The 142,154-nt window shown below is 40.4% G+C and overlaps 7 protein-coding genes and 3 long non-coding RNA genes across 17 annotated transcripts; 4 read left to right on the plus strand and 6 right to left on the minus strand.

The window, feature by feature from the left end:
* Positions 1–716: 716 nt before the first annotated feature.
* areg (amphiregulin) lies at positions 717–7,059 on the minus strand. The gene is made up of 6 exons (XM_018673293.2): positions 6,872–7,059; positions 5,879–6,055; positions 5,426–5,654; positions 5,142–5,312; positions 3,231–3,347; positions 717–1,062 (listed from the first exon to the last, which is right to left on the minus strand). The coding sequence occupies exons 1-5, from the start codon at positions 6,906–6,908 to the stop codon at positions 3,251–3,253; spliced, it is 711 nt and encodes a 236-aa protein (XP_018528809.1). The 5' UTR covers positions 6,909–7,059; the 3' UTR covers positions 717–1,062; positions 3,231–3,250.
* A 4,738-nt stretch (positions 7,060–11,797) lies between these two features.
* Positions 11,798–17,577, minus strand: LOC108881416 (proepiregulin). Its single transcript, XM_018673427.2, has 5 exons — positions 17,377–17,577; positions 14,783–14,866; positions 13,959–14,085; positions 13,704–13,850; positions 11,798–12,848 (listed from the first exon to the last, which is right to left on the minus strand). Exons 1-5 carry the CDS (start codon positions 17,414–17,416, stop codon positions 12,782–12,784), a joined length of 465 nt encoding a protein of 154 aa, XP_018528943.1. The 5' UTR covers positions 17,417–17,577; the 3' UTR covers positions 11,798–12,781.
* An 895-nt stretch (positions 17,578–18,472) lies between these two features.
* On the minus strand, positions 18,473–20,767 carry epgn (epithelial mitogen homolog (mouse)). Its single transcript, XM_018673402.2, has 5 exons — positions 20,604–20,767; positions 20,165–20,293; positions 19,505–19,625; positions 19,179–19,337; positions 18,473–18,892 (listed from the first exon to the last, which is right to left on the minus strand). The coding sequence occupies exons 1-5, from the start codon at positions 20,635–20,637 to the stop codon at positions 18,838–18,840; spliced, it is 498 nt and encodes a 165-aa protein (XP_018528918.1). The 5' UTR covers positions 20,638–20,767; the 3' UTR covers positions 18,473–18,837.
* Positions 20,768–21,858: 1,091 nt separating this feature from the next.
* mthfd2l (methylenetetrahydrofolate dehydrogenase (NADP+ dependent) 2 like) lies at positions 21,859–33,974 on the minus strand. Of its 3 annotated transcripts, none has more exons than XM_018673158.2 (9): positions 33,794–33,974; positions 33,198–33,278; positions 32,761–32,945; positions 32,404–32,526; positions 31,516–31,668; positions 29,548–29,655; positions 26,117–26,209; positions 23,245–23,370; positions 21,859–22,812 (listed from the first exon to the last, which is right to left on the minus strand). In XM_018673158.2, exons 1-9 carry the CDS (start codon positions 33,934–33,936, stop codon positions 22,697–22,699), a joined length of 1,128 nt encoding a protein of 375 aa, XP_018528674.1. In that variant the 5' UTR covers positions 33,937–33,974; the 3' UTR covers positions 21,859–22,696. The 3 variants fall into 3 exon arrangements, with proteins under 3 accessions (XP_018528674.1, XP_018528685.1, XP_050931281.1); XM_051075324.1 differs by lacking the exon at positions 33,794–33,974 and adding an exon at positions 33,539–33,765 and having other exon boundaries at positions 22,200–22,812; XM_018673169.2 differs by lacking the exon at positions 33,198–33,278 and having other exon boundaries at positions 21,861–22,812; positions 33,794–33,973.
* A 5,164-nt stretch (positions 33,975–39,138) lies between these two features.
* On the plus strand, positions 39,139–86,164 carry slc20a2 (solute carrier family 20 member 2). 5 transcript variants are annotated; one of them, XM_018672956.2, is made up of 11 exons: positions 39,139–39,480; positions 66,118–66,725; positions 68,995–69,135; positions 69,758–69,843; positions 70,920–71,016; positions 71,270–71,389; positions 72,578–72,811; positions 73,254–73,890; positions 74,080–74,265; positions 78,231–78,315; positions 80,801–86,164. In XM_018672956.2, the coding sequence occupies exons 2-11, from the start codon at positions 66,437–66,439 to the stop codon at positions 80,963–80,965; spliced, it is 2,040 nt and encodes a 679-aa protein (XP_018528472.1). In that variant the 5' UTR covers positions 39,139–39,480; positions 66,118–66,436; the 3' UTR covers positions 80,966–86,164. The 5 variants fall into 5 exon arrangements, with proteins under 5 accessions (XP_018528472.1, XP_018528435.1, XP_018528452.1 ...); XM_018672919.2 differs by lacking the exon at positions 78,231–78,315 and adding an exon at positions 77,467–77,551 and having other exon boundaries at positions 39,142–39,480; XM_018672936.2 differs by lacking the exons at positions 39,139–39,480; positions 78,231–78,315 and adding exons at positions 54,819–55,063; positions 77,467–77,551.
* On the minus strand, positions 57,393–65,225 carry LOC127143218 (uncharacterized). Its single transcript, XR_007814479.1, has 3 exons — positions 65,047–65,225; positions 60,249–60,344; positions 57,393–57,832 (listed from the first exon to the last, which is right to left on the minus strand). It is a non-coding gene; the product is annotated as an uncharacterized LOC127143218 (long non-coding RNA).
* Positions 86,165–87,058: 894 nt separating the features above from the next.
* Positions 87,059–90,779, plus strand: LOC108881480 (uncharacterized). The gene is made up of 2 exons (XR_007814481.1): positions 87,059–87,703; positions 89,359–90,779. It is a non-coding gene; the product is annotated as an uncharacterized LOC108881480 (long non-coding RNA).
* Positions 90,450–102,566, minus strand: LOC108881248 (E3 ubiquitin-protein ligase KCMF1). Its single transcript, XM_018673119.2, has 7 exons — positions 102,394–102,566; positions 99,892–100,059; positions 97,620–97,759; positions 95,405–95,506; positions 93,449–93,629; positions 92,255–92,573; positions 90,450–92,048 (listed from the first exon to the last, which is right to left on the minus strand). The coding sequence occupies exons 1-7, from the start codon at positions 102,407–102,409 to the stop codon at positions 91,721–91,723; spliced, it is 1,254 nt and encodes a 417-aa protein (XP_018528635.1). The 5' UTR covers positions 102,410–102,566; the 3' UTR covers positions 90,450–91,720.
* A 3,668-nt stretch (positions 102,567–106,234) lies between these two features.
* lipg (lipase, endothelial) lies at positions 106,235–112,353 on the plus strand. Of its 2 annotated transcripts, none has more exons than XM_018673010.2 (10): positions 106,235–106,540; positions 107,732–107,922; positions 108,222–108,401; positions 109,357–109,468; positions 109,566–109,784; positions 109,924–110,166; positions 110,381–110,501; positions 111,009–111,236; positions 111,350–111,454; positions 111,564–112,353. In XM_018673010.2, the coding sequence occupies exons 1-10, from the start codon at positions 106,450–106,452 to the stop codon at positions 111,577–111,579; spliced, it is 1,506 nt and encodes a 501-aa protein (XP_018528526.1). In that variant the 5' UTR covers positions 106,235–106,449; the 3' UTR covers positions 111,580–112,353. The 2 variants fall into 2 exon arrangements, with proteins under 2 accessions (XP_018528526.1, XP_018528535.1); XM_018673019.2 differs by having other exon boundaries at positions 106,236–106,540; positions 111,567–112,353.
* A 16,801-nt stretch (positions 112,354–129,154) lies between these two features.
* Positions 129,155–138,832, plus strand: LOC127143174 (uncharacterized). Its single transcript, XR_007814417.1, has 3 exons — positions 129,155–129,310; positions 135,978–136,076; positions 138,665–138,832. It is a non-coding gene; the product is annotated as an uncharacterized LOC127143174 (long non-coding RNA).
* The last annotated feature ends 3,322 nt before the right edge of the window (positions 138,833–142,154 follow it).

The following is a 142,154-nucleotide window of genomic DNA, read 5'->3' on the forward strand; positions in this document are numbered from 1 at the left end:
GCAAAAACTTATTTTGTGTATTGTGTATTTTGTGTATGTCCTGATTTCAGTGCTGCACTATTCTATCAAACCTGAGCCTGTGAAACTGTTGCCTTCTTTGTGCAAAGTCTATTCAAGGCTCCTTTGTCCCAAACCATCTAATTATGTACAAGTCTTTGTTTGCATTTGTGTTTGACAACTTACCTGGACATTCCCAAAATAGCTCAGACCAGACACGCCCCTGCTTCTTTTCCCAGTCTACCTATGCAGCAGTGCGTCGTCTACCCATTCAACAACCTTGGATGTCACTCTCCTGCTGAAAACACTGCAGTGCCATAGCAACACAATGGTTAGTGTGTTTGTGAGCAGGGTTTAATGCCACCATACAACATATATCTGTGTGTTTTCCCTCAAAATAATTTGGTCTATCTTCCACCACTCAAGAATGGAAGTGGCACAAATTCATCCGATAGTACAGCTTGTCACACGGACACCTTATAAGACTTTCCAGCCCCTCATGTTTGTACATTGTCCTCATGATTCTCTGAATTCCTCTGTGATGTCAGCAGACTTTCTGAGAGCCTGTCTCAAGGTTATTCTTGTCGGCTGAATCTGTGTTTGGCTAAAAGGCCTGAGGTGTTTGTATGAGCAGGCTGCTGAGGTATGGGATGCATCCAGAAATGGGAATGTAAACACAAAAGTCAGGCGGTGATGCATGAATAAATAACACTGTCACATTAACACTGAGACATTTTATTGGGGATCAAATTCCATCCCTTTTCCAGACTGAGATGAAGAGCGTTTTTCTGACCTATAACAACAGCAGTGCAATAAATAAAACCGAACCTACAGATCATTAAAGGACTGAATGCTCAGCATTCTCACATAAAAGATATCATAACAATAGTCCAACATACAAACACTCATACAGTCGTTAGCAATAAATAATCACACTAAATAAATTACATTCTAACAAGTCCTGGACAGTGTTTTTTACACAGTATCTAAGAAGCAGTCTATCAATTCTTCTTTGTCAGGTCCTCAGAGTCCTCTTGTCTGCTTCGTCTTGTATTGTGCCGCTGGCTGAGGAAAGATGGAGAGATACCAAAGGTAAACAAATATGTAAACATGGAGATGACAAGCATTTTAAAAGTGAAGGAATAGCATAAAAGGAACAGCATAAAATCACTGTACAGATATCATGTTTAGGCATTACAAGTACAGCTTTTTGCAAGGATTGTCTGCACAGAGTACAATTATTACTGCAAATAAAGTTATTAAAGTGTAGATTTTTAAGTGAATGTAACAATTAAATGTAAAGTTTGTAGCATGTATTTGAAATCACACTTTTAGAGTTCATTTTTGTTTTGGAAGTTATTCCTATTGATAGTAATAACATCATACATGTTAAGTTAATATCTGGGAACACAGCAACATCTCTAAAAAGAAAACAAAAATGGATGGTCAGATAATCACAAACGTTTTAAATAAAGCTAAATGTATTTGGAAGAAAACAGTAAAATTATTACTCTGATTGTTCACGGTAAACATTTATTACAGACTGACGTCCCTGTTCAGCTTTGACATACTCTACATGCAATGGTTTGATTATTAGCAACATTTTGGGCGTGCTCCATTTTAGATTTGACGCCAAATAAAGTAATTTAAATAATCTCTCTAAAATGTTAGCATGATTACAATCTGTCTAATTGTCTAGTAACACCTATATCATATCCCATATCTCAGCAATTGCTGTAGTAAATACATTTTTATCATGAAAGCTATGAAAATAAGTCATAAAAAAAATCTTTCAAATAAATGAACAAAACAATTTAAAGCCTGCAAACTAATAAGCATAATGTGACTATGACTTCTACTGCTACCTTTTAAGTCCCGACTGTTGTCTGTGTATGAGACAGGCATGCTTTTCTCAGGGTGGACGGTGAGTGATGGGCTATGAGGAGAATGCTGCACGGCCGCATTGTTTGTCTCGAGGCTAAAATTTGTATGTGTCTAAACACGTGAAGTCTGCATGTGTGTGTGTGCGTGTCTTGTTCAGTGAGATCTGACCACATGTAAATGGAGTAGTTAAGCTCTTACAACAGGGTCATCACGTGTACAGTCAGTGTGTCAGTACTGTTATTGTTTGGACACACAGGTGAATGTGTACGACCGACCTTGTGGTTTTTCTTTACGCTGGTATGCAGCGCAGAGATTGGACAGGCCGAGACACCCCTGGCTAATCCTGACTAATTCTTCTAGTGGGGATTCCTCTTTGCATGATGCAACTTGCTGTATTCAATAACAACAACAACAACAAACGTACAGGCTCTTCTGTCACTCTGTAGGCCCACTCTTTCCTGTTTGGCTTAATTCACACGAGCAGAGGCCAGACACCACCCTCCGAGGACTTGAGCAAGATTTTTAGAAGAAATACATTACCAAAATATACACCACCAGAAATCCATTTTGAGTTCAAGGAACTGAGTGCTAGCTAAGCCCTGCCCTCTTTAGTTATTGTTGCTACGCCTGCTGAGCATTCCATTCTAGAACTCCACTTACAGTTTAGCAAGGGACAGTTTAATGTCCGAAATCTGCAGTAGTTGTTACAACAAATGTTACAAGATTTAAACAAAGGTAGACAAAAGAGTGGGCCACAAGGTGAAGGATGAAATTCCTGTCATAACTGATACTTAACTGATACGTTAAGTGGTGTAAATGTCCTGCAAATCAGTTATGACTGCTAACATCATGTAGACACAAATGATATGACGTAAACCTGCTAATGTTAGCCTGCACTCTAACATAGTGGTGTCCAGGACAGGCTCCCACACTTATTAGACACAATGGGTGTGCTAGTTATGAGCAGAGTTATGTAACCTGTAACTGCACAAAATAATGTAGTATGAAATGTCCCTGACCCTGAAAGTATCACTTGTCTACCACTGTAGGTAAGCTAGTTAGCCAGACATGCTAACATTTGAAGCTAATGTCAGAGCAGATGAACACATGGTTTAATCGTTACATCTTTGCTGGTTTTTTTTTGTTTATAATTGTGTGTTTTGTTTTGAAGATTGAAGAACTGAAGTCTACAGGTTTGGTAGTATTGGGTTTATGAATGACGTGGTGCTGGAATTTAATTCGACGCAGTATACACTCAGAATAATTGTTGTGAGGAAGTACAGTGCGTGTGTGTTTGTGTGCAAGTTTTCCACTCAAGTCGGTCAAAAGGTCAGTTACATGACACCTACCTCATCATAACTCAACGCCCTCACACCACGACGTCACCAACAGGTTTATTCTGTAACTTCTCCTGCTCCGTCCCAGTTCCCAGGTAGGATGCCAGGTAGTTTTTATGTGACCTGTAACTACAAAAGATATTCCACATGAGAATAAAAGCTGAGTATAGCTCTCGTGATTATCAGATGCTTGCAATAAAGTTATTTTGAAAGGTAGGACTGCAGAATCAGTGACATAGATTACATTGACTTACTCACATTGATCCTGTCTAGACAAATGAAATTCAAGGCGTGTTTTTGTTGTGTTTTGGCAGTAATTGCTGGGATCACGGCCCATAAAGCGCATAGATTATTGAAAATAACCCATTTAAATATTGTTACTGATTTTCTGGTTGTTCTGATCAGAACATAACTGGAGGTAGTTTCACTCTCATAGTAGTAAGTTCTACTTTCTCTTCACCACTGGCCACTTCAGTGTTTCTAGCTCACACCAGCTGTAAAGCTTTAATTGCACTGCTACTGGTTGTATTTGCACTCTCTTGGACTGTTGACTTTGTCCCACAGTCAAACAATAGCTGTGTGTGTATTTGGTTACATATTGATAAGGAACTTGAGATTACACAGCAAGTGAGTTGTCACACTATTACAGTAAGTAGGGTAGTTTAAAATAAAGTGTGACTAATATATGCATTCATTGATGTGGCACAATTTATGGGGATTTCTCTACTAGTTGTAAGTAAGTAATAAAAGTAGTAATGACACATGAAGGTTATAGAGGATATTGAGTCCATCTTATGAAGGTGGTGAGCAATACCTGTACAGTGTGGGTGTGTTTGGGTGTGTTATGTGCCTTTTGATGTGTCAGAGTGTCTGGATGCCAAGAAGTGTTTCTGGGCAGGATATGCGGATTGTAATGTGTGTTGGGATTAGCCGGGGTGTGGATGGTAGCCCTCATTCACCTAAAGCTTCATTAATCTGCCCTATAACAGTTTTAAAGGATAAAGAATAAGAGGACTTTAGTTACAAACCATTGGCATCAGGTCTTGTCTTATTATAGTTCCAGCCATTGTGACGTGATACCAAAGCAGAGGAGAGAAGCCAGACTGTATACCAATGTATATATGTGTTATGAGTTTTGATTCTGAACTTTATCCATTGAAAACAGAGTTGTCTTTTACAGCAGCACAAGTTAAAAGTTTAAACATTTTTACATTCACTACCCAGACTGCTCATGTTCATGATGCTTCATACAAAAGGGATGAGACAGCCAAAACAGTTTATGCTGCTTATTTGCAGATTTGTCAGAGTCACTCTCTTTTTGTAAGGACACAGTCTCTAAATTGTATGGACATTTTTCTTCCCAATTAAGTTATATCATTTTGGAAAACAGGATAAATCTTGAAAGTCTTTCCTGTTCTATCTTTCTCCATGATTTGGATTACTAAATTTGGAAGATTTTCATCCTTATGTAAAATAATACATACATGTGCAAGGATGGGAAATGTTGCTTTGAGAACTGAGACATAGATAAATTATTAAATGGGTGCAGAGATTCCAAAAATAGGAAAAAAGCAGTAGTTGGAAAATAAAATCAGCTAGTAAATGAAATTTTTGGTATGGGCAAAGTCCTCATGTGTAAAACAGAGATTATCACTGCCAGCTCTGTTAGCTTGAGCAGGGTTTAGACTGTCTTGAGATACACATGAAGTCATTACCAGCATCTTTTCACCTGTAATTGAGGTTTTTATCAGCTTTAACTCAGGATCCTTCACTGGTCTTCCCACCCACTAACACTACTGCTCCCTCTGAGAGCACTGCAGCTGGGGATCGAGGCCAGGTCACTGCAGGGTGTCTTTCTTCTGTGTTAATTTAGCCAAAGCCAAAGTCGAAATGTGTGCCTCTGTGTGATGCATGCATACTCACTGAGCACAGGTCATGAGCAGAATGGCAGTGCAGCTGATGACTGACAGGACCACAGCGATGATCACCAAGACCGTCTGCACCAACTCAGTATTGCTGCTGGGATTGGGCTGGGTTTTAATCGTCCCCAGAGTTTGGATCCCACAGCGCTCCCCGTCATAACCCTTCATACATCTACAGGGTGAGAGATGACAAAACAAATTCATCAGCAAAGTATTTTAGTTTCAGCATGTAGTCAAGTAATATTCCCCCACATAATATTTCCCACAAACTGATGATTCACTCACATGCACACTGGCTCATGCAGGCCCTCTATGTGCTTGCAGTAACCATGAATACAGTAGCCCAGGTGGGTGGTGGTGCAGGGATCCTCTGCGGTGGTTAGAGTTGACGTGTAGCCGCTGGTGAAGACTGTGTGCTCGGGGTTGAAAGGAGTCGTGCTTTTGCTCTTGTGCCTGCTCCTCCTCTTGCCCTTGCCTTTCCTTTTCCTCCTCTCATCTTTACTGGGATGTAGCCCTGTAGTAGGGAGAAATTGCAAGTGAAACTGTAACAAAGGTTTATGGTATCATTTTACGTTAAATGATATCATGAAGGAGTAGAGGAGTTTGTATATCGCACGTTCAAATGGTTTACATGGCAAATTTTTAAGACACCCTTTACTTCTCCACTGTATTCAGAAAAATTTAAAAAATACCTCCACCCAGATGACCTAGCACTTGAATAAAAAAAAAATGTCTTACCATGAAGGCTGAAATTTTCGTTGTCCCCTCCTGAAACTTCTTCATCTGTTTCCAGCTCGTCATCGTCGCTCAGCGAACCCTGGAGGCCCTCTCCGGAGGCCGGATCCCCGGTCACTACAACGAGTTCACTGGAGTGGGTGGCCTCAGATCCCTGAGCACCTAGAGCACTGCAGACGACTGTAAAAGCAACAGGAGAAAAAGAATGAAATAAACGAAGAAATATGAAAATGATAAACAGCAAGGAGCAATTAGGGTCAAAGTTTACATCACGTGGTGCAGTATAATGTGGTGACCTCAGTGTTACGTATATATCAGTATTTGGGAAGATAAAAAATGTTCTTTCAAATTTAAAGACCAAACTCAGACTAGAATCAGTTATCTGAGAAGTTTACTTTTCTGCATAAAAAGTAACCAGGGAAAGAAAATACATTTTAAAACTAATGAAATGACAGTCAGTTCTTTTATTCTTCTTCATCATCACCATGAACCTGAGGTTGCTTAGTCACTTTCTATTGGCATTGTATTCAAAAATCTTGGCCCGCTTACATCTGAGTCATCCATTCATCTTAAAATATTGAAGGCAATCTGAGCTTGCCAATTAGATACATGCTATATTAACGCTAAAACCAGTACAACCAGTCCACATCTAGAGCAACACTGTACCTGAACGCATCATTCACACAAGACAAGAACAATGATGAATAACACTCAAAGACTAATGAAGTATTTGAAATATGTTGACCTTTGGATTTGGCCTGGTACTGATTCAGATACAGCCTGAGAACCTGAGGCACTGCACTTCTGAAACAAATTCTTTTCTTTAAAATCTGAATATCTCTATCCTGCCTGACAAGTTCTCACTCGCAGAGACCCCCGCCCCCTCCTGTCTTCATACCATTTTACATTTTTGTTCTTCCCGTTTCATTGATTTACAGGCTCTGCACACACACACACACAAACGCACACAAAATAAAAGTACAAGTCCAGACTTACCGAAGCACAGGAGACAGGTGAGGACGAGAGTGTTCATATCCCAGGAAGAGAGTGTTTTGTGTATGACGGTCCTGTGCAAAATCAGTGCCTGTATGTGTGTGTAGGAGTGTGAGTGTGTCTGTTTGTCCCCTGCTGATAGAGATTGTGCTTTGCTCTCTACCTCTGCTGGGTGCAGCTTTTATAGACCAACGCCTGCCTCTCAACTCTGAGGAGAAAGAAGGGTGTGTGTGTGAGAGGGAGCAACAGACAGCGTGTGTGTGTGTGCGTGCGTGTGCCTCTCAGAATAAGCAAGAGAGGTTCGTGTAATAAAGGTGTGTGTGTGTGTGTGTGTGTGTGTGTGTGTGTGTGTGTGTCTACTGCCTCGGGCAACACATTTTGCACTTCATGTTCTCCCACATGACAAGGCTTCTGTTGGAGAATAATTAGTCTGAGCGAGAGATTGAGACACAAAACAGTTTGATGTATTCTGACTTGTTTCTCGTCACCATTAAAACACACAGAAACATTTGTTCCTGCTTCTCTAATTGTTATTGCTTCCTGGCTTCTCCCTCTATGGTCACAAATAAGGCCATAATTACAGCTTCAATCCATTAGTCACAAACACACACACACACACACACACATATACATTCATAGTACTTTTACCAGGTGAAAATCTTGTATCTCAAAAGTCTCTACTGTCCAGAAACTTTTCATAAAAATTTGTCCACTGTTTATTTCAGTGACGCACATTTTATAATAACTATATCCAGGAATCATTGCACTTTACTCAAGGTACAAAGATGATTGGTAGAAAGGCATTATATGACAATGATGGTAATAAACATAAAATAAGTTTCTATGATTGTATTATTGATAATTGGTATCATGTATAGATAAGGGCAACGGGCAAGATGAAGGTCTAAAAATGGTAATGTGACATCATGAACAAATCGACCAGATAAGTCAAGTCTTACAAAAGAAATTATCTTTTACTTGTGTGTGTAATGGTGAACGTTTTATATCTATTTTTATTCAGTCACTGGTTCAAATGCACCAAATCTGTTATGTGACTGTAAGTTTTGTGTTGTTCAATGGTGTCTGTGTCTGAATTATTGTGTGTGTTGATTAAATGATGGCAAGTGTTACTGTTTTAGTACACTGTAACCAAGAGGAGTCCTTACAACTTGGGTGGGGATGCTGCAGGGAAGGGTGTGTTGGTTATGTTGTTGTGTCTGCAGACAGAGGTTGTCCCATCATTCGTGCTCTGGCGGAATCCAATAGAAGCCCGCTAGGAATGCTGGGAACTTCTCCATCTCATTCCTCGGCCTCAACAACGACCAGAAGCTCCTGACACATTCTGTTTATAATGGCCGTGGAATTAAATTGTTTGGATTATGTGTAATGGCATTGAGGATATGTGATATGAATGTGTGGAAAGTCTGACACAAGCCCGGAGAGAAGCACCTCATAACAGCCGCCCACTGTAAACATACTGCTGTGTAGCTAATGAAGGGTGAAAACTTTCTGACACACAAATACAGCCGTATCTATTTGGATAAAACTTTGAATCATGCATTTTTACACAAGCTGATTAAACCACCTCCACAATCTCTCTGGGAGGAGGAAAAGGGATTATTGCCCACATGAAACACAACCTAAGATGTACAAACTTGCAAACATGGAATGACTGAAAACAAGAATCTACAGACATACCAGAGGCTGTGCTTAGATGCAGTGATGCTACGTGTTATGCATGTGAAGCTTTCTTGTTTTTGTTTTTTTTTTTTTTTTTTTTTTTTTTTTTTGAGCGAAATGCTAACATCAACGCTTACGTTTTAGCAGGTTCATCATCTTAGTTTTGTAAGCATGCTAACATTTGTTGATTAGTATTTAAACACAAAGAACAGCTGAGGTTAATGGGAATGAAAAAGTATTAGACATGTTGAAATTTTGACATGAAAATGCTGCTAAAGGAAAATTCAGTGAATCACCAAAGTTATTACAATTTTTCCTTGAGTGTCAATTCCGAATTTCACGGAAAACTATCCAACCATTATCGAGACAATTCTCTTCAAATCACAAATATCAAGCTCATTATGAAAAGATTAAGATTAAGATTCCTCTTCTGTGACCTCTGTGAAACTGTGACCTGCAGGAAGCACCAGAGGAAAAGCTGGGGATTCACCAAAGTCAGAAGGATTCATCCTCTGGGCAACATGCATCTCATGGTAAACCATAGTTATTGTGATATTTTAGTTTGGATCAAAGTGGTGGGCCAGACAACAGACTGACAATGCCATCCCTACAGCCATGCTTCTAACATTGCAAACAAAAATAGGCTAACGCTGAGGATGAACCAGCCTTGAGCAGCAAAACAAATGCGTACGTGGTACACGTGGACATTTTGTTTTCTTAAGGGACATGCACGGATGCAGCTTAGTCGGGCTTCCACCAGCCACATTACTCACTGAATGAGCAACCTACTATTACTTATGCAATAATTAGGTAATAACAGTTACCTATAATGAGCACACTGTTTATCCACAAGTTTTATATTTAGAACAAAATGGACACCACTGTGTGGGTGTGTTTGTGGGCTCTTTGTGTGTGTAAGTGCATGCTTATGTGTTTTTACATATGCCTTAAACAGAGCTGTGTCTGCAGGTGAGTTAATGTTTATGTGTGATCACTGCTGGTCATTAGCATAGAGAACGTATAACGATGCTTCAGTTAGGTGTTAGAGATGGATCATTGACTCTGGTTGGAGTTCTAATGAGGGTGCAGAGACTAAAATGGTGTTATTGATTAACCTGACACCGGACACTGCTCCAGATGATAACTGCCACACAAAAAAACATACATTATTTCTTTTCATTATATAAGCTTAGAATAACTATGCAACTTAATTTCTTTTAATTAGTCATGTTTTACCTGAGAATCATTAAATGGCAACACTTCACTTTGGGTACCTCTATTTTGCATTTAAAAGCAGCTCATTAAGATTTGATAAATGGTTTATCCCACACTGTAGCTTAGTTGAAAGCAGATAAAAGTGTTTATTCATGTATTATCAACAGCTATAACTCCTCCTGTTGGCGCTCATAAGTGGAGTCTGGTGTATAAACAGATAGTAATGACAATATAGTAAAACACAGTTGTAACTAGAATGACACATACCTACGCCAAGGCCAAACAATCCTACACGTCTGTCCAGCCGTTGTAGCAGAAGAATGAAAGGAAAAAGGAAATAGTTTGACAACCTAAATGATTTTTGTTTTTTTGTCATTTTTGCCCCTTTAATCAGGTCTGCACCAAAATTTAATGGGGTCTTCTTTGGCCCATGCCCCCTCCCTTCACTATGTTTGGTGCAAATCGGTTTTGTAATTTTTGCGTAATTTTGCTGACTCATAAACAAACAAGCAAGCAGACATGGGTGCAAACATAACCTCCTTGACAGAGGTAATAATATAAAATATTTCTTATAAGTTATAATTGTTGACAAATACTGTACCTCAACAAAATGTTTATACACCTTTTATTAAAAGTTTGTTTACTGTGTAATAATGCTAAATAGCAGCACTCAAAGTAAAGTGTTATCCAAAGTACAGAGGAACTCTGGGAAAAGTCCAATGCCAACTGGGTTGTAAAAGAAAAAAAAACAAAAATAAAGAGTCATTAAGCAGCATAGTTTTCATTTTAAAATCCCAGTGTCATTAGTGTTTAATCAGTGGGATCAAGGTATCTGCCACGCTTTTTGTTTTGCATGTAGTATTTGTACACCACTCTCGTGCGAAACAAGACAAACAGAAAGTACCACCATGAATCACTGATCCTCATAATGTAATTGTAGTTAAGGGTCAGTAAAGGTGACTAAGTACCCACTGAAGAGTCCTAATTTTCGCAAAACTTACCGTTGTTTAAGTTTTCAAAGTTGCTTAAAGACTGTCATTTCATACTCCAATTTGAATTTAAAATGGTTTGCTTACAGCTCCTCGAAACCTGATACTAACAAAACATCTGGAGCCAAACAACAAGAGTTAATGATGTTTTGCCAAATGCACCAACCTCCCAGGGAATGTGACTTTGCAAAGTGAAGTATAATAGGTGCTACACTACCACCATGTGTCTGTCCTTTATTTTTATTAAGTGTTGGGCCTACATGCTTGGAACTTTTTATAGTTGTCTTCCTTGTAGACATTTTGATGTGTTGTAGCAGAAAAAGCACAGGTCTAACTAACATTACTAACAATGCTGATGATGGCTCAGTTGCATTAAGTGACAGTGAGCCAGCATGCACAACACCAGGTCCCTGTAACAGTGAATCAAATGCAGCTGTTGCTAATTTCATTAATGACGTCAGCTGTGAAACAGACATATAGAGGACTGTAGAATATGTTAGGCTACACCATGAGTCTCTAGTAACCTACATTCATAAACATTCACATTCACTTTTATTGACTCTATAAAGTAGACCAACATTTTGAAAGTATAGCAAAAGACCCATGAATATGTGTTTGGTACCAGTGCAGTTTCAAAATAATATTCATACTTGTGTCCTAAATATGAAGTCAAGAAAGGATTTAGAGTTGAAAGTCAGCATTTAAATGAAAATAGTCCAAGCTGCAAATTTGAAATGTATTATTAATTTATGTTTTATTAAACATGTTTTCCTGGTACATGTACTGCATGTACAGCTAATACTGCTATTGTAAAAATGTAATGTAAAAAAGTTACAGTCAGTGTGCAGCGTTTGGTGATCATCTGTGAGGGTTTTCATTATTCAGGTGCTGGTAAAGAAAAATATTTTCTTACTATTGAACACACGGGAGAAAAATGTGAAAGCTGGTTTAAGACTTGAGGAGAATGTGAAAGCTGTTACCCAGCAGACAGCAGTAACAGACAAGTATGACTGAAGGCATCGACACATTAAAAGAAATTCATACAGAAGTTTAAAAAAGAAGTTGTATTCATTTTGTAGCAGTAACAGAGCCTCCAAAACAGACAATATTCCAGTGTATACATCAATACTTTATAATAAATTATCAAAATGGGAATACTTTCCATATAAACAAAGATTCAAATAATAAAACTCATTACTGTTACACTCAGTGGCCAGTTTAATGGCATTCATAATAACTCAAAAGGGCAAAACAAAAGCAACAATAAATAAAAGCTAGACCAGGCAGAAATATAAATTAGAGTTAAATTACAGTGTAAATTTGTACTCAAGCAAGTAAGTCAGAAGAGAGAAAGCAGCTAGATGGTGACGACTAGCGATCAATTTTATTTTCAGTCAGTTTCATGCTTGCGTCTCTGAGGCAAATATAAAAGATGTTACACCATCTGCAACCTGGCTGAACGTCTAAATGAGCTCTTTGGAATCTTGAAATCAGGTCTTACGTTAACTGCCAACAAAGGGAGTCTAATGTGAAGAAACTAAAGCATGATAACAGGATTGTGATATAAAATATTATCAATATTTTGTCTAAAATTTCTGAAAGCATGGGATCAGAAATGTTGCACTGGTCCACACTCTAAATTGTTCATTTTCAGTTCATTATCCATGACCCACCATCACCTTCATGGCTGGAAACTTTCTTTGTGAGTCTCACTATTCATCTTTTTGTACATGTGGGTGCTGAAACATTAGAACCAGTGCATCTGGAAACAACAATCGCACCGCACACAAAGCTGCTTCTTTTTGAATGTTTTAATCTCTTTGTGCCGATCAGCCTGCTTGATAAAGCGAGCCAAAGCCATGTGACATACAGTACTGCGAGTGGGCACAATCCAGTAAACCAGCCACTGAGTGTAGTCAAAGGTAGCATATCAGGTAACATCGCCATTTGTTGAAATATTCAGTTAGAAAACTGGAGAAAATCCTGGTCTTTCCTTGTCCGTGGATGAAGTGGGTGTGTGTGCGACACTCTAGATAGTCTGGACTCCTTTGTAACCCTGCCGCTTCTGGTGACGTGGGAATTTGTTTTTCTTATACCTGTAGAAATAACACAGCATGTCATTTATTCTAGTTCAAAAGGCATTGTTTTCTACCATCCTTTAAAAAGCCTTTGAAAGCCCTTTAATAAAATCAAAACTGTAGGTTGACAGAGTTTCGGTGTCCAAAGAAATGGCCTTGAGATCATAATCATCCTTTGTGTTTTTGACATGTCTCTGCATGAAACAGGATGTCGGGGCCAGACTTGACGTCATGAGGGGCTTGATTTGAAACACAAGGCAGTCCCACAGGTTTCACATGATGAAAGGTCTGAGTCTGAGTCACCTTAAAAATCTGTGATCACACTTGACTCAGCTGAATTTGCATGCCACCAAGAACAAACTACATCAGCAAAAAGGAAAAAGAGTTTTGGTGCAAATGAATGTAGAAAACTTTTACTACTTCTATATAATATTTATAATACATTTTGTTTTGTAATATTTATTATAAGAGATAGACTAGTCTAGTTAGATCAACCTGTTTCTGACAGTAAATTAACTTATTTCAGTAACTTCTTAGATGTGAAGAAATGCTCTCCTTTAAGCTCAGTTTTTGGTCTCTACCAGCTAATGATGGAAATATTAGACACTTTAGCCACTAAATGCTCCACTATGTTCACAAGATTGTTGCTAACTGTTGATTGCTGAGCAGGTAGCATACAGGAGGAGAAGGTGGCAACAAAGCTAATGATGTTGTGTCAAAAATTGAGTTCTTGTTAAAAGTTTCCTAGCTACATCCCTCAAATACAGGCACTGATAACAGCAAGCCACATCGTTATCAGTGCTAACAGTAGAAGTGGTTATTTCTCTTCACATATCAATCACACACACATTCAGCCATGGACTGAAGCCTTACCATTTGTAGCAGAAGTACAGAGCTCCGGTCAGACCTATAATCAGCAGACTCACACAGAAAACAGTGGCAATTATCTGCTCCTCTTGCATCGGCTGGATGACGAGCTCCAGGTTGGCGCACCTGGGGCCATTGTAGCCCCTCTCACACCTGCAACACAGAGGAGAGTCATAAGTAATCACACACAATGATTAAAAGTAACAGACGCAAATTCTCCATCTCACACACACACACACGAACACACACACAGGATCATACTTGCAGTGGTGCTCATTGATGTCCACCAGCAGTATGCACTGGCCATGGTTCAGGCAGAAGTTGTCAAACGTACTGTTGCAGCGCTGTATCGACCGCTTCACCACATGAGGGCGCTCCTCTCCCTGCCCTGAAACACCAACAACAGGACAGCTGCTAAGAAACCTTCTGATTGGCAGCTTTGCATTATTTCCATTGAACTTTGCAGTAAGAAAAATGGTCTCATTAGGATCTGAGGCTGACAAGATTTTCTGACATGTTAAATTTATTTATAGAGTTGCAACAATTAATCAGTTAAACAGGTAAATGAAACAAAATCAATTGTTATTTTGACAGTTGGAGAAGGTGGTACCAGCAAATGTTTGAACTTGAAAAGTGACAACAACCAGTTATCAAAATTGTTGCCTAATTTTCTGTTGATTTGATTGATTGAAGAATTGATTGTTTCAGGTCTATAGCACTTGATGCTAATTGACATTTTTCATTTCAAATTCAGTGTGTTAGTTAATAAAACAGTGACCGCAGACTTATGAACTGCACTATAATTTAAAGGTTCAGGCTTCATGCTGAGTTTAAAAAAAGCTCCTTCAACGCCTCATTTATTTTCAAGTACTGCAGGATTTATCACTGTTACAACACACACCTCTTTGTCATGCTACACTAACAACAAAATACATGATACTGAGTGCATATGGCATCATCCGCAGTTATCAAGAGCATATGTTTTGCAATATTTGGAATTATGTGTTTGCACATATTATACTTTACAAATACGGTGATATGTTATTGTAGAAAACTGCTAGTAAAATTTCGTCACAGTTGAATACCTGCGGTTAGAGAGACGCTGTCTGCAGTTTGCAGTCTGGATGGGACACTCTTGGTAAGTGCATACGGCCAGAGTAGCATGACACCTGTTGAACAGAGAATATTTGTCTCATTATTCACATTTTGTATGAACGATGAGTTTCACCAGCCCTGTGTAGGTTCCAAACATAGTTTTTATCACTGCACTTCAGCAGTCCCATAAAGTGCTGGTTCCCAGCCCTTTTTGGCTTGTGTCCCCTTAAAATGAAGCCAAGTCTACGTGTGACCCCACTTGTCACAGGTTCGATATACAAACAGGTGACGAATTAAGGAAAAAAGTGAAAAATTAGTGGAGAATCATGATGGTAATGCCCCTATTCATAGGGCACAGGGGGGGTTCATATGCTGTGGCCTTCACAATCACCAGATCTCAGAACTCAATTGAACACACATGGCAGGTGTTGGATTGATGTGTTAGTACTCTAAAAGCCAGAAAAATAACCATAGTTTTGTGTAGAAAAAAAAACTGCGTGGAAAAATCCATTTTTGGTGAGAAACATTAGATTTCCTGCCAGTTTTTTATTTTTATTTTATTGGTTCTTTTTTGTGTAAACTATTCCAACTAGGACATGATGTGGTGTGGCTCGTGTTGCCTGGCCCACATGCCTGTACCAGCCTGCACAACTTTATAATACGCTGAATTTGCAGACGCCCACATTCCTGTAGGCAGGACAGAAAAACACATGAATCTAGATGCAAGATGTATCTAGTTATGAATCTGGTTATACTCGCTGTAAAACCCTGGCCTCTGGGTTTCTGTTCCTGTCTGTTGTTATGGCTGCAGAGATATTTTTCCTCTCTGTTTTCAGTGAGAGTATGCACGGCGGTTGTTGGGTGTTCCCGACGTGGCTGGTTGGTGTAAAGTGCACAGTACACTTTGAGCTGAAAGTGGTGACAAAGCAACTTTCTGTATTGCTAATTAATCACTACTCAATTAACCCTTTTACATCATTAGCCACTGACTCATTCGAAATAGATACTATCATCACATAAACTGAGATTAGAATTAAATCAGTATCAGTTAATACATACATGCAAATTAAAAAAAAAAACATTCAAGTCTGTGTATTTAAAGGGTAAAGGTGAGTAGAACCATGACTTACTGTTGACCCACATGATCGAGAGCAGGAAAAAGAGGAAACGTTATCAGTGGTAAACTGTTATCATGATGGATTACCTATTAATCACAAAAACTCAGTCAAAATAAACAGTGAGAGGAATAACAGTTATAAGGAGATAAAAGTTTTTTGTGATTGGGATTAATTGTAAAAAGCAGAAGAAGACAAAAAAATAACATTTTTATCAAGACTTGCAGTGTTTGAGGTACTTGCACTTGAATATTTCCATTATCTGTGACTTCACTAGAGTGAAAGCAAAGATTAGAGGGAGGAAAATACAACACAATAAAAACTGATGTTGCAGAACTTTGTTATTTCACATGATCCCACGGCTTCATCTCATGACCCTTTGGAGGGGGTCCGACCCTTAATTTGGGAACCACTTGACTTAAGTCATTAAACACTAGCTCCACGTCTGCTAGCTACGAGATTATGAACAATCTAATCATGTCAGATATAATGATTCTGTATCTGTCACATGAGCCACTTTTCATACTTTCAGTGTGTTGATAACACTTCCATTAGTACTTAAGTAGGACTTTTCCTACTGAGTACTTCTTCTACTGGGCACTCAACAGTTTACAATAGCTTGAATATATTGTTCCCCTCTTAAAATTGTTATGTGAGTCTTTGACGATACGAACAAGTTAATGACAGATTTAATCAGACCGCATGCGCTTTCAAATGATAAATCCTCCATTCATGCTTTAATTGCCAACATCCCTCAGCATCCCTCAGGCTCTGGGCTCAGCATGGGCGTCAGCTCATTAACACAGGTATGTGCAAAGGTCCTTCATCTGACTCCAAAAATCTCCACTTAGGTTGATCTCTGATATTACTTGTTACTGAGGAAACAAACTTCAGAGATAACAAGGGGTGGACGAGGACAGAATCAGAAACTTTACTGGGTAAAATCCTATGTAAAATACTTTAGTCAAAGTATCAAAGTACCAGCAGCAAAATGTAATTGAGAATCAAGAGTTAGGTGGCATTATAGCTGATCCAGTTGCTGCTGGAGATTTATCTCCTAAATACACGGTAGGTCGTTGATGATTAGATGTATGGGTTAAGGAATTATAACATTTCATAGATATTTTCAGACATTAGCTGAAACGACCCTGTGAGTGTTACATAGCATTTTAAGGTTCATTCCACTTCAATATGGAGCTAATTTCATCCACTTTATATATGGTTGTTTAGTTTGCAGCAATTCAGTGTTTTTCATAAGATGATCTTAAAATCTTTACCAGAAAAGTAACGAGTAACTAAATAGATACTCGAGTAAAGTACCAGTGTCTCAAAACCTCAAGGCTTTAATGTTCTTTTAATCGACACGTCAGATCACAACAGTGTCAAACCACATAGACAACAGTGACTTCATCCTGTTAAATATATATTTAAAACACACACACACACACACACACACACACACAACTTACCGACAAGCGAGAGAAGCGCTGAAGTTTTGCTGTTCCCCATTTCAGAGCCGACAGGTCGCTGACAGGATCGAAGCTCGGTGGGCGAGCAGGTACAGTGTGAGCCAGTCTGGATTACAGACGCTTCCGACTTGGTAAAATCACTATTAGGTAAAGGGGCAGGCGATGCGTCTCCTGACTGATACAGACTGGAAACCAATGGGCTTCCTGCGGTCAGGGTGTGGTGACTGACTCCTCTAATTTTGACAATTTCCCACTTTGGAAGGTCTAAACACAGACCCTGCAGGCAAACTCAGGGAAGAGCTGCTTCCAGCCTGTACTCATATTTCGTTTTATGACAGATAAACAGTGAAAGAATAGTTTCTATCCACTACAAGTCATTCATTCAAAATCATAAAAGTGCATAAGCAAAAATATACTTAAAGTATCAAAAGTAAAAGTAGTCCTAATACAGCAAAATGGCAGAATGTCAGAAATACACTATTAAATATTAAGATAAAAGTTCAATATTACTGATTTAAAACATGTAAGCAACAGTTTTTGCTAACTTGTAACTATGCTTTATAATTTAAGTTATTGTGTTTTGTTTAAAAAAAAAAGTATTAAAAAATAACAGAAAAATACCTGCACAGTAAAATGTACAATATTCCCATCTGAAGTGGAGAGGTATTTTGTATAAAGTAACTTGGGAAATCCTGATCTAACTTAGTCTACCTGTACCATTGTTTTATTACCAAGATTTTCTATAATGTCTAAGAATGTTAAAGTATTTAAATAACTATTTTTTTAGTTTAAAAATCTTTCCTTACTGAGTATACATCGCTCTACAGGCTTAATATTTAGACTGGTGTTTGATTTTTGAGTATTTATACTTAATTTATAACAAAAACCCCCCTGTGCTAGTTGTTTCTTTGCTTGTTCACTCAATTGTCCTTCTGTTAGAGGATGAAAAGTAGATTATTGTTTCATTCCCCTTCTGTGACCTTCTCTCTTACAATAGAAAAACTCCTCCTCCTTCAGTAATAAGTTACCAATAAGATGTATTTGTGTGTGTGTTTATTCAGGTTTTACCCACAGAAATTCAAGCAACGTGTAAGTATTCATTTTCATAACTTTATTTATTATTTAAACATTTAAATAAACATCACTCTCAATAAGTTAATTTGTATATTACAATAAATAGGGAAATGATCTCACCCTCAGTCTTTAAAGGACAATGAAATGATTAATATCTGACCCTGTTCAATATAAAAGGCCCAACCAGGTCTGACACAGTTTAGTCCTTCACATCTGCTTGTTTAAATGATGATGTCAGACTGAGTCATGGCCTTCTTTAAACACATCAAATGAAAAGTCCAATAAAGTACAACCAAAAAAAAGTCTAGAGTCTCATAATTGCTTTGTGTGTCAGCACTGACAATGATGATGATAACGATGAAAGAGAGGAACAGTGAGCTGCAGGAGTCACACTGAGGTCTCAGACGGTGCAGATTTTATGAGTGGTGCTGATTTTACACACCTGGGGGAAAAAAGGCAAACATCTGTTTTAGGACTGAAAGATGTTTTTGAGTGAAATGCATGTGAACTTATAACAACTGTAAATGTAAACAACGTAATAATGTAATTTGAGTCTAAGCTGTCACAATTGTGAAGCACAAGTCTGGAAACGCTAGAAATCCGTCATGTAAAAACAAATCCGGACAGAGTTGATGAGTAATTCACAGAAAACTTTTACTAACTGACTCAGTAAGTGCAAGAAAGACATCAAAGAGAGAGAGAGAGTACAGTGTACAGTAGATACTCACCTCCTATAGACAATGCAGTAAATTATGATGGCCAGAATAAGGACAACCATGACTACACCAAAAATGATGCCAATCAGTTGCTCTACCTCAGGCAGAGAGCGAGTGGGTTTGCTTGGGTCATAGAACAGGCAGCGAGGCCCACTGTATGAGGACTTGCAGCTGCAAAGAGAGAAATATGTGGGTGGATTCCAGAGGTGAACACGAACCAACATGTGCTTTTGGATATGAAGCAAAGTTTTTACTGATCAAGGCTTAAACATATTCAGGATACACAGAGGACATAAATGTAAGTGTGCATGTGTGTGTAATAAGACTTTATTTCTTACATGCAGGATGGTTTGTCACTGTCCTGTGGGTACATGCACTCGCCACCGTTTTCACAGTAGTTCTCATGTTCGCTTCCACATGATCTGTGTACGTGCTGAACCCGAGGTTCCTCCATACTGCCTGCAGAGAGAGAGAGAGAGTAGCGTCACATTTTAATATAAAATTATGGGGGCCCATTTGTGCCAGCAATTAATCCACTAATAAATGAAGTGCTAATCAATTAATGAATAAATTAGCACGAGTGCAAAATTAATTGATAAATGATAAAACTGTGAAAAAGAATTTTAAAATGAAAAAAATTTATGAAAAATAAAATGAATAAATTTCTTGACAAATGTAATAAAAATGAAAATGTATGTTTTTAAAAGTGAATGTGAACATATTTTCAAATTTGTCTTTTGCTTTTGATTTTCCCTTGTGGTAGGAGGTGGAATCTATAACGGTTGAATAAATCAACTGATAATTCACAGTCACAGTCTGCCCCCCATAGCAACATGATGATGTCAGTCCTTTTATCTTGTTTATTTACAGAGGATGGAAATCTTTTTTATCTTGTATGCACAAAAAACCCAAAACAAAGTAGGTAGAATTCAGTTACGTCAGTGATTAAACATCTTTCCACAGCTCAGTGTGACGCTGTATGGCTTGAAAACACTTACTGTTGTCGGGCTGTGTGGTCAGAGCAGAAACTGACAGAGGAGCTGCTGTAGTCAGGAGGTTGTTGGTGAGAACAGCAGATTGTCCTACTGTGGCCAGGAGAAGCAGAACTGCCACTGCTGGGAAGAGGGCTGAAGAACAAAGAGGGAAATGACAGAAAATATTAATTTTAAATTATTGTGGAAATTGTTTATTTTGCTCTCTAGTGCTGCAAAACTTATTGCTTTCTAGTCAAGATTCTTCTACGGAAAACCTGTCAGCAGCTTAATATAACTTCAGTTTTCTCTACTTTTATGGAAAAAATAACAAAACATCAGTTGCTTTGCTATAAATAAGCACAAGAGTTAGTTATACAGACACACTATATAAAAGCTAGTTTCTCCCCTCATTTTATTCATTTAAAATCTGCCACCTTAATCTGCACCTAAATTATACACTTACCGTTGTGCAGGTATGTCTGTCTTTGTGTAAACATCTTGTCCTCTGGTGTTGCAGTGTCTGATGTTACCAGCTCCTATGTTACCAACTCCTTCTGACTGAGCAGTGTGATCAACAACAGGTTTTTGCTGAGCTTATATACTCTACTCCCAACCACTGACAAGATTCAACAGCCAATCAATGAACCAGAGATTTTGTAAAAAATGAGAAGCATTTCCTTCCAAAAAGCCATTGGCATCATTTCCTTCATTTGCAGTGATTCTTTGCATGCAGAGACAAAGTCTAAAAGGCTGATGATGGTGGTAGGGTCACGTGATTACCAAGAGGCTCTTTAAATGTGGTTTCTTCTTTGGAAGTCTCTGAGCCCACGCATGCCCTCGGCAGACTGATAGTTTCACTCAAATGCCTCCTTTGCAGTTTTGGGAGGTTGCTTCATTCATAGTTACAGGTGTTGTGAAAGCCTCAATTTCCTCAGAGGCGTTATTTCATAAAGAATTCTTTGACTATTTTTTTTTTATTGTTGACAGGTGATGAGAGGATGTATAGAGAAGAAATATGGGAACGCAGATGACAGATAAACATTAGATGCAGCGTTCTTTATTCGCTGTCAGCCAAAGATTGGGTATCTAAGGAAGAGAAAGATTCACCAACAGGTGTCTCCCTGGCCAACAGTGATCAGGTTTTCCTCACTAGTTACACAATAATCTGAAAAGAATGCACCAGTCACTTCTTCACAGTGGTCAAGGTGCCTGAGGATCTGGGAGGTGGGATCCGGTCGTGGTGGGGGACCCCCCTCATACATATCGTACTGCTCTAATGTTGTTCCTCAGTCTCAGGTGAATAGTGAATAATTTCCAACTCATAAACAGAATTCACACTAAGCTGTAATTGCGACTGTGGAAGTCAGACCTTTCTCTGATACTGTATATTCGACCTGGCACTTACCAATACAGAGATGCCTGAAAATCAAGCAAATGTGGATGGCTAATGTGAGTTGACGTCCACTGTTAAATGTAATGAAATCTACATTTTGTGGATATTTTGTCACTCTGTCACTGCACAGTATTTTTAATCCTCGCAAAGCCAGGTCTTTGATCACACAACTTCTTGAGTTGTCAGATAATGTGAACGCTTGCAAGTTGTTCCTTCCCTTCCCTTCTTCTTCCCATGGCAAAAAGCGGTGCTTTGAGTTAAATGCTAATGATGACAGTTCTGACATGCTAATTCATCCATCCATTAGCTATACCACTTGTCCTCTGAGGGTCTCCAGGGAGCTGGAGCCAATCCAAACTGACACTGGACGAGTGGCAGGGTACACCCTGGACAGGTCGTCAGTCTACAACATGCTAATGTTGTGTGCTTATTTGACCGTGTTAGCTAACATTTGCTAATCACCACAAAAGAGAGAGTACAACTGAGGCTGATGGGAATGTCTGGACTTTTGAATGTATTCGGTGACAAACCAAATTATTGTGATTAGGATTCATCCTCTGGGGCCCACGACTATGTACGTTTGGAAGACACACATTTGATTTTGTCTATCACAGACTGGTGAAGTGACATATTAGCTTCAGCTTGACAATACAATGAACAAAGAATAGAGAGACAGACTAAAGAAAACATGTGAACCTACTGTTTAAACATGTGAAACAAATAAAGTGAGATTGTAATATTGGCATGTCATTGTTTTTTATTTAATATTCCTCTTCCAGTGAATCTGGAATGTTCAAAAATGAACCCAAACGATTTCAGTAGAAAAAATATGAATCTAAATTCTCAAAAAGTGAACTCTGAAATAAATAACTTAAATAAATAAATGACCAAATTCACAATATAAACAAAATACATATCAAGTAAATTTCCCAGCAGGTATGGAGTCTTGAGTTCATGGAGTTTTAAATAAAAGTGTGTTAGATGTTTGTCAAAGTCTGTTGTGGTGTGTGTGTGTGTGTGTGTGTGTGTGTGTGTGTGTGTGTGTGTGTGCGTGTGTGTATACCTAAGTAAACTGATGTATCTTTGTATGTGTACATGTATGCATATACTGTTTGTACCATATAGCATTCATTAAAATGAATGGTTTTCTGCTGTGACTGTGTTTAATGCATCAGTGCGTTTCTGGCAGCAGTCACAGTGTTCTTCATCAGCATGGCAACTGTCATTGGACCCACGCCTCCGGGTACTGGAGTGATGACACCTGCCTTCTCCTTCACTCCTAAAACAAGTCAAACAGTTGACTTAGAGTTAAGTAAGTATACCTCTGTTTAACCTTTTATGTCTGTGGAACGACGTTACATATGATAAATGGAGTCTGGATCTTAGGAATCCTATAGTTATCTGTCAGCATTCAGAAACCTAAGTGTATGTCAGTCAAAGTAATATATTTTCACTGAGTGGATATTTTCAGGGGGAAAAAAGGTAAAACAAATGATAAGCAGTTTGGAAATGTAATATATTACATACACCAATTACAATTAATACACCAGTTTCGTAAAATGAAATGCAAAATTTTAACATCTGTGCTGTTGAACAATTAGTTCTTGCTGTTCCCCCTATTTTATTAAACAAGGCTCATGCACATTACTGCTGTTTTAGAAATGATATAAAAGGTTCAGCTTTTATTCTGATGAACTTTTTGATTATTTACCTTCAAAGTCCACATCACCAATGAGCCGGAGTTTCCCTGTGTTCGGGTCCAGGATACGATTTATGCCCACGTCGATGACTGCCGCGCCCTCTTTAATCATATCTGCTGTGATCAGCTTGGGAACACCTATGCACAGAGACAAGAGAGGGTTTTACATTGTTCCAGGAACATGTGAACATTATTCCAAGAGAATTACATGGCCCAGCTGAAAAAATTATTAAAAGTGGATCTTAACACAAGGCCTGTCTTCAAGACAATGTCTCAAGATCAGGCAATAAAGCAGGACACACCCTAAGTACCCTTAGCGTGTATGTTGACATTGTGCTTTAGTGTTGTATTCCCAAAGTTACATGTTTCATAAAAGTGCCAAACACTGCCAGATGAGTGATCCATGAGATTTTGGAGGCATCTGCAGGTCTGGGGCCCTGAGGCAGTTGGCTGCTTCGTCCGGTGGGTAACCCAGCCTTGGTGCATGTGCTCAAGGATGTTTAATGGATGTTTGATTTTTTAGCAGGATAGATGTTTACTCTGGCAGACAGAGTCAGCACAGTGATTCAAAACAGCAAGAATCAGCACGCCCCCAAACAGTCCATCAACTTCATTAGATCTGGGGAGAACACACAACATCCGCCTAGCTCCTTGGTAGTGCTTCTTGACAACCGCAGTGGACTGGCAGTTCCAAATCAGCCTAAGAAGGCAGCTCCAGTTCCCAGAAAACATTGCACTAACACACTCAAAAAACACAAAACACTCCACTCCGCCTAGGCATGGTGTTAATATCGGAAGCAAATGGTCCCACTGAATTCTGCAGTGCCCTGAGAAAACCAGACTGAAGACACCAAAGAGTGCAAAAGGGCTAAAAACTGTACTGCTGTAAGACACAGTTGAGTGTTGTGGCTTTGCTGTCCATTCATCACAGCAAAGACCCATACTCCTTGGACTAAAAGGACTACAGTAGAGCCTTGTGGAGGCTGTGGAACACTTAAATCTGTGCCATTTGTTGGAGGACTGTTTCTTGCTGCTGCTCAAGCTGAACATGCTGATATGACTCAGACAACCTGACATTAAGGTTTAAAACCGCAAAAACAGTTTCAGAACTGTTAATAGTTGTGGTTAAAAACCATCTGCAGCCTCCAAGACATTCCCATTCCAACCACCATACCAAAGTAAATGACCCATATCCAGAACAAAATAAAAGTGCTGCAGGCTTCATTAAGTTATCATATCAAAGTCTCTGAGCAGCAAGCAGTTTTTTCCTTTCTGCAGTGATGCTTGTCATCTCCTTTTAATCACTGGTTCTCATGGAACACTGTGACAATTACCTCTGCACCTTGAACTTAAAAGGCAGTGGAGCAGAATACGATGATACCACAGCTGACTGTCTATGAGGAAGGAAATAATTACTCATATATCAATAATTAATTAATCATTGTATGTTTATTTTAACAACCACTCCACTCTGAAGTTGGCTGCTGGAAAATTGTCAATTTGAACTCCTCAAACTGCAATTATAGCTGCTGAACAATGGGACTGAGTCTGAGCCAAATAACAATTAAGTACCAGATTTAACAGTAGAAAATACCACTGTTCATATGTAGCACAGACACTGGAGGAGTGACACGCTAACCCCAAACTACACCCTGAGTCTAACTGCCTACTAACTGGAATTACTGCAGGTTCCACAACAATTTAATCCTCAATGTACACTTGATTTTCAATGTGTGCTAATTCCCAAGTGACATAAAAACAGCTCAGTGGCTGGGGTTCACTTAATTATATAGTACAGTGTAAATGCAATTTCTTACTCCTGAAACTGAAACCTAACAATTGGATGAAAAGAAACTGAAGTGCTCTTCCAGGAGAGCTGCTTTTAGTCATCAGGAAAAAGCCCATTTATTAGGAATGACATACAACAATGGCACCCCTTAAGGTATTATGTTACTAAAGATTCTGCTGCCTGGTATTGATTGATGGTCCTACATTCCGGCTGCCACAAATCACTATTGTTCAACAAGAAAGCTGCAATTCCATAACCACAGATGGGGCAGAGTTACAGGTAAATATATTGAAACTTCAGTGTTGATTATTTGCAGTTCCAACAAGATCACTTCAAGTAAGGGCTGGTTAGCACTTTCACAATCTTCCCTCCTTCTTGCATTACCAGGCCACATAATCCCCTGTATGGTAGTTCCAACATAATGCAAAGGCATCTGACAGTGGTTTAAGGAGTGTACACTTGAGACTGAAGCTGCTTCAGTAACACCATAAAAAGTAGAATCACTTCCCTTAAAGCTGATTTTGTTCATTTGTAATGAAAATGTGTAGTTTAATGAAATGATGGATTAAAATGTTTTAAAAGGAAAACAAGGAGTGGTTACACACATTTTAAACTCTCCACTTGAGCTAATCCAGTTATTTGAAAGTGAAAACAAAGATGAACAATACAATCTCTCAGACTGTGTGTAGTAAATGTCCATTACATTTTGCCGAGTGGCCACATGGTCCATCTTTGACCTCCTGTGTTCACTATAATTGTGCTTACAGTACAATGGACTGTAAACTGTAAACCAAACTGCAACCCCATGTGAAAAGGAGAGAAACGAGTGCAAAATCAAAAGGAAAACCTGATTCAAAAATCATTTACATTTACTTAACTGGCTACATTTAAATTGGCTTGTAATTGTCACATTTTAAGAGAAATAGCTTAAATATACAATGAACACCCATCTAGATAAAACACATTACTGATTTACCTTGTAATACGGTGCAATATACTGAGAATGGACATCATTAGAAGAAAGTATTGCCAAATACAGTAATTCATGGGGTGAGTAATCTTTTATGATTAACAGGCAACTGACGTTGTAATTACCTGCAGCTGCAATAATGATGTCTGCCAGGCTGGTTAGCTCCTTCAGCTGTTCCCTCGGTGTACATCTGTGGGCGATGGTCACTGTGGCATCACCTGAGATGAAAAAACATTATTTCTAACTCTTCTTTTATGTGCCACTGTTCTGAGATATATGGGTGAAACACTGTAGGTGAATTAAATTCCATATCTGGTGCTTAAAGCAGTGAAACTCACAAACTCAACTGAAATATTGTTATTCAGGATAATAATTAATGAAGCAACAGTCCCTTTGAAAACAACTGTCAGTGACAGTTATCCTGACTAACAGTGACATGTCTTTCAGGGTTTTCTGAGGTATGACTCATGTAAAACCAAAACTGGTCCTGCTGACTTCAGAAAATCGTTTTTGCGCTTGAAATATAACAGTGATCTCTGTGGGAAAAGAGGCACTATATCACACAAAAAGGCAGTTTATTTAATGAGGACTGTCAATCAAGAGTATCATCATTTCTAAACTTAACATGCTCCAGTTTATAAAATTGCTGATATATTTTTTTTTAAATTTTTAGCTGCTATTTTGTTTAGTTCATTTGCTATTAACTGTCATTTACTACCATCAAAACATGTTTTAAAATACCAGAAGAAAAAAACAGTCTTTTATTTCAACTAAAATACAAAAATTCAATCAAGATTAAATAACATTCAAACATACTTTGTGTATTTTTATGATTTATGCATCTTGGTGCTTTACTTCAATTAGTTTAGTAATAAGTATGTTACTTGTGCTATCAGTTTTCATAAAGGTTCATCAGGAGGGAATAGTGACTAATCGCTCAATCCCACTTTAAATTTTGCAGCAAACAGTCAGAGTATTCATTTCCATTTACCTCTGTAGTATTGCGTGGGCTGGACATGTTTTCAAGGATGATATTTCAAACTCTAAACATGTGAAACCTACATTTTTTACATGACTCAACAACACTAGAAGTATGTGAGAAAAAATGAATGTGATTTGAGTGACTGACTGTTTAAGTATATCAATGCTGGTAGGGTGTCTTTTGGTCTGCCATGCTATGTTGACTTTGCAACTCCATATCAAAAGACTTGATGCATTCTTTAGTGCAAGTGGCAAATGGTGGTGGGGTAGGGACATTTGATTTACTCAGCAATTGCACAAGGAGGATATGCAACATGACGACAGTTGCCCTCTTTATCTAGGATGTGTTAGGACATTCTGTATAGTTACAACTGAACTGTGACCAGGAATACAGGTGTGTTGTGAGAAAAAGGATCACACAAGGAGGGCTTCTAAGAAGATAAGAATGAGAGGGAAGGAAAGGACAAGTCACAGCACATCAAACCTGTAGATCACATACCTAGTGGGATGTGTTTTGTGTGTGTGTGTGTGTGTGTGTGTGTGTGTGTGTGAGAGAGAGAGAGAGAGAGAGAGAGAGAGAGAGAGAGAAAAAACAAAAAAAGAAGAGAACTGACCTCAAAATGAAAATTAACTCACTGAACCTTCATTAAATTGAATACAAAAATCTTTTTTCAATATTTTTAAGTTTGGCAGAGTCAAAATTTTGTTTTGTGTGTCAACCACAATTATACGAAGTGCTTGTTTTTAGCTCCACCAGCTTTGTATCCTTGGCATTGTTTATACAGTGGAGTGTAACAGGCCAAGTTTCAAGAATGCAAAAATTCAGCTTCACTGATACTGAAGTTCAACATCTTCATGATGTATGTGTATCTGGAGTCATATTTTGATGTGCTTTCACTTGTTAGGTTTTCAGTTCTGAGTAATAACATGACTGGTGGTACACTAAGTAAACTTGGAGTATTGACAACTGGCTTTGCAAATGCATCACAAAATATTCTGAAGGTATGCGTTAGCTTCAGAGGAGCCCTGGATACTCAGCGTGTACAAGTTTATAAGCTTAAAGAGTAAAAGTAAAAGTAAATTAAAGGTTTGAAAACACTCACTGGAACAGTTTTTAGCATGTTTTATTTTAATGTCAGATGACTTCCTTTGAATCCTTAAAAAATAAATTATCCTGTCAGCCCACCTGTCTATGATATCTTATACATACCATGACTCCGCTTTGGTTCTAGCCATGACTCATTCATACCAGGGTCTCATCCCTGCTTTCACATTCCATGTTTTCTGTCCCTCCCTATGATCAAGAATTTTACTAAGGGCAAATGCCACATCAAGATCATGGAAATACATGCCTTATAAAAAAATATAAGACATGTCCTCAACAGCAGATTTTTTTGGTTGTTGATTTAAGCTACCCTGGTTGATTTGTGTGACTCTGCAGTTCGTCTCATATACTCTAAAGGGAAACTCACATTCACAGTATATCATGTGTATCAAACTACCCACACCAACTGTTACGCTGGTAAACCCACATCGGGAGCATAATCCCACTGTGACACCAGTCAGCACATCAGGATACTCCACTGCTCTTTTCCCTGTTTACAGATCAAGCAGCAATTTTATCACATTTACAGGATAGGAACATCATGTCATCCACACCCTGACTTTTTCTTTCTGTGTATGACACATCTGGTGTGTGTTACGGGCGTGTATTACATTTGATTCAGGTGTAAAGATTGAGAAGGCCGAGAGCAATTAGAGAGTTAGGTTCAAACTTTGCCTAGTTTTGCTGTAAATTTTTAGTAAGTTTTGCAAGTTTAGTAAATTTATTAAGAGTTTAAGATATCACAAAATTGGTGGCAGGTTGCAACACACAAACTAGTTCTTAGTTTTGTTTTTATTAAATATTTACACCCAATAAGCCAATAACTGCCAAGTGTAACTGGTGTGTAGCTAACTAGCTAACTGGACCACTAAGAACTAATGTTAGCCTGCTAATATATGACCTGTTTAGCATGAGAGTATGAGAGACTGGTTGATTTGTTTATGTCTCTGCCTCATGCGTATCTATCACTTTTGAGGTATGCACAGAATATGGGGACAGATATTACATAGAATTGTGACTTGAGATAACTTTTGTTTACATGCAGCTTCTGATGTAAATGTAGCACTGCTATACTTTGACAGGTCAAACATATCTTGTTGCTTCATCTAAGCAGTAAATTTCACGCAATACCTTTCCCAACCCCCCCTCCTTCTTCCTACACCCTTATAAGGAAAGTTGATCCGTTCTCCAGTGGTGTACAATGCCAAAAGTCTCGCCCTGTGCTTTTCCTTCACACTCCCTGGGTTTTTTCCTTTATGAACTCCTCCAGCAGGACGTGCATCAGCATTTATTGTTTGATTAAAAAGGTGAGGAGTCTTTATTGATCACATCCTGACAAAGCATCAAAGATCCTTCAGGGAAAGCCAAGATGGTGCAACATCATTTGCATACAAAGGGCAGCTCTCCAATCATATTACAATGGCTCATTTATGTACTTACAAATACGCACACACACACACACACACTTACCCCCAGGGCGTTCATGGTTGCGATCAGTGTGCAGCAACATTGCAATAGGCATTCCAACATTTTTGGAGCGTCCAGCAACCAGCACATTCTTTCCCACTGTCTCAATACCTGCACAAATGCAATGTCAGGGTCAACTATTTTTAATAAATTGTCCTGCTCAGCTCAGATAAAGACAACTTGAAACTAGAATGTGCAATGAGCAAAATCATTTAATGAACATAAAATTCAGAGACAAAAATGTGACACAAAGCCTAGGGCAGTATTTAACCATTGACTGATCATACAGGCATGTGGGATGGAGGTTGTTCTGCTGGCTCCACAACAGCCTGGCTCCATAATTTGATGACAAAAGTCATTAAAGTTATTAATAGTGGGAGGATAGGTATATTGTATTGGACAGATATCTCAGTTTGCTGACAAAATTGCTGATTTGTGTTACAGATATGCATGTTGACCAGGCATGCTGTCAACTGTAAGCTGTAATAAAGTAAGCTACCACAAAAGTGTGCTTTTACCGATCTGACCGGCCAAGGCAGCGCTCTGCTAGATGTGTCTGGCAAGAGTAGTTTTTTGCCCAGTTTTTTTGGCCTTCAAATGAATGAAGGGGCTGCACTGTTTCATACAAGGATAAAGTCAGTCTGAACACATCCTTAAATGCTCTTCAAGATGAGAAAGCTGGCATTCTTTCAAAACTTTTTTCCAGCAATCTTAGGTAGTTAAAAATAATAATTAATCAAGGCCTTTATTATATACTTTCTGATTCTCTATCTAAGCCTTTTTTTCAGTTTTGATATGATATCTCACCTTAGGCACCTGACCAACTTCTGAGCCTTTAAAACATCCTGAACATACAGATGGACAGCAGACAAATCATTTTGCTGAGTAGTGTGCTGAGCCAGAGAAGAGAAGAATCTTCATCCTCATCACATTCTACAAAGCATTGTAGAAAATATCCTAAGCTGCTTCAACACTGTCTGGTATGGGAATTCTCTGATAGCTGATGGTGAAAACAGCCATCAGGGTCACACACTTCTTCACAGAGGGTGCTTATCATTAACACCATCGTTATCGACACTGCATTCAAAAAAGCCTCCAGTATCATCAAAAACCCTCCCTGCCCTTGCATGGTTTTAAGAGCCCTGCTTTCTGGCAGTGGGTACCAGCAGTCAGATTTCTCAGTAACAGTGGTTACCTGAACTGAACTAACCAGACCAGCCGAGCCGTGGACCAAGACTTTACCTCTGCCTGTACATGAACAGCACCCTCTTCTGGCTTTGATCAGTAAGGCAGCCAAAAGGTTACCTCCCATGACAGTTTTCTAATATCATAGTTTAATGGCATTTTGTGAGAAAACTTCATTTACCTACTCAAATGGTACAGCTCATTCAGCCCTAGTTCTTAAATGACTATTTGAGAACTGAATATTTACATCCTTTACCTGGTCAACAGGATGACTGACTGGTCCAGCATATTAGCACACTAGACAGATTTTAGGTTGGAAAATCATTGTTACGCACCATCTAGTGGGCCCTGCATGGTAAGACAGGAACACAATATCTGTGCCTGCTCCTCCCTTTGTCTCCAGAGACAAACAACTTTAAAGTTTTAAATAAAGTTCTTAATATCAAACATTTGTTGAGGTTTGATGACTTTATATTATGCCTAACAGAACATAGTTAAATCTGAGGTACAAGACAGATAGCACTTTTACAACTGTAGCTGAGCTCACATTTTGAAAAATTATTTAAATTTGCTTATATGAAATAATATTAAGACTTATAAAGAATATCAATAATGCCATAAAGTAACAGCAAAGTCAAAAGTAACAGATTGCAATAAACAGGTCCCTGATAAATATTGATCATCAGCTTCATTCAGTTCAGTTTATTTAGTTCAGTTTATTTGGTCTTTAATGAGTTTAAAAAATTGGTCAGTGGTAACAGAGCTGCAGTGGTAATAGCGGTTTACCTGCTCTTTTGATGATCTCCCAGACAGCTGCAGGTGTAGCAGGCACCATGGACCTCTGGTCTAAACACAGCTTCCCGATATTCACAATATGGAAACCATCCACATCCTTCTCTGGAGCGATGGCATTACACACTGCTCGCTCGTTGATGTGCTCTAAAGAAGGGAAGGAGTTGGACAGAAACTCAGTGATAATGCATACAATGAAGTGTACAACATATAGATTAATTGTTGATTACTCAACTATACACTTCCACTACATACTGTTCTAAACATACAATATGGTTACGTTTTCCAATATCTCCATCAATTAGCCTAGTACAGTCTCTCTATAAATATTCTTTCCTTGCTCTGATTCCTACAGTTACCCCAGCCTAGCCATTTCTCCTGAAAATATACAATGCTAAACAAACACAAATGATATGTAGAGAAAATCTTGATAGGCTGATGTAGCCCGGGTTACAAACAGAGCAACAAATAGCAGTAAATACCAATGAATGAATAAAAAGAAAGTAAATGATTTATGATAATCCTTTTATTTGAACTTTCCACTTCTTAACTTAATGAAGATATAGTCAACAAAACTAGCTTAATTATGTGTGTTAATATTTGTTAGTAGACAGTTCAGGTCTAGTAGCTTGTAATATTCTGTTATACAGTGACATGTGCTACAACAGGCTCATGTTCCTCAGGTAAATTTAGATGTGACCTTTGTGTATAGTCAATAAGGGTGAAGTCAGGTCATTCAAAGGCAGTACACTTGAGACCTGCTATTAAAGAGGCCAAACTTCTACTATACAGCATCACCACAAATTGAATGGCACAGACTAGCTAACACTGGATAACTTTAATGTCAGTGAGAAAAACTCTGCAGCTGTGTCCCGTGTTTACCGGGAAGTGGCAGCTGCACCAACAGGCCGCTGACCCTCCAGTCGCGGTTCATCTTGTCAATCAGCTCCAGCAATTCTTCCTGGGAGACCGAGCTAGGCCGCACTACTGTGTCACTGGAAATACCTGCAGAGCACATATACATCACACACATGCTCCATGTTCAAAATGTCGCCATGTGCATGTTAGTTTGCAGTTGTGTGAAAGTACCACGTTAAATTAGATTTGCTTATGAAAAACCTGTTCATCCATGTGCATCTATGTCAATGCATGTGTAAAAAAGTGATATGCATTATGTTGATCTGTGCTGCGTTTGTTGATCTGTCACATTCAGGAATGTGTGCAGTGCTCATATCTGACCGAGGATGCTGGCTGCCCGGGTCTTGTTCCTAACATATGTACGGCTGGCTGGGTCGTCCCCCACTAAGACCACTCCTAGGTGGGGTCTCATGTTGCCCTGAGCTACAAGCTCTTCCACATCACGCTGGATTTCTCTGTGGAGCTGACGAGCCAACTCTGTCCCCGAAATCACCACAGCAGCATGCCTAGGGAGGTCGATCAGCAGCTCATAACACATCACAGGTTGAACAACAGACAAAATACAAAAAATATCTAGCACATAATTACAAACAGCAACAAACACCTAATAAAATCTGTCACAATTCTCAAAGTATAATAATTTGACATACCATACTTAATTAAGTGTAAATATATTTTGTGACAATACATAGATTATAATGTGCATGGACAAAGACGCACACTTGCATCTGGTATCTTGAAAAATAAATAAACTGCACCTGGGGGTGAAATGGGACCCAAGAACAATTTTTGCCCCAGAGCCTTCTGGGAGGTTAGTCCGGCCATGGTAACAGAAACGACTGGAACGAAAGCAAATTTTTAACGAATAATTGTTACTCTGCTCTTGTCTTCCGAGTGGAATAATGATTTACGATTTTGTTTTTTGAAATGGTGTTGGTAAACGAGACACCTATGTCTTAAAAAACCAACGATAAACGGTAATTATTAGCCCCGGTAATTTATAGCTCAAGTGTAGCTAACCGTCCTCTAGCAGCAGCAGCCAATATTAAACGAATGAAGCATTAAGCTACAACCGGCGAAACTGCGCCGTTCTACGTACTTGCGACCGGTCTGTTGACAGCATTTTCGGTTTATTCAGACAAGTAATTGACCTCCCAGCGAGAGGTATGTCCGTTAAACCTGCCCTCTCCACCGTGAACGGTGAAACCTACTGTCAATCACCGTTTTCTGACACGTGACGGTACACACGCCCTCACCGGTGAGGCTGAAGCGTCGCTCATCCATCCCTCCGCAAAGTAATACCGTACATTAACAGGGGAAAAACAGCGGTTTTTTTAAACGCGGTGTCGTTTACCTCGTCGCCGACTGATGTAGATGTCTCCTTTGACTCTCGCATTTTCTGTGCATCCGCAGTTTGGCCCGGCAGCAGTGATGGTGTAACGTTAACGGGCTACAAATCCTGAAGGAGGAGCGTAGCGGTGAAACAGAGGCCGCCATGTTTGTGTGCGTGTGTCGTAGAGCGTGTGCACGTCGTGCATGTGTGTGTGCAGTGAGAAAGGAGGGGAGGGGGGAGCAGCATGTACACAAAACATCTGATGAATGATAAGCTATACTGTACACACTGCACACACTGAACATACTGTATCTTATCAACTTGTTTGTAGTGGATTCTTTATTATTAATTATTTCATTATGTACATTAAATGAAAGCCCCAGATTAAATGAACATAATTTGGGTCTGGTCAAGGTTACTCTGGCCATGCCAGTAAGAACACAGCTTTTACAGTAACCATAGACCACATTTAATCTCTTAACTCCAGTCAAGTCAACTACAACATGAAAAGTAAAGTTAGAACTGCTTGGTTAATGCTATGTCCATCTTTTTAGGTGATGTGGCCTGTTGAATCCATGTGACTGTATCATTTTGTGTGGGACTGAAGGGGAGATGATGCAGTGGAAGAGGATTTTCTGTATCGAGTATCCAAACGAGGAATGATATCTCTGAAAGGACACAGGTTAGATTGTCACAGTGTCACTACACAAAAGTTAAAAGGAATATTTTGACATTTTTGCTGAGAGATTACCTGTTCGCATGGTAAATAGGACACTACTGCCAGCAGCTGATTAGCATAGTTTAATATGGAATACAGTAACATTTAGACCATTAATTATTTATTATTTGGTTTCTTGTTGGATATCCACATATTTCAGAGCAAATCAAAGTTTAGCCTTATTGAGTGGGGAAAAAGCAGTGTCACAGCTGTTTCCTGTTTTGCCACAAGATGGCAGCAAATATTTGTTGCATTAACTGAATTGTGTGAGGTCCATTTAAAATGCTTGAAATTTTAGAAAGAGGAAAATGAGCATCAGGTGTCCATTCAGAACATAATTTACAAGTTGTATGTATGTAAAATATCTGACCAACGTTGATCTTTTAGTCCACATTGGCTTTGTAAGAATAAGGTAGGTTTACAGTGGCATGGTCATCTAGAGCTGATGATATACACCTACAGTCCCTAAAGGCCCAGAAGGGAGCTACACAGTGGCCTGTTACCCATATCCAGTAGTTCCCTGGAGAGACAAAGACAAAGAACCAGGATTATGGACAAAAACCTTACTGGTTTAACCAGACCAATCAAGAAAATAGGAGCAGGGTAAACAATATGAGGACATGGGAAGCAAGCCAGTTGCATGTAGCTAAGAGAGAGGTGCTCACTGGATGCACAAAGCACATGACTGTAACACATGGAACTAGAATTCTTATCCTCACTAATTTTAATATTAATTATTACTACAATTGTTTCCCTGTTGGCTCTCTAAATGTAAACATAAAAACCAGTGGGTGTAGGAGAAAAAGCAATCATGCTAAACAAAAAAGAAATAGACTCCTGCCCACTGTCAACACTTATGGTAAATACATAAAATCACTACCTTTCAGTCAAGTGACCTTTAAACCAGATTTACTTTACAGGTGAGTTTACTTTGTTTTTTGTTTATTTCTCTGGGACAGTGCCAGAATGCTAGTTTTGATCCATAATCACTTGCAGCCTAAAATCAAGATACAAGTTTAAAACAATAACCATAATGTCAAGCATTTAATTTACATTAAAAATAGAACACAGACAGCCCTGATCAGAACACAAACACAGAGGCAAAGTAAAACAGAGTAAGTTACGGTTCAACAAAGCAATAACAAACAGTTACAGAGCAGCTTTACAGCACCTTAAATTACAGAATAGTTTTGCAAAAAAAACAGACATACAGTAAATATCACTTCACATGATGTCTGAAAATCCAACATGATAATATGAGACAGCTATCTTTACAGTCAGAATATATACAGCAGGTAACACCATGGTAACTGTTCAAGTAAGAACTTAACAATCTATCTCACAGTAGCGCTGGTTATGTAAGTGGATTCCAGCATGTCTGTGTTAAAAAGTTATGGGCATTTGTAAAGAAAGGCATTAAATTAACAGATTGAAGGAAAGAAAATGTTAATGCATCATAAACAACTTAAAAACCAAAATAAATATCCAATAAATATTCATTTATGAAGCTCAGAACAAAAACATCTGTAAAGACATGCACAAAATTCATATAATTCTGATGACATTGTTTGATTTTAGCTGTTCATATCACTACAATGTGTTGATTTTCAGAAGCTGTAAAGATTATAGTGCATATGACACATTCAGAGTAAAGGTTTGTTTGAGTGGTGGGAGTGTATTCAGAAAATCTGGTAAACACCACACCCAACCAGACTTGCCAAGACACGAGACCAACAGAGAATGTGTGCATTATCCTGTGTGACAAAAGCTCAGCTGCAGTTTACTTAATTAATGGCTTTTACATACGTGGTCTGTTTGCCAACCCATAGGTTAGTTGTGTAACTACAAAAACGTTCCTTTTTCTTGTTTTTCTTTAGAAACATAATGATGGTGCTGGTGCATTTCAGTTGATGAAAAACACACACACAGTGTACATTTGATTGTCACCGAGAAGATAGTAAGATGCATGCTGCAAAACAACTGTATTTTTTAAAGCATTTTTCAGACATGTTTATTACAACACCACTGACTGTGGGGAACTCAACATGGTATGAACAGACTCCAGGAAAGCAAGAACAAAGAGGATCAATTTCCTGGAACTGTGATGAAGCTGTGGTATTTGTTGTGTGACTGTTAGAGAGCAGACAGTACATCTGAGGCACAAGATGCTGACCCTTTAATGTTTGGTTGACAAGTAAAAAAAAAAAGAAGTACTCAACTTGAGTAAAGGAAATAAATTGCATTGATATGACTCTCTACATAAAACTTTTATGTCTTTTGTTCAGGTAGTTTTTGAGTTTGACATTCCTCAGTCTTAAAATTAAAAATGTCATTCTCAAACTTTTTGTTTCTCAAACATGGATGGATGACAGTATTCACATTGATCCTACTAAGCACAAGTTAACGGTAGATCTCAGATTGTTGTTGTCTTGGAATCTGTTGTATCACCATCCTTGGAGCATCTTAAAAATGGGTGAGACCTGCAAATCATCCATTTAGATGAGCCGATACAATCTCCATTTGTGTTACACAGTTTAATCCAATCCAAAATATGTTACAAACTCTGTCTTTTCTCATCTTTTCTGGAATCTTCTTTACCCAGAATTTGATCCAACCTGTCACTGATCTAACCAAGCTACAGAAATCTTTATTCATTCATTTTTGTCTGTCTTTGAACCAGTTCAGAACTTACCTATCTGAACCCTTTCCTGTCACAGAACCAAGGTAGGCAATTTTTGGTGCGGCACGTAGAGATTTGAATCTTGTTTGAGCCCAAGCTGATGCTGTGGCCTTCTTGTTGCTTTGGGTAAAACATCTCATTCTTATACAATTGCAAATTTAGCCCTCCCTTTGTACATACAGTAGCCCTTGGGTAGATAAGGCCTGAAGCTGATGCTTAACTACATTGTTTGGGGCTTGATTAATAAATTCCACAAAGTTTGGCAACCGTCCCTTCTCTTGTATGAAAATGTCTACAATAAATCTAGCGTGGTTATCAGTTACCATGTTAACTGATACCAGTTACGCTAGTAATTGATAACCACAGCTTTGTACAATCATTGCAGAGGTCCTTTGTTTGTGTGTTGGCCAGTCCTTCAGGGGATGGGGTGGGTAGGATGCCAGATGGGGCTTTGAAATCATATGTAAATGTTGAAAACCCCATAATAACAGTATATAAATTGCTATTTTTATACTGTCCAGGATGAGTAATAAAAAAAGTTCTATGACTATTGTGAATCTGCTCTCAGACCCTTGATTTCACAGGATTATTATAAAAGCAAAAGGCCCATTGGATTTGTTGTGAAGGAGTATGTAAATGTATGTGAGTGGAGAGAGCTGGCCACCAGGCTAAATACAGTTTGGGTCTGTCTGGTAATATGTTACGGCTGTGGTCTTGTGTAGGTTGAGAAAATTTATACAAATGTTAAGTCCGGTGTGGAATAATAAGGTAGGCCCAGCTAGGCGTGGGAGAAACTCTGTATAGAGAGTCAGTAAGAGTCAGTTGTTCCACCCCACCATTGGCTGAATGGAGTAGAAGTCATGTCTCAACAAGATCCAGTATTTATACAACTGGCAAGGGAAATTATTTCTCACATCACACACACCAGTGCACTTATATTATCATTAAATTCTACATGGCGTGTTTCAAACTAACTTTGAAGCCACTCTAGGGAAAAACCAAAGTGAAACTGGAAATGTCACAAGAGATTCTTTCTGTGTGTATGTGTGTGTGTGTGTTTTTTTTTTTTTTTAATTATTCAACATTTTATGAGCGTAACAAATCTCTGCATTTGCTCTCTTCAGTTGGCTCTCTTCTGTAAATTTAAATGATAGAGTTGAGGTTGGTTTAATTACCCTCCAAACGACCCCTCCTCCCTCTCTCCCACCCACTGCTGTTGTTGACTGGCTCGGCCGGTTACGTAACACATTTATGCCTTGCGCACGTGGCCACAGCCATAATAGAAGGCAATATTTAGACGGATTAAACATTACCATCGACCCAGTGATCACAACGCACACACGCAACCCACGTTTCACCTTTGAGGCTCACCAGAGACGGCGAGGTCAAGAGAAATTCTGCTTAAATTACGGATTTTTTTTCCACCTAAAAATAAATAAATAAAAAATGACATGACTCGTAAAGACGAGATTCCTCTGCTCGGCACGGGTCTTTTCCGTCTCAACCATAAAAAAAAATCCGCAATGAAAGCAGGGTGTGGGGAGGGGAACAGGACTGCGTGTTTGCTTATAACTAGATCTGATTGTACACTCCGTTACTGTGCTTTGTGTTTTCATCTTCGCTCGTAAAAAACACATCGTCTAGTCTCTTATTCCCAGAGGCCTCGCGGAAAATAACGATTCACATTTCTCTTAGAGCAGACAGCTGCGCACGTGAGCAATGATTTAAAGAAAATAATATTAAGCAAGTATAAATATTCATGCTATAACCAACTGTCAACATTGTCTGCAAGATGCATTCGAACATATTCTGAATTAAGAAATCATGTTAAGAACATAATGTACATGCACTTATGTATTTTAATTTTGTTTATTTAGATATATTCCAAAACACATTAATGTATATTTCTTTCCTCTCCCCCCTATATGGTGTCACTATGCCCTCAACAGATTGACCACTGCTCCTCTCTCTCTCTCCCTCTCTCTCTCCTTCCCTGTCTCACGCTATTGCCCCCCTCCTCCACCTCCTCCTTCATCCCAAAGCTGTCATCCTGAGCAGTGTTTGAGACGACGGCTCAATCCCTAAACGCCCGGATGAGAGCAGCAGGCGACATTCAGGGCAACATGGTCGTATAAGTCGAGCCGAGTGGAGGGCAACCACTCCGAAGGGGGACGACGGCCACTGCTGGAATCTGTGACATTTTCGACGCAACCCACGGAGAACGGTTCTGGGAAAATACAGGCAGAGATAGAGGCGTGGAGGCGAGGAGGAACAGCACATTTCCCCCCTTTGCGGTGTCCTATTTCGTTGGTAAGTACATTTTGTCTGGCAAAAAAACAAAAAACCCGCTGCCCCTGTGTGTTTTACCCGTCGACGGGGGTTTGTATCTTGTTTAGCCACTTTCCTTGCGCGTTTCTTTGTGGCGAGCGTCTTCGCTGGGCTTCGTTTAAGGATGAACGGGCCTGGTAAGTGTGAATACGGCGTGAAGTAGAAATGTCCGTGTATTTCAATCAGCTGTGGCAGTTCATAACCGCGTAGTGTTTGACAGACATCACCGTGAATGTTGCATTTCACCTCGAACGGCTACATTTTTGTGTTAGCCTGCTCGTTATGTTGTTGCCACTGGTCGCACGCAACTAAATGAGTGAATGGAGCTGCTACACGTGTGTGACTCCACATCCGATATGAGTATCACAATAGCGCCGATTCAGAACCAGTGTCTGGCGGCTCGTTCACCGGTTTGAACCAGTGTGGGAAACTGGAAAAAGGCAAAGCAAAAAGGGCGAGGGCTTGGCCCAGAGCGCCGCTCTTAACGAGCGTCTACTAATCATTTGACTGTTAATCACGCGAGTTCATTTCACTCTGTTGAGCTTTTCGTGCGCAGAGCAGACACTGTTTGACGACAAGGCGGGTCGACAACTGGGCATGCGCGTTGTACGCAACCACTGCCGCCCCGTTGCTCAATAACAATAAGAAGTAAGGGTACACTCACTGTCTCAGGCATCTGAGAAGTGCCTCAGGTCACCTCCCTGGTCTCCAACAAGAGCTGAGGGGTACAAACTTGTATTGTCACCACACTGGTGTGTCTACTCTGATAACAATCTGTGATTTTATTCTCTCTGTGACATAGGGAAATAAACCTGTTCACCAACAGATATGTATCTGCCAGACAATTATTGTGACATTCACTGTGTTCCTGTTACTAAGGCCCCAGCAGCTTTTTTCAGGGCGAGTCTCTTCCTTTTGTCACCATGACAGATAAATATTTTTTGTCAAGAAAAATCACAAACAGTGGAACATATGCACAGTGAACATACAGGTGGGTGGAAAGAGAAACAGGAACATCCTGCAAAATAATTCTGCAGCGGTGGAAGAAGTACCTAAGAAAAAAAGTAGAAATAAAGTGCATAATGAAGTTCTTCATTAAAAGTTATAGTCCAGTCCTGAAAGAGTTACTGAAGTCAAAATATGTAAGTCTGAAAACAACAACATGCAAGATTAGCCTTACACATATTTATTGTATGGATTTTTTTTTATATCATCGTGTGTTCCTGTTATTTTTTTCCACTCCCTGTTGTTTCAACTAGAAAATCCAATCTTTATATTATATTACCTCTATTTTATATACCCCACAGTAAAGATATCTTATCCTATAGCCTACATAGGCGGTGGAAGAACATAGCATTCAAGTGGCCAGAATGGGGTTTGTGAGTTAATGATTGATCTCCATACTGTGATAAGAAAGAGCGAGAAAGAAGAAGAATGCTGGGGTCTGTCACAAACACATGTTTTCCTTTAGTTGTTCTACCATAAAAGCTTTGCTGAAAAAAAGTAACATCATTGCTTTTACACAGCAGTGGCTCATTGACTGACACAGATAAATGCAACTGTTGTATCTTGTCTAGCCATGACGGCTGTAAGACTGATATGAAAGCATATTGTGATAAGATAGGTGGATTAATGACTTCCCTTTTTTTTACACACCTTTATTCTTCATGTGAACACGAGGGCACAGTCTGGGGCTTCTGTTTTTCCTTTAGTGATAAGGATAATGTCTCCACCCTCTCTCATCCCTCCTTTGTTTAAGTAATAATGAAATGGTGCTGGAAGTTATTTGCAGCCCCTCACACCCTTCACCCGTTCATACCTTAGATACACTATTTGTAGCAACTCTTGAAGAGTAGCCAGCCAGCTTAGAAATGGCCTCTAAGCTCACTCCGCTGGTTTTAACACGGTCATGCAGGGATTTATAAAAATTTTAAGTTCTTGCACCCACACAGTTTAATCCCATTTTGCATTTGAAGCTGTCGGACTTGCTAGGGGAACCTACTTTCCAAGAAACATTGTAGGACAAAGTTCTGCCTTGAACCCCAGTGAGTCTCTTGGGAGTGAAGCTGTCTCATCAGACAGAAAAGCTTACTGTTGTTGCCCTCCTTTTGACTGAGCCTTGATTAAATTTTTCTGTCACTATCTCTTGGAATTAAGGTGAGTTCACAGGAACACTGAGGACAGATACAATTTATAATTTGACTGTACTTTGACCTGCCCTTTGTCAGTATAATCCTTTTGGAAAAAAAGGGGGGAAAAAAACAATCGAGGCAGAGTGATTCACACTAAATTGGCAGTTCTGTGGCGACTGGGTTCAGCCACAGCTTAGACCACACTGTCAATAGAGTCTCTATTTTATGCTAACCCTTAAATCCGAATGGTTCATAACAGACACAGAGCAGTGCATATTTAAACAGCAGTCAAGTCAGACAGCTTAAGCTTGTGTTTTGGAAGTTCTGTGTTGAAGCTTGTTGTCGGTGGAGGAGGGGTAAGTGCGAGGTGTTTGTATGGGTGGAAGAGGTATGTGTACATTGTGTAATGTTTTCATGTTCAACAAGATGCTGAGAGAGCTGTGTCAGACCAGTTTTCGGCGAGGTGTGCTTTCTCACTACACGTGCCGGGTGCAGTTTCTAAGAACTCTCTGTCATCCATGATTCCACCTTTTTAGTGTGTATGTAGTTAGTCCAGGTCAATGTTAAATTGACCTTAGGCCTCTCACTCTGTGACAAGAAGGTCCTCCATGAGCAGGCATGTCACACCACATGACTTCACAGTGTCCTTCTATGCAGGCTGTACTTTTTTCTCAGACTCTGCTGTGTTTTCTGTTTGACACACAGTGGGGCAGGATTAACATACATGTGATACATGGTTGCAGTATTCCAAAGCCAGATTTGAAAAATCTGGGGTAACATTGCTGACACAATTGGATTAATTGATTTGATTTAAAACAACAACAATTTGAATTTTAAATTCTGCTTCTCAGTGCTTTATAGTCAGGTTCAGCTCAGGTTCATCTTTTTTTAGTGCACCACACCTTTATTGTTTTGGTTTACTTTCACTGTTCTTATACTCTTATAGCCTTGCTGTCAGCCTTAGCAGGCAGGCACAGTTAGAGACTAGCTGGTGAACATAGTGCTGTGCATTAAGTGTTTTACATTAAATGCACTAAGCAACTAAAGAGCCTGATATTTCCCTCAGGAGTTGGTAGAGACCAAGTACAGAGCTTCAAGAGTGTGAGTATTGGACTTCCATTTATCATGTGGCCAGAGACATGACTCCAGATGAATAGTGTGACTGCTAGGTGTGGAAATAAGCAATGGTGTGCTAACAAGTGTGCCATATTAACTCAAAGAATGATGAGGTGTCAGTGGTTTGTTCACAACTTGTTTCTGCTGTCCCTAAATGGCCAAGAAATTAGTTATTAAATAATTGAATCAAGCAAAACTGGCTAATACAGCTGTTTTCCTGTGTGTAATTTCATCATCAAACTGAATATTTTTAGATATATCTCCATTAATACTGGATTTTTGAGGCAGATATTAACATTAATATGCATGAGTCTTAAAATGATGACAATAAATTATTTCCAAGCATCTACTAAATGGACCATTTTACAGTTGAAAAACAAACTTGTCAGAGCTCTTTGGTGGACAAACTACGTGATGTAGTCACGGTTTCACTACTAATTTAGGCATTGTAGCACCCAGAGCTCTCAATGACATATTCAGATTGCTTGTTTTGTCAAATTGAGCATTCCAAAATTCAGGAAAAGATATTCAGTATATAAAGAACAGCAGCAACTTATCTGATCTGAGATGCTTGTGTTTGGAATGTTTGCATGATAAGTTACTTAAATATTGGCTGAATTTTTACCCTGCTCTGAGGTTTTGTCTTAAAGTAAGAGGTCAGAAATGGAACTTTTCATCATAGTAGGCAATCAAAGCTACACAATAGAAATATCTGGCCATTGAGTTGGCACAAACACGGCATTTAAACTCAAACCACTCTGCTCTTCACACCCCTCCCTCTCCCTGCTCCATTATGCTCCACCCAGCCCTCCAGCTATCTCCTTGTCATATACGCCATATTCAGCAGATACAGGAATCTGGAGCTTGCTAGCCTATGAATCGGCTATAGGGACACCTTCCTGCAGCTAATACTAGCTCGAAGCTTCAGTGTGAGAGGGGTAGCAAACCAGAAGCATGTTCATATTTTGACTGACAGTTGTGAGCTCCTACCCCTGACTTTGGCCCTCTCTGATTGGTCAGAAGGGCTTGGCTCCCTCAAAAACTTCAGAAGGGAATATCTCTACACAGCTGTCAGGGTATTCAATGAGTCTGGGTTACAAAAGGCTTTGACAGCATCTCTACCTTTTGAAGTTATTTGAACTAAAAACATGTTAGACAAAAGTTACATACTGTAGTTTTAAGGACAGAGAGCATTCAGAATTTCAAATAATTTGGAAGTGAATTCTGAAAGAATAAAGTCCCTTGGTCTTGTGGATTGCCATTAGAGGACGACGTATGGAAAAGGCACTGGCGTCTGTTCTGGTTTCCATGATGGTAGGGCCCTGTGCAGGCTGGCCCTTTTGCCAGTGGGTGTGTCTGTATCTCTGTGGGCGGAAGGGCAGTTGGCACCGGGGCTGGCAGTGTCACAGTCGGAGAACAGTCTGTCTCTCTGATCGGCCCACCTCGCCCTCGGAGCACAATCGCACTGTTATGTCTGAGCCCTCCTTCGCCATGGCAACATCACATGATAGCACTGAAAGAGTGGGAATCTTCATGCTGTGTGTGTGTGTGTGTGTATGTGTGTGCTCGCTGCATGTACACTTGTACAGGCATTGCTTAATCCATGTTATTGCTGAAAACCCGGTGAAGCATGTCATTGATCAAGTGGAGCTGATACCACGTCTTTTCATTTTTTATTAACAAAGGTCAAAGCGAGCACTGTGGACAGAAAATAGCAGGAAAAGGTCGGCGTGTTGTTGTTGTTAAAGGAAACTGAGAAGAGTGCACATTAAGCAAGCTGCTATCTATCAGTGATGGAGAGAGAGGCTGAAAACAATTGGAATTAAAGCTGCGAGCAGCGTTGAACGGGCCCTCGCACCCGGCGCCCGTCGGGGGAGCGGCGACCGCGGGACCCCGGCAACCGCGGGGTCAACGCAGGTCGCAGGGCACACGCTGGCGTAACAGTTCACACTTCCGAGATGTAAAAATTTTAAATAAAAGCTTTTACGCTAATTATTTTCTGTGATAATATTTTTCAGAGCTCATCATCTGTGACAGCTCTTGGCTCTCTTGACTGTAACCTCCCTGTGGCAGCTTCTCACAGACTCAATCAACTCCTCTTCCCCTCCCCCCTCAAACACAAACACAAACACACACACACACACACACACACACACACACACACACACAGATACCCCCTCCCAAAAGGAGATAAAACTCAGTTTTAACTTGAGTTTAAAAGCTTTGAGCTTTGAGCAAAAGCATTTTTTTAAGTTCTGTTATTGGGTGCATATATAAATCATTTATGCTTAAACAAGGCTTATAATGAAGTTATTTGAACAGTGAATATCTCATCTGCCTAAAGTCAGGGCGAAGCCACTAACCAGCTGTAGGGATGGGTATCATTAGGATTTTATCTTTATCCATACAGACCCCTATCAGTCCAGCTCAGACTGTTACTGGTTTAAGAGAGTGAAGTTTATAGCAATTTGCAAAATTTGGAGATTAGTGACAAACTAACCAGTTAGACTATATACAGACAAGCTTTCATTTTAGCTGTTAGTAACAGTTTGCCATGAGCTTAACCAGCGTGCTGTGCTTCCTGTTAAACATGTTATGAGACTGTGGACAAGGCTGAAAATATTACTTTACTAACTACTTGCCGAACAGGCGCTTTGACAAAGAAAAGGTAAAGGCCAGCAGCTTTTACTTTTCAATGCACTTGTCGTCAACTTGAGTGGCTTATATTCAGCTGGTTCACCTCGACGCCCGTGGACCTAGTGCACTTTTCCTGTCGCCGTACACTGAGTAACACGAAAAAATCAGCTGACCCCGTGTGAAATTTCCTAACTGATCAAAACCAAACTGTAAAGACAGCATCAATCCACGCTCAGCTTTGGTCAAGGGGAGACATATGGGAGAAGATGAGTAGAGAGATGGAAAGAAACAGAAAGGGTGATGGAGAAAGATTACATGAATTCAAAATAACCTACAATTCCTTAAAATTAATTTGAAGCCAGTTTAATTTTTTGAGCCAGCTTTGACATCTGCAGATATGAGTTTCTGAAGAGGGGCCTGCTGAGGTTAGATGTGCTGAATAATATCCATTTTCATATCAGAAAAAACACTGCATTAAACATTGTCTTAGCTCACTGAGCTGAGGTCAACAGGTAATATAACCAACCTGTGAGGTGGCTCACCCCCGTAAGATAAACACATAAATGATCCCTGATAGAACCGATAATTAAAGGCACATCAGTGACAGGGAATGCTATTAAAACTAAACTATAAACTGGTGACATTAACTGCAAAAGAAGATTTTTATTGATACATTTCAGGTAGAATTTAGTTTTCAATAAGGAAAATGCTGTAAGAAACCTGAATTTGTTGCAACAAATTTAAAATAAAAGCTTTTATGCTAATTATTTTCTGTGATAATATTTTTCAGAACTCATCATCTGTGACAGCTCATGGCTCTCCTGACTGTAACCTCCCTGTGGCAGCTTCTCACAGACTCAATCAACTCCTCTTCCCCTCCCCCCTCAAACACACACACACAGACACACACACACAGAGACCCCCTTCCAAAAACCCATCAAAGAGTAATACAATGGCTCCATCTGTAGGATAAAGTAGAGAGTCGCAACAGGAAGTTACCCCAAAATCTGAGGTTTCAAACAGGAAGTTGGGTTTCCGAACTTTGACGGGCCAGAACCGGCACACGCTTCGACCCAAACTCACAATTTTCGGAGCCAGTCTTCCAAAAATTGTCAAGGAGGGGCTGACAACATTTGAAGTGAATCTGGTCACCCGTCTAGAAACTGGACATCACACTATAAAATATGTCATTTCCTGCTATAAATAGGTGGCGCTACAACAATTGTATGAATATTGACATATGGATGTGTGCAGATAGGTACCATTAACAATCCTGTAAAGTTTGATGCAGTTTGGACAAAGTATGGCCGAAATATAGCAAAAATAAAGCAACTTCCTGTTTCGTGGCGAGTAATCGAACTTTGAGGGGCCATAACTTCCACGCCCTTCAACAAAAACTCAAAATCTGCCGCAATTTAACATCGTCTATGTCTTAAGAACATACTATTAAGTTTTGAAGTCAATGGGATAATGCGTCTAGGACTAGTTCGCGTTCAAGCGACCCCTGGAAATGGCCAAAAACACACAATTTTTTCACCTTCCGGTCAAAATAAAAATACTTTCTGTTGGGTTTAGAATATGGCTCCAAGAGACTTTTTGGTGCGTCATGGGATGTTACATATGTGTGCAGATTTTCAGATTTTTAGGCGCAACGGGCTTGAGGGGCTGTTCCGTTTAAAAATGTAGGTGGCGCTACCGAGGGCATTTTACCACGCCCATGCTCAAGACCCCTAAATTATTAAATTTTTCGCCGTGCCTGACGCGTCTGCAAATTTTGGTAAGTTTTCACGCATGTTAAGGCCCTCAAAAAGCCGATCTAAGAGGCGGAAAAAGAAGAAAAAAAATAATAATAATAATAATAATAATAATAATAATAATAAACAGACCGAAAACAAGAGGGTCCTTGCAACTCGTTGCATGGCCCCGTTGGGCCCACGCAACTCGTTGCTCGGGCCCTAATAAACTCCAGAATAGACATTTTTTAAGAGATCACAGTTCCGTGAGTCTCTTGATGATTTAATTTCAGTATTGCTTCAGGGTCAGGGCACCATTAAAGCTTGGGAAAATAATCAAACCCATTTCAGCTCTTAATTAGACTACTTTACAACCATTGGTTCATTTTTTTGCCTCAGCATTTAACCAGATCTAAGTTGTCTGGACACAAAAAAAAATACTTGAGGCTGCATTTATACACTTAAATATTTGTGGTGTAAACACATGTATATGTATGCAGCTGGTTTCAGGGAACTCCTGCCTAGTGGCAGGCTTACAGCCGATAAAAATGCTGCCATCCCATAATGCTTGTCTGTCCTCCTGTTACCGATGTCACGTAGGCCTGCATTCTTCTCTGACCCGAAAGTGAGCCTTAATAGCTCATGATACTCAGATTTTTTAACCAACATGTCTTCACAGAATGATTGTGGTGTTTTTTACGGTCTCTTCTGTCTTCTTGACAAATATCAGCATTTACAGTTAGCACTGACTCAGTTGTTTAATCATGCTGGCGGCTATAGGCTTCCTGTTAGTTTTCCTGTCTCGGTTGCTTTGAAGCAAGAGACCCTCACTTAAATTGGAGATGGTGACGCATACAAGAAAAACCTCTGTTCTTTAAATTATGACCTCCTTAAAGACAAAACCTCTGGATTCTAGATTCCCATGAAAAAAGGAAACCATTTAGATGTAAACAATTAGTCGTTTATTACCCTAGTTAGTGTGTGACTGCGTGTGCACGTTGCATCGCTTTCTCTGACCTGTTGTGTGTTTTTGGCCCCGTTTGCACTCTCTACTCGGGCAACGAGAGCCGTTTTGTAGTGTTTCTGGTGGCCTTCTGTAAGCGGCAGGGTCTGTATCAAAGCGCTGTCACACAGAGCGTCTCTTGTTTGGGTGCTGGCCTGGTGTTAACTATGCTAATGACAGGCTTACTGCTGAACTGTGAGGCATTGTGGTTTTATTTATGGAGGGTAGAATGGACATTATTTTTCCTGTTTTCCTCGTTCAAGTACGTTTGTCCAGGAGCACCTAGGGACTGCTCGAGTTTAATGAGTCATAATTTTGCCACTAAGGCCTGGGGTCAGTTTGAGGTTGTGGAAAATGTTTGATGGCAAAGAGGAAATACTGAAAGAACCATGGAAAAAGTTATTCTTGGCATTTGGGATGATATCATGTCATGATGATATCTTTAGGCATTTTTGTGCCTGGTGGATATAAATCTATGGCCCTGATAACTCCAAATCTCCTCCTAATTTCCAAAGGCCTACTCTCACACACTGTGGGTGGACTGTGCAATATTGACAAAATTTTGAGAGGGATGTTTGGTGAAAATAAGACATAATTTATTGTTTATTATGATTGTTTTGTCTATCAAATTCAGCATGATGCAAAAAGCCTCTGTGAAGGATGTGATCTGGAAAGTGTGCACTTTCGTTGAGATTGTTTGAGACACAATTTTGTGATCTCAGTGTAAACACAAACTTCTTATGTGTAAATATTTTCTCATTTAATTATACAGACATGACATGTTTTTCATTTCCTCTCATGGGAAAATGGGCTCAGGGATTTTCTTTTGTACATGTGAAAGTTCCTCTGAGTTTCTAGAAATCTTGATGTTTGAACAGGTGTGAGCTCACGTGTCCATTTTAACGCGGCTCTTACAGTTCTACACCAGAGTAGTAGTGAAGGGTGTGACAAGCCTCAAAGATGAATGATAGACCTGTCTGTGCTGGTTTGTGCTGTTGTGTTGATAATGTTACCGCCTATTTGCTTTTGATTGTACGGATGGGGCAGGGCTCCATGTAAGGATGAGCAGCTGGCTGACTGGTCACTGCACACACTCATGTGACACTGCTATTTCTAGCCAAATCATTCCTCCTCCCTACTGCCTTTAGCAACAAGAGCGAGTGGTGGATATGTGACACCTCAGAAAGCAGCGAGCCTGGAAGGTGGGGGCAGTTTGTCAGACAGAATCTGGTGGTATCTGTTCAGAGGCCACTTTGCAGGGTGGGGATAAGCCAGGTAGAACAATGGCATGCTGGGTAACTGAATGGAAATGATTATCTTCAAGATAAGAGTGAAATGAAGATATGTGCTGTGAGGAATTTGACTTTCAGATTGTTGCCACAAATCTGTCATTTGTCAAATAATATTTTCACATTTTTTTGTGGACGTACTCAAAATAAACTCATGCAGTGTTGGCTGACATGCATCCATCATGGCTGCTGACAGGATGTCAAGAGATCAGATGATATTGATGCAATACAGTTTTCCCTGAGTTCTGGCTTGGCTGCTTACATAACAAACCATTTAAAAATCCAATTTTCTCAGTAGTTTGCTGTCATTTTTCTCATTTCAGATGGCGCTTTAATGGGTTAGCATAGTCACTGTGACATGTCATTTGATGGTCCAGTTGGCTTCCCAAATAAAAGTGATCAGGAATAAAAGCCCTCTCAGCTCAGCTGTGTGCCCGTACTGTAATTGGAGAATATTGGCATGTTTGCAATTTCTACATCAGGGATGGATAACCCAAGTTTTTCTTGGTGTGCTGATCAGCAACATTACCTAATTTGGCTTAAAGGGTAGCGGTAACCTGTCAACACAGTCTCACCCTGTCATGGTGCAGGGTTTCTGGGGTGATATGTCACCATTGTGGCATCTCTGTATCAACATTTAAAAAAAAAAAACAAACAAAACAAAACAAAACTCTAGAGTAATATGTGATAGAAGTAGATACAGAGTAAACAAAGATTTCCCATGTAGAGTAGAAAAAATTGTGAAGCAGTGGCAGTAAATGGCATTGAACATTCATATATATATATATATATATATATATATATTGTTTACATTTATAATGTTAACACTATTTTTTGTTCACCATGGTTGCCTTACTCAGTGATTTGTCCAACAGTGTGAAAACTAAAAAAGCAATATGCTGCAGGACTTAAAGATGAATTATTTCCTTCATTTAACCTGCTTGACATATAATTGTATAGTGTTGAGGAGATACTATTGTGAACAGATATGATTACACTGAATCATTCCCTTAAGCTCTAACAAGCAGGGACTGCTTTACACAGTATTAGAAGAATTAATCAGAGTGTTCAAACTGAGTTGGAGGATTGTATAATTGGTAAATTGTATAATTGGTCCTCTTTAGCTCTATGACAGTTACATAGAGCCATTTTGGAACAGAGAGTGGAAAATGCACTGCCACCAAAAATACTCCTGTACTACCAGACCCCCCGGGGAAAACACTGAAAGTGGAGTGTCTGCAGAATAAACAGGTCCTATCCTTGAGCAAAGATGCTTTTCTAGGGTAATGTCAGGCCAGTAAACTATGAGAGAGTAGGATTAAATATCATGAAAATCTCCAGGGTTCCCTGTACTGAACAGGTGATGACATCTTTGTAATGTTTCACACATTCCAGCCACGCTATGGCTTTACAGTAAGTGACCTCCCAGTACCCCAGTTATGCTGAGAAGGCTTACCCAGCCTCACGATGAACTGTAATCTACAAACCTGTCAGCATACTCTTTACACATAAACACTTCTGTTTGTAACTTGCAAAATGTATAATAACCATTAATCGCTCTTATGGGAGTGCAGTTTTCAAACCATGAGCTTCAGTGTCTCAATAAGCTGTTGAGTGAAAGTTTTAAGGGGGTTAAAAAAGTTTAATGCCAAAGAGTGTATTCTTGCTGTTCTTAAAAGACCAGCAGAGTGATGCTGGGCATTTGTAGTGACAGACAGCTGATGGACAGATATGTCTGAGGCTCCCAGTCATATGTCATTGTTTCAGGCTCAGCACCTTAAAAGCTCTGACTTGAGATCCTCCAGGGTTCTGGGCTGTGAGGCAGTGTGTTCGGTCAGCCTGTGAAGTTAACATCAATGTTAGCTTGAGCAGCTTAAGTGCAGAGCTGTCAACAGTGGGTGACTTGCCAGCAGTTTGTCATCACTAGTGTAAGTGGCCAAATATGCAACTTTTATCAACCAATATAAAGACAATTTTGATTTTATTTGAATATTATTGATTGTCAAGTATGCCACTAATGTACTATTTCTATAAACACACTCAATAGGTCGTTGTAGAGAAAGCTAGGCAACATGACTTTTGTCTAACTGACCAAGCCGTGGGAGGTCCTCGGTAACAAACAGCTGCATCATTTTATCCAATAATATAGAAACACGGCAAGTTTGTGGTAATGCAGGAGGTGCAGTAACAAACTAAGAGACAGCAGAAATTTCCTGCTGTGTGCAAATGCAGTACATGATGTGTTCAGACTTTAAATGATGGAAATACTTTACTGCATGCACGTAAAATTCTAGTGGAGTAAAAACGGGGGGATTTGAGCTTCATTGTGCCTCCTCCTGGCGGGGCAAGATGATGTTCTGATTTGAGGCGATGGGTGGAAAAGTCTCAAGGAAATGATTTATCCCAGCAAGATTAGAGGTGACCCAGGCAAACCCACCCTCCTCCACATCTACCCTCCATCACCGGAACACCAGCAGACCACTTGTCACAGTGAGTTTCCTTCAGGGTTGAGCATGCTGCGACAGCACTCAGACACAAAGAAAGTAGCACATGTCACACACACAGCCTCGAACGATGCTGTCCCCGAAATATCTCTCTCTGGGCTCTGTACAGCAGCTGCATTAAAAGATTTAGTCTAATAATCTGAAATGATGGTGTTTTATAGGCAAGCATTTCAGTTGAGGCTCAGAGCTAAAGTAGTAATATAGACATGTTGCCTGTGAAGAATTAATTTCAAAGTTCTTCTGTTTATTAACTTTGCTGACATTACAAGCACTGGATCTGTTGCTGGATTTAGTTTCACGGTGCAGTTATTGTGTGTATGTGTGTGTCTACATTTAAACTGATTTGCAAACTCGGCCCCACAAATGCAAAAATGAGCGCCATTCCTTAAAGTTGAAAAGTGCAGTCTGCTAGTGTGCAACACAACCTGCAAACATGTGATAGATAACACTGGTCACACAGAGTGTACTCTGTAATTTGAAGATTAACTCATTCATGCCTCAGTAGATGTAGTAGCACTTGTAACAGCACAGAGCTACGTCTCCTGCCATGCAGAATTTAGCCTAGTATTCAAGACTGATTTTTGTTGGTGCACAAAGTTGCTCACAGGTTGTTGTTGTTGTCTGGAAACTGCCTGTGGACTGTTGAGTGTCTATCTTCATCAGTGTTTTGGGAGTTTTTGTAGTTCAGACATCTGATGTGGCTGTTGCACAATACAGTATCCTCAGTGGCCTAAAAAGTTAACATGATGTTTTCTGGTAAATTCTCTTAATTGACCAGAGGGAATTTGAACTTGGAAGACAGTCACTAGTTTGTCATGCTTGTGTTGATGTATTTGGTGGTTTATCTACATTGGTTTTGGTTATGCAACATACAGTTCATCTCCCATAGTGAAGGTGTGTGCTCCTGAATTCCCCAACAGTTTACCCCCTAAAGTATTATTTTTGGATCTGACCAGCTTCAGTTCCCTCCTTTTTTCATGATATTATAAGTTACTAAAACACTACCTTTACTCAGTGACGATAAACTTTGTGTTGATATATGATATGTGGCCACAAACTCGGTGCCAACTTTTTTTATTGGACAGTTTTTGATATTTGCTGATATAGATACAATTCAGTATTCACCTTCAATACCAAGCCCTAATTTTAAGGTTGTTTTTTTCTATCAATTGCTTGAACTTAAAAATAAATGATTCCACTGCGAGACCCCTTGATGCGATTAAGGCCTACTGCTGAAGCTGTCATGTGAAATTCCCCTCTCTAAGTGCCATTCTTGCTATTCATTCTGTGGCCTATCATCCACAGCTAATGCTAGCAGCACGTTTTTTTAGCATTACTCTTAGTTTTTCACCTAGAATAACAGTGCTTGGGTAATCCACTGACTCACTGACTTGCAGGCCTAATCCGTCCAGCCTCGTGTCTTTTTCTTCCACTGTGTGTAGGCTGTGTACGCTGAGGTTAAACGTTGGTTAATTCAGTGTGTGTCTTATGTGTGCATGCGTTCACATGTGTCTATACAGAGGCCTGGCATTCCTGTAAAGAGATGGCAAAGCACAGGACCCCACGTTCCCCCACGGCCACCACGTCTACCGCTACGTGCGCACAGCAGCAGGTCTAATCAAAGCACTCCATAATACTGTTAGCTGGGTCATGTGCTGGAAGCCAGGATTAAGAGCAGGAGGGCACAGGCCACTAGATCCAGCTTAGGAGGGAGCGTTCTCTCTCCCTCTCTCCCTCCCTCTGTTGCTCTGTCTGCCTCTCTTTCTCTCTCATCATTTAACCTCACATTTGGGGACACAGACCTCCAAGGTCACAAATGTTCATTACACTGTGGGTAAACACAGAGTGAATAGAGGCAAACTCACTTTCATACTACACTATAGTCGTTAAATACCCACAGTCGGCGTATCCGCTACTAATGAATTAGTTCCTAGTTACTCTGTTCACGTGTCTAACTGTGTCCTTCCTTAACCTTTTACCACATGCTGTTCCACTGGCAGGATGCTAGTGCTATGTAGATCTTTCCCAAACAGCTAGCACGTCTTTTCAGTCATTGTGGTCATTTTCAAAGAGAGAGGCCTGTCATCAAAATGAGCCATGTACAATACTGAGCAGAGTACCTGCAGATGTAATGTTTTTTGGGTCACTTTGTTTAGATCTGTTTTTATTTTGACAGCAATGGGCCTCTTTCTGTTAATCAGTGTCAAAAAAGCAGCATAAATCTACTTTTATTCAGTAGTAAGGCTTTATTGTCCATTTACAAGGGGATGAATGATTTTTATAACAACAGCACGGCATAACTGAAACCGTAAAATATGGTGTCTCCAGGGTGTAGTTGTGTAAAGGGCTGTTTAAATGTTAATAATGTTAACTGACAGTTCACAGTTACACACTGAAACAAAACAGTGTTTCTACCATTTTTTTAAAAGGCTAGTCCAGTTTCTCAAATGGATCATGTGGCACTCAGGTGCATGAAATCACATGACAGTCACATGTCAGCATTTGCAAAAGGACAGCATTTTTAGATTTCCACTTTGATTAAGATATCAGTGGTCGGTCAGTAGTTAAGTGTGGATGGAAGACAAAAACGGAGACCACAACGTGTATTTATCCCCATTAGTGTGGCACCAGCCTAAAACATCATTAATCATGTTGGTACTTCTCCTTTCTCACTGAGTCTCTCAGCCTTTTTGCGCTGCATTTTCAGCGCTCGCTAATACCGGCACCCACTTTGCCCCAGTAACACAATTTAATACCACAGAGCATGCCAACAGTAGATTACCAGTCTCAGCAGTCGAGAAAGAGGTAGTTAGGTTGGAGGTCCTGGCAGCACTTTGTGAGCGCAGAGCCAGATCAACATTTCTGTTTCCACACCTAAGAGAAGGAGAGATTGGGAGGGGGTAGACAGGGGAGTAAAGAAGAGGAAGGACAGGGGTGAAAGAGATTCGTTTGGCTATTGGGTACCTATGCCGATTCGTGGAAGAGAACTGGATCTGTCCAGCCGAAGCTGAGTGTGGGAGGGGGTGAGAGGAGAAGAGAGGAAAACAGAGAAAGGGTCAAGGTTAAGATGACTCCTACTCTCAGGAACATGGAGACAGATGGCCGAAAGAGAAGAAAGCCGGAGTGCAACCTTAAAAAGCCACAAGTCTTGGTAGGTACCAGGCCTAATTGTGTCAGTAGTCATATGATGTGAAGCCTGGCCAACAAAGCCGGCCCCCTTACTGTTGGTAATAAAGTAGTTGGCTCTATATTTGTCTTTGAGGCACATTTTGATTGGTCAATTAGGATCCCTATTGTGAGCATGGTTTATTCTCAGAGGTGACTAATAGTTTCTGCCAGTCTAAAAGCATTATTTTGAGCACTGCATCCTTTGTGTTGCTGCTATTTTGGCCTTAGTGGTTTTTTCACATTGTCTATCTGAGTATGTGTGTGTGTGTGTGTGTATGTGATCAGCTGGCCATTTCTAGAGAATAATTCCAAATCCCATATTTATTAACCTACGAGAAAAACAGACTACTTTTAAATGTTCTTTCAGTTATATCTGTGTATGCTTGTATGTTTATTTCGCTCACTGTATCACTCTGAACAAGCGTTTCTTTTTTGGACCCTTTAGAAAGCGCCACAAACAGTGTACGGACAGTACAGTGCGTCTGCGTCAGTAACTTAAAACAGTTGTACACTCAGATAGGGAGGAGTTGCCTCAGTCACTTTGCCATTTCAGGGTGAGGGAGTCAAACCCTTGCACAGTCTCCGCTGAAACCAGAGAGAGCTGACCTTAAAAGAGTATTTAAACATAAGGCTTACTCAACACTGAAAGCCAGAGGGGCGCTCGATTGTTTGCTGTTGTAACATGGTCAGCTTTAGTGTCACTAAAGGCTCGGGTACTTTAGTGACACTCAGGCTATGGAGTGCGAGACTGACATTTCTCTGATTTTGTCATCCTTTGAAACTGGGTTTGAGGCGATAGCTCGCTGTATGAATCCACAGACTGAGCAAAGGCGACCAAGTGGCAAAGTCAGTCATAGCATAGACAGTGAAGACTAATATGACAGAGGTCTCATTAGAAACGAGCATAAAGATACTGTATATGTTCAGTGGGCAGTAAATTATGAAGTTAAAAGGCCATTTGTTACTTAAAAGGGAAGTGCTCTGATTTCTGTATACAAGTCTCAGGGAGTACTACCACATAGGTGGCGTTAAGAAACGTTGGATGTAGCTTGCCCTGCCAATAACCGTCTGATCCCACCCCCAACCCACTACAACCCAACTCCTGTTATGTAACTAATGTAGCAAATTACTCTTTTATTATTAAAGCTGTATATTTTGTAAATAATTCACATTACACCTATTTCATTGTCTTCTAACTGTGTGTGTCACATGATTATTCAATCAATGATCCTATCATGATCAAGTGATCAAACACTCACAAAAACATAACAAAAAAAAAACAGAGGTCTGAACTGCACCATTTGCACCCCTTATACTTGTAGTATTTTGTGTTTCTAAACATAATGTATGTAAGTACAACTTTGACACTCAAAATTACATTTGAAACTAATCTAAACTAATCCCGGCACATTTCCATCAATGTTGCTAAATGTTGCTAATGTTGATTGGTGTGCACTGTCCTGTATATTTAAATAAACAATAAATAGCTCTGGATAAACTATGAAGGGAAAATGAATATTTATCAAGCATGTAGTAATGAGGCAGTTTTGTTTTTCAGTGCTGCCTCGGGACTTCAGTGATCGCGAGGACACAGTAGGATGATGATGATAATCACTCAACTCTACCAGGGTGAATCAGCCAAAAAAAGTGTACTGAAAACTACTGATTTAGCTGCAGGCCCACATGAATTCTTGACAGACTGCCTGTGTACTTGTAATGGCCGTCAGAAGCAATCTGACGGATTACCCAAGTTACTTGCTTCTTGACAACCTGACTTAGTGCTGCAATGCAGACCCACAGCAGTGGAGAGAAAATAGAATGAGTGAAAGGATTTATGGAAATGTGTGTGTGTGTGTGTGTGTGTGAGGAGCCTTTGAAGATGGTGTTGAGAGCGACATGCTCTTTGCAGTCATACGCGCTGTTGTTGTCATTCTTAAGCGACCCCCCTCCAGCCTATGGAGTCTGACTGATCTTAACACTGTACGGAGTGTGTGTGTGTGTGTGTTTGGGTTCTAGGAGACAGCGCCTCCCTGCTGTGAAGCACAGAGTCAGAGGCAGCAGGTGCAGCTGACGCAGATAGGCTTTTTAGCAGGCAGGGCCAGTTGGGGTACAGAAAGGGAGAGAATGAGTGAGAGACGATAGAGGGAAAAGCCACAGGAACTCAAACAAACACAAGATCAGACCTCTGAACGGTACCGGACAAATGAATTTATTGCCCCTATTCTAGTCCTTACACAGTATGTGAGAACAAAGGGAACAGGACGTGAACTGCACCAGACATTGCCTTTTAGCATCAATGGTGTACGTGAGTAATGAGTTTTTTTAAGTATATAGTTTAAACTGTGCAAAGATTGTGTGGAAGTGAGGCAAGAAAGTGCCAGGCAAACTTTATGTGAGGCGGATAGTTTGTGGTCGAGCCAGATTTCTGGTAAATGTTTCCAAAGTTTGAAAAACATGTAAGATGCCACAACCATTTAAAATTTTTAGAACAAAAACCTTCCAGAAAGCTCCAACTCATTTGCTTTTCTTGCCTTAACCTTCGTTAACTAGTTCTCCTGCGGTGGTCTACGTGTATGACAGCACCTTTTTCCCCTTCCACGCTTCTTGTAGCATTATCGGTGACTGTTGGGGAGCTGCTGAAGAGACGTGGACTCTGGAGTCTGTTTTGTATTTTGCCAGCGATGAGCCTGCAGTGGCTCTGGTCCGCACTCTTCATCGTGTCATCAAGAGCCTCTGTCTCTGCCTCCTGAAACTGAGTCACATAGAGGCATATTGTTCAGCATGTCTTTGAAAGAGACAATGGCAGAGAGAGCGAAAGGCAGAGAAAGTGATGGGTGGCTCATGGCCAGTTAACAGTGTCGAGATAGCATGTCTTTTCTGTGATGTTCCCCCATGTTACCAAGAAAATGGTATGCAGTATCAAGTATCACAGATGATTGTGTAACCTCAGCTTGTCACACGTGTTTTAGTATTTAGGTGTCAAAATGTGCATAATATATTGATCTGTCTACAACTTGCATTCTGTTGTGACCGGAGTAACAGAGTGAAGGCTAGTGCTCTGGATGCCCTTGATCAGCCTGCATGCTTTTCTCTGGCTGTAAAACACATCTACACGCAGGTTCACCTCCTTTCCTTCTCCCCCCCCTCCTTTGGTTATCCTCCTCCTCAGTCATTGGCTGCCTTCCTTCCATCTGTCCATCCCCTTCGCAGACAGCCAGCCAGTCAAAGGTAGACCTCGGCCTCTTCGACATTTGTCATTGGTTGGCGTGTGCTGTGAATGCGGATACTTGCCTTTAAGAGGCAGTCTAGACTCAGCCGGCTGCGCTCTCTCTCCTCCTCTCTTTCTCTGTCTCTCTCTCTCTCTGTTGCTCTCTCTCTCGTTCGCTCCTTCTCCCTCCTGCAACACCACCACAACCTGCGGATTTCTCACTAAGCCTCTCCTGCTCCTTCCCTCGTTCCTTTCACTCCTCCTCTCCTTCTGTCATCAGCTGTTCTCTTCCACTCACTCTTCATAATTTCATTTCCTGTCAATCACATGCTCACCCCCATTTTATTCTCTGTCAACGCCCCCCCCCTTTTCAACCTACCATTTCTCTCTGTCTGTGTTTATCCCCAATACTGTCATTTTTCCTTTGACATTCATTCATCTCCACCACTTTCCCACCTTCTACTGAAGTGAGGAGACATGAAGGTGAGTGGAGTTGATTTGCAAGCTTTAAGGCTCCTCTACCTACCTGCCTGTTTGTCTAAATCTTTTTTTTCTAATCACGTCTCTCTCTCTTTTAACTTAAGTAAGTAAGCCATCTGGTAGATGTGAGCGTCCTGTGTCCTTGGAGGCAGGGACTGCAGTTGCGTATGCTTCAGGTGTAACAATTAGCCAGCACTGGTAGGATGCTGCTGTGAGTCATTCTCTGACGCTGCATGTATGTTCTAGTTCGGCTCCTTTCAGCGTGTCCCTGGAGAGGAAGGGTTAGCTGATCAGAGGAGGGGGTGGTGGGTTTGAATCAGCGTGTGGATAGTGCAGCCGCGTGTCAATGCAGACTGTAGCTCGTGACACAGTGTTTTGCACCAGCTGTGGTGCAGTGGCATCTCAGGCAGATTAATGAGCATTGTACAGCAAAACAGTTAGAGAAGTGATCACAGTGAGTTGTTTGGACACATTTCTCTTTACAGTCACGGCACACAGCACATACCTCCAGATGTGGACGCTGTAACAGGTTAAATGCTCTGCTCAGCTTGTGATGCAGCTGGATAGTTTAAATTTTCCTTTTTCAAACCTTAAATTTGTCCTCTAGATGTCAGTATTAAACATTCCAGCATAGACAACAGCAGACCTAATTTAGTCCCGTGTTTTGTTTTATTTTTTTGTGTCTGCCCTCATTATGTGTACCATTTGCCACCTGGCACCCACAGGAAGAAAATGTGTCTGCCAGTAATAATCCTCAAGTGCATGTTGCCTCTCAGACTGTTTCAGGGTAGCTTTTTTAGACAGGGACAGCAGTTTATTTTTAGTTGACTATGATAAGGCAAATGGCCTGCACTTAAATAGTGCTTTTCTACTTAAGCAGACAAAATGCTCCACAATTTGGCTCTCACACACACGCTGATGCCACGTAAAGGTGCTGGCTCGCCAATTGGGAACAATTTGAGGGTCAGTGTCTTGCTCAAGGACACTTACATGTGGACTGTTAGAGCCAGGGATTGAATGGCCAATGATTAGTGGACAACCCACTCTACTCGACCGTTGCCTCCACTGAGCCACAGCCGCCCCCAGCAAGTGAAGTATGTATTTTCTAAATGCCAAAGCAAACACTTCTGTTTTTCTATCAAGGAAAACTTTAACCAGATGCATTTCTCTATCAGTAACCTATCTCCCATGTCCTGGAGTACCAAAATATTTATTGGTCTATCTCCATAGAGGATGGATTTTCCAAAGCATCTTAGCTACATTATTTCTGATTGTAGTAAATTAGATTTTCACTGCAAGACAGTATCCCAATAAAACTTCTGAAATCAATCAGGCGGTGTAATCCAAATTAACAGTATGTTCAGTATGTCCCAAGCTCATGACTCATAGCAAAGACATAGCTAGATATACTTCTTAATTAAAGTCCCTCTGGATATCTCCTGGTGTAAACTACATCAAAAGCGTGATCAACAGCAATCACCTCAGAAAGCTCCCGCCTCCCGCCTGGTTGTCCCAGGTTCAGCACCTTGGACAGCGGCTGTGTCACACTTTGTGCAGAACGTTATAAACGATGCACCTGAGGTGAAAAGGGAAGCAGGTTGTAATCTGTCTGATCTATCAACAGTCTATAGAGTGTGATTAACTTTTATCATAGCTTAACATTATGTCAGTGTGGTTAGCTTATTAATTCGCAATAGCCTTGTTGTGACCTAGAAACCTCCAGACAGATAAAGCCACATTAAAATGAGCCCCTGTCCCTTGGAAAAGGAACAAGAAGTAGGTCCATCGTCTGGGCCCTCAAACAACTTGAAAAGAACCTATTAGCAGTATTTTAATTCTACCCTGGTCTTTAAAACCAACATTATTTTGTTCTGTGCTAGAAATGATAATAAACCGTGAAATTGCTTATGTTGGCTTGTGAAGGTAGCTGGCATGCAGTATGTGCAGGTCTGAATGACACCTATATATCAACTTCCTTATTATGCCCTGTTTCAGTCCCTGTTAGTGCTAGCATTGCTTCTCAAACATCTCTAATCATCAAAATAACCATTTCTGTCAGTTTTCAAATTAAATTCAGCATTCTGCTGTTTCATCTCCTGTTTATATTTCCGCGTACCAGTGACCAGCAAAACAGCAACATAATCATGCAGTGCATTCTTACCCAGGTAGCGCAGAGCAACTATTATCACTGCTGATGAATCTGCATTATGGTACTGCTGCCTGTGTTTGTTTTCTTATTGGCAGCCTTTACTCTATTCTGTGTTTCTAATGCTTAGTATTTGTTACCAAATGATATTTTTGGGTGTAATATTCCATAAAGGCAAATTACAAGGTAAATTATAACTGGTGGATAGTTAACTCCTAACGTGTTAAACATCTTTGCTTCTTGTGGAGTACTTTTGTTAATTAGAGTCTTCTTGATGTGGAAAAATAAAGAAGGAAAAATGAAAGGGTCGTCTTCAGACACGTTGCGTAACATTATTTTAGACTATTAATTAATGTTCTAGTTCTGTGGACTACGCTCTTTACAGTTTCAAGGTCCCAATAAATCAGCAGTGTAGCAGTGTAACAGTCACAAGTCACTCAGTTTGACCATGTAGCCTGAGATGGCGAGGGTTCGTCTAACATACTGAAGGTCATATTACTGTTAGCAAGAAAGCCATTTCATATGAGCTCTTTTTAGTCTCCATTATACACATGAGTCTGTAACTGAATCTCTGGCCAGTAATGCATTCTGAATGCTGGCTGTATGTACAAATCAGTGTGTAAAAAAGGGCATGGCAGGTTTGTTGACTTATTAGTCAAGGACATAAGGTCATATACCTCTTCATCTGCAAGAATGTAGAAATATTCCCAGGCTGTTTTTGTGGTGATCAAACTGAGCAATAGACATTCTGCTGCATTTTCAATCCAGATGTTGACAGCATTGGAGCAGCAGATGTAAGAGGCATTTCTCACCAAGGTTACTAAGTACCAGCCTCTCCACTGACAATGTCTCACAGCTTGTATATTAATGCAGCCTGCTTGTGTTTATCTTTGGCAGTCTGGGTAATGTCCATAGGTTGTTGGTCTGCAGATGACAAGGATGTCCAAGAAAAAGCTAAAGCACTTGCTCTGTCTCTGGAGGCACCACATTTGGAGGAGGTGCTGCTACTTACACCCTGAGGTGGAGCTGTGTATCATGACATAGCAGGAGTCGACACGGGAGTTGTTTTTTATGTTTAATTTGTTTTATGTGAATATTAACAGTATGTGTCTGTGCTGTATACAGAAGATCTGTTAAATACAATGGGCTTCAAGAGCCGCTACATCCTGTAACCCTGACAGCTGTATTGAAGCTGTAGGACATTGTTCCTTTAACATTCCCCTCAGAGTAGTTCACTCTTTTTATTGGACTGAGGAACTGTTTGAGTCTGTAGCACTGCAGTCAGTAAGAGGCCTTCACGGGTTACCAGTAGACTTCTCTGCCATACAAGTTTTAGCCCTGGAGAAAATAGTTTTTATGTGCCCAACTGGGAGTGGCAGTATGTGAACCTGTGTTTGTATGTTACAGTAGGATGAGGTCTTCAAAATTAACCATGTGTCAGCTGCAGCTGTCACGTGAGTTTCCCTCTTTAGAAAATTGTGGACCTGATTAAAAAGGCCTGGTACTTGTGTGCACGCCCACACTCAAGTCACTCATGCTCATCTTTCCTCTCCTCCCTCCCACACAGCTGAGGGGATGTACTGTCTGCTTTCTCCAGTGACGTGTTTGACCATTGCACAGACCAGCTTCCTCTGTGGAGTCACCGGTTCTTGTTGGTGGAGGGCCATGTTTGACTGTGTGGTCCTCTTGTGGTGGTGGTGTTCCACAGATTAAACATTTACACAGCATCTTGTTAGTCCTTCAAACTCAGCTACTGGCAGTACACTGACTGTAAAAACTATTATTTATCCAGCACTTCTCAGAAGTGTTTAAGAGGCTGTCAAACACATAATGTTAAATGAAATTCTCCACCTATTCAATGAGGATTGAAGTAGTAAAACAGCAATTTAGGGTAACTCAAGTGTCTTAAAAGCCATTAAAGCCTTACATTTTGGTGCAGACTTAATAAAATAGAACTTCAACGTTTCTGGTGCACCAGTATACTTGTAAGGAGCAACTATACGTGACATGAAGCACCTTAGAAAGCTTCAGATAGGGACAGAACATCCTATCATGGATTGTGTTCTTGTATTAAGTCTGAACTCAGTTAACCTTTTTCTGGCAGTTAACTCGAAGGACACAAGTTTCATTTCAGTTTATCGACTTTTCATCAAAAGAGTCTCGACCTCTGTGTCTGAATCTGTAAGTTCGAGGGCCCTGATCCTGTGCTCTGATCTTTCCCCGGGGGGAAGCAGGTGAAAAGAGAATTTCCCCCTCAGGGATCAGCAAAGTATCAAATACTTTTTACTCTTTTTGAGATTTGGCAACCTCGGAGTTCTTTCATCCTCTGTATAAAAAAGAACTAGCCTGCAATCTTTCGAACTAACATGAGGAAATCAAACATGTCAAACTTCTAGATTTTTAACTATTAACAATGTCATAATTTTCAGTGTCACTTGAGGGACTAGATCTCAATTCAGGGAGGTCTTGTACGGACCTGATCAAGAGACAAATTATTGTCATCTTTTTATGTGTGTGTTGTGGTTCAACAAAGGATAAAGGGATAGCAGAACGTGACCTCAACTGTTCCAGATGGAGCGCTTGGTCGGGAGGAGGGAGCCATAACTGGCCGCAGGCTATTTAGAAAGGAGCTGCCTGCTCCCACATGACGACGAGCACACAGTCAGTTCATGCTGAGAGAATGTACCAGTCTGGCCTTCAAGCTGTTTACATTTAATGCTCCCCATTAACAATTGGCTTAACCATAGAAGGAAATGTGCTGCCATTAACCCCTATGAAATGACTTTGATTATGTGGCATAGCCAAAAGAAAAAAGAGGAGAAAGAACCCAGACCAAGTCATTTGTGGTGTAGAGGTTTCTCCAGGACCACCAGAGGCTTCAGTGTTGGTGGCCTCATCATCCGTTTCTAAAGTATGTTGTCATTGTTGCGATGTAAATAAGTCATGTGGAACTTTACAGGGACAAGGGGAGCTCTTTGCCTGTTGTTCTAGTGGATCTGATGTGTTCAACTTTCTAATAGATGGACTCAACAAGTGCATCACTAGAGCCTGACAGTGGTGTTACAGCAGAGTCAATGGATCACAGAACAACCACAGCTCTAAAGACATCATTTTAGTGTGGCTACAACTAATGATTGTTTTCATTATAGATTAATCTGTTGATTTTTTTTAAATTAAACATTTCATCTATAAAACGTTGTGGAAAGAAGTTTAAAACTATGCCTGTTACAAGCTTCTATAGCCAAAGGTGATGTCTGCCAATGTCTTATCTTAACACATCCAAAACTGAAAGATGTTCAATTTAAAATGATATAAAACAGAGAAAAGCAACAGATCTCATTGTAGATACTACAGAGTTTGGTATTTCTGCTTAAATTACTTCAACAATTATTTGATTAGCAACATGGATGGAAATTGTTATTTCACCTTTGTATTTTAGGATTCTCAAATCATCTGAGTAGTTACAGATTTGCAGATTGCCTGTTGCAACTTGAAGACACCAGCATAACATGTTACCTGTTTTTGATGTTTTATTATGAAGATGAGATGTAAAGGCAGTTTGGCAGAGTTTGCACAGTGTGTGGATGTCAACATCACTTTCCCATTTCCCATTCACAGGAGAAACATGCATCAGAGTGGACTTACTAGTTGTTATTTACATCTAAAATGATTTTCTTGCCATCTGTATATTTATTTTTTTGGTTACCTCTTTTTTAGTTCATGTCACAGCAGTTTACGTGCGTGTACACAAGCAGCTGGTTTGCCGATTTACATAGAAACGTCCCCTCAAGATCTACAGAAATCTGAGTGATTAAGCCTTAAAACTAGTTGTTGTCATTTTCAGATGTTTGTCAAAAGTTAAGTCAAATGTTGCAAAAAATGGAGCAACTAAAATTTGTCAGTAAGTTACTTTATGATTTGAATATTCTTTTTATCACTGTGAACTTGAACATCCATGTTGAATTTACGAGTTTTTAAAACTGAGAATGACACTCCCCAAAGCATTACATCCACAGTCATTGTCACTGAAAATGCTGAAAGTAGGCAAAAATGATTTAATTTTTTACAAAGATTTAGGAGAATCCAGAGCAATATTACATTTTCTCATCTCTCATCTCATCAGTGTACTTACCTTGACCTCCAGAAGAGCAGTTTTGTGAACTGTTCCCACCTCGAGCAGCAGTAACTGCTGATGTTCTTACTGCATTGCAGTCTTAACTTAAATCCATGCACTGAGCTTTTTTTATTTTGTACTGCAGCAAAGCCTTCGATTTTGTTTGAACTTGTACTCAAAAGCTTGTTGCAAAACTCATGTGAACTTGACTGTCACTCAGTGACCACCATAACAGTCATGTCATGAGCCTGAAAGAGCAAAGATTAGAAGAGTAACTGCACTTGTAGTCTACCATACAAACATCCACCAGGCTGTCAGTTCAACTATCTCTTGGTTAACATTGGTGTTTTAATAGGATCAGCTTCATCAAATTGTTCCAGACATTTCAGGAAGTGCTACAGTATTAATATCCTTGGTTTTAATTCTGTTTATTATCGCTTTTAGGATCACAGTGTTTTGACATGAAAGTGATAGTGGCTGAGATAGTTTAGTAGTCCAATATTGAAAGTTCCAGAGGCTAGAGGCTGAGGCTGTGCGGATGTGTGGCAAAGGTAAAAGCTGTGAAATAAAAGCAGGTTTGGCAGAAAGGTCAGCTGCCCTGTTGTGTGGGGATAAGGTGTTAACAGTCTACTCTAATGTTGTTGGGAGCATTGCTCACATCTCACTCTGGATACTGTGGTCTTTTTTTAGTCTCAGCGCTGACAGCAAGCCTTCTGAACGGTCTGATTTGATTTCTTTGAAGTGCAGACTGTGATTTCCTATTGCGGCTATATGAGATGTCCTCAGCTTCCCCCACCACCACTACTGGAGCGCACTGGAGTGCTCTCCCTGTTTTCATCAAAGCCAGTTCTGCGTCGTCATCATCCATCCTGACTCCTTAAGCTTTTCTGTCTTTTGTCTTCCACTCTCATATCCTCTCCTCCTCCTCCCCTCTCTCTCTCTCTCTTAGTCCCTCCCTCCTTTTGTTTTAGGTTTTCTGGGGAAGTCACAGGGAGGTGTTGTCAGATGCTAGCTGCTGTTGAAAAAGAGTAATCATGGCTTATGACACTAATCTGTTTCTGTGTCTCCTCTCTCCCATTGCTCCCGCAGGTGACAGAACGTGCAGACAGGCTGTCTCACACTAAGCTATGGAATGCTCCCTGCACCCACCATCACTAGTCTCCAATCTTTGGACTGAGCTCCAAACGCTTAGTTAGCGGCTGTGCTTCTCCCCTCGAACTCTTTACAACCAGGGGACGAAGAAAAGGAGTGGGCTTACCAAGTCCTCCGCTAAAAACGCACAGAGCACTTCTCTTTTTTCTCTCTCTTTTTTTTTTTTTTTTTAAAAAAAAGAAAGAATATTTAAGCTACTTTTTTATTTGTTTTTTTTTCTTCACTTGGATTTTTGTTCTGGTGAAATCATATCAAGATGGATTTGGAACCGTATCTGTGGATGGTGGTTATTGGCTTCATCATCGCCTTCATCCTGGCCTTTTCAGTGGGCGCCAATGATGTGGCCAACTCATTCGGCACAGCAGTGGGGTCCGGTGTGGTCACACTGAAGCAGGCCTGTATCCTGGCGTCCATCTTTGAGACACTGGGCTCGATGCTGCTCGGGGCCAAAGTGGGTGAGACGATCCGGAAGGGCATCATAGACGTCAGCCTGTACAATGACACGGTGCCCGTGCTCATGGCAGGGGAGGTCAGCGCCATGGTTGGTAAGTTGGACCAGCTATTATACTGACCGGGTTAAGCTCCTTTCAGAGATGCATTTAACAGATTGATTATACCAGAATAGTTCGTGTCAGAAGTGGGCTTTACTTTTTGATGGCAGCACAGCAGACTTATTATGGCTTCTTGGCCATCTTATTTAGAAAACTAGACTGGATAGATACATTAGATCTGAAACAAATAGTTGATAAGTGGATCAGTCAGTTGGTAGTAAAACAATCAATTAATTGCAAGAATAATTGACAGATTAATCTCCTCATAAAAATAATTGTCAGTTGCAGTCCCTAAAAACATAAGAAAAGAAACATATGATTACCAGGTGTTTGCAAGGTGACATTTTCCTCAAGGGTAATCCTCTGATGCTGTTGGGGAAATAAATTACATGAGTTCTTGTGTTGAAGAGTGAACTTTAATCAAACCCTAACCTATAAAATCTTTACATCTGAGAGACTGGTACCAGTGAGTACACCATTTTGCTTGATAAACTGCTTCAAAAATCTCTAATACATATTACTCTATATATTTTAGAGTATTTCATTTAGAATTCATTATGAAGCAGGCTCTACTATTCCCTCTGCCACACACATTTGAAAGTTAAAAAAAAGTGTGTTACTCTAGGTACAGTCTGTGATCAGAGTCCGTGCTGCTATCACACAGCCCTCCCTATGTCCATAGGTCCAGTGGACAGAAAAGAGACATCACTCACTTCATTGTAATATGTACATCGTTTGAACTTTGAACTTTTCCCAATCTGTAAAAAGCTTCTGTACCCCTTCATCTAACCTGTGTACAGCTCAGAGCAAATGTTTTTATTTTTTTGCTCATAAACCAAAACTAAACGACTAAATTACATAACTCTAGCAGAGCTCTTTTTGTTCTCCAGTTGGTGAAAGTTCAGAATAGTTCTTTTGAAGAACATCTGCTGTTGTTTTCCAAACCACTTTTCTTCACTGAGTTTATGACTTATAAAGTTTGTTTTTCAAAGTTTCAAAGCAACTCCCCAAGAAACAAAAAAAATGTGTAAATTTATTTGCAGAGATAAGACAAGCTCTGGTAACAGCTAAACCCAGCACTATTTCACGAGTCGCTTCACTGAATAGACTTTCCAGTGCCTTCACATTAAAACATATTTACAGTGAAGGACAAGCAGCTCAATTGTTGAGTATCACCAGTAACTTTACACATCAGCTTTAGATTACCTCAGTAAATGAATAGCACGGAACAAAAAAACAATGGGTCTCCTGTTGAGACAATGTGCTGGGAAATGGCGATAAATAAGGCGATATTATGCACAGGGGATTCCCGTGTCGCTGAAAATTGAGGAGTGGCAGACCGACACAAGTGAATGTTGGGGAAACACTGAACAGGCTTTTCCTAATCTCAAACAGGAAACTTTTTTCACTGCCATATTGTTCATACAGAATTTGGGAGAATTTTTAACTTCTTGATTTCATTTGATAACAGCAGGAAAATACTTGTATTGTGTCCCGCAGGTTTTGATGTGTCGCAGCAGTTTGCAGAAACAACACAATGCAATACAGTATATATTTGCCAGTGTCCAATTTAGGGCTTTGAAAAAAATTGACAATGGGACACTGAGGACTTATTATTCATAGAGTGGACAATGTTCCCAAAGAATAATAAACAAAAATACATTTAGCAGTCAGGAAAAGATTGTGTTAACAGACCTGATGAGACTTCTGTCTTGAGCAGTAAATGATGTTGTTATTATTAGCACCTGTCCTCACATTCGTTTTTGCAGCAGACCTTGAGCATATCTCAAAATAAACCATTGTCAGAGGTGCTTAATCCCACATTTTAAGAGCTCTGCAGTTATTATATCTTGTTCAGCAATTGTAGATCCCAGGTTCCTCATGGGGATGTTTACATAAACATTTTAAAAACTAGTCTGTGTTGATGGAGGATAATGTGTCTGCAGTTTTCAGACGACAATAAAGCTTACAAATACAGGCTCATTTGTGCCAAGTTTTACAAACAGTGCAAACTTGAAGTAATAGTTTTAAAACCGCTCTCAGACTCTCACTTAAAATGTCTTCAGTTCAGGGACTGAACCACAAACAGTCACACTATCTCACCATTTTACATAATTGAGCACAGAAAAGACAAAATAATGCATGTGGTGTTGTTTCCTCAACTTTACAGCTCCAGCTTGCATTTGTTCCAGAACTACACTGATGGAAAACTGTGGCCAATTAAATATGAAAAAATCTCTGAGATTCGTGTCTCTGATTTCAGGCTCAGCAGTCTGGCAGCTAATCGCCTCCTTCCTCAAACTGCCCATCTCTGGGACTCACTGCATTGTTGGGGCCACCATCGGTTTCTCCATGGTGGCCATTGGCACCAAGGGCGTACAGTGGATGCAGCTCGTCAAGATCGGTAATGCCTGAGGGTTGTTTGAGACCAGTTTCCGTGTATTCGCAATGGTTACATCCTCATGTCTGCTAATGCCCATCCATAGGCATACACATACAATAGACTTTGTTTTTTATTCCTACTCCCATAACTGTAATAAAACCACACTGAGCTTTTATCCAGCTACAGTGGAGTTTGACTTCAGAAAGGTTTTTAGCTCTGTGAAACATAAACAGTAATCATCAGATTTTGTTGTCGGTGAGGACGACTCCCTTGGCCATTTTACACAACAAGCAATCTATTTTAGAAGAGGCAGAGATACTAATTTCTCCCCCATTAGGAGCCTTAGTGGACCAGCATGCAATGCAGCCACAAAACACATTTTAAAGTACCTGTTAAGTAAAAGAGTGAGCTATCACTTCTCAGCTAGAGAATAGAGAAAGCAACTTATATAATTGCAACTGCTTATATAAACCTCAATCTTGATTTGAAAGTTTGAAAGTCATTATGTGAAGTGAAGGAAACTAACTGTGATGTTTGAAGTAATCATATTATCATATTATTAAATCATAACAGCTAATGATACTGTATCAGTGAGTGATTTTTAATGTTCTGTCCTGATTACTTTTTCTCCCTCCCCCTCCAGTGTCATCATGGTTCATCTCCCCTTTGCTCTCTGGACTAATGTCTGGACTCCTCTTCTTGCTCATCAGACACTTCATCCTCAACAAGGTGGGCTCACATCACTGTGTAGTTGCACTTACTTACACATACTGTGAGACAAGCACAGTAACTCCTCATGGAATTCATAGTGTCCTAATTGTATTTCATGTGTCTCTGGTTTGTAATATTTTAACCTTTTACTTTTAGAAAAGTCGTAAACTCTGGGTATTAGAATACCAATTCTCTGCATATAGCCTGAGTTGTTCATCCATGAGTTTAAATGCAGACACACACGTGTAGACACAAACTTGTCTAAAGAACTTCTGCACAGATAAAATCCCTTGGATATGGCAACACCCGCATATCTGTTGTTATGTAATCCCTGACAGACTAGGAAGAGAAAAGCGTCCTAGATCATCCTAAGGTCACGACTGCAGGATTATGTATGAATGAGTCATAGAACGATTTGTCATTTGGACGGGAGTTAGTGTATAGCTGGGTCAAATTCAGGATGAGTTCATCTTTGACTCTGCAGGCTGTTTGTATCAGCCAAGTCAGAATACTTGATTTTCCTCTTATATCTGTGCTGTGTTGAGTTTTATTGCTTTTGTAACATCCACAGTTTACAGTTAAATTTTTAGATATGAGATTTTTACCTTGGTATGTTGGCCATGTACTGCATATCAAGCTCCTTGTAATAGCAAACGACACATTGTGTAAGAATGAATTGTTGCATATCTAGTTTTGTGGTCACCATTTCATCACTTTGGAACTGACCTGAACTAAACTTCTGACCTCAATATCAAATAGTGTTTTTGTTCGTCGTCAGCTCATGCAGCATGTTAAATAATGTTTAACTTTAACTGAAAATCACAATAAAGGAATCACAACAGCTACTCTGCGATCAGTATGTTCATCTAGACTTATTGTGCATCTTATATTGCAGGAGAGCTGCTGATAATGATGCTTAACCAATGCTTTATATGATAAACCACATATAAAATATTGACCATTGTTTGTCCCCTGTTGTGCATTACATCAGACCAAACTTTTCATACATATAAACCTAAAAAATAACTCCTCCTCTTTCATCATCATAGCAGCAGAAACTGTACTAAAAATCCACCTGTGTGTTTTCTCCTTAGGATGACTCTGTCCCTAATGGCCTGCGAGCGCTGCCCCTCTTCTATGCTTCCACCATCGGGATCAACACATTTTCCATTATGTACACTGGAGCCCCACGTAAGTGCTGGGCAGTATTTATTTTCCTAACAGAGACATTGTCTGTGTTTATTTAGTCTGACACCAGTGTATGATCAAATTATCGTCCCAGTCTCAGTGATGGTGCCAATATCGTTTGCTTGCTCAAAATTCCATCTGAAGGTGTGACAAGAGTATAAGTTGATTATAACACTTCTAAACCACTTGCAATATGTTATTTCTTATACCTGTTTGTGTGTGTGTGTGTGTGTGTGTGTGTGTTTATTAATTGCAGTGCTCGGGTTAGAGATGCTGCCGGTGTGGGCCATCTTTCTCATAACTTTAGCCGGGTCGCTGATCTGTGCCGCTCTGGTCTGGATATTTGTGTGTCCTTGGATGAGGAGGAAAATAGCAAGTAGGTATCTGCGTGTGTGTGTCTGTGTGTGTCCAGTCTTTCTCACGCCATCTGAAAGCCCGGCTCTATGACCCGGGCCTAACAACAGAGCTTCGGCCTCTGCTTTCACACTCTGTGCTCTGACACCAAACATTGGATGCCAGCGGATGTGTTTTCTCGTCAGCCTCTGCCAAAACCACTAAAGCCACCAAAAAAACCCTGTGAACTCTGTGTAGCACTCCAGTTGCTTTGCTGAGACACTCAGATTTTTGGGCGTATAGCTTCTTAAGATCATAGCCTGCAGCATCAAAAGCTTTCAGATCAAGGTTAGGAATTGTTTCCCTAATGGGAAAATCGGCCTGCAGCAAAGCAGACATCACTATAAAACACCACACATTAAATAAAACAGTGGAAAGAGCAGTAAGTGGAATATCTGAAAGAATTGTGGACATAAGCAAGACACAGTCTGTTGACTTCAACTTAATATAAATAAGAATGTCTGTTTACTGCAAGAATTCAAAGACAAAGCTACAAGCTGTTAAGCCATAAGTCTCAGATGCCTGAGATGCTTTGCACTCATGAAAATAAAAAGTTACATTTAAACCATTTGTGAAAAAGATTTGTAGACCTTAAACAAAATAAAGAAGTGCTGTTATTGAAGCGATCATATCCATGTTGAGGCTTAAAAAAGAACAATTCTTTTCTCGAACTTTCCTTCAACCCTGCACACAAGTGAGGCCAACTTGACCTGTTGCTTAACATGTCGTGACCGCTGCATGCCTGTGAGGATTATGGGTGATATTATCAGTCCTAATCTGGATATTACTGCATCCGTCAAAATGAAACAGGCAGTGACTGAGTTTGTTTATGTGTTTGTACTGGGGGGTGGGGGGCATCAAGTCGATCAGCACTGGGATTAGTTTGGATCAGCTGATGGCCATTCTTGTTTTCATGGAATGCTGCTGTATAGTTTTCTCTTTTTCTGACCTGAAATTATTGGTATTAGTGCAGAGTACTGTCATACTGTAAATGAGTGATCACTCAGACATATTAGAATATAAGCCAGGTGTACATGTAGTTGTGAGATTTTCCTCATAATTAGTATATAAGGCTCTGTAAACACTGCTAGCCCTATTAAGAGGATTCGCATTTTCATCTGGTGGTGATATTTTGTCTCCGCTAAACCTTCCATCGCTTGATTTCCACCAGGTCGCCTAAAGAAGGAGCAGGCTCTTTCCAGGATCTCTGATGAGAGCCTGGACAAGATACCTGAAGAGGAGGAGGAGAGTCCAGTCTTTAAGGAGCTTCCAGGGGCCAAGGGAACAGATGAGGCTGTGTTGCCGCTCACCGGGGGCAGCAGTGATCGGAGCACCCGCGACTCCAGTGGAGAGCTCACCAATCTGGCCAATGGAGGCACTGTCCTGCCAAATGGCAGGGTGTATGGTAAAACTGACACACCTGATTTTATGTATTCCAATAGATCACTCTTATCTTTTCCTGAGGGATAAAAACAGTGACTGTGAAACTGTGTTCATTGTGCAATCTTTGTCAATGAGGAGTGTACATGCAGCTCTGTTGCTGCATTAGTCTGACTTTTGAGAAGTCAGGATATTGAGAAGAAACAAAAACAAGGGTTTAACAAAACTTAAACATTAATGATGATTAAAATGGCACTTAAATTTATGAGTTGTTGCTGTTGTAACTTCATTAAAAAGAACTCTTTCTGGTTTCTTTTATATGCCTCAGATAGGATCCATAAGATACCTTTTCAGTTTATGTATATTCAGAGGAAGAGATTGGGAATGTGCCGCTATTGGATATTACTTCGCAACTGATGCATAAATCTTATGCATCCACACCCTCTCTTCCATCTTGTCTCCCTCAGGTCGGACCCACTCAATGACCAATGGTTGCCTCAAGTCACCCATCTCTAATGGCAGCTTCAGCTTTGATGGCCACATGCGCAGCGATGGCCAGGTGTACCACACGGTACATAAGGACTCGGGTCTTTATAAAGACCTCCTCCACAAAATCCACCTGGGCCGCATGGATGACAGCGAGCGCTCAGGCTCTAACGCCGGCCCCCCTGACAACAATTACCGCCTGCTGCGCCGCAACAACAGCTACACCTGCTACACAGCGGCGATTTGCGGTATGCCTGTGCAGCCGCTCCTGCGCACGGAGTCACGTGAGGACAGCGAAAAGCTGGTGGGTGAGGGGGGCGGCAGGAGCAACAGCGTGTCCTACTCCAAGAAGAGGGTACGCTACGACAGCTACTCATCGTACTGTAACGCTGTGGCCGAGGCCGAGATTGAGGCAGAGGAAGGCGGGGTGGAGATGAAGCTGGCCACAGAGCTGGAGGGGGTGGAGGAGGAAGGTGCTCCGGCTCCGGTGCCTCTGGACGACTTGGCCGAGGAGGATCATGAGGAGAAGGACAAGCCCGAGGTGTTCCAGCTTTTCCACTTCCTGCAGATCCTCACTGCCTGCTTTGGGTCGTTTGCCCACGGAGGCAACGATGTCAGGTGCTGCCTCTTGCTGCTTACATGACAGATTTACATGATTTTTCAGAATATATTTTGTTATTCCTGAACCTTTTTTCACATGAAATTTCATGAAAGTAATTTTTCAGTACCTACAAAGAGAGGGATCAGCTTTACAGTGATACCTAGAGGAACTGAATGAGTTTATGATCCATTTTCTCACCCTTGCAGTAACGCCATCGGCCCTCTGGTGGCGCTGTGGATGATCTATGACCAGGGCGGTGTGATGCAGGACGCCGCCACTCCCATCTGGCTGCTGTTTTATGGTGGCATAGGCATCTGCGCCGGCCTGTGGGTGTGGGGCCGCCGCGTCATTCAGACCATGGGGAAGGACCTGACTCCCATCACGCCCTCAAGGTGAGAAAGCCACCTCGTGGGAGAGTGAGTGGAAGAGTATATGTGTGTGTGGACGTGGGATGTGTGTTTGAGTAAGAGGAGTATTTGTGGCATGCTCGGTTTCACTCCCTCCAAAGAGTCTTGACATGCTGACACACACAAGTCCATCCAGGGTTACAGCTTCCTTGGTAAGTACTTACATGCGCCCCGCCGTATTAGAATGCACACACACAATGTATTTAATAAGGCTGTTAAACGTTATTGAACAGGTTATCACCATTCAACTCACATTCAGAAATTCCCACTGTAAATTGCAAAAACTTAAGGCAACACAATCACATTTAGAGCTCCTGCTGTAAAGTGCTCTGCATTCACAGGTACAGTAACCTTTTCTGACTAATCAAGGACAGGACGAGGTCTTGAGCATGCTCTGATTAACCACCCTCTACTTCCCAAACAGAGCTGCTGCTGCTGCTGCTGCTGCTGCAGGCAAAATGCATTTTTACTACACAAGCAACCCCCAAGTACAATGTCATACTTGCATTCTATTGTATATGAATGTGGTTGCAGTACTTGAATGAAAAGATTTGTATATTTGAATTAATTTTATTTGAGTTTTGAAGGACAATACAAGGAATGAAAAAAGTTTCTGTCCTTTTGAAACAAACCAACACAATCCTTTTTTTCCCTCTCAGAGATGTAGAAACATTTTGATGATAAATAATCACGATCTCAATACTGAACAAAGTTTGGCAATCCTCATGCACTCTTACATGAACTTGAACTTTGCTGGAAATAATTCTTTACTGCCCTGGAACACACTCCGAAATCTACTGTAATAATTGCCTCTGTAGTGCCTCTTTGCATAGGCAATGAAATAGGAATGGTACGCTCTCTCTATTTTTTCCTCTGCCCTTTGACTTATTATATAATAATTATGAATAAATAAATAGCTTTTTGGACCACAACATTCAAGGCCCCAGGACTCACTTCGTCCCGCAACCTAAGCAGTGGACATCACGCATCCTTAACCACTTAATGCTGCTCCTCTGTCCTTGAAATCAATATTTCTCTCTCTCTCTCCCCCTGTCTTTCTCTTGCTGTCCTCTCGTCTTCCCACGCAGTAGCTGAAGAGCGTGTGTGTATGTGCATACCTCAAGGATGTTTGTGCATATCGTGTCAACTCAAGGAAACCAGGCTCTGTGCCTGCAGGTCGTTGTGTGGTGAATGTGTACTATATGTGTGTGAGCATGCATGCATGTTAGAGTCTAATTGCTCCAGCAATTTTTCTGTGTGTGTGTGTGTGTGTGTGTGTGTGTGTGTGTGCGCTCTGCTGCCTGGCAGGAACATCACACAGGGTTACAGAAAGTTGTTTGGCATTCTGCATGAAAAGAGTAGAGCAGGAGGGGTGAGGGAGGGGCAAAGCCACAGTGGGAACCCTGGCCTCTTTTCTCCAACCACAGGGAGGGACACCAGCCCGACTCCTCTTGAACCCCCCCATCTGTCCTCCTCCTCCTCCCCCTCTTCATATTCCTTCCTACTCTCTCCTGTAAATCTCTGTTTTTGCGGTTAACCCTCCTCTTACCCTCACTCCTCCTTTTTCTTCATTCCTTCCCATTTTCTTCTCCTCACTGAATCTATTTGTCTTTTTTATAGGCATCTCACCTCTAAATCTTTCTCCTGCAATCAGTCTCACGCTCACGCCATCTAATTATTTTTCCCCTCTTTCCTCATTTCTCCTCTTTTTTGGGCCCCTCTCTCCCTGTATGCCTTCTTTCTCTCTTAATCTCTCTCTCTCTCTCTTTCCATCACCAGTTTAGAGTGGGTTTTTTTTGCCAGGACTCAAAGACAAATTTGCTCTGCTTTGCTGTTCTAAAGGCTCTCTTTCCTCTAGTGTCTGTTTCCATGCATCAATCTGACAAAGAAGTTTGTTTGGGGCGAGGACAGGAAAGTGTGTGTGGGTGTAGTGTACTAGGGACAGCGAACACTCGAACAGCGTAGTGTATCACAGCAGTAAAAATGTTTTTTAAACTTGAAATACGCATTTTCATCATTCTGGACAGCTCTCCTGTTTAACGAAGCGCAGGGATGGATTGCTGCAGATCAAACTGGCTTTGCCAAGCTTTGCCAGTGGGATACTGAGAAACACAAACAGTCCTGTCTCTTTGTGATTTGTGCTTTTCCTACTATGACAAGTCAAAATGTCTGATGTGAAAAAAACCTTCTCTTTTTTCTTTTTTTAGACATTTTTTGGGCTTTTTTTCCCTGCAATAAATGTCCCCTGACCAGGCTTGAACCAGATACACTGCAAATCCATGGTCAGCCTAAATCCCTTGGCCACCAGGACAATCCCACACCTAGGGCCGTTTGAAAACATTTCTGACACACATACCTAAGGAGATGCCCATTGACAGATGGGTTCAAATTATGGGCAATTCAAAGCATTAGAACACTGCTGTGAAAGAGATTGGCTCTTGCTGTTCATGAGCGCCACAGCGGCGACTGGAGTGACATGTCGCTGATTGTGTCACTTTGGCCAATCAAATATCAGCACTGTCTGTTCCCAGGACTTTACCTGAGTGTTTCCAAGAATTTTTTCCTTTTGGCTGCTATTTTTTTTATTGAGTGTGTAACTGCAATGAAAGTACAAGCCAGTGATTCGGTTTCAAGTTGCTCTCTCATTCACTCGGTTTCCCTTCATTTTTCCGTCTCCTGGAGACATTTGTTTTGGGAATGACTTTCTCTTCAGTGCGCCCACTGTCTGGTGTCAAAGTGTGAATAAAGTTCTGGAAATGGGACTTGGCTTCAGACAGAGTGTCTCCTAGTCAGCACAAGGGAATACACAAACACCACTCACACAACAACCTGTCTGTGTACTACATGCAAACACACTCTACTTTCTTTATGAATTACCCACCAACATTTAGGACTGATATTGATGCTGTTTTTATTGTGTGTGTGTGTGTGTGTGTGTGTGTGTGTGTGTGTGTGTGTGTGTGTGTGTTTTTGTATGTGTTTCAGAGAGAGATTGAGTGTGATTACCATACTTTCTTCCTTTGTGTGTATGTGTGTTAAACATATTTTAAAGAGCTGCACTGTGGTTAATGTGGATGCTGGAATATGGTAAGACCATGCCCTCAGCAGCACGTCCCTGACATTACAATGAAGGATGTCTCTTTGCCCCCCCACCCCTGTCCCTCCTCTCCCCTCCCTCCTCCACAGTGGATTCACTATTGAACTGGCTTCTGCACTCACAGTCGTGTTGGCTTCCAATATCGGAATCCCTGTCAGTACCACACACTGCAAGGTATGACTGAGTGGACCTCCAGCTGGTCTCTCAAACTCCTCCCCCTTACAGGCATCTCTAGGGGACAGGGAGCTCACACTGCTTTCCAGGGCACTGGGCTGGCAATCACAGACACATTTTTGCCATAGTGCTGGTGATTGTTGGGGCTGTATACAATCCAAGAGGAAGATCTGCAGGCATTGTTATTAATAATTGCTAAAACTATGAGAATAAGACCCACAAATTATCCTTTGATTCCCTACATCTGACAATCACTACCAGTCTTTCCTCTGCATTAAAAGACAAACAATTCAAGCTGTGTCCAGCCCGCTGCAGACATTCCCAGGCAGGCAGTGTGCAGCCCTTCTCCCCTGCTCTTTTCAGGAACATCGGAATCCAGGCTTGAAGACGTACCGGATACCCCCCCCCCCAATCTCCGCATCAACATGGTGTCTCATCCTCTGTTTCATTTACACCAACCCTCTTCCATTTTGCCCTGTCAGCACTGGCATGGTTTGGTATGTGGGTCCTCCACCCTCCTGTGCTTGGCTGCAAGCAGACTCCCTACCCCCTCCGCCTCCAAACCACCACCAGCCTCCTCCTCCTCCCACCCAACCCCACCTGTCACTTGTTTTCCACTTTTTTTTTACCTCTCCCTCTCCATCTTTCTCTGTGTCTCTCCACTCATCTTTCTTCACAGCGGATTTTGCATTGAAGTAATGAGTGCGCTAACAGTGCTTGTTGCATCAAATGTGGGCATCCCAATAAGCTCCACCCACTGCAAGGTATTGGAGTCATTGGTAGTGAAGCTGTTGCTACAGAGCCCTTCCAGAGCTCCTCTTCATCGCTTCACCTATAGCTGTCAATCGCAAAAACCAATCACAACTCCTGCAGTTGAAGTTTTGGCCTCTCGTGCAGTTTTCCTCTGGCAGCAAAATCTCCTGTGGTTGCCCAAAATTTGAGGAAATTTAATGTAAGCTCATTAGTTATAGAGCAGTATATCACAAGTGTATAGCTATGAATTTTATACTTTTTGAAAATGCAGAGAGACTCTTGAGAATTTATCATTCTGTAATATTTTATCTTTTTTTTTTTCTTGTCGCCAGATATTGAACTACTTGTTCACATTCTCTTATTTTCATCAGAACAGAAGTTTGAGTATGGAAAGGTCAAACTTGAATTTGTGTCCCTGCAACATTAGCAAAGATATTTAAAGAGAATATTTTGACAATTTAGGAAAATATTGAAGTATACCTTTAATTGTTCATCCTCAGATGTTGCCTGTAGCCTGATTTGGGGAGGGTGGGGGAATACATGAAGTATAAACAGGGGATATGTTTTTTGTGGATAATGCTGCATCAGCGAAAACATAGCAGCAATATAACATTTAACATTTAGTTGAGATAAAAGACTTCAAAAAATGTCAAGACTGCTGAAGGGAAACTGCACAAGACTCAAAACTGGTGTTTAATTACTGATGAACATCAACATCACCATCCATACCTTCCTTTATTTCTCACCTCCAAACACTCTTGTTTCTTCCCTAAAACCTCTGATAATCACCTGCTATGCCAAAATGCTAAATCTACTGATGGTTAGAGGTGTATAATCATGGCGGTGATTTGATTGATTTAGTGATTGTGTCTTGGGGGATTGACAGACATTGTTGGACAAAATCAGCATTTTAAAGATATTATTGATCTTGTAATACAGTATTTTTTAATTCAATTTAAGGATTGTTAAGTGACACAGAAGTTTTTAGTAGCCAACAGCATCTGTCAACATCTCCCATGTGGCTGTGAGAGTGTGTGTATGTGTGTGTGAATGAGAAGCAATGGGCATCCATTTGGTTTTGTCTCAGTTGAGTCAGTGCAATGTGACCATTTTCTCTATGCATTTGGCTCTTTTCTTACTCCTGTGGAGGTTAAGCTGAATTGATGCCCAGCCCTGTCGCCTGATGTGTGGGGCGCTATGGTGTGATTATGTGCAGTGACTCGTCGTTTCAAAAGGTCTGCGGGCAGTCGGCAGCATAAACACTGAGGTCACACTGAGTTCAGGCTTTTCTTACCACATGCTACTACGAATGGTCATCAACAAACATCATCGCCACAAATCAGGCTCAGCTTTTCAAAGACTGCTTTTAAAATAATGCTAATTATCGAAATGAAGGAGAATCTGAGACATTTTAGACTACTAAGTAAATTATTTGACTAAAATCTCCTCACAGGAAGATCTAGATCTAGCCTATCCATTAGTTTAAGCTTTAGTAAGACCAACCTATCAACTACAAACATGACTGGTCTCTATTGACCTGACCTTCCACATTTAGTTGTGACTGTGACAGAAGGTGTATCATGTTTCTCTGGCCGTATAAGAGCAGGCAAGTACAGTTTAACTCCCGCCCACCCGCAGCGTCAACAGAGCTGAAACCAGTCACTACACATGCTGCTCCAACACGCTGAAGTGTCTGAAATGTGTCTATGTGTCTTCTCCAAATTAAATTCTCGTTCAGTGGTATTTTGATTTTATTTCTTTCATAAAGGTGAGTGAGGAATGCATTAGTGGAAGTCTGACATTGGTAGATATATTTGTATTATCTAAGAAAATGTTTAAAAATCTCAAAATTAGTTCTTTTTTTAAGACTTGCAGCCTAATGAAGAGGATTTTAATACACTAGACCTGCCAATTTCAGACTTCCACACATACAAATTCAATTCAGGTAGTGATAACTATTATAATCAGCTTGCTCTAACTAACACAGACATTTTTGACTGAGCTGGTCCTGAAGAGCTGAGGGCTGTGTACAAGCTTTTCTGTTCAGACACTAATGTTGCTTGTTATGTACGTGTTACTTGTACTTACAATATAATATTAAAGTATATATTATAAATATAGTATTTTTATACTGTGATATTGCTACTTTTACTTAGTAAAAGTAAAGAATCTGGCTACAAACATACTGTATCATTTCTACCAGTTGCCAGTGGCAGTTTAATTCATCAGCTGATGTTTTCAGCTTTTAAATCCATTAGCGCTAGATAGACAAATACTGGCTGAATGTAACATAGTATACTAAGTGGGCTGAGAGGGAGATGCCTGATAAATAGATCAGGCATTATCAGAACACAGAATGATCAGTTGCTCCTGAGAATACTCCATCATAAGGAAAGCCTGAACAACCTGCAGCTCTTCAGTGTCTTTGGTTCTATCACTTTAAACATTCCTGCTTCTGATTGTTTTTCTTTCTCCCTGTCTGGCCATGGCCTCCAGGTGGGCTCTGTCGTAGCTGTGGGTTGGATCCGCTCCCAGAAAGCAGTGGACTGGCGCCTCTTCAGGAACATCTTCCTGGCCTGGTTCGTCACAGTGCCCGTGGCTGGCTTGTTCAGCGCTGCCGTCATGGCACTGTTCGTCTATGGCATCCTGCCCTTCGTCTGAGGGCATGCAGCTGGGAGGGAGAACAGAGGAGGAAAGAGAAGAGTCAGAGAGAGAGAGAGAGAGAGAGAGAGAAAGAAATAAAGAAGGAGAGGAAACTTGGGTAAAAATCATAGCTCGAGTGTCAGGGGTGTAGATCAAAGAGAAGGAAATGAAGAGAGGGAGAGGGCAAGGGTGACGGGGAAGAGAAGGAGGAGAGCTGGGGGAGCTGCAGAGGTTTACAGATGGACTTGGTTGTACTGTGGATGTGAGGAGGGTTGGTTCACATGCTGCCTGGCTCCATAGTCCAGAGATCTTTTTGACTCAATTGAGTTTCTGATCGTTTTTTTTTTTTTTTTTTTTAATTTATTCTCTTTTTTTGGGTGCATAAGAAAGTGTGTAACCAAGGTGTTAACCTTACCATTCGATCTGCTGTACATATGACAATAATAGGGAGTTTTCCAGTAACTTTTAACATGAATAATGGTTGTTGGAGAAACAGTGGCAGTCACCCTCTGTCTCTTCATGAAAAAAAAAATCACAACTTTAAAAAATACAGACAGCACATGACTAAAAATGATCCAAAAAACGTTTAATTTTGCACACCTAAACCAACAAACATGCCTGCAGTAAAACTATATCCCTCTGCCTGCAAACCCAGGTAGCGTAGTTGGTCAAGTGCTTATTATTATTATTATTATTATTCCAAAACGCCAGAAAAAAACCTGTACATATTGTTGTATTGGATTGAATGTGATTTGTTGTATTGCAGCTCGCTTTAAAGTTAAAAAAAAAAAGAAAAGAAAAGATGTGCGTGTGGTCAACCAACCCATCCATCATCTCACTGTTAACATGCCAGCCAGGTACAACTGGGGCCAAATGGAAAGGACGCCTCAGAGAAGAGGGATGGTGGGACTGTCACTCTGCTTTTTTCATTTTCCACATGATACCATAGAAACCTGATTTGCTAAAGAGTTGATTTTTGTCAAAAGCTCCTGTATGTTTTTAGAGATGGATCTCATATTTTTTAATGATGTATTATACTGTAATTTGTACTGTAAATACTGTCCTTAAGAGTTTTGGGGGTGGGATGGGGGGTAGGTGGGTGGTGTGGGTGTCATGGTTTGTATTTAATGTTATAAGGGGAGGGGGAGGGAGCTCTTCACCCTTCATGATGTCATATCATACAGTATAGTTTCATCCCAGAGTCTCACAGTAGAGTACACACACACTAATGAACACACACTTGACGGGCTGCTGTTTTGTGGCAGTTGGCAGAAGTATTGATTGGAAAACAGTATTTAAATTTTAAGTAATGAATCGAATCGAATCGAAAAAACTGGAAATATTCTAATATTCCCCTTGATTTGTCACATCACTAAATTCAACAGTATTGACAGTAAGTTCTTGAAAATGTTGAGCTGGGTTTCCAATGGCGATATTCGAAGGAGGTCGTTCTTTTATGAGCAGCGCCATGCCAAAGTAAGCTGTGTTGTCGCCATGTCAGCATGCCAATTTAAAGTAGAGGAATGAGGTTTAGGTGCAGCAAAAGCCAAAACACTAAAACTGAGACAAATACACACTAATAAGGTCCCATTAATTGTTCACATATCTTCATCTGTATGCCTTTACATTTAGCTCAGTTACTGGAGTCAGTTCCTCATATCGAATGCTCCCTGCCAATGATGGACCTCTACACTGTCCACATTCAGGTCATTTCAGATCTCCCACCCTGTTTGCCGGTCAGATTACATGGTCTGATCTGTTTCAGTAGCCCTGGACCTCAGTCTCATACCCATCGTGTGACAAATCTGAGGTGTGTCTCCCAAGATGCCTCCCAAAGTGAAAGCCTTGTTGTGTCAGACAGCGATTATGTGTCATATCAAACACTAATAAGTCGAACTGTTGTATTATAACCAGTTATCAAGAGGTGGAAGGAAAGGGGATTCAACCCCAGCCAAACGTGTAGCTCCTCATAATGGGCTGGTGGTGTTTGAAGTGTAGAAGCATTTAGTCTATTGATCACCTGTGTTTCAATCTAAGTGATAAAGGTTAGGTAGACAACATAGGGTCAAGTTGAGGGCTGAATCGAAGCTCAGATGGGGGGTTTTAAGGCCGCTCATGTCACAAAAATATCACAAGACTTTTGTCTTAGGATCATTATGTTTGAATGAGATGGTATCGGGGGGATAGTACTGATCATCACCAGCTTTTTAACAGGGTCACCTGACCTGTAGATGAACAAAGTCTAAAGCTTTTTTTATTTGAACAAACTCGATGCCAGGTGTTGCAAATTCTTTTTGTTCTTGTGGTGTGTTTCCTAATTTCTTTTTTTTTTCTCATGAACAAATCTATGCTTAAGTAGCCACTTGCCTTGTAACATTGTGTTTTACTTTGTGCAGATACAGTAAAATAATTAACTACTGTGGTGTTTACATCGTAACCATATTGTAGAGTATCTGAAAAAAAAACTGTTGCCTAATGATGCCAATGAAAGACAAACTATTAACCATGAATTTTTAAGTGCAAGTAAAAAAAATAATAAAATAACCAGAAGTGTCTAGAGAGAAAGAGAGAGAGAGCAAGTGTGTGCGCGATGACCTGTTTTTCATTTTTTGTTGTAGTAGTAGTGCTAATCATGATCCCTGTCACTTTACACTGCTACTACAATGCGTTAACACTACATGTATGGGTGCAATTCAGTGATGAAGAGAATAACTAGAGAAATTTCATCAAGACTATATATTTTTCTACCATATCTGAGTTTTAACCTGGGTGAGCTTCCAGACACTTTGAGGGACACACTGTGGGGTTGGTGGGAAATTGGTAAACAAGGACTAGTTATGAGATCACAGCGATAATGAGAAATGGTCTTATTGCAGGGTGTCTCATCTTGCTGGTGCCATGTGCCACACTCCCTCCGAGCCCAGTGTGTTCTTCTAACATGTAGATTGATGTGTCGGTTGCCAATAGATCAGATTTTTAAATTACCATTTTTATTTTTGAATTTTAGATGAAAACACTTTGTAATTTTGTTTCCCTACTGCTTTGATCATGAGCTGTGAGAGCAGGACAGCATCTTGCTAAAACCAGGACAACTGCCCACTGAAGGCAAAATCTAGAAGCAAAATCTGTGTAGCTGAGAAACGTAAATCTTAAACTTAGTAACGGAAAACTGGACTGTGAGGACATTAGTTTCCTTGTTTTGGCAGATGACCACTCTTGAAGCTCATAACCTTTTACTCTTCCAGGCCGTGTGTTACACAGGGGGCTGCACGGAGCAGGTGTGTTCAAATTCTCTTTGTACAGTAAGGGTGTCTGGTGCAGGCCAACCTTAACTGCAGAACTGCAGCCACTGTGGCCTCATGTGGCAGCTATGAGATGACAGTAAATGTGCTAAAGCACACTGTAACAGAAGCACAAGTATAATCAGTCTGAAGTTTGCTAACATTAGCTATTATTAGCCACCACTTGCTACTAGTTAAACCAGACCAAGTAAGGCTGTAGCAGCAAAACCTGAGTGGACTGAATTGAGCAGGAGTGTTTTATTGCTTGGGAACTGAACTTTTAATCTGTAAAAGGAAAATTTTACTTTCTTTTCTCAAAAGTACAGTTAAAACCTCATGGTAGCAGCTGTTCAAACTAATGTAGTAATCTCCATCCATGATAAAAATAACAAAGTGTTCACTTGTTAATGTCTAAAACAAGTGGAAACTTCATTCTCAGAATATGGACACAAAACCTCAGTAATTATGTTTCACCTTTTTAGAAAACTGATAAAATAAACTTGGTATGGCCAGATTCATTGTTTGGCTGAGGCTGGTGGAAGTTTGTTGCTCTTGTGTGAGTTTAAATAAACAATAAAAGTGAGGCTGAATCCACTTTTCTCATGTGGGATTATGAGGTTTATTTGTAAATGGACTGAGGTTCAGCCAGCACGCTTCAGATATCTGGTTTGTGCATCATCACCATGCTCTGCAGGCCCCCTTTGTAAATCACACTGTCATTTTTTTTGTTTTTCCATGCATTCTCAGTCCTGATAGGCCAAAAGGGATGCACTGCTCAAGATGGGGAGGGAAACTGAAAATCACCCTCTGGTGGCAGTGTTAAAGCGTTTCAAACTCAAAATTTGGCTCAAAATTGTATTTAAACTAGGACTGCAGGGGAGATATTAAGGCTGTGGGTTCCATTTGATTGTACATAAGCAAACAATCCCACAACTGTTGTGATTCAGATGTCCCAACATCTCCTTTTTCCATCTTATTGATGCCCACTTCAAGAGCAGAAAGAAACACAAATATAGAAATCTTGATTGAAATAACAAGTGTTTTATTTTAAGCAGAAAATTGTGTTTTCAGGACCTTTAAGTGAGTCAGACCTTACAGAGTCTAATTATGTTATCAATTATAGAATTAAAATTTCTCTTGATACACATTTAGTTCATATTTTATCCCAAAAGTTAATAGTTATTGTAAATCTGCAGATCTGGATTAGAGGTCTTTAAAAAAAAAAAAAAAAAAAAGTTCAGGTATGAATGCAGCCACTAGATGGTGTAGTCTGCCACTTTCCCTCCCCATAGAGAGGGACAGCATTTTAGACCAGTCCATATCAACTGATCAGTAGAAATCAATAAGTGGTGTGATTGCCATTGAGGGAGTTACTGTGCTGCTTCTGCATTATAACTGTTTTGTAACCTTTTCGTAGAGAAAAAAAACTAGAGAAACAGAATGTGCCATTTCTTTCTCCCTGAATGTGCAATACAAGCTGTTTCTTGTGAAGGTGCAACTACATTGCTGTCACTCTGTGGTCGTGTAGCTCCACCTGCCCTGGTGTAATAGCGCCCTCTCCTGTTTGTGTGGAACTAGCACCACCTCACAGAGGTGGAGGGGCATCAGTTCAGACCTTCATCTGGATGTGGCGTGCTGTCTCTAGTTTTCTGGTCTGTTTTGTAATAGAATGTGCTCCTTGGCTGGCCTGCAGGCTTTACAGCTCTGTGTTGTCTTTTTACTGTTTACTGCTATTTAACTGTCCAGTCCTGCAAAAGAAAAAGAAAAATAATAATAAATGAATAAAAAATCTAAAGAAACTGTAGCCTGCTTCTACAAATCTTAAAGCTCTTCTGATTTGCATATATCGTACTGTAATGTTTTATTTAAGATTTTAGTGAAAAATGTCTGCATTTAAACTAAATTATGGGAATTAAAATTACAAAGAATACCTAAACTCCACTGATTTGTGTTTGATTTGTGTCTGACCTTTTTAGAAAGGTGTACAGAATGTACTGGATGTTACATCCAGCTGAAACTGTTTTTCTATCCTTTTCTTTCAGTACAGGTTCAGCAAGATGATAAATCCACATATAAAAGCTAACCTCTTTCAGCTGGAAATCCTTGCATAACAAGCTTTTAAATACAACACATTGTTAAAGGTTAGTCCAGTGGTTTCCAACCTTTGTGGCTTCTGCTGTTGTACAAATTGCAGTCTGTAGTCAAGGTCATATTTCAGATGTCTGAGAGCTTCACCAATAGTGATTTTCTCTCAAAACTTCACACACAATTCATTTCAATAAATGATGCAATGTCTCACCAAATATCAAAGACTAGAGAAAAAATCTAAAAACTGACAACAGATTTGTGAATCAGAACTTTGTTTTATCTTCTTTCCTCTCCCATTAATTCATCTGAGAATGCCTCAGATTTTTTAAGTCCAGTGTTTAGTTGTAATGGAGTATTTTTACATGGCAGTATTGGCACTTTTCCTTAAGTGACCTGAATACTTCCTCCACCACTGCTTTAGAATTAACATTATCTATTGTCAGACTTACACCTGCCTTATCCAACTATGATCTAAACACACTACTCTACACTAATACAATTCATTTACCTTATCAATCATCTAACATCTCAGTGATGTCCTCTGGCTCTGGGTTCTTGGCTGACTCATGGAGCTCCCACAAGGCCTCTGCACCATATGTGTATCTTTGTCAATCATCTCTGGACTTCGTCCTCTCTCCTTCAGTTTCTAAGAAAGAGCAGATGGTTTTCATCCGTAAGAATAAAGAAACATCTGGTTTTCAGTGGCTGTGCTAATACTAGGTGTAACTACCAAGTCATCTGGCTTAGGACAAGGCACAATATATAAGGCAACAACCACAGTATTATATCAAAATCACAGTAACCCAAAATAGTAAAATGATTCCAAATAATTCAGTTTAAACTATTAGAATTCAAATAAACATAAAATCAGCTTATACTATATAGTATAGTATTATAATTACTATCTATAGGTTCCTTTACCAGTAAATTCATGCATTCTGTGCATAAAGGTGTGGTTACCAAAAATAATCTAATGCACTTTTATTCAAATTAAGGGAATGTCTCACCATAGTCAGCTAGTCAGTATTTCTACTGACCTGGCTCTTGAATTGGGGTAGAAATGAAGTGGATCGGTGAGGTCCATTCCAGCCAATCATGGCGTTCGTGCTCGTGCACAGGAGGTGGGAGGCTATAAAGAGGGCAATGGGAGCGCAAAACATGGAAACTCTAGTGCACGTCAATGCTACAGAGCGGAGACGGGGTGACAGCAGACAAATAGCCTAAGAGGAAACGGACAGAGGAATATACGTTTAAAAAGAAAGGCTACCATCAGGCTAGGGGGAACACCTGCGTCAACACTGGTGTGGCTTTCCAGTGGTGGAGAGACCTGCGGGAGCTGAGAGGCCTGAAAACACATGCAGGAGGTTGCTCTGTTTCTCCTTGATAGGTGGGTAACATAAGTTTTGCTGTGTTTCACAGAGCCAGTGCATCAGTATTGTTTTATTGTTCTTAGCATAATGTTAAGTAGACTAGGAGAGGCTCTGAATATTGCTGTCTGTCGCTACTGTGCTAGCTCCGAGAAACCATTTTGTCTACTCTGCGTGTTAGCTTTGCTGCAGCTAACGTAACACAGCCGTCGTTGTTCGCTCAGTTGTGATATTTGTCCTTACAACGTTTGCGAAGGCTTTTATGGACACCTGAAAAGAAACGTTTTTTTTTTCAGGTCAGCTTGCACCACACACTTCTTGCTAGCACAGTGACAACACATTGGACATCCGGAGTTCATGTTAGCTAGCTAGCTAATTAATTAGCACCACCATTTGCCAGCGTTTTTCAATAAATGCCTTGCTGACACTTAATGAAAGCTTCTCATAAGTGTGCCTTGTGAAATCTCTTCCCATTTACCGAATCACTTCCGGAGCAGCTATTCAATATCACTAAAAAAGTGTTGTATTTGAAATGTTATGCTTTCTGAATTGTTGTAATGTTTTTTGTGTTTTCTGAAATATTGTGTTTTTTGAAAAAGGGTCACCACACTTTAATGACATCTGATATTAACTTGGTTTTGTAACTCTATATCCGCAATAGTTTGTGCCCTAAAACATTTAGTGTTGTGGTTGTGTGTCTGCTCATTTCCACCCACTTTGCATTCATTTGGTTTCCTACAGCAACCGACCTCTTTAAGACTGAAAAGAATCTGCCAGATCCTTTCAGGCCACTGTTATTTAGGGTTCTGAGCTCAGATAATAATTCAGTGAGTTGGCACAGATTGCATTTAAAGTTCCCAGCACTGTGGCTGTCTGTGCTGGGTTTAATTTAAGAGGTCTCTACAGTAACCCTGAAAAATGTTGGTCTGATGCTGGCGCACAGCGAGTGTCACCACATTTACATTCAGTGGGATAAATGGTTTCCATTTTATGTTGGTTAAATCAGTAAACAAGAAGAAATGGAAGCCATTATCTCCCTGCAGTCAGGGGCTTGCAGTGTTTCACTGACAGAAACTTTGTTGACATTGACATTGCTTTGTGAAAGGCATCTGTTCATCTTTATGTCTTTATTTGTGGCTCTTGTGTTCATCTTAATCGACAACAGAAAACCCTTTAGCTGTGATAAAGTGTGGCTCCTGATCGCTATTACAAGGCTCATCAGGGATTAGGCTGGATATCCACTTAACAGTGACTTTTAAAAACAGCCTCACTTCACAATATAAATTAGTAAAAATCTGTGTAGGAAATCATGCTTTCTGTTTGAGTGACAGTCGCAACCATTTAAAACTGATTTTCTCATGCAGTGAAAATCTGAACCACTTCATTTAGCAAGCATGCATGTTGCTAAACAGGTTTCTCTAGTTAAAACATGTCCAAACTGTGGCCTCTCCTTTAAGTCCATTCACATGAGAATTATAGCCTATCATACCCACATTACCATCAAAAAATATTTCTGAATTACTTTTCCTGATGTTTGAATAAACCTAAATTTAGCAGCTTATGCACTGCATTCTTGGCATGCTACAAAAATCATCTGAGTGCTGTGCAAAATCCAGACTTAATGTTATTATATGTGGACTACATGCTTCTTAAAAACACTTTGCTTCCCGCATAGGGTCACCTGTGCCAGTGTGCGTGATACTGACAGACACATAAGAATGCCTGCAGATCCATTTTAGAAGATCTGTGCCAGAGACCCGAGGAAAAAGATGAGTCTGAGGTTTTAAGGTCCACAAAGCAAGTAAGTGGCCCTCTTTTTCTTCTGTTCCTTTGTTAAAAGGTCAAGAATGTACATGCATGCCCAAAACCTAAAAGAAGTATTATTATTCTAGGCATGTTGTGGACTTTCCCCCCTAATATCTGAGATTCTTTGGCCCTACATGGTTTGTTTCCATGATCCAGCTATGGCAGACTGCATTCACTGTTTGGATGGCAAAGATATAGCTATTTTTGCACCGTTTATGCCTTTTTATGTAGTGTGCAAGATGTGACTGACTGACTGATCTGATTTGCATAAATAACTAAATGTCCCCAGTGAGACATACCAAATATACCGCTTTTGATTTTTCAGCGTGAGTCATCGTGTATCTTATAAGGAATAACACAGCTGGGTTTATTTTCTTTATTATACTTAGATACTCTTACTGATGTAATATATTCAATGACAGACATAATTAGTGGCATATTTGTTGAGGATAAACTGAATACTTCCTCCTCCATTCCCTGTCAAAAAAAGAGGCAAAACCCAGGGCAAAAAATATCCAATATGTATTTGCTGTACCGCTGGCTGCTACTTGTTAAAGGTGATTGCAGACTAAAATCTCATCCTTGGATTTTGACACGTGATTTAACTGTCCATTATGAGTCCAGTAATGTTATAAGGGTGTGATGCTGAAATTGCTGAAATAAGCTTTTTTAAAAAGCTTAAGTGAGATACTGCATGTTTGTTTTGGTCCGAAGTCTCCTGTTATCCTCTATTTCAGCCCACTTAAATATCACCTTTATTTACTTTAGTTTAGCATGTTAATGTCACCTTGCACTGCTGCTGTGAATGAGGACATGCATCAGGAGATGACAAGACTACCTGAGATTGAACTTGACCTGTAAGATAGGTGTTTATTTTTTACCATATGCTGTACATGCTTGCCAGGAAGTTAGCAAATGAGAGAAAAAAAAGAAAGTAAAAACACAAACCAGAGAGCAGAATTGGGTTAGTTAATTTCCATCCAAAACATTTTTATTGTCCTCCAAACTGAAAGGGTTACCCTGTGATTTGGCTTGTTCACTGAGCCAAAAACATACATTGCATTTCTTCAGGTAGCAGTGGAGGCATACAAAGATCTTTTTTTTGACTGAGAGAAACTAATGGAAAGAGCAATACAGGATTCTCTCCTTCAAGTCACATGATGAGTAATCTTTGCATTCATGAGTAATGGAGAGAAGATTAATTTCAGATCACGGGAAGCTTGAGAAAGTAGCATCTGGTCTTCCATAAAGGAGAAAGGGGGGGGGGGGGGTGAGAAACAACCGTATGAAGACCAGGGTTGTTGTGTTTCTTCCATGTTAGAAAAGGCCTGAAAATGGTCACATTGAAGAGATCGTTTCATCTCTGTTTGCCTCCAAGTTGTGTATCGCCTTTACGTAGAGCATCTGTAGTGTACACAAATGGACACTGGATATGCAATTCAAAACCAAAGTGCCCACAGTCAATATAAAGCAAGGTCACATGACCCAAAAACAGGTGATGTCACATAAGGGGGAGGGGGTTGAGACTGGACATGAAACTTGTAACCAAACACGGTCCTCAGTCTGTTTGTGTTTGTGTGTGTGTGTGTGTGTGTGTGTGTGTGGTGCAGAAATGCCAGTGATGTGGCACTCAGCACCATTAATTTACAGGTACTCAGGTGTCTGAACAAAAGAGAAAGACCTCCCCGTCTGGTGACTGTGCAGTTAAAAATGGGCACATGGTGATTTTAAGCTCATGCTTAAGTTGTGGTAAACCATCCAAGCACTTCTTTAATTAATAACTATAAATACACAGCAGCGTTTTTACTGGAGAGGTTTCTGTCTGCCTCCTCTCCCAGGGTGAGTGTGTGACGTGTTTGTCTCTTAAAACAGCTAACTATGCTTTGCTCATCTGCTAGAGGAAACACGGGTTATGTGGAATTGATTATCAACTTTCATATAGATTTTTCTATAATATATTTATATAGTTATTTTTCTTTCTCTCACGCACCCACCACGCTTGCTTGCTTTCACATTCTCTCGTCTCACTACTTTTATTCAATGTACACAACTTAATAAACATGGGGTTGAGTAGGGAGCGACAGAGCTGAAATGACAATCACTGAGAAAAAAATAAAAATAAAACAAAGCCAAAAAGAACTGCAGTCTTTTTCGTCATCCATTGGCAGTTGGACTGACTCAGCAGTCAGCCAGTTACAATGGTGGTTTGAGGGGAGGGAGTGGCCATGACATCAAAGGGGCGGCGCGGGAGGCTCTTTCTTCGTTGGTGCCGTTTTAGGCGTTGTTTTCGTTGTCTTGGTGGCCGGGGTCGTCTCCTTGAGGTTGAGGTTCTCCAATGCCACGTCCAAGGTCATGACCTCAACACAGCCCATGGCCTCGAAGTCAGCGAAATTCCGCAACGAGCCGTGACAGTCGTCCTCGTCCTCAGAGGAGGAGGCCGAGGCGTCCTCGTCAGGCAGCAGTGTGGACAGCAGCAGCTCCGTCACAAACAGGCTCCTGTCGGCCCACTGGGCCTCGCACGCCTGCCGCTCTGCCTCCGACAGCCGCGGTTCGCTCAGCCTGCAGAGAGTGATTGAAAAAAAGTGAGACAAAGATTAGAGAAGCAAATTAAAACTGAGAGAATTATTAAGTGGAGAATTAAAAAAAGAACAGCTTAAAGTTTCCCTTCAGACATCTTTTAGGGACATAGAAATTCTTCTTAGAAAAATTTCATTAGTTTGAGTGGAGGGAGAAGTAAAAACATTTAAAGTAGATGCAAGTCCCACCTGCTGAGTAGAAACTGGGAGCTATGTGCAGTATGCTGTGTGTTAGACTCAGGTGGGCCCGGGTTGGGACTGGGGTTGGTATTGTGGTTGGCGCTGGGGTTGGGGTTCGCGGTGGCTGAATTGGTATTGAGGATTGCATTGGCTCGACCTCCGCCCCGGGTGGCGTTTCTGGCCGTCTCCAGCTGCTGACGCGCGGCCTGGGCCTGCTGGCGCTCCAACTGGAGTTGCATTTGAAGCTGCTGGAGCTGAGAGGCTGAGGGGCCCGAGCTGAGCTGGCCACCCGCCGAACGCCGCACCCCCGACAACTGGGAAAGAAGCTCTGGAGGAACAGGATGGAGAAGAGAGCATGAATTTTAAGCAGATCATGCATGCTAATATTCTAACTGTTTTAATAAATTAGTTTGTCAATTTAATGTAAAAAGTAAATACGTAAAATTATCTGCATTGTTTTTCACTAAAACTAACAATTATGAGCTACGCTATCAGATTGCTAAAACCTGAGGAATAGACTAGTAGGACTGCTGTACAACCTCTGATCTACAATCAAGCATACAGTATTTCAACACAAGATACACATGCTCAGTATGGTAAGACCCTCAGCAGTGAGGTTTGAAAGCTAAAAATCAACCAGCAGGTATCGTAGGTTATTTAAGACGAGGCCGGTGCTCTGTTTGTGAGGCAGACTGAACAGGGACCCTCATTATGTCACAGCTGGAGCTGACATGGCGAATGCCAAGCACTGAACCGGATTAAAATTGGGAACAGAATAAACAAGATATTGCTACAGCAACAACTTTGGCCACACATTACAGGCATGTACTATATAATATAAGTGCTACTGCAGGTAATTTATCTGTATGAGTTAGAAACTTATATTAAAACAACTTGTTCACTTCTTACAAATGTGTAAAAATATGAGTGCCACACGCCTGATTTTTTTGAAGTGTTTTGTGTGCCAGGCCTCCTGCAGCTGCAGCTGGGTGATACTGAATTTAACAATAACAAGAAAATAATTGTTTTCTGCCTAGCAGTAATAATAACAAGTATAGTTTTTCTTTTGCCTGACCTACATAAGGCTCCAAAGCTTCTTGTTCTGCAACTATGTCCCTGTAGTGTCAGTTTCATATGTCAGCACGGGTTCACCATGTAACCATGACTTTTCCTCTGTGCCTGTGTGAACATTGTGTGACTGACCTGCTATGGGGTCCATGGCCTCTCTGCTGTAGCTGGAGCTCTGTGAGGAGCTCTGACTGGTGGAGAGCCCCCCTGTGGTGCTGCTGGTGAAGTGCATGTTAGACCTGCGGGCTCGCGGACCCCCCAGCCCGCGCCCAGGGTGAAACATCCTCCTCACATGCCGCACCCCGCTGGACTCGTCGTGAAGCTTGCCGTCAAGGAACATATCAAGAGCATGATAGTGCTGCAATGACATTATCTTCTTTGCTTACACTTTTTATGAATGTAATGTCAAGAAACAATCCAAATCCCATAGATATACAGTATATCTTATATCACATTTAAGAAACTGGAACCAGCAAACATTTGGAATTTTTGCTTGTAAAATTATCATGAAGTGATCAAAATTGTTGACAGTTAACTTTCTGTTGATCAAAAAATGTATTAATCCCCTTGTAGTTTCAGCACATAAACTGTCACTGTCACTCCCCTAAATGCTCACTTCACTCAGGCCCTTTGAACCAGCTGCTAACATACTTGCATGGTGCTCTCGGGTCATTGTGAACACACATGAGGCACCACACCGGGTGCTACCACAAACAAAAGCTATGGCCCTATCTCATGGAGCTTAAGATGCACCCATTCTGTCTGTGTTTCATTTAGCTATGTTTTTGCATCTTTTGTTTTCTCTCTAGCACATATTCAAATACTCTATAAATAGTCTGCCAGACTACTGTCATCAGTCCTGTGAGTCTATCCCAGAGTGCAACTCACACAGAGTATTCTAACTTGTTCTTGACAGGCAAAAGCATATAATGTCATTTCACAGTTTGATAAATAACATAATCCAATGCTCACTGCCTTACAACGTCTTGAGATATTCTCAATTTTGTCAACTATCTTGATTCAAACTATATCACATGTTTTTATCACCTACATTATTTACATTGTTTGCAGTCTTCACTTTAATTGGCACATTACTACTTTTTGTGCCCCCTACTGTTACTGCCGTCTGCATTTGGGAGAAATGTGCGTCACCTCACTGCAGTGCTTGTGGCATGCCAGTTGGCAGACAATAAAAACAATGTAAACCATTAAAGATTAGATTAAAGATTATTTAGATAATGATTTGAATACTTCAACTCAGGCTATCTGTTAAAACTAAGTACCAATCCAATACCAGTGTTCCCTTGTTGCTAAATCTAAAATCTGTGAACCTCAAAACGTTCTGAAACATTTTAATGTAAGGTAACAGGGGGACATTGATTGTTGTAGCACTTGGGGTCAAAACATCCAATTGGTACCTTTATGACCTTGGGAGTAGGCCAAAAACATGAAAAGTAGCACCAAACTGTATTTGATCTGCTGTTTAGTGATGCTCAACAATTTACCCCTACCTCTCATGGCTCTCTTTTTTGAAGAGCCACATTCAAAGGAGGAGAATAAGGACAAGGCCACACAAGCAAGTTTGAAGGAACATGTGACGTGGAATTCACTTGTCCTCCATATTACCTTTGGATGCATCAAATGAGTGGCAAAAAGCATGTAACCAACTGATCAATCTGACTAAAGCCCTCTTGCTTGATTGTGTTACAATAGCACAAGACACATAATTTAGTTTAAACCAGCTATGAAATGGTTACTGCACATATTCTGATATTTTACATCATTTATGTTCAGCCACCATGGCAATTTGGAAAACTATCACAGGAGGCTTTAATGTCATTAGCAAAATGTCAACAAGTGAACAGATGCCCCCGTGATGCGCCAATCATAAAACCTACAAAGCATTCTGGATGACCCAAACTGCATCACCTCTCTCATGTAGCTCAAGCATAAATATCTGAATAGTTTCCACACACAAGCCTTGAAATATCTGCTTGTCTTTACACAACAGACTGAAACACAAATTCAGCCAGGTTCAGCTCAGGTTATGGTCATGTCTGTGGAGGTGGGACTCCTACTCGAAAAGGATATCAAGTCTCTGGGTGCTCTGTGTTCAAGTGTGAGATGAGCAGCGAAGTCATCTGTCACATGATTTGGGTCGCCACCTGGCAGTGCTGCACATATTGGGCATATCTAGATGACAGGAAGAGAGAGCGTACATGTCATTATCAACACTGCACATTCAACATTTGCCAGTTGGTGCTTGGTTCTCTCTCTCTTATCAAACACTGAGATTGGTAAATATCTGCTGAACAAATATTGTGTTTAAACATAGAGAGATGCAATCTCAGGAAAGCTCTGGCTCTGTGATGAGTGTGTCAAAACTCCAAATGATAGGAAGTGAAGTTGAAGGCACGGATTGATGTGAGATGTTTGACATTTTGAGAAGTTAATTTGTTGGAGGACACTCCAAAGCTCCCATCAAAGACTTGATCGTCAGCTGCCAAACAGAAGGACATATGAGCTGTACTGTTGGAGCATGGACACTGTGAAAAGCATCATGTGCCTTTGTTACATTCTCGTACTTAAAAGGCTGAAATGAATGTGTCATTTCAAATGTCAAAATCAACTAATCACCAGTATTGACTGAGGCCCTGTTCATACATGGCATTTACATGCATCTTGGGTGATCACAAGTGGACAGCTTGAGGTATAGATGTGAATGCACCTCAGACAAATTGAGGATGCTATTGAGATCCAATCACTCAGACCAAATATGGAGGTGGTCTGGGCTGCATATGGCCACCTTCTTTAAGCAGTGTGTACACATATGAGCCCTGGGCCACAGTGAAGGACTTACCTCCACCTACTCAGCTGGCATCCTCTGCATAAGTGGAAATGCATAGTTATTTGAAAATCACATAAGCTGGCTTTTAAAAATCCCATAGAGATATATTATGAGTGCATCAAACATCTTGAGCACTTGGAGCACACTAAGGAACAGAGCCCGTCTGTATTATTTTAATTTCTGGCAGACTAGGCATGGGAAGTGCATTGCTGCCTCCTGCTAGTAGAAAAACAATGACACATTTGGTCTTTGCAAGCAGAAATTATATATGTGTTTATTTGCATAAAGAGCAAATAAAATTGACATTCGATCACAAGTGGTCACTCAAGACACATGGAGATACACGTTGATGCCAGGGCCTTTGTCAAAATAGGGAGAGATCACACATTTGCTAAACATCCATTTTTTCATTCAAAGAACAATTATTTACTATAATACCCCGTGGACTAACATAATGTGACACACCAAAACAATATCTGTGATCATGAACTACATTATGATTTTCATAAGGCACTTGCTGCCTGTCTACTGCAGTGGGAGTTAAATTTTTAACTAAATTGTACAATTTTGGGCATTAATTGGCTACCCTGACACTCATGATTAGTTGCTCACTGAAAACACCTTTCCTACAAAGCTTCAGGTCAGCTAATGTGAGTTGTAACTGACAATGACTCAGAGCCACTGAGGTAGGAAAGAAAAACATTTCGCTAATAGTACCATATGTTAGCAAAAAGTGTGTTTGGGTGTTTGAGCATCAACATTTTATTCTGTCATGCTTTCAAAGTAACTTAACTAAACTGACTAAATAACTTTGACAGAACTATTAGTCACGCTGTGGTAAATTGATATGCTTTGACTAACCAAAAACAGTTTCAGAATAGGGACATTATGTCTCCAATCTGTCATTTTAATGGTCTGAACAACTGTCAAGCAAGTTGGAAGAACATGCAAGTTATCAGTGTGTGGTTCTAAAAGGAAAGGCAATCAGACATTGGCTGGGAGGAAGGATCACACACAAAAAAAATCTAGAATAAATGCACTGGAAAAAAGGTCAGCTGTGAAAGTGAACTGGACATGGTCTAAGGTTCTAGAAAGTATTTCTCAGCTGTTCAAACCAGTGTTTTCTTGCTGTCAGGAGAAAAGCAGTGATCTATAAATAGAGTCTACCTGACATCACTTGCAGTTCAGTTTCTCTCTCTGTCAGACACTGACATCAGAACTAGGCTTTGACTGTGACATTGTCAAGCAAGACAATGAAGAAGATGTAAATATACGGCAGCATACTTTCAAAACCTCCTTTTACATGATGAACATTCTCAGACACTGATGTATGTATTTGAGAAAAAAATTCTGAGGCATGCAAGGAAAGTCAACACAGTGTTTCTGCGCTAAGATCTGTGAAAACATCTGGTCAAGGTGTCATAGGTGGTTGTGTTTGAGGCTGCAGCATCAACTTACCACTTCTGTGGAGGTCTCTGTGTGCTCTGCAGCCACATGCTCCTGCAGGGAGATCTCTGTGTAGCCCATCCTACCACAGTAGGGACATGTGAAGGCCTGGGGCTGCTCCACCGAGAATGCTTCTCCACCGTAGTACAAGTCTGGAGGAGAATCGAGAGGCATTCAGTCTCAATATATTGCTGGGATTGCAGTGTTTCCCGTACCCAGGTCCAACATACATACAAAGCTGCCACATAATCATACATGATGAAAACCATGTCAAAAATCTCAAAGAGCCAGTGATACTGATGAAAGGAGCTTGATAGTAACAGAAAGTTTAAGCTTCAAAAGGCATATTTTACCAGGATGGAGGTTGGAGCCCCTTTTGGACAAGATTAATTATTAAACCAGTTCAGTTCAGGCAGGTTTAGTCAGTGAGAGACACCTCCTAGTTAACCACAGATTTTTTTAGCTTTGCCACATTACATGGTTTACAAGACATTTCCTAGCCTGCTCACAGAAAACCACCTGTGACTGGGCTGTCTACAGAGCTAACATTTCAACAGTCCATTAATGACAGTGTAGCATTTGGCTCTGATGATAGCTTTACTTAAACCTGCATTAAGTGATTTGTTTACCGCCTGGGGGCAGTCGGAACAAGCAACAAATTCACCATAACACCAAGTGTGTTAGCAAACATTTGCCCATCTGCACATCCAGCTGACAGAGATCATAATGTGTCCATCTGACGAGTCTACATCCAATTTTCACTTTCTTAATAGCTCTGTTTTAATAGGGTTGGGATAAGGTTAATGACAGTGGTGAGGCACAGGGCATACAACTGAGAGAGTAACTTGAAAGATACTCAATAGAGCTGATTGGATCTACAGAGTCTGGTTCTGTGCAATATGAATGAGCCTTTTCACATTTCACAGTCATTGTTAATGTGAAGATATTTAAAGATGTCAATTTGTAATTACACTTTACCTACTCTCCTGCATATAAAATCACCTACCACCTAAAATCACCAAGACGCCCATCTAAAGCAAGAGCATACCACGTTTTTCTGTTCTACCATTAAACTGAGGTGTTTGTAATTCTCCACCATAAAACAGTTGGTTCATTTAGTGGAACAGGCCAACTGAAAATACACAAAACCACAACCATCAAGCTCTTCTATGTGAGCTTGCACCTTCTGCTGTGTTTTCAGCAACAGTTGGTATTTATTTCCAACAGACTGTAACAGCATTTCCAATGTGTGAAAGGTTGAATGCTAACATATTTCACAGTATCAGTGCATTAAAAAAAATACTAGAAGTGGTCATTCAAAAGCAAAATATTTTTTTTTTAATTTACAAATATTGTTCTACATTTGAGACAACAACACACCTAACTGCCAAACTGAATTTACAGTAAACATGGCCTAACTAGGATTGGAATATTTTTATTCTCATCACTGCCACAACATTTTTTCTATGCAGAGATAAAACAAACCCAAAAGCCTAATAACACACTCACAAAAACTCCTCAGACTGTCTGGGTCAAGTCAATCACTGCTAAGCCAGTTGGGAGCAGCCCTTCTGCCAGACAGCAAAAGCCAGTGCCAGCAGAAGATAACCTAAACTGTAACCATTTTACTTGCAGGCTTATTAAATCCACTGAAGGGAGGTTTCAGAGGCTGTAAGTATCAGGGGCTTATCCTAATAACAACATGACAAGAATTGCCATTACTGGCATCTGAGACCTGCATGTTTACATTTTACATTATAAAGTTTGAAAATGTAGTCTAAAAATTCCAGATTATTTCTCTATAAAGTCATTCCTCCTTTGTTTTTGTCAGTCTGCCACGACAGTCTTGCAACCAGTCTATTGCCCACAACATCACTTACGTACACACACTTCCTCCCTCTTTAGATGAAGATAAAGTCGTACTGTTTTCTTTGATAGTTCACTGTTGACTATGTCTGACTTCCAAGTGACAGTCAGGTGCTAAACCACTACGAGAATGAGTTTATAGATTCTGTGTGTTTGGTTTTTGTTTAATCATAGAACTGTAGAGATGCAGCAAATGTTAATACATTGTGCTCAACTTCTGCATTATCCCTCCAGGTTGTCAGTTTTTTGTCAACATATGCCTATCCTGATAAAGTGTTACAAAACATTATTAAATCACAACAACAAATATCATACTGAATCAATACTGAATAACAAACAGCCTTATCTCCTTATCTTCACAACCTAGATAGGCACCTCTGCTTATAATTAGCCTGATGTGAATATCAGCTGTACTTACCAAAGTCGACCCGGGTTAATATACACTGCATGGGATGCTCTGTGGTGTGTCTGGTTGTGGTTGCGCCACTCTCGTAGCAGGATGCACACAGATCATAGTCGTAGCAAATTAAACATTTGTATCGTCGACCTCTGAAGTTGCCTTTTAAACATGCATCACAGCTCACGCCTGAAGGAAGATAAGGCGTGAAAAGAGAAAGGAGAACAGAGCAGTTAGATGTTGAATATTTATGTTGACTTAATTTGGGTAGATCAACATAACATATTTAACAGGTTATGCGCAATTAATTTCAGAATACAGTGTTTCATAATTTCAGATTTTTGAGGAGTATTTTATCCAAAATATTAATCATATTAACAAATAACTGACAGTTTATGTCTTCTGTATTCTTATTAAGCATTACATTAGATGTTTCAACTCGGGTTGTCCTAACCAATTCAACAGTAAATGAAAAATATATTCTCACATTCAATAAATTAATTGATCCATGTGTTTTACTTGATACACAAAGCTTCAACTTCAACCTGTTCAAGAATTACACAGTAATACAGGATAATTTTAACAGAGTGTTCCTACATAAATACAAATACGATGAAATCAAAAAGACAAATGGTGAAGAAAAGAATATAGAGTCTAGCTGGATTTCCTGCTAAAGGCAGAACAAATGATGCAGCTGCCTCGCATTTTTCTATTTTGAGCTGGATGCTCCACATTTTTGTGTTGGAACATCCCAGATCGCTACTGGATGAAAGTTTCTCAAAGATATGCTATGCACATGGTGCGCATGGTTAAGCATGGTTATGCGCACCATGTGCATGAAACTCTGCAAAATATAACACAATCTAATAAGATACTACTGTACTGCAATAAATAGGACATCTGTGTGCAGTAATGTTAAGCTGTAACTGATGCTGTGACAGAAGGTAATTAAACTGTTGGTGGTGTAGGAGTGTACTGGACTGAAATATATTCTCAAGTGTTTAACTCTGTTGTAGTTTGAGTGTGTTAGTTTGGTTGTATTTTTTATCTTGTGAATTTGTTAGGACATTGACAATGTGCATCAGAGGTTTGTGTTGCTGTATCATTTTTTGCTGTTTGACTGTAATGCAATAAGAAAATTGCTATCAAATGAAATGCCTTCACAGTTAGCAGAATAAAAAAGACACATATAAAGCATGAATCTGTGTATTAATTATTACAGGAATACAACACTCATCATGTATTATAGGTCTGTCACTGTGTAGCAGTCCTCTAACTCAGGGGTGACCAGCAGACTTTTAGGCTTTATTTGCCTCTGAATAAAGCTACACTCACAACACCCAGCTCTTTCATGAAGCCATCCTGTTCACTAAATTCATTCCAAAACTATGTATAAAAGGTTTCACCTAATGTGTTACATGGGGTAAAGGGACCCCCTGTTTTCCAGTTCAGGCATGCCTTGATTGACTAGGACAGTCGTGCAGCCTCGGTGTGTTGTATGACACCAGGCTGTCTAAACTCCTTCTTATCTGCACTCACAGCTAGCAAGCTGTAAAAGCTCAGAGTCAACCGGATCCTGCTGTGCAGCGGCTGGCAACTAACTGTTAACATTAACGTTAATGACAGTGGCAACGGTAACCACGTCATCTAACATCTCAGAGATAAATAACTTGATCACTACCGACAGCAAAGTTGACCACAACACAGGCATGGAAAATAAAGGCCGCTCAGGCCTGACTAACCTTCGCTGTTGGCTAACCATTTATCAAATAAACCAGCTACCGTTAGCTTAACTGTTAGCTGACAAGCTAGTCAGCTGTGGTAGACTTTAGCTAACTCAACTTTCCACCGGTTGGTGAGCTGGAACATCTGTTGACAATGTAAACCGGCGTCTACTTGACACTAACAGCGAACTTCAAGCCCAACAAGGTTGGCCACAAGGACGAGATGAATGTTGGTTTGCTAAATGTTAGCTTGCGAAAGTGGAATCCATAGGCCAACTTCTACCAGGAAGGGAGCTAATATTAGCTAACGTTAACATTAACAATATGACATGCTTCGACCCCCACAACGCCATCTGGGATCCGCTGCTCTCTTGTGTTTCTCGTCCTCGGCACTCCCCCTGCTCCCCAGCTGGTTAACGTTAAGCCTACATAACCTATCACCAGTTAGCTGGCAGGCTAGCTGGCACACTCAGCTACCGTTGACTAGCTTCTTCCGCTCATATGTCAGCGTTGTTTTGGTCAACTAACACTGACTGTTGTGCATTTTCTGACACGTACACGCCAACTGCAAGGTCTAAGTTGTTCTGTTGTATCAGATACACATTTTGTGGCCGCCGTAATGCGTAACACGAAAATAACTTACACTGCAACCTTGCTGCTAACACTAGCCAACGTTAGCAAGGATGAGCTGCAAAACAAGAAATTCTCGGCTAGCTAACGTTAGCTGGCGGTGCTCTGTCAACGTTTTTTATCACAAATACTGACTTGATCACACCTCTGTGTTCAGGTGTAGTCTTACCTTCATGACGGGACATCCTACGAACACTAACGCAGCCCCCTGCTCGGGCTCCGGGGCTTGCAATACAGAATAATATTAGTGAAGAGAAGAGAAGCCGGGGATGGCTGGCTGTCCCTGGCCTCTTCCCTCATGAAGGATCCGGTCTGGCTCGCTGCCCCCCTCCGCCTCCTGCTGTGTCACTGTCCGGTGTGCTGCTTCTCTGTCCACGCGGTGGCGCTGCTGATTCATTTATGGTTTGAAGGTTGCCTATGTTGATGGGTGGCTGGATGCAAGGTATTGAAAGTCCCCCCATAAACGGAAGATTTTCTAAAATTTCCTGATCAATAATTTAGAAAAATCTTTTCTACTTACCAGATTTTGTTCCTTCTCCATATTTATGGACAGAAATTAATAAAATCTCCTTGTAGTTATGGCTCCCTGTCACCTGATGGGGCTCCATGACTGTAAATATACATTCAGTTGTCAGTTTATCAGGTATATTCAGCTAAAACTAGTGCAATATAAGTCCACTATAACAGTCCTGCAATAAATCCTACTTTTATGAAAGTCATGAAGATGCTGTTTGTGTTGAAACAGTGTTAAAGCGGTGTTGTTTCAACTGTATCGATCATATCAACACCACCGACTACATCCTGCAAAATGATCATACAACACCTCATTAATACAGATTCAACAAAAACTGGACATTGAAACCTTATTGAAGGAGAATTTATTGTAAGACTGTTGTATTTTGAGGAACCTGACTTTAGTATACAATATACCAGTGTTTCCCAACCTTTTTGGCTTGTGACCCCTTACAAAAAAAGTAAGGTCTGGTTGCGTCAAATGTCAGATGATAAGATTTAGCAGATTTACATGAAGCACAACCTTAGAATTTCAGGGCATTTATAAGTTGTGTGTGAGTAACAGTTCCCACCAGCACATATGAAACCCTGTGGTTTGACTTCATGGCTCATTCCTGACCTGTTTTTGCAAATAACTTCAAGAATGAGTAAGAACAAGGTCACTCTTGATAGAAATATTTAAATTACACACCTTCTGCTCTCCCCACCGAGCAGCCCACGCAGGTCGACTTGATTGTTTTAATATTTCACAGTACCTCATTGTTGGGTCTCGCTGGGCAGACCTTGTAGGGCAAACTCAGGACAGGTCAGCACAATGGAGAATCAACCTGGCTGTCAGACTGGGCAGCTGGCTGAGAATTGTGGATGGAAAGAATAACAATCCCCCTGCATTAGAAGCAACTTTTACTTTGAATTAAATATAACATCCAATGTCTGACATCAGGTCAGTCCAACAGACGGATTCTAGGAAGTCCTTGAACTTCATTAGAAAACCACAGATTTTGCGTGACTGTGATGTTCAGATAAAGAACATGAACAAAAGGAGGGGTTGACATAAATTCAAATTGCACTAAGAAGTCTATCAGGCGAAAAATATGTTGATCTCAAAACAGAATCTAGGTCTATTGAAGGCCGTTGCCTGAACAAAGTGATTACCCCAGACTGGAAAGTTGTAATTATTATTGCTTCATGATTAACATCAAATTATTTCTTTTAAAGGGAGCTGTAATTAGATTAGTAAAATAACCATGTAAATAATTTCCATCACATACTGACAGCTGCACTCTCTGTAAAGGTTCAGCTTTTAGCAGTAATAAAACTGATTAGGGATCTGTCTGACTTGACCCATTTTTATAATTAATAACATTTCTGTGTGTAAGAAACCTTGCAATCATGACCATTATAGTCCAGCAATGCTGTCTGGCATAGTCTGTCTCGTGATTACTTTTGTACAATGTCTGCCCTTTGCTCTTTTTTCTGCCAATAGTTCAACAACATGCAAGTCAAGATGAAAGTCTCCAAATTGGCACAGATATCAAACAGATGTGATGAACCAACACATGACTTTTCCTCTCTTTCCCCCCAGAGAAATCATCTACAGGGTTGTGGGGAACCAAAGTATTTCCATGTAAAGGAAATGAATAACCAATCAGACTGTCAATATCTTCCAAATAAATTATGTAATTAATGTATTGGTGGACATGTGGCTCATTTCCATCCTGTTGTTCAGATCTCTGCAACTTTCACAACACTCAGAATGCTTGAATCACGTCACCCCCCCAAGCTGTGCCAATAAGCTGTGATGTTAATGTGCAAGTAGTTTTGTCACAAGCCAGACTGAATCCCTCCAAAACATAATATTTTGTGACTGTAGGTTAAAAAAAATCAGAGGCAGGCAGGACTTAATGTTATTTGGAATTATAAGTTCATTAATATTTTGTTGAGTCCCACATGATTTACAACTGACTGTCCGCTCAAGGACTGGTACAGCAGAATGTCATCACCTCCTCAAAGTTCTCCCAGCATTTCATAATTCTGACACAACATATCCTGAGATGCAGCAACAACAGCTGCCCTCCAGACATCACCGATGTCCATGTAGAAATCATTTCCATAAGAGTGAGTGAGCAGCATGGGATTTTACGCTGCACTGCATCATCCCATCATATGAACCCTAGTGCTCTCTCGATAGGCAGTATCATGCACCTTCTGCTATGTTCTCACAAGCGTATGGCTATTTATACATAGCTGCTCAGCCCTGTGCTAAAAATAGGACAAAGTATTTTAGATGCTCCTCTATCACGAACAGCATCTCTCTCCTCCTTTGAAAAAGATATTTTTAATATTAATGAATGTTTTTACATTACAGATAAATAATAAGACACTTTATTTCTAGTCATGTTCAGGTTATGAGAGACTGAATTTGTTTGCACCTGGCAAAGATTATTAATATTGTAGTAACACAACACACGATTGACTCATTTCTTCTGTCCAGGGGAGTTTTGACATTATCAAGAAGACAATAAATGAGATAGCATATATACCATCATTGGCATCCTGTTTGTGCACAATGTGACATCTCGGAAGTGGTGTGACACTGTTGTGCCTACACACACACTGGGTAGGGAGGTTAGATAGATACCAGAATAAAGAGCACGAGGGAACATACAATCAGTGGAAAGTTACATGTCTTTATGGCTTGTATAGTTTGTCTTTCAGTGACCTGGTAAACCCACTGACCTTGTGCACATTGTTCTCACCAGCATGACTTTGTTTTCCAAGACTCCTTAAAGGCTGTGTAGATTGTTGGGGGTACCAGGTTCTGCCGGGGTGGCAGGTGACACTTCCTACGGGTGGGCGCTGATGTATGTACACATAACAGTAGTGTTATTGTGGTCAGAGACCCTTGCGTGAGTGCGCCCATTCTTCCCCTCATCAATTGAAACCGGTCGGTGAGCTGAACTGATGGCTTGGCAGCGCGCCAGGCGGAGGGCACGATGCTTTCACGGGGGGAGGGAGCCTCGCCATCCAACCCCTCCAGCACCACCACAACACGGATCGGAGCCTTTTAAATATTTCCATAGACGCGTAAAAGGGGGGGGGGGGGGTGGGATTCCCACGTATGATAATGAGCACAGATAGGCTTGATATGTTATTGTTCCTATTTCTGTTAGGTTATAAAAAGTCATAACACGGGCGTCCTTGAGGCACATTGACTGACTTTTTTACACGTTGTTTTAAACCGGTTAAGGCAACAAAAGTAGGCCTGCATGACCTTCATACCAATACTGAGCCACTGGATACGTTTTGAGCCTGCTTGCGTCAGTCTACACTCCCCACAAGGGTTAAAACGCGCAACGTCAGAAGCCTACTACGACTTCATTCAGCTTTGCCACGCCTTTCAACGTAAACAAATGGGGGCTTGACCAATAAGATCCACGATAGATCAGCCGATGATCAGATGACTGAAAAGGAGAAACTATTTAAAACTCTAATGACACCACTCATGCAAGTTTATTCATCTCTTGAGCGGTGCTTTCATAGGCGCGCACCAAAAACGCACCACCGGCTCCGCGTCTCTCTTTGTCACCACTGAATTCTAAAACTCACTCAATTACCTATCTTACCGCCCTACCACCAGCGACAGGCTACACAAAGACATTTGATATTCTCAGAGAGCTTTAATTCCTCCACACTCGCCTGTGACTGAGAGATGAATCAGAAAAGCCCTTTACTGTGGATTTTCCTACAGTGTGCCGCTGCGCTCTTCTCCTCTGCTCTTGGGGAAAACGCTGTTCTGAAAGGTAAGAAATGGCTTTGTACCATTGTTCATTAATTACCATCATTTGTTTCTCTCCCCAGCCTTAAAGGGAAGTGTCAGAATCTAACATCGCATATGCAAAGTACGGGTCAAATGCGCTTTGAGAAAAATCTATGAATGAAAAAACCTTAGAAATGGCTTAAACTTAAATTTCCCTTATATCCCGTCTCAATTAATCTGTATTTTAGGCTGTAGGCAACATTACAAATACGAGCAAGTGTGGCGGGCAGAGTGACTCAGAAAAACGGGGATGGATTTCAAAGACCAGACTGCGACGTGTCCTTTGGGAGAGCGGCAGGAGTCTTGGAGCAATAAAGCTTCCATGTGGACAGACAACGTCACGTCTGTGTGAACTATTTGGAAAGATGTTCTGCTGAATCCGCGTTTTACCGCGTACCGCTCACCAGCGGGTTTTTTTTTTTTTTTACTACCCAGCTGAAGTCATTTTGGTCTGTGTGGCCCATTACCAAAGGGTGGTTGAGTTCATCATTTAAATCCAGATCTGACGTTTCGGCTCCGCGCTGCTGGGTTAAATCGGCTCGGTTTTAATTCACTCACCCCTCGCATACAGAATCAAACACAGTGAGAGCAAATGTTTAAGAAAATGAATACGGGAGGCGCAGTCTTAGAATAACTATTTATTTCCACACTTAGGATTTTCTTTCCCCATAAAATCTGTGGATCAACTGTCAGCATCCTCTGAGCGCTTCCGAAGGCGAATTCTCGCATCAGTCCGAAAAGCTTTCATGTTCCGTTTTTAGCCTTAGGCCCGAAACTCCGTGTATTTAACTGAGATATAATTATATGAGCTTTGGGTGCAGCTGTGTGAAAGAGGATGAAATAAAAGGAGAGGAGAGTGGCGTTGACATTTTTGGCTCTGCGCCTGCGTCTCCAGTTCAACTTGCACCTAACCGGCATCATTGTAGCAGATGTTGGCCGCAAAAGCGAGTTGATTGGCTGCCTCGGTCGCTCCCTACAAGTGTTAGGTGTGATTGGCTGAACGGTTTCTCAATTGTTTGAAATGTAATCGTTTTGAGAGATCATTGTTTCTTTTTTTTTCTTTTTTCTTGTTTTAATAGATTTGTAATCAGAAAGGCGTGAGAAGTTGAAGACAATTTTAATTTGTGGATTTCCTCTATTCTTTTTTTTAACATCTCTGGTAATTTTTCCTCAGGTGAAGACAGTGGATTTGATGAATTGTCAACAGACAGCAAGGTACTCGATGGCGTCATCAAGTACAACATGAGAAAGACTTTAGATCTGGACCAGGAGGGCTGCTACCTGATGACTGGCAAGAAGGAGTGTCTAGAGGAGTGTGGCTTCAATGCTACAGCCAAGACCATCTTCATCATCCATGGCTGGACGGTACATATGAGTTAAACTTATTCCTTTAAACTTCTCTATCTAGTTGCAGTCCATTTCCTTCTCTGTCTGGGTCAGTCATGGAAAAAACTGAAACCTCACCTCACAGGGTAAAGGAAGCTTGGAGTATTGAATCTGGTGTTTCCACCAGCCAGACTGCTTTGATTGTTGGAATTTATCATGTGATTGTGGAGAAAACTGAGTGCAAGTGTGTCAGAGAGGACACCAGGTTAAAGCAGTTTGCCTGATTGAATGACTGATTCCCATTGTCCTTCTGTTTTTTTTTTTTTTTTTCTTCTCAGATGAGCGGGATGTTCGAAAGCTGGATGCACAAGCTGGTCTCAGCAGTGATGCAGCGTGAAAGTGAGGCCAACGTTGTGGTTGTTGATTGGATCTCAATGGCTCAGCAGCTGTACCCTGATGCGGTCAACCACACCCACGATGTGGGCCTCAACATTGCAGCTATGCTAAACTGGCTTCTGGTGTGTAGTTATTTTAACTCTTGATATGGTTGTGTAACTTGGTTTCCTCTCATGAATCATCAGTGAGTGTTCTGCTGAAACTAATCAGATCATGCAAATTTCCATGCAGGTTTTTGAAAAAAGATGGCACTGTACCAGTTAACTGTAACACTCCACTGAACAATACAGTCATGCGTGCGATACCCACTCACCTTTGACGTAGAGTGATCTTATAAAAGCAAGGTGTCTGTAGTATGTAGGGCATATATGTAAATGGATCTCCAAAGTTCTCATGCGTTTTGGGATGTGTTACACAAATGACTTCTAGTGTAGTGTGTGATCTGAGCTGTCTTGGCAGTTGGGTCAGTAATGCTGAGTGACAGAAGAGCAGCTGATTAACTGCAAATCCATAAAACCTGTCGCCCTCCTGTCTCTCCATTAGAGTGATTTTAAGAGAACTGTCAAAACATGTCTGAAGAGGTGAAATGGTTTTCCAAATACCAATTTTGTTGTAATGTTTGATGTTTATTGAACTTCCAAGTTTATCCTAGGGCAGTATACTTGGCATACTTTATATTTTGCTTCTTTAAGGGATATTAGATCAGTCCTCGTCAGAGAATCTAATAAGGATCACAGTCTGTTTAGCACTTCTGAGGCAAAGACAACAATTCCCATTCAGCAGGATTGTCACAAAATTGGACCGGTGCACAAATGGCAAGTGAGGAAGGATTCCGGCATCCTGCCACGTAGTTGTAAACACAGACAAAGAGTATTTCATGGAGACAAACTGAGACAGATGGTGGAGGCGCTGTTGCATGGAGGGGACTGTCAGTAGATTCGGTCCGGGTTAACTGAGCTTGGCTCAGCTGCAGGCACGACTGATCATCGCTGGCTGAAATCCAGGAGTTGTTCAGTGTGGGTTAGTGTTCATGGTGGCAGCTGCTGATGTGAGTGTTGAAACTTTTCTCTCCAACAGGATGAGCAGCAGCTGTCCCTAGAGAATGTGCACCTGATTGGCTACAGTTTAGGCGCTCACGTAGCCGGTTACGCAGGAACGTATGTACGAGGGACCATTGGCAGAATTACTGGTAAGTTAAGTGCAACATTAATCTGCAATAAACACACCTTTTAAGGGATGGTGCTGCCTCATTTTCCTGATCCTCTGTCTCCTTTTATTTCTAACAGGTCTAGACCCAGCAGGACCGATGTTTGAGGGTGTAGAGGAACAGAAGCGCCTTTCCCCAGATGATGCTGACTTTGTGGATGTTCTGCACACATACACCAGAGAGGCTTTGGGAGTGAGCATTGGGATCCAGCAGCCTATTGGGGACATTGATATCTACCCCAATGGTGGTGAAGTGCAGCCTGGCTGTGCGTTGGGTGATGTGCTGGCAGTGGCTGGAAGTAAGTGCCCTAAGAAATGGCTGCCTGTATGAATGATACATTATGAATGAAGCTGTATCTAAGTCTACATTTCTAGTTGTGATATCTTCAAGATTTTGAAACTGTGGCCCGGCTAAAATCCATGTCTCTTTTTCTGCAGATTTCATGGAGGTGATGAAGTGCGAGCATGAGCGCGCCGTGCACTTATTTGTGGACTCCCTGATGAACAAGGAGCACATGAGCTTTGCCTTTCAGTGCACAGGCCCAGACCGCTTCAAGAAGGGTATCTGCCTCAGCTGCCGCAAAAATCGATGCAACAACATCGGCTACAACGCCAGGAAGATGCGTAAGAGGCGCAACAGCAAAATGTACCTGAAGACGCGTGCTGACACTCCCTTTGGAGGTGAGTTACAATGTAGATATGACCTGGAAATATCTTTTACTACTATGTTGACTTCCTAAACTGATAAGCAACTAGACTAAGATATGGTAGAATCGCTTCCCTTTTAAAGTCCATATCTAATGTGTTTTATGATTCTGCAGTTACATTGTAAACTACAACTGTACATAGTTACATGGTGGATCAAACATTAACCGGTTTTATGTTTTCTTTTAAGGCTACCACTACCAGATGAAGATGCATGTGTTCAACAGGAAACAGTCAGACAATGCAGATCCCACCTTCTATGTCAAGTTGTATGGCGCCCACAATGATACAACAGACATATTTGTCGATGTGTAAGTACAATCTAATCCTGTAAAACCAGTCTTTTCTCATAACACCTCAACATGATGTTGCATAAATCCAGTGTGTGCCAGTATGTATAGCCTCGTAGCTATGCCACCTGTGGTACTGACAAGTACACAGGCTGCTGTGACATAAATTTAGAATTTGAACTTGAACCTAGTTTGTACTTACTTCTTCAAAGCGCCTGCCACACAGATTTGTGATGTATGAAAAGCTCAGACTGGAGAGGGAACTTCAGTAGCTTTCAGTTCAAGTTTCCATAGATGCTAGCGCTAATTTAAAGTCCACAACCTTAGACTGTAAAAGCATGACATGGCAATACGTCAGCAATCAGACAGGCATCTCAGCAGCTCAGGTTGTTAAGTATGTGATGTCTGCTTCAATCATTTACTCTGTATATTGTGTATGTTTAAATAAGTTGTTTAATCAATGCAGAATTAAAATGGTTGACTTGAACACACACCTGACCTAATCTGCTTTCTCCTGTCTTTATCCAGCCATGATGGCATTATTGGTCTGAACCTGACCAACACCTTCTTGGTGTTTACTGAGGAGGATATTGGTGACCTTCTGAAGATCCGTCTTAGCTGGGAAGGAGAAGCTGAATCCTGGGGCTCCGTCTGGAAGAACATCAAGAAGACGTTCTGGGCCTGGAACGCCAAGCCACCCAAACCTGTGCTGCAAGTCAGACGGATTCGTGTGAAAGCTGGAGAAACACAGAAGAAGTAAGTTGGAGGGAGAAGCTGAGTAGTCACCACCATATGTGTCACTGTGCAGAATTTGGTTTTAATACATTAGTCGGACATTTATTAAAGCTGCTCTTTTTTTCATGTTACAGGTTTACCTTCTGTGCTCAAGAACTCTCAAAAACTGAAATTTCACCAGGAGAATCCGTAACTTTTGTAAAATGTCGTGATGGCTGGGAAGTGAAACCAAGAAAACGGTACAAAATATGATAAAATGTTGGAAATCTTATCAATAATTATGCATTAAATATCTGGACCCTGTAGTATCTGTTGTATGGTGTGTGTGACTATCCTGTTTTTGATCAGCAGGGTGCCCATGTAACAACTTAGCACTTCCAACAACCAATGCACAGTCACCATGGGGGACCCAACATGGATCAGTGAGAAGCATGCCTTCTCTTTCTTTGAGCACTTTTCGTAGGAGGAGGATTGATCAGCGCACGGTGGGGAGGAGCCTCGCGTTTTGAGATTCTGGAAGGTTTTCCAGTGATTTCTGGAAACGAGGACTCCAGGGTCTGTCCGGCGTATGAGACAGCCGGAAACCAGCTCATTCGCAGGTTGGAAGCTGAGGCAGTCCTACATGTGTTAAGATTGCCTGAGGAGTTGCAGAACGTTCCTTTTGTGTGGACTAGTGAAGTAGAATACAGATCTGTGCCAGTGGACATACACCAGCAATTATAGTCACTGTACTGTACATTTTAAATATATTTTTTTTTATTTATGAAAAAAATGGAAGCACTGCAAGACCAACGTTATTTATCGGAGCACATCCCATAATGAAGCATATGTTGAATGCATTTCTCCTAGATGCAGTATTTGTGTGTGTGTGTGTGTGTGTGTGTGTGTTAATGTGTGGGTGATTGTCTGTGTTGTCCCCATGAAATGTGCCTTTCTGCTGAGAGAGATTACTGATACACTGTATAACTGAAGGAGATACCTGATCTCATTGCACACAATCTTTCCCAAGGCTTTGTGCATAGTGTTCCTGTTACTGTATGTGGCTTATTTTGGGGGTGTGTTTATGTATATATTGTAAATATCTGTTGTTTTGTTTTTTTTCTTTTGGAGAAATAAATTCACCTGTTATTTGTAGAAACTCTTGCCTTTGCCTTTTTTAACCCTCACATCTCTCTTGAGACTTCATAGTGTCTTTGGCAATATCCAAACTACAATTTGTAACATGAGACCACTTCAGTTCCTGATAATTTTTATGTTTAACAAACCCAAACAACTTGACTACTTGCTAGCCATGCATGAGCATGAAAAGCCCCCACAGGTCTCCAATTTCCCTGCAATACCACCAGTCATTTGTGAAATATGCCACTATCACCATTTACAATCTTTGTAAGTGGTGCTCGTGAATCACCTTTATGAGACTGATGCCTGAGCATCAGACAGGCTTACTGGCGGATCCAGCTCCTGTTTGATGAGGGTTTGAAATGGAAAACACAAAACGTGTAAAAGTTATTACATTATATTACACATTACATTTTTGAAAACCATCTTTTTCTTTTGATTTGTACATAATTTGTCACTGCACTTGCTTACATATGTTCAATAGTGATCCTATCTTTCAGCATAAAGTAAAACCTCCCTGTAGTACACTGTTTGGATTGTGAGTAGTAATAAATAAAGAATGCCACTAACATTCCTAAGCCGTATAATAACACAACAGCACGTGTTGGTGCATGAGGTGGCAACATCCAGCTGAGCCCATGTTCCTCTTGAACTTCAGGCCAGAAAAACTGGATCATGGAAACTCAAGTAGTTCATGTCACACCATCTTCTTCATTTTCATTGAAATTCCTGCAGTGTTAGTAAGAGAACAAAACCCTCTCAGTGCTGCACTTAACATCCAGTAGTTGTCTGAATGTCACTTCTTACTTGTGTAATTGAGTCATCCTCTGTCTGCTAAGATGATTCAGTCCTTTTGCTTTTTTTCTCTATAAACTTTTTGTCCGTCTTGTATATTTCCTATGGAAATTCTCTGGTTCTACTTATCCCCAACACTTGGTTTTACTCTTGTGTGAATCTCCTTGCAGCTGTGACCCATTTTCCTCAAGTCAGACGACCTCCAGTAACCTCACAAGTCTGTCTCTTACTGAGAACATGGAGCTGTTGTGTCCCCACACTAACCAACATACTGCCCAATGTTAATTTGGTGACTCACTGCAGTTTCATAGCCATGGAGTATCAAAACCCCCTTGATACTATGCCTACTGTATAAACCAAGACCTCTTTAGTCACTGTCTGGTCATCTAATTAAGTTTCTTTTAAGTCTATAATTGGAACATCTGTGTCTTGCAACAACCAGAGATACTGTGAGAAGCACACATTGCTGATTTAACCCAAGAGAATGAATGCTAGCAGAGCTTTAGCTTTGCTCATCAAGTGACTTTAATGTGGGGATTTGGTCAAATGATAACAGGTTATCTATGGGAGGTGATGAAATCCTGTGTCTCTCTGCAGTTGTGGTGTTTAGCATTGGATGTTCACAGACAGCTGATGTGGTCTCTCTCAGGTGGTCTCTCTCAGGTGGTCATATGGTCTCTTGTCCGGGACTCTTGTCATGTGACTGGTGCATTGTTCTTTAGGTGGTTGTTAAAGGAAAAGTCCAACATTTTTAGGTAAAAACACTTGTTTGCTTTCTTGCTGAGAGTTAGATTGGTAGAACCAGCTAACTTAGCTCAGCTCGAAACCTGAAAATAGTGGGAAATGGCTAGCTTGTCTCTGTAGCACCACCTCTAAAGCTAACTACTTAACACATAATATCTCGGTTGTTTAATTTGTGCAAAAACTACGGTGTAAAAACTACAATTTCCTTTAAACATCAATATGACGTGAACCAAAACCAATTGAAGAACAAAAGCCTGTTCCAAGTGGTGGGATTACTTTCACAGTTTCTGGAAAACTTGGCTGTGTCAAACCCACCACAGGTCTTTGTACATCAAACTATTTTCCAGATTTCAGGGGGGTCCTGGGTTTAAACTGACAGTTATCCAGATAATTCACTGATTCTGCTTCCTGGAACTAGGCCCTAGTGGATGTGATGTATAAAGGCACAATCCTGGAAGAGGACTGGAGAGTGCTATTGCTCCCAGTCTGATTGACAGGTATTTTAGTACATAGACTGTCAGGCCTTTATTTCAGTTATTTCAAATATGCTGATTTTACATGTAAACACACTGATTACTGTATGTCTATGAATGTATCTTGAACATATGATATAAACCTTCTTAAAAAAAACTGCTTTTCAGCATTTACCACTATAACTCTTCTCATTTTTATTGATAGGATGAATCTGCAGTGTGCAACATCTATAAGTCATCCCAACTGTAACATTTTTGCTACATACTCCTCTCAAACCACTGCCAAAATTCAGGGGAACTCCACTTTACAAAAAGTGAAAACTGAAACCTGGCAGCACAAAAACAGTGTTTTGTTTGCCAGCAACAGTAACTACAGGCTCATCTTTCCATTTAAAAAGGAACCCACAGAACATTGGTTGCAGACAGTGAGACTTTTATATAATTTTTGAGACCTAATGCAGCACTGCTAGGAAGAAGCTCTGGTTCCAGATTGTTATGACAAAGTTTCTGAAGCACAGTCACATGATGAAAGAGATTTAAGTCAAACCTACATTTGCAATCCAACTGTAAATTCTTCTGTGCACCCCCTGCGAGGGAGGAAAATTAACTTGAACAACTTTGCTAATTTCAGTGTCTGTGTTTCAAGGTCCTCCATGTTGTGTCTCTATCATTGCTTCCAGATCACTTGGCACAGCATGAGATGTGCGGGTCTGTGTTGCTGGTTATCCCCTGTGCCACGTGCCTGGCAGATTAAAGAGTGTTGGTGCACACATTGCCACATGTTGGGATGTTGGCTCAAGCAACGCACCAGTCGCTTGCTCTGCGGATCAGCAACAGAGAGTGGGGGCGGAGAGGCGGGAGGTGGTCACCTCACATGATCCCGGCAGGCCCCTGCACGCACTGATGTAAGTCAGAGCGAGGAGCCACTTGAAAGATGCCTCTGAAACATTTCATGACATCACGACATCACAGTGGAAAAACTGAGCAGAGCTGGCTGTTGACCTCCCCATGCCCACTGCATGTACTGTACTCAGTGTGATGCCAGTTGAGTGGTTGTGGCATGCCAGTCGGGGTCTGGCTAAAGCTGAAAGCGCTGAGGTCATATGGCCTCTCTGTGTTTCCAAGTAAGACATCCTGCAAATTTTCTAGGAATGTAAATCGTGAGAAGGACGAAAGGTGGACCTGACTTTTGTTTTTAAGGAATATATTATTTCATATGATTATTTGAACAAATAACCCACTTGACATTTGATCTGAGAATTATGTTTTTGTTGATATTGTGATAATGAAAGCCTGGAGCAGTGGTGGGATTCCCTGGATAACTCACACCATAAACCTTTCTTTGGTTTACCATGAGAAGCTTGATGTTTACTTTCCCCTTTAGCAGTAAAGAAGCCAAACTGAGTCATCTATTTGGCTTTCTATCAGTCTGTCTTTGATGTCAGTCACATGACTTTGTTTTGAGATAAATTGGCAGACAGAGGTGCTGATTAATAAGGAAGATAGATAGACAGGTATACTTTATTGATCCTGTGAGGGAAATTGTCGGGAGATGAAAAGCAAATTTTCTTTTTTCACCTGGCTATTCCCACCACTGTTGGCAAAACAGGACCAAGGCAATGTTCAGATCAATAGTGTCCCAGTCTGCAGCCACGTGCGATTGCAGGCTCCTGGTAGATTGCATTGTATCATGGACACAGTGTTTTTACTGTTTACTTCACAGGCATCATTATGAAAAATAAAATGATCATTACCATGATCATTTTCAAGAGAGTCCTTTCTGCACTTTTTACTTTGTGTTTCACATCTCACTGGTCTGCTTTAAACAAAAGAGTTACCAAAGTCAGCAGGATTCATCTTCTGGAGACAATGAATGTCTGTATCAAATTTCATGTTCATGTTTCAATTTAAAATTTCAATACACCTTGTATTTGTTTAGATATTTCAGTCTGCACTGAAGTGTTGGACAACATGACCTTCAGACATTGCCATCCCAGAATCTACATCATCTGCATTTTCATTTAAAACAACTACATCTACAATTAGATCAACACTCTCACACTACAGGAAGCTTTAAATTCAAAGCTACTTGTTCTGCATAGTTTCCAAATGTCTACCTGACTTATTTATTGTCATGCCCTTGCACACTGCTCTTTGTTACATATCTGGGGGATATCATGACGTCAAAGGGAAAGTAGGGGAACAGAGCTCGCATGCAAGAACACTTCAGTTTCTAGGTGGGAAGGTAAGTATCCTGAATCATAAATCAGCCCTATCCAATCAGACATTGTGTGCTCTGAGGTCTGTGTTTATGTTGACAGTACAGGCTATGTTTGTTTACAGGCGCCTATAATTACACTGTCACCTGGTCCCTGTAAACATATCTGAGTGTTTCTTGGGTGCAGTGAGGGTGGGCAATTTTCCATAGGTCCCCTCAGCTCCCATTGGTGCGCACAGCAAAACTCGACACCACTGTTATGGTGTCACATTTGTTTCCTTGTTACCTGAACTGTCCAGAGTATGTGTGGGGGCCAGTGCTGTGTTGTACAATGTTGTAACTGGCTGAGAGGTGCGTCAGGCTCTCAGCTGTTGTTAGAGGTATCAAGTCATGTTTTTTTTTACAACTTCCAAGGAAGAAGTCCTGCGGTCAAGTTCATAAACAGACATTCAAGGTGACACATCCTTTACCCTATGGTACAGTGAAAGTCATAGAAGAAAAAGAAACTGTTAATTGTGCAGTAAACAGACAAAGTTATATGTAGGACAACAGTAACAATGAACCAAAATGAGCATGAAACTCCTTAAAACATTCAAAGCTTCCATGGAAGGACTGATAAGTTCCTAAAAAATAACTTGACATAATAAATGAATGTGGAGTGATAAGAGCTGTCGGTTCAACTTCAAATCTTGTTTCTTCATATCATACATAGCTGACTCATTTATTTGGTGCTGTTGGGAGTGAATTTCAGGAAACAAGGCAAGGTTATCGCTACAAGGCAATGGCTCCATTATCATGGTTCCATTAGAAAGGTTTATCTCCCAAACTCAGACCTCATTTCTCAAACAAAATGTGCAAAGTTCAGGTCAGGCCAGGGGGCCAATGTCCCGTCACCCAGCTCCTACCCAGCTGGACCTCTGCCTGGCTCTGAGCTGCCCACTCCTTACTGTCCTCAGTCTCCCTTCATCCCCCCCTCGACTGGAAGTTACTGTATCACACCATACTAAACTATGGCCACACCCCTACAACAGAGTGCCAACAGATGCACAACTGGAGAGATCAATGGTCCAATGGCCAAAGAGCCAAAGAGCTGGCCATAGTAAACCCAAATGACCCAGTCAGCTGTGAGCCTGAATAAGTATCAGTTCTCATCACTTTCTTCCATGGAATTTCCCCTAGCAAGAGGAGAATTACTGGCTGGGACTGAATGTCACATATTTGCCATGACTTTTGCCCAGAAATGTCACATGGCAATTACAGAATTATCGTACAAACAGGAAGTCAGACAATGCTAACACTTTATATAGTGATACACTGTTGGAAAAACACTGATTTGTCACAGAAGCAGAAAATTTAGCAATTTCAGTTTCCATTTGTAGGGGAAATCCAAAACCTGATGGTGTTTACATGCAAAGCTCTTCTGAAACTAACAACTAACTAATTTCACTGATTTTAATGAATTAGGTTGGGTTTTGTGCATCACTTCTGCAGATGCAGATCTCATCTAAGTCCATGAGATCTTGCTTTTTTTTTTTTTTTTTTTTTTTTTGATGTTCTACAAATGTTCATGTGAATAGTGTTGTTGAAGGAAGATTACTTTCTTGCAAAAAAGCAAGGGGAAGAATGCAGCCTGGCTATCTCCAAAGTTCAAAAATATGCCTACTAGCATTTCTAAAGATCACTAATCAACATGTTGTATCTTATTTGTTTAATTTGCACATGGGGAGTTACATGCTGTAAGTGTGAACCACACTCAATTCATTTGCCCAGCACACAAGGGCCCAGCTGTTCCCCTTCACCAAACTCTTGGTAAAGCCACAAATGTAGATGACATTACATTTCTGTTTTTTAGAAAAATAGTTTTTTACAAAATGTTAATTACTAAACTTCTGAACTTTGAAGAGAAACAGACTAGCCCCCCAAGCTAAGCTAATCTAGCCATATCTCAACTTCTGCCTAATGCTCAGTTGTGAGATTTCCGATAACATTGAACTGTTCCTTGAAATTGTTCAGTAAAGCTAACCCTGACCCCTTTTTCATGACAGTTTCAAGAGATGTGTGTGACAATTCAATCACAGTTACAGAAATGGGCATAAAATAGTTTGAATAGTCATTGTGAATAAAAGGTCACTGGAGTTAAAGAAATCGATCTCCAACTTTGACAGGTTTTGCAATCCGTTGCACTGCAGCCAGACCTCCCATAAGAGGTTAGAGGCCAAAGATGAGCAGGTGTAAGAGAGTTACCTCTTGTATTTAGCTTTCTCAGTAAACTGCTCTTTAAACAAACGTCCATACGGCATCAAATTGAGTCACAGTGGTGTTCAGTCCAAGATAAGAAGGTAAATATGAGTCATGGCAACATGTCCTGTGACGTCACTCTTTGCAGGCACAATATTTTCTCTGTGTGCCAGTACCTTTTACTGTGTTCACAAGTAGTACATTGAATGTCTACCTGAATTAATGACCCCTACAGTTATTATATGAAATAATCACAGCAATGGAGTGCATTTTATTTTACTTTTATGAGTCTTTATAAGTTTATAAAAATTTTGTGAATTAATCATTTAACTGCAAAATTACTGTGACAATTTGTTAAAATTTTTGGATTTAAGACTTAACAATTAGGTTATTTTCACTGAATGTTTATACATCACTTTACACTTTACACTTTGCTTCTTGTGAACACAGCACCTGGCTGGATGTTCATAGGTGAGAAAATGGCCTGGATTTGAACTTCTCTCACTTTACTCCCAAACTCTTTCAATGACTTTTTTGTAGGTTTCACTACTTCCATAATTTTTCAGGAAAACAGCCGAGCACAGTACCATAAAATCTAACCCTCAAACAGCCCTTTGAAGATGCGAGGGAAAGTCAATATGTTCTCATTTTGTTTTCACTCAAATGTTTTTCATTGGTCCTCACACAAGTACAGGAACACAAAAACTGAAGCTCTCCCACAGAGTCACAGAGAGGATCACTGTTAATCAGACAAATATTAGATTGAACACTATGAATCAGTCTTCCCCAACACACACACACACACACAAGCAGCCTGTGATGCCGGTCAGTGCATTGTCATTTCTTCTGTGTCTGTTTCATGCGTCAAAGCGTAGGCCGAGACTTTCTCATGGGAACGAGCCAGACAAGAATAAGGAATGCACAGAAATGCCCCTCTAGCTGAAAGAAAGTGAAAAAAACTATAATCTGCTGAGATTAGGATTTATGTAATTCTCACATGTTACAAAAGGATACACTCGGGTCTCCGTTGAAGTTTTAGGCCAGACACGTTCACTTGGCTTAATTTCTCAAATTATGCTACTTGAAATCAGCTTATGCATTTTCAGTCAAATACAGTCTGGGCATGAGAAAGCAGGTCAGGGTGCTGCTGAATTTATGGCAGAGTCACATGGCAAACTGATGTATTTTTGATCTTACAAGTGTGCTGTGGAGCTTATTTTATAATATTTTGACATGATTTTAATCATTTTTTGTGTGTTTCTAATTGATTTTTTTCTGCTTTTGCAATGTGCTTATCAATGGAAATCCATATTTTAAGAGGAATTTTAGGTCTAAATTTCCAGTGACAGTCATTTGGACTGGGCGAGACTCCATGTAGAACTGATCTGCCTTTGACTTGGCTTTATTCTGCGGGTGTGGATGTATGTATCAGCACTATCAGCCCTCTAACACACTCAAATCACAATACTACTGATACCATGAGTTAGCTGCATACATACCATGGGTGATTTAAAGCCAGTCACTTCTTTAATCACCTGGTTTGTACCTGACCAGTTTACTGCTTGCATTATTACAACACCTATTTTGCCTGCATGCATAACACAGTAATCAGCTTTATGATGAAAGCATACACCAAAACACTTACTATTGTTTCTAATTCAGTCTAATCTGCACGTGGTTCATGGCTGGTTTTGTCAACATGTTTATGTTTACATAACACACTTACTAAAGAAATGTGGGACTATAGCTAGCTAGACATCTGCCTTTTATGGCATAGATTCAGGTCAGAGATGCATTATGCTGCTGCCAAGCCAAGTCCACAAAATGCATAGAAAAGTAATTGTCTTTGAAGTCACATGGTTTGATTCATATGATCTGATGATTGCAACTGTTACAGTAGATCAAACACAGCGGAGCATCTATGGCCCAACTCAGTGTGGCAAAAGACAGATCCCACCTCAAAGGGAACTTCACTTTTCATCAGAGCCACACTGGTGTGGAATGAGGATTTACTGTTAATCTTTTAATACCAACAGCATGTTTCTAAGACACATTTTTCCTTGGGGCAGACCATGGGGAGGGGCAGTTGTAAGTGCACAGAGGGCATATACTCATCACATGTTTAAATACTTTAAATGTGCCAGCTTTGATTATTTACATTATTTACATATAACATTATACAAACATCAGATCAGTGTGAGATGACTTAAACCTACACTATTGTTGCATGCACCAGATCAGAGGTTAGAATACACCCTCTAGGCAGCACTACTTCTTCATCCTCTCATGTTGATCTGAGGGCAGACTGGATGTAGTGACTCACTAATTGAATCAGCTGAAAAAACTGAGTTAGCTTGTTAATTATATTGGTCAGGTTAATTGGATATTTTAGACTCATTCCAAACAACATGAAGTAAACATATTATTCCATGTATGCAGATATAAAGCTTTACATTACATTATATTGTAAGTATGCAGTTACTTTTGATTGGATGGTGTCAAAGATCTACATTTCTAGTGTGAAACTAGCCAGTGGTTATGAACTTGGGACTTGTCATACAAACTGATGCAAACCAATCCTGGTGAGTTTGATTAGGCAGATGTGGACCATGGGGTAGTTCAGATGAAGTGAGAATGCAATAAAAACCAGATCAAAACAAACCCAAATGTAATCATAAAACATAATTTGCCTCTGGCTCTGCAGTCTCCTGTCTATGCATACTCATAAAACATTTCCTTGTTCAAACTTCTGAGCGATGACAGAAAATTTTAGTAGTTTTCTAGCCCTGCCTCTGCCTACGGGTACTCAGTTGTTTGAGAGTGAAACTGCCCTAAGTTAGTGACAAATTTTACATTTGTCAACAATATAATACAGGCAAGCATCCAATACAATATATAGAAAATAAAATTAGCAACAATCAACAAATAATGAATGGATATTTGTTTAGATTTATTTCGAGTTGATTTATTTAAATAGAAGGAAATTTTATACAAAATTATGAGAAAATTACCCATAAAATAAAAGCATTACTGTTATTACACCCAGTAACACTTCATGAAATATTTTCTGTTCTAAACCAGCCCAGCTAACTAACCAACTCTCCAGACATCCTCTGGTGCACAAGAAGCATCCCATGTGTTCCAGGCAGGAATGACTGTTTCTTTTTAAAGTAATTTTCATGATCAATGACAAACAAGCAGTCGCAGCCCAAATAAAAGAATGCTGGCTTCAAAGATTCAAGTTTTGATTGTCTTTGGTCCAAAAGTACATCTGCTTTAAATTTTCAAGATAAAAGTGTCTAACAATGAAAAGACAATGAGGATAGAAGCAGAGTGTTTCTGTATATTGGGAACTGGTCGCCCTGTTTGCTTTGATTAGAAACAGGAGGGGATGAAAGAATTTTATTGGGATGAGCTATGTGCTGCAGCTTCTGGGATCTATTGCAAACATATGCTTATTGCACTGAACCAGTGTTTTTTTTTTTTTTTTTTTTTTTTTACGATTGTTTATCTGTTGTCTATGCAAAGAAGTTCCACCCTATGTTGTTGCCATATTTACTTATGTGAGGAATGAATCATCAGTGTATGCTTGAGGCACACCCTCCTGGAAGGGGAGACACACCAGGTTATAGCTCCTGGCAAACTAAGCGTGAGAACTCAGTATATGAAACAGCAACATTTTTTTGGAGCTGCTGTTTTGACAGATCCAGTAGCTTGTTTTAGTGTCAGTGAGCTTTATACCACTGAATAAGTGATGAGTGTTGAACTAATCAATATTTTTGTATTAATAATGCTCCAGCTGACTATGTGTAATGTGAAAGTTGTCAGTGCTATGGAGAGTTTAGCATCTTTAAGCTTCTTTTTTTGTTTGATGGCAAACAGATTTACTATTTTTGGTTCAATGTCACTGCTCTTATCAATATTGTTTGTTTTCATTGCCCAGACAGCACACCACAAACGGCTAACAGAGAAAGTTAGCAGGTGACTCCTGAATATATGGAGCATTTACCAGCTATAAAGCCAGATGGTTTGCTCAGGAGTTAGTGGAGACCAAAAACAGAGCTAAAGGAGGAACTTACACTTGTCAGGTGGCCAGAAACATGGCTGTAAGTTAACACAAATGTTACTCTGTGTCTGCCAGATGTATAAATAAACAGATGTTTTGCTGAACTGTTTAATCAGTGAATGGTTTCCAGTCCCCGTACTGCATCCACAGTGCCAATAACCATCTGTGTATGACACGTCCTTGTTTTACATTAAAGGGAAATCATTTCATAATTTCATCAAATTTTTACAGAACTTACCAGTGTCATAAGAAAATGTTGGATGTTGGATGTTGAATGTTGCGCCAATGCAAAGATGGAGTTGTATTTCAGCAGGGAATTGTGTTATATGAAACTAAAGTTAATCAGATAGAGGTAGTAAAGCTCAGAAAAAGCTGATAAGTTTTGTTACAGATATGGTGAACTTGTTCTGGCTCCTAGATTTTGTTTTTATGTTATATTGTCATTCTGTTTCTCCAAATTGTAATTTTACTTCATTTATCTCTATCTACTCTGTGTATGTAACATCTATCGCAGACCCTTTGAGGTGAATTTGTGGTACAGACTTGATTTGGATAGTAGTCATTTGCCATTTCTTTCAGTCATTTTTATTTTGCCTCCATATCAGATTAATACATATCCTCCAAAAGCAGGTTGGTGTCACATTCCCGCAAAGATCCCATCCAAGTAAAGCAATTACTTGTTATCAAGAAGAGCTCATATCTTAACCTTCCCATCGTCCTGATGTATGGGAACTGACCACATGAGTTTCATTATATGTTATAGTATTCTGTGGGAATCTTGAGCAAGAAACAGAAACAGCCATGTCTTGGCTTGATACAAATTATGCAACTCCTGAAAGCAGATGACAGCGTTCCCACCTCAAATTACATGTGCAGGACATCTGCGCACATACCTAAGCACACTCATGCTGACACACAGCTCCGAACCCGACTGCAACCTTTCCAAAGAGGAAAGGATTAAAGTTACCCAAAAAAGGAGGAAACACTCCTGTTCACTGCAAACACAGACATAGTCATGAGCAGAATAGACTCAGGGGTTGAGGGATTTCCCCCGGGACTGTGTATTTTGTGAATGAATGAGTGGCGCACAATGGCATGACAGACAAGCTCAAGAGATACAAGGACAAGAGCTTTAGGAGAAAAAAACCTGACCGACTAGCACACACCAACAAATGGTAACCACATCTTCCTCTGGCGGTTGGTTGTTAGTCATGAAATAGTATTTCTGAAAGAATGAAAAGGAGCCACGGAAACTGAAGGGGGGGAGAAAAAAGCACAAACGTGTTGATTGGCTCAGGGCAGGGTGCCTGATCCTAGGCCCATTGTGATTGGCTGAGAGGTATGGCCTCACCTTAAAAGAGGGTTACTCCAGTTCAATGACATTGAGATTTCCATACGTGTGTGTGTGTATGTGTTGGTGTGGCTGAAAACTGACATTCCCCACCCGCACACACTTTTCAAATCAGCAGCATGTGCAGGCATGGATGTCTGCATTCCTGATTATTATAAATCCATAATAAACAATAACATTTTTGTTTCATTCATTGTCACAAAATGTAGGAAAGACGCTGATCAAACAGGAATACATTCACAATTTGTGACAGAAAACCCAGTTAGTCCACAGATATTTTTACATTGAAGCTCAAAGACCTAAATACATCACATTAGCCAGGGTCAACAAATAACTTCCTCCTCAGTCGCACCATTCAGGCATTCAGATGTGACAGGCAGTGTGTCAGCATAATCAGCAATGGCAAGGAAAGTAATTGCTTGGAAAAACATCGCTAAGGACCGTAAAATCAGAATTTGAACTAAATTCATTTGTAGGCATGTTCGCATTCGCACTCTGTGTAGTGGAGCCAACCCCCCACACCCACCCATGCCAATTCTAACCTTAACCCTGACCCTTTCCTCGCTCTCCTCCACCAAACCTTTAAACTGACCCTAATCCCTGGACCGTAACCCTGTGCTCTCTTTGAATGTTAGCCATTGAATGTGCGGCACTTGGCCAAACAAAGGGACTTTGTGTCAAATCCGACTCGAGCGCTTGGTGGGAAAGAGGCTATGACTAGTTATTTGCCCACTGAACCTACTTTTGATCTCAAATTTCTGACCTGCTCGGTATTTTTTGATGGAAAATTCGTAACACGACTTGCTTTCTTGTGAAAACACAGAAATTCTCATACATATATATACTAAGTTATGGTACAAATGAAAGTCTCCCTGTACATTGATGATTTGAATTATCATAAGTTCCTTTGGCTATAGGCAGGCTATAAACATTTATAAACCAACTGTATTTGAACTGGAGAAGGCTGATGTAAAGGGAAGGCAGTGCGAAGCAAAGCAGCACATCTCATTTCCCTCAGTTCCCTGCTCTGACGCTCTCTGGTGCTGAATGTTAACAAAGTCCAAGAAGCTGCTTTTTAACCAGCTGACATCACTTCCTCTGCTGCCATCCAGTGTGACTTTGGCTGACAGCACTGTTAGCAGCAGCACAGAGAGAGTCGCTCCTGAACTGTGAGCAGCAGCCACACTACTTTTTTTGACACTGTGAAAATGTGATGTCTCCACATCACAGATGATGACAAAAGGCATTAAAATACAGGCAAAATATGAGACTTGTCATGTTGGCTGTTGTAGTAGTTCAGTGTGGTTAGTGGATAACCACTGGTTATCTTTAAATATGCCATTTTATTGGATAACCTTATATATGTATGACTTATATATTTTTAGTTTTCAAATCAGTTTACATAGATCATTCATTCAACATACAGCATATTTATATTATGTTTTTTAAACATTAAATAACACGATGTGAAACACATGACAATTTTCAGTATTGAGATATCAGCACTAAATAACACCTATGAATATAAAAGTGAAATAGAAATTCAGTAAAACCGGCAAGAATGCTGCCTCTGCAAAAGTCCCTTTTTATTTTCCAGAGCTTTGAAGTAGATTACGCCTTCAAAGCCAGTTACTGCAGATCACCTCCAAAATCCCCTGTGGCTCCTCACTACAGGAGACCAGGATGCTTGTAAACTTAGTCTGAAATGACTCGCTTCTCTTGGAGGTCTCCGTACAGATTGGATGTTGCAAACAATGACAGAGATTAAATTAATCTACTGGCCTGAAGTCATGATCTCAGCCACCGCTGATGGGTGGGTGGTCCTAAATTTTCCTGAGAAGAGTTTCTATCTTCTTGTCTCACAATCATAACTACATCATTGGAGGCTTAATCCACAACTTTGGGGTATTAACGTGAAGCCTAAGCTTTGGAAAAAACAGGTGATGTGGCCTCTTTGTGTTTGTAGCAGGCAACTTAATTTTTGTTTGGTCTGTTCTGTAATTTCCCTTCACTTACCAAAGTATTTGTCAGCTATTATTTTCCTACATCTGGAAATGATGTTTTATTTGTCTGAAATAATTCTAGGGTAGTCCCCTGAGTGTAAGTGTACTTCACAGGACGATGAAACATGCAGGCAGGTCGACACGGTCCTGCAGAGGAACATGAATGCATACCTAGTGACTCAGTCATCAAACACACCCGTGAGTGAAGATGAGAGTAGGGTGAGGAGTATTTGATGTCAGTTAACGGAAGTACAGTCTGAACTGCAGGGCTGTGACAAGACAGCTAGAGAACACATAAGACCGTAGCTGTCCACCTCTGTATATGAATGACACACTCATGCTACGACACACACCCACCCACACCACACACACACACACACTTCATTCCATTCTCAGTTTCAAGGGATGGTGCTAAAACAAATATAACAAAGTATTAACTATTTGTGTCTTTAATCGCTCATCCCACGAGTCTTACGAGCCATGACCATGACTTGCAAAGTCTATATGCACAGAATATGGACTGTCTGTACTGTACTGTAGCCAGTAGCCAGACACCAGTTTGTGAGGTTAACATCAAAACCATGGATCTTCAAAACATGACCATTTTGCTGGAGCTTGTTGGTGAAATGAAGTAAACAACCAGCATGTTTGTTTCTTTGTCTGTATTATGTATGTACTGTATCTTAGTGTAACTCATGTTGGACTGTACAGTCTCTTCTTCAAGTCAGCTTTTGGCAAATCTGACTAGTGAGTAAAACCTGATACCAAACTGAAAAACATTTTTCAGTAGGTCAGCAGGTCCTTGTAACTTTGTGTCAGTGCAAGCTCTGTCTAAGTTTTACAGTTTTTTCATCTAAAGTTGAAGGATATTTCTCTCAGCCAACAATAGCTGTCTGCCTTCAGGTGATTGGTGTCTGGTGTTTAATCTGTGCAATTACATCTAATCCACAAGTCTCTGCATTTACATCTAATTTTAAAATCCCTTCTAATTGTCTCAATTGTTCCCACATAGTGATCAGATGTCAGTATGACGTGTCAACAAACGTGGCCAAGACTTGCTATAATTTTTTTGCCGGGCTTGCTCGGCTTGCTTGAGTCATTTTTTAAGAATATGGTCACAGCTGCATCAACTGCATTTATACTTATATCTGATCGTGATGCAAGCCAGACCATGTCCAAACGTGTGTCTGCGTTCTACATGCAGTAACACCTGGCATTGATGTGTTTTTCCTTCTCCAGACAGGATATCCAGATAGAGATTGTCTATTAATAACAGACTCAGGATCTCAGACACATTCACAAACACTTGACTGGATTGTTTAACTAAAATACAGCAAAATATTTCATCAGTTGTTTTCATCTGTTGTTGCTAGTACAGGAGTTTCAATTCTACAGTGAATAAGAAATAAGTGAACAGGAAAAAGAACTTAAAGTTAAAAACAAATTCAGTATATTGAGTCTCCACAGCCCTTGTGACCCAACTCTGGAGCAGATCTTGGTATTGTGCGCTGCAGGAGGGCGTTGACCCTGGTACACCTTCTTGTAAGTTTAGTCATCTATTGTCATTACGTATCCTTTATTTTCAATATAAAACTCGTGTTGCATATTACAGGAGCATGAGACATACTATACTATGTACTGAAACAAAAGTCTAAATAAGTCAAAATACTCTTCATCTGTTCTTTGTTTTAGTTCAAATGAAAAGAACACTTTTCAAAGGATGCTGTGGAGCTACTATGTCTAGTCTAACTATGTCTAGTGAAATAACCTAGGGGTTACTTGTATAGTCAATGACTGTTTAGGCAACTTTGAAGCTCCTACATGACATTTAAGAACTGTAAAAGCTGGTGACATATAGCTGCAAATGATTCAGTTTGTAGCTCTACGTCAGTGCATAAATGCTACACATAATGAAAGCAATAGAGGTCATTTGAGTAGAGAGTATGAACACACTCGACACCTTAACTTTTTGTAAGATATAAAGTTAATGACAGGAGGACATAAAGATGATGACAATGTCCTGAGGCTTAGCTACAACAAAAGGGACTCTGCAGGCGGTTGCAGAGTGTGTAGTTCTGGATTTACACGTCTGGTAACTTTGTCTTTCTTCTTACTTTTCCAAATCTAATAATTGTGACACATGTTTACTGTGACAATCTGCAAATAAACCTTTCAAAACATTCATACCTGCTCGCACTAAGAGAGGTCAAATAGAAATTTGGGTGCCACTAAAGGGTTCATTTAAAGTAATTAGAGGTTATATAGGTGCTATATCTGGTGTGGAATTCCTGCTTGTTGCTTCATGCGCTATTATGTGCAATCAGATCAATGGTGCAATGCAAACATACAAAGAACAGACCTAATTCACACACATACTTGCACTTTGAGCGACTGGGGTTTACTTCAGGGCTATAATGAGCAGGAGAGGCATTTCACAATAATTACATGGTAAACACAACCTGTCTGTGTCTGCCTAAAGGAATGACTTGACATTTTAAATGCTGTTGGGTTGGCCCGAAAGGATGCAGGGAAGTTCCTTTAGTTTTAGTCCATCTGTCCATCCACGTCCTGGGTTGTAAAAGCACAGCTGCTCAGATGTCCTTCACAACTTCCTCATCTGTTCCCAGGGAGACATAGAGCAAACAATACATAAGAGGGAGCCAGAAGTGACGGGAAAGCCAGGATAAGACTACCAGCTTAAAGTCCTGGAGAAAGTTCTGTTGGAAGCGCATCATATATATCTAAAATGGGAATTCATTGTATGGGGTGATCAGGGACAGAATGAATAGTGATGATAGGGTGGTAAAAATAAAAAAAGTCTGACCAAGGTGGCAAAGATGATGGTATTGGTTAAAAGTAAATAAAGACGTTTGAAGTTACCGTCCCTAACCTCAGAGAGCTGTCTTTAGCAGTGGAATGCAACGGCACTGTTAACACTTGTTATCTTGCCTGTCCCGTCTTGTAATACAACTGTGAATAACTGTAGTGTCCAGTCTGCTCTGAGTCCAACGTGAGAGGATAAAAAAGTAGCAGTGCCCAGAGGGTATATTCTAACTTCTTGTAAACACAGTGATGGCTGAAGCTCTTGGTATGTAAACAGCTTTTAATGCTAACACTAGCTATGTAGCGATAGCAAATACATACAGCACATTGAACCAAGTGCTGTGAAAGCCTAAACACAACCATAAAAACCTTAATAATGCTGTCACTCTGAGTGAATATTGTACTGGAAGATCAGATGTTTTGGCAGAAGAAGAAATTCATTGTCAGTGAACATTTTACTGATACCTTCAATATTAACATTTCCTCATTATGTTGATAGAAAACATAATCCAGTCACCATTACATTTCCTTCAGAATGTATTTTTTTTGTTGTTGCAAATTTGTTGTCTCCTCATTTTCTATCATCTTTCTACACTGGACTCAAAAGTAAGGCCTCTTACCAAAAGAAGCGCCACAGGTTAAGACTGTGCCACACTCCCAACAACACCAAGGCATACAACCTCAATTATTAAATATATGACATTTTGTCCTTGATTATATAATGAATATTTGAGCGGAAAGGAATGTGCTCATCAGATCAGACTGTCCTGAGAAAATTTGGCGTGCTTAACACCTTTGTTCTCCGTGGCAAAGACTTTGGCTGCGGATGAGCGTTCCCAGCAGACTGAGGTTATCACAGTGAGTGTCTGTGTGAGTGTGTTCAGCCATCTGAAAGATAGACTTGATATCACACCACTCTTTCGGTCTGTCGTGTAATTTGCCACGTGAAGCCCCTCTGACACCACCCACCAGCTCAAAACCACGCGTGCACGCACACACACACACACCGTCACATCGGAGTCACCTCATACATATCACACCACCTCTCACCAATTGGGTGTCAGAGAGTCTCCAGTAACAGGTGTTTTGTGTGCCTGTGCGTATGTGTGTGTGTATGTGCCTGTGTGTGTGAGAGAGCGAGCTGTTTTACTATATTCACAGGGTCTGAAAATAAATTCAACACGTTTAGAATCATAATTAAAATTCATGATTGAAACTGTGGAGGCAGTTTTGTTGGATTTTCATTGCATCATTTCTTTCCTCTATTTATTATAGTGTTAGTTTTGTTAGTAACACACCTTTTCATCTTTGCCCACACTCTTTCTTCAGAAGTTGCATTGTACTCTGTCCCCTTTGAACATCTGGTGTCTTTTTTCATCCCAACATGCCCTTTGGGAGTCTAGAATTACTACACCAGTGTGTATGTTGCAGGAATTGCAGGTTTAAACGTCTTAGTCATTTGTCCCCCTGAGCTCTCCATTCTTGAGCTGTTATGTATATGTAGGATTAAAGATTTTGTTTAGTTCTGTGGATGCAAACATGTTAGTCGACTTACAGAGGCTAAAATATTTGATATTTTCCATGTGCTTTGTCTAGCTTCTCTTTATTTTAAATAGCTTTTATTTGGTTAAGGAAAGACAATTTATGTGTCAACCTTGTTGTTAAACTTGCTGCTATGAAAATCACTGTTTTGTTGTTTATCCCAGGTCTTCAACTTTAAAACTGAGCCTGTCAACACATTCACAGAAAAACAATGTCACCATGGTCATAAAGTGGCCGCAGACAATGCTGACTGCCTGAGTGGAGACTGCAGAGAAAATTCCTACAACTTTTTAACACAGTTAAAAACACTTAAACCTAATATGGGTTTATGAAAATCTAGTCACGTTTTGTTGCCTGGAATCTTTGTCATTCCTGTTGAAAACTGGCAGACTCACTATTTTTCACTAATGTTTAACAGTCCCATAGAAAAAAATCCAACTATACTGACCACAACAGTTTTGTGTTTTGAGTAAATTATTCATATGTAATCATGAACACATTCAGTAGATTTCATTCAGCCATACCCCCTACTTCACTTGAAAACAATAAACCATTATCTAGGAGTTTTTTGGGGAGTAAATCTTTTAAAGGAAGTGACTGCAGTAAAAGGGGGATTGAGAGAAAGTTGATACACACACAGTAAATGGCAGGTCTATGTCATAAAACAGCTGTTGGGAAGCAATAAACATTACAGACTGACTCAGGGTCTATGGGAAGTCATTTCCAGTGCAGTCAACATATAATAAACATACATTTGTAAGTGTAGGCTGAGGCACCATATGATTAAAGGTTTGAGATATGTTGGGTTAAAGCGAGTGATTTAACACACTGTCATTTATTGATTTAGCGTATTGAAAGTCACATGGCCACGGCCAAAAGCCACGTTTTTGCTGTTTACATATTTTGCTGTATATATTAATATTGTACTAATGTTTAAACAGCAGTTAGTATATGAGATTGATGTTCTTTAAAAAAAATAAAAATAAAATGTATTATGTAAATAGATACTGACACAGTGTCCCATTTGAGTAACGTAGCAGGTCTGCAGGTCTGCAGGTCTTGAACACAGATAGAAAATACTGGACAGGTTTAAATCTAAAAATAGAATACAGGTCACAGGATGTATCATTTGGGTAGAAATGGCTGAAACATGATGATAGCTAAGTAATTTAGTAAATGGGAACAAGAAAATGGCTCATACACTTTAGTGACAGGTGTGGCTCAGTGCGAGAAGGAGAGCCAGGTGTGCAGAGAGGTACAAGATCAGGTGATGGGCGTAGGCGGGAACACACTGAGGACACTTCCAGACTGGTGATGTGTGCTTAACTGTTTGTATTAACAAAAAATGATGCAATACCTGCATGTACTGATCACATCACATCAGTCAGAGTGTGGCTTTGAACTGACACTGCCAAGAGGAAGTAAAAATGTTTTCCCAAAGATTTAACATTTTGGTTTTGTTTGTTTATTTTCCACAGTTTTCAGTTCTGGCTGATTTGACTCCTGTTGGTATGTGCTCTGAAAAAGAGGTATAGTCAGACAGAATTATTATAATCACCTGTGTAGGTTTAGCATGTGTGCAGGACCATTTTTTAGCTAAGCTCCCCCACTCTGCAGTGTACTGTGGGACAACAGTTGAGACTTAGGACACAGCTGTGGTCTGGAAAGTTCATAATAAATACAAAGCTTAAACTGAAATACGTCTGCATAGGCTCCAAGGTTACAACGCAGGATACAATATTTTCTCTCTTCTGTTCATATTACTGTCCCCTGAGATTTCTTTCTTTGCACCGTTTTGTTCAATAAAAAGTTGTTTAGGAGAGAAAATAAAACAAACAAACAAACAAACAAACAAACAAACAAACTTAACTGTTAGCAAGCTCGTTAAGATAGATTTGTACCATTGACTCCTATCGCCAAACTGTGTATAAACAATTTTTATGGAACAGTTTATACTCTGACAAAAGAGGAAGTCCAACTACACGCTGCTAATAAGCTTCATTAGCTTCTTCCATTTTGGACTCTCTGGCTCTCTGTTCCCTCAAAAGTCAACACTATCAAGGAAGATTGGTATTGGACAACAGTAAAATTTGCCCAATTCTCTAAACTTGATCCTCTGATTGTGGTGGAATCCGGGTGTGACCAGGCCTTTAGAGGGAGAGGGCTTGGGTCTAGTGCTGAACATAAGGGGGAGACAGGGCAAGTATCATAATAAAAAGACACAGCTTTTTTTCTATTATGTTCTATGTTGTACCATAGCTATCTTTAGATATATGTTGTTTCCTGTCAAGCCCTGCCCACATCTGTTGCTCTGTACCATGTTCGCTGGCAATTTCCTCCTGTCATATGTAAAACTGTGGCACTTTACTAAAGGGATGTGAAATCTCACTGTATAGTTTCTTCTTCTAATGACCTTTTGAAAAGAAATTGAAACTTTCATTGGTTTCTTACTTTTCTGAGGCATCAGAATAAGCCACAGTTTTCCTATTTGTGGCTTTACCACCCTATGAGAACTTTCTTGACACTTGATATGCTTTTTTTCTTGACTGTACTGACATTTAACACCATGACACGCCGCAGTGTGTCTGCTCTCAGTTTCCATGATCTTAAAATATGCATTCACAGTGTTTCTAAAGGGTGAAAAAGCACAATTTACTCTTTAACATATTAGTTCAGGAGGAACAGTTTTGCTGATTTATGTGAACAGTATGTGAACACCACCACATCAGCATGCATTAGGACATCACCACAGTTTTAACACATCACAGGTTGATACTTCTGGGAGAATCAAGATGCTATTAATGGAGTCTTACAGTACATCTCATTTTACATTTACTTTTTAGGCCTTAAGCTGACACACATCCAGAGCAACTTAAAATGAGAGGGGGTCAGTGTGGGCACTTCAGGGGCACATCAGGGGCAAAAAATGTGACGTGATGTGTGCGTGAAAAACAAGATGTAGATCTCTTTAAACACTAAACTAAAATAACAAAAATGAGCTGACTGACCCTGGGAATTATTCCTGGAGATTTTACCGTGTAATGTTTGATAATAATATGTGGCTCATGGGGAGACAGACAGTGTATAATACAGTATGTGTGCAGGGTCACATCATGTCAAGAGGAACTAGCAAGTGCAAAGATAAGATAACAAGAAAAAGGTCTGTGCCCATGTTGACAGCTCAACGAAGCTGTGATGTTCATTACACACCAGGAACAAAAAAAAACAAAAAAAAGAAAAGAAGAAGACAGCTTTACAACGTAACCTTGTTTTAAGGGGTCACAAGCCAAAATGTCTGGGAACCATTAATCTAAGCATTACTTTATCAGCCTGGTGCTTTTAGCTAAATGCTAATAATAGGATGCTATTAAGCCTACAGCAGTCATTTTAACAGGCATGTTTTCATATAATTTTGAACACAATGGCAAGTTTAGGCCAGTTGTCGAGAAACACAGAGAAAGGCGAGGCAAGGTAATTATAATACAGCATATTTCATTACAAGTAAACTCAGTGTGTTTTCTGTGCATAGCGCAGGCACAAACCAACTATTCATAAGCCTGAGAATATAAAGAAGTTTCAGTTCCCAGGTCACTGGGAAGTTTATTCCAGAGAACAAGAACACAATTAAAATTCTCGATAGATGAGGGGAGGCCACCACTCCCACTGGCTTCTAAGTCTCCCCACTTAACACTATGGTGGTAGTGACCACTGTATCTCTGATAGATACAATAAGCCGTTATATTAACAGAGATTATGTGTAGCAGATGTTTCATATCAGTGACCTTGATACGCTTACTTAGGTAATGGAAATATGTTTCTGGTGTTGAAGCAACTAACAGTGGGAAAAGTAGAATGAGTTCCTCAGAGGTGCAATTATGCAGAACACTGACTTACTGGAAGCTTCTGTCTGTATTACATCCAACATGGTCTTGATTAACTGTGGTACTCCCACTTACTCACTGCTTGTACTGCAAGTAAAATGTAGAATATATCAGTACATGCTCACAACATTCTCACAACTCCCTGAAAAGTACAGTGAGTCAGCTGCAAAGCTGTTCATAACAGCTTTAAAGAATCACCATGCAAAATACCCTCAAATATTCAGAGTTCTTGAGGAAGGACACTGTGTACAGTGTCAGGTGTGACGTGAATGAAGATTATGAAAATGTACAAGGATACTCAGTGTGTGGCCTTGTGTAAATGTGTTTCTTTCCCTGGATAAAACTCTAAAGCCACAGGAAACCTCTAGAAAATGTGTCACAGTGAGTTTACTCACCAGATTAAATAGTTACCTGAGTTTTAAAGTTTTGCAATGTTCTTATGCAAGAATGGGTTGGGTGTTAATCTCTATCCCCAACTCAAAATCCGGATAATTCTGGACACAATCTCTGTCCTGTTGGATGATATTAAGGGACTGAGTCAGCCCTGGCTCAGTCACTGCTCACATAATCTTGAACTTTTTAAATTTTAATTAAGGGACTCATACACATAATCAGTCTAATCATTATAAAATGTCATCTTTTATTATGAGATAAGATTAAGATAATGAAGGTGTTATTGTTGCTTAGAGGCAGCGTACCAGCTGGAAAACTTTACAGAGCTTAATTGATCTCAGTATTTGGCCAGCTAATGCTTATATAATTTCATGCGTGTAGAATAGTATAACAATAAAGGCATACTTTTGTCTTTCTGTCCCTCCTACTATCCAAACCTCTGCCAGTCACCTGATTGCCACACCCATTTAAAAACCTGCTCTTCATTCCCAGATTAAGCCACACCTGTCTCTCATCCACCCCACTGAGTTTATATATACCTGCCAACAAACACTAGTTTGTGGCCAAATTGTTTGTTGTGCTACCATGTTCATTCTCCCATTGTTTGCCTGTTTGTTCATGATCTCTGCCTGTTTTAGGGGTGTGTCTGTTTGCCTTCTCTTTTTGCCCTCCCTGAATGACCACTTGTAGCTGACCTGTTTTCTGAATAATAACTAAGTAAACCATGTTTTAACCATACCTGGAAAATGGACGTGTTTCATGATGTTATCAGTTACTCTGGTGGCATGGCTCTATGGACGACAGTGCCAACCATTTTGGTCCAGACTGCCTGGTCCAGAATATCTCAACAGAGACACACAGAGGTTGTAAACACTGTACTCGTTAAACTGTGAGCGTCTTAACATGTTTAGTTTAGTTTAGTTGTATAGTAGTTGTTTTGTTTAGGAAAGCTGGAGGAGGTATTCAAATGTCTTCCCCATTTTAGTAAGCAATTGAACATATGTATAACAACAAGACTCAGCATAATTCAAAGCAACTTGCCAGTCATTTAGTTGAGCTGACTTAACTTTTATTTGGAGATCAATACTCTTTGATCATCTTTTTTTTTTTCATCAGTGTGACACATTTGCTACTTGTATCCTGAGACAACATCAGCCTCCTCTCTCTCACTGAAGGAACTTCATGCACCCAAATGTCAGCATGCCCGGAGCAGAGGTCAGTCTGGCTGTGTCGCTGCTGTCTCTCATTGTTAGCCTTTACAGCGTGTGCTCCATGGCGATGTAGATCAAAGAGTACAGTCTGAGTCATTAACTCGCTCCCCATTGTACTCCTCACTCAGGTTTTTTTTTTCCCATGGAGTTTTGTAAAGAATCTAGTTGCTGGGCAGAAGGGGAGCCACGTCCAGTTAGAAATAATTCTGTACGAAGCAGTTTGAAGGCCAAGCCAGAATAGTTTGGTGAAAGTAACACCAGTATTTATACTGGAATTATACACTTACATTTTTGTTTAAAAAGAAATCTATAAAATACATTGGCTTACTTCGATTTGAAAAAGAATGTTTATGTATGCCAGTTCCAAAGTATTTGATACTAGTGCAGGCTGTGGAAAGAATGTCTTAAACCTTATAGCTATGGACAATGCACCCAAAGAGCTGGAAAGCAAACAGAAGGTGCTGAATTAGAACACACCAGGCTATGGCTATCTCATATTACTGTTAAAGCTGGTGTGTGCGGTTGTGCCTTTTTAAGCAAAAAAAAAACCCACTGAAACATTGGTGATAGTGTGTTACTAATCTTTCATAGCTCTAAAACATGCAGACAGACGAACAGTGTCACTTGCATTTACGCTGGGGAAGTTAGACTGTCCAATTTAGAGAGTCTCAACTAACTTGGACTGTGGGAGGAAACTCAAACCCAGGGCCTTCTTACTGTGAGTATGACTGGATTAACTTGGGGAAAAGTGACCTTCTGGGTCCCTGCTGACCCCTCTTTCTTCCCACTGCACACATCAAAAAGCCATTTGACACCTACCTGGCTGACAGGGGCTTCGGCTGTGAGGTGACAACCAAAAAGAAGCTGCACTGACATATTTTACATAATTCTTGTAAACAACACAGCAAGATATTTCCACTGCAGCTCCAATTATCAAAGAGGTAAGTAATCAGGAAATGTTTAACAGTGAACATCAGAAAGAAACACCAGTTTTTGCATGTGCAGAACACTAAAAAGAACACAATGTAATGCAGCCGCGAGACATGTTGCAGTTTGAGTAAAGCGCACAGCCGTGTTCTCAGCCACGTAACACACAGCTGAACTGTCACTCTATTTATGTGCTGTTACAGTAGGTTCACCTTTGATTTAAAGCAGTTCAAGCCTGTCTGTGATGGCTGTAAGAATTCAGAATGACTAAAGTCAAAGAAAATGTCATGGTACCATCACATTACACCCTGATAATGCTTATCAATGTTGGGTGTGGGCTGGCTCTTTTTCTAATCAAGATATAATTCAACGTCGACGTGCACTGTGGTATTTCCAAAGAGGGATGTCTCCCGTGTGATAACGACATGTAGCATTGCACACAGCTTCAGTGTGGTGTGTGGCTGTTGAGTAACACATCCATGCATGCGTGTGTGTGTTGTTGTTTTTTTTAACTCTCACTGCTCTATAAGGTGATCAGTCATGTCAGATTCTGAATATTCCAGAGGTCCACGATGGAGGGAAGCTCTTACCTTCTGTTGACTCAGTCAGTGCTGGAAAGAGACATGACGCACTTGAAACGTGACTCCTCACTCTCTGGCTTGGACTATATAAAGACGGAACTGTTGCAGTGAGGGACCACTGAACCCCCTAAACCTGTGCACGCGCATACACACCAACTTATATATTTGCTTAGTCAGTTTCTCCATCAACCACCTTATCTTGCCAAACCTCTCATCTGTGTTTTTTTAATCTAAAGAATGCACTTTGGAGCATCCTCAGTGGCTTGTTAGCATTCATTTGGTGCATCTGACAAGAAAGGCCGCACTGTTTCTCTCCAATCAATCAGAGGGCCCCCCTGAAAAACCGCATCTCCCCTCTGAACGCCAACACCTCTGTCTTTGCTGCTCTTCTGGCGACTGCGGAACTCCGGGCGTGATTCCGGGCACTGGGATACCTAGAAACTGGGTCCTGCGGTCGTTGCCAGTTTCCATGGTTCCCCACTGTCAAAGGGAGGGTTCTTTCTGGGCCTGGTGTGTTTGTGAAGGCCCTGTGAAAAGATGGCTCTGTGTCCTGAGGTCCCGAGTCCACCGAGAACAGAATTCCTCTGCGACTCCGGCTGAGTTGGGGTTGTGCAGCACAGCGGATGGAAGGGGAAATTTTTTTGGCAGGGGGACACACACACACACAGAAGCAGCATGTTTGGGTCCTGGCTCAGCGCCATGCCTCGGTTAGAAGCTCTGGGGACTGGGTCACAGTGAGGGTCTCACAGGGGGGAAGTAAACAGGCCGGTGTATACACATTTACACCAGCAAACACACATTCAGCTGCGAAGATACAAGATACAGAAACAGACTCAAGTAGACATCTGTACAAGCGCTAACACCTGACATAATACATGCATTCAATATTTTGTTCCCATTTATAATCTGACAATCTTAATAAGCACCAATTTTCACAAAGTTGAACAATCAAACGCCCTAAAATGTCATCAACTGCACTCACAAAAGATTTAAAAAGTCTATTTTTTACAGTGTAGTTTACATATGACTCAGCTCTTGGTAATCCCACTGACACTCCCTCTGTTTTCTTTTTTCTCCCCTACAGGTTAAGGACTATGTACACACGAAGTAGGAAGCTTCTGTTTAATGTAAAACATTCACTATGACTCACCGGAAAGGAGAGAGCGAGACAACATCAGGAGGGGAATTCAGAAAAATGAGAAGAATGGTTCAAATGAAACCAGATAAACCACCCCATGCCTGAGATATAAACAAATCCAAAATCACTGCTGTGGTGTATTACTGTGTTTCATTGAAATAAGGTTGTTTTTTTTGTTTTTTTTAAACTCATTTACAAAACATGATACCAGGAAATTACTGTTAATCAGACATCAAATTGAAGCAGTGTCTCTGCTCAGTGGGAAAAGGATATGTTGGTTGAACTTGAGTCTTTCTGATTTTTAATCCCAAGTTTTGAATAGCAGCAGACTACAAAAGCACAATTGTCCCAAGGCTGAATGTGCCAAAGAGAATCAATGAACAGATTTCAAAGCGACAAGCAGTATCACCAGCCTTTCCAGTTGACGGAGTAGTGGTTCTCCACCTGTTCCAGTAATGAGCTGCTAACTCAGACTTTACCTTGAGGCAAGTGTTTAAATATTAGCTGAAGAATGTACTTCAAATATTTAAAAGTTCTCCCAAAATACCAGACTAAATAGTGTTATGTTTCACAAACTGAAGAGGGGTATTTAAAAACTCTACCTGTCAAGCCTCAGGCCACTGATATCTGCACTGATAATGGACGCACAGGTAAAAACTTTTAGGAAATCTGTTTGTTTTATCACGTCATGACTTTGGCTCCCTGCACTGATTCTGTATCTCAAGTGCAATCAGCATTTGTTGTCATCTGGGAGAACTGCGTCATGACAAGACTTGTCCCTGTTTCCTGCTGGGTTTTGATCCAGCCATTGTTGCTGAGGATTTAGAGGTAAAATTGTTTGGTACTGTATTTAAATTGGATATGTTCCGAGACAGACTGACTCAGGTTTTTGTCAAAGATATCTTTTCATATTAAGTCCTACTGGAACAGGCTTGGTATTCTCTACAGTGAGCAGCATCACTGCAGCTGATAGCGATTCAGTATCTTGCCCCACAGCTGGTCAGTGAGACAGTTGTTAGCTGCTATGATGGCCTGAGGCTGGGCTTTCCTGTTGAAGGACATGCAGGGGTGATGGTTCACTGTGCTTAATGCAGCATTCAAGGAATTGTTGAGTTCTGATTTGATCTGAAAGACTCAGAGAGCAAACATTTGTACACTCTCCTTTAATACAGGCCTAAGGCATAAGCTGAGCATAGCTGTTTTACTATCTATGTGTTCACACTTGACCAGAAAATGAAATAACTTATACTTAAAAAAATAAGAGTGCAGTTTTTTATGATGTTTCAAATGGTCCCTAAGACTCCTCCTCCTCCTTATGCCCACACAGAGTACAGGTTTTGTGTACGTCAGTTATTATTATCTTAATACCACTATGCATACAATAATTCCCTTAAGGATAATATCATTCTTAAACAGACACAGGAAAATGCTGTGAATTTACACCACAGTGTTGAGAAACAGGCTGACTCTGCTCGTACTGCCAGTTGAATGCCTGAGTTTGCACTCGTTGAACGGCTCTGTTTCCACTGTGGCTTCAGAAAAAGCACCTGGGAGCTCCCCACATCGTGGCAGATGGAGGAACAACCACACACCCACTCGGGGGCTTGGGGGCTCTGCTCCGTGGGGCCAAACATAACAATAACCCTCAGGCTGGTCAGCACTCGTACGCTGCTCTGCTTTCCATGAATTTGCAGTGTTGAGTCCAAGGTTTTCCATGGTCATGGCCAATAAAACCCCTGTCCAGAACTGCACTACCCTCTATGAATTTACAGAGAAGGATTTAGTGTGAGGTAGGCTTTAATAGAGCACAGAGATGTGGGACAACCACACAGAACAATATCTCTATTGAATTACATTGTTAATAGAACAACATATGCATGGTTTTTCATATTTTAGCCAATTTTCTAGCAGTCACTGCTTTATATTTAAGTGTATACAGTATGAGAATGACCTTGCATGACTTGATTTATATAATAGCCCAGTAATATGATATACCTGTGGTGTAGAGTAGTTCAGGGGCTCAAACTTGCAGAACCACTGGTAAGGTCCTCAAAACAGTTTCTACTTTAAGGACACACACACACTGAGGTGCCATCAATTGTGTGTTTGGTAAGCAAATATTAACTGTGTTATACTCATCTCATATTTTAAATCACTGTTTGTCCTATGTTAAGTCTCTTTTAATAGAGTAGATATGAAGGCAAGATGTTCACAGATCAGTCAAACTACAATTCAGGAGCAAATAACAGAGATCTTCCTCCCTCTGCTGGACATGCGCAGGCTGTGCCACTTACTGAACTAATGCATTCAACTTAGACAGGAGCACTTGTCACTAATTCTCTAACCTGTTACGATGACCTCTTTCTATTGTAATGAAACAAATAATCAATTGGATTATTCAAACACCAATTATATTTGATTACTCAGGGATTATGGGTACTGATTTGCACATATTTGCAGGGATGTACATATAACATCTGTCTTTATCGTTATGAGAATACTACACAGAGTAATTCGCCAGTCTGTAAAATGAAATGCTTTTTGTAAATGACAAAAGGGTAATTATCAAACTGTGACCTGACCAGCAGAAGTGGAAAGTCCCATGATAATTTAGTGTTTCAGTCACTGATAAAACAAAAGCAGGTTGGAGGAGTAAATAATTGACCACGGTTGTGTGTGGAAAAAGCCCAGAGACTAAGTTTCAGCATTGGATGGATAAAGTTGTCAAGTTGCTGCTGTGTGATGACATGTAGTTATCAGACTGTGTCCTTTTAATACATTTGTGATGTTGATCAATCAATATTATGTTAGATATTTTTAATTGGTTAGTTTACCTAATAGAACATACCTGTCGACTCCAAGGTCTTGAAGAATGGCATAGTTTCATCTGTATTCTCATTCTTATTAATTATGAATAAATGAACAATGCCTCAAACTCCACTCACTAGCTTTGCTTTAGATGGTAATATTACACTTTTTCCTGCACTAAATTTATTTGACAGCTTTGGTTTCTAGTTATTTTACATATCAATATTTTTCATAAACGTATTACACAATAAATGCTGCACAGACACCATTACATGAGTAGTAATAACCTACACTGCAAACAACCAGAGTGGACTCCCTCTTTAGTATGTATTTCCGGAGCGTCAGAGCAGAGATGTTGATTATTACAAGATAATAATCCGTCTTTTCCTGCCGCAACTCCCACTGCATCAAAACCTCAGCTGATTTCAGTGGGCACTTTCATGTGTACCCAAATAAATAACTAAACGAACAAAGTAATATTTATATTTTATCTGTATGTTATCAGCATTACGGCTACTCACCTGCAGAGATTTACTCTGTAACATTTGGGCCACTTTTTGACCTGTTGTTGGTGTAGTTTATATACAGCATAATACTAGTGTATGTTTACTTTTTTATCCAAGAAAGA

This window comes from Lates calcarifer, linkage group LG13 (genome assembly GCF_001640805.2).
Source record: "Lates calcarifer isolate ASB-BC8 linkage group LG13, TLL_Latcal_v3, whole genome shotgun sequence".
Lineage (NCBI taxonomy): Eukaryota > Metazoa > Chordata > Actinopteri > Centropomidae > Lates > Lates calcarifer.

What these genes read in the sequence shown, in the direction of transcription:
- LOC108881248 (XM_018673119.2), bottom strand. An exon ending in ATTAACCCGGGTCGACTTTG is followed by an intron (nt 97,760 to 99,891) that starts GTAAGTACAGCT and finishes ATTCTCCTCCAG; the next exon opens with ACTTGTACTACGGTGGAGAA. An exon ending in GGCCATGGACCCCATAGCAG is followed by an intron (nt 92,574 to 93,448) that starts GTCAGTCACACA and finishes CTGTTCCTCCAG; the next exon opens with AGCTTCTTTCCCAGTTGTCG.
- lipg (XM_018673010.2), top strand. Translation starts at nt 106,450, where the DNA reads ATGAATCAGAAAAGCCCTTTACTGTGGATTTTCCTACAGTGTGCCGCT. An exon ending in CTATGCTAAACTGGCTTCTG is followed by an intron (nt 108,402 to 109,356) that starts GTGTGTAGTTAT and finishes TCTCTCCAACAG; the next exon opens with GATGAGCAGCAGCTGTCCCT. An exon ending in TGCTGACACTCCCTTTGGAG is followed by an intron (nt 110,167 to 110,380) that starts GTGAGTTACAAT and finishes TTTTCTTTTAAG; the next exon opens with GCTACCACTACCAGATGAAG.
- epgn (XM_018673402.2), bottom strand. Translation starts at nt 20,637, where the DNA reads ATGTTTACACAAAGACAGACATACCTGCACAACG. An exon ending in GACCACACAGCCCGACAACA is followed by an intron (nt 19,626 to 20,164) that starts GTAAGTGTTTTC and finishes CTCTCTCTGCAG; the next exon opens with GCAGTATGGAGGAACCTCGG. An exon ending in AGTGACAAACCATCCTGCAT is followed by an intron (nt 19,338 to 19,504) that starts GTAAGAAATAAA and finishes CTCTCTTTGCAG; the next exon opens with CTGCAAGTCCTCATACAGTG.
- LOC108881416 (XM_018673427.2), bottom strand. Translation starts at nt 17,416, where the DNA reads ATGGGGAACAGCAAAACTTCAGCGCTTCTCTCGCTTGTCG. An exon ending in CAGCGTCTCTCTAACCGCAG is followed by an intron (nt 14,086 to 14,782) that starts GTATTCAACTGT and finishes TTGGTGTTTCAG; the next exon opens with GGCAGGGAGAGGAGCGCCCT. An exon ending in ATCAATGAGCACCACTGCAA is followed by an intron (nt 13,851 to 13,958) that starts GTATGATCCTGT and finishes TCTGTGTTGCAG; the next exon opens with GTGTGAGAGGGGCTACAATG.
- areg (XM_018673293.2), bottom strand. Translation starts at nt 6,908, where the DNA reads ATGAACACTCTCGTCCTCACCTGTCTCCTGTGCTTCG. An exon ending in CGAAAATTTCAGCCTTCATG is followed by an intron (nt 5,655 to 5,878) that starts GTAAGACATTTT and finishes TCCCTACTACAG; the next exon opens with GGCTACATCCCAGTAAAGAT. An exon ending in CTGCTCATGACCTGTGCTCA is followed by an intron (nt 3,348 to 5,141) that starts GTGAGTATGCAT and finishes TATCTTTTGTAG; the next exon opens with TTACAGGTCACATAAAAACT.
- slc20a2 (XM_018672956.2), top strand. Translation starts at nt 66,437, where the DNA reads ATGGATTTGGAACCGTATCTGTGGATGGTGGTTATTGGCTTCATCATC. An exon ending in TATGTACACTGGAGCCCCAC is followed by an intron (nt 71,017 to 71,269) that starts GTAAGTGCTGGG and finishes TATTAATTGCAG; the next exon opens with TGCTCGGGTTAGAGATGCTG. An exon ending in ACTCCCATCACGCCCTCAAG is followed by an intron (nt 74,266 to 78,230) that starts GTGAGAAAGCCA and finishes CTTTCTTCACAG; the next exon opens with CGGATTTTGCATTGAAGTAA.
- mthfd2l (XM_018673158.2), bottom strand. Translation starts at nt 33,936, where the DNA reads ATGGCGGCCTCTGTTTCACCGCTACGCTCCTCCTTCAGGATTTGTAGC. An exon ending in CATCATTATTGCAGCTGCAG is followed by an intron (nt 23,371 to 26,116) that starts GTAATTACAACG and finishes CTCTGTGCATAG; the next exon opens with GTGTTCCCAAGCTGATCACA. An exon ending in TGGTGATGTGGACTTTGAAG is followed by an intron (nt 22,813 to 23,244) that starts GTAAATAATCAA and finishes GACTTGTTTTAG; the next exon opens with GAGTGAAGGAGAAGGCAGGT.